Source organism: Grus americana, chromosome 23 (genome assembly GCF_028858705.1).
Source record: "Grus americana isolate bGruAme1 chromosome 23, bGruAme1.mat, whole genome shotgun sequence".
Classification (NCBI taxonomy): domain Eukaryota; kingdom Metazoa; phylum Chordata; class Aves; order Gruiformes; family Gruidae; genus Grus; species Grus americana.
Genome location: NC_072874.1, coordinates 2,667,065 through 2,810,472, shown reverse-complemented (window position 1 = coordinate 2,810,472; position 143,408 = coordinate 2,667,065). Strand labels below are relative to the sequence as shown.

At 49.5% G+C, this 143,408-nt stretch overlaps 1 protein-coding gene across 1 annotated transcript; it reads left to right on the top strand.

Moving 5' to 3' along the window:
* The first annotated feature begins 23,195 nt into the window (after nucleotides 1-23,195).
* On the top strand, nucleotides 23,196-140,408 carry GRIK3 (glutamate ionotropic receptor kainate type subunit 3). Its single transcript, XM_054802275.1, has 16 exons — nucleotides 23,196-23,569; nucleotides 88,337-88,513; nucleotides 89,861-90,118; nucleotides 91,445-91,626; nucleotides 95,735-95,788; nucleotides 100,037-100,210; nucleotides 102,765-102,908; nucleotides 106,242-106,349; nucleotides 109,933-110,046; nucleotides 114,212-114,415; nucleotides 123,332-123,555; nucleotides 128,430-128,548; nucleotides 131,300-131,517; nucleotides 138,435-138,657; nucleotides 138,896-139,146; nucleotides 140,214-140,408. The coding sequence occupies exons 1-16, from the start codon at nucleotides 23,455-23,457 to the stop codon at nucleotides 140,406-140,408; spliced, it is 2,760 nt and encodes a 919-aa protein (XP_054658250.1). The 5' UTR covers nucleotides 23,196-23,454.
* Nucleotides 140,409-143,408: the final 3,000 nt, after the last annotated feature.

Below are 143,408 nucleotides of genomic sequence, written 5' to 3'. Positions count from 1 at the left end.
CCAGACTCCGGCCCTTCCTTGCTATAGTTGCACAGCCTGCAGCTCCCTGCCCTTCTGATGTCGGAAATCACTTCCGCAGGCTCACGCGTGCTATAAGAGACAGGGATGCTTAGGGTACAGAAGCTGGAGACCGTTCCTACGGGGGCTGCAGCCCTACCCCAGCCCAGCCCCCAAACCCCAGCCGTGCCTCATCCAGGGAGAATTTCTGTTGTGCGAACCCGAGAAGCAGAACAGCTCCGTCTCGTTGCAATGGGCATTATTCATTTATTGCTTAGCAGAGGTGCTCAAATTCTTCATCCCTAAAATTAATGCCTGGATCTTTGAATCTTGCTCAAGGTGTCTTACCCTGTCTCCCTTTGCTCCTTGCAGCGTCTCTGCTCCAGAATATACCAGCCGAACATTTTTGCCTTAGGTCTTTAATAAGAGGAGTTTTGCCATAGCTTATTATCGCTGAAATTAAATGTCACCTTGGGTTTTCCTCGCTCACTTTAGCACACTCTGCTGCTGTCTTCTACATCTATAAAAGGAAACTTTATGGCTCTTTGCTCTCCGCTTCTTAAAAATTGCATGCAAAGAGAAAAACATCTCCTTTTTTTTTTTTAAATATGCAGAAATAGTTTGTGCAGTTGCATGTTCATTGCACAGTGACCTTCTGGGAAAACGGCACAACTGTGTATGATTGATGCAAACTAGGTTTTACAGTGGCAAGAAAAATATTGGGGGAAATGAAGATTCTTCATCGACTTCTCAGACCTCTGGGGTTTTGCTCTACTACTTCACAAATTAAGGTATTATTAACCTGTAAAGCACTTCATCCTGACCTGCTTTTACTGCCTTAACCCTAAAGTTAAAGACAAGCTTGTCTGTGGTTGGTGGGGTAGAGGGATCCCAGAGGTTCCTGCTTAGGTCTATAAGGATATGGGGATGTTGCCAGAAAGCATTCAGAACGAGGAAATTTCAGCCCAAATTCCTTAACTGTTCTCCAGTGAGAAGTGCCTTGCCCCACAAGACCGCTGAATTAACCTGACATTCCTCTTCTCTTTTACTAAGGTACTGCTGCGGCAAGAAAAGCCATAAACAGCAGTGCTCTTGCTTAAATCCAAGGGATGCTCCAGGAAGAAAACCAAACAACCCCCCCAAAACATCGAAGGAATACAGAGAATCAAAGTATCAATAACCTAATATAAAAGTTAATTTTTTTTTTTGTTCTACTCGTTCACTGCTCTTTCAAACCCAGAGACACATGGTTTTGAATGATGTAACACAGACTCTCCATAGATACCACCATGATTCCCCTGTTTCTAATCATTAGCGGCATTTCTACAACCTTACTTTAAAAAATAATAATAAAAAATTGAGCTAAATCAGAGCCCTAGCACTGCTATTTGCAATAGTAGCTGAAGTGGACATATAGAGAGACAGTAAAAGGTGTTTCGTACAGAGGGACATTTCCCACCCTCGACCCTTCTAGCTTTGGCAGAGATTCAGGAATTCTCTGGCCCATCGGGTTGTCGATGCTATTCGCCACCCATGGACCTGCCCTCCATTCGGTTCGCCTCTTTCCCTACCCGTTTATACTCCTAGCTCCACAGCATCTGGTAGCAAAAGATCTCCATACTCCAAAGCCAAGTATTTCCCCTCGTTTTTACACCAGGTGCCCAGAGGTGTCACGGGATGCCTCTTCGCAGGAGGATGCCAAACCCAAGCTCTCTGCGCTAGGAAAGCGTTGCGCCGGATGCTGCTGCTCCGCTCGCTCCTGCCGCGAGGCAACGCTCGGGTCTGCGAGTTCGGGGGCTACCCCCAGCAGTTACTGACAGGCTCTCCAAAATCCACAGTCAGATTTTTACCGACTGGTTTCAGGGAGGATCCCTAGGCAGCCTTCCCTTCGCCTGGGACCGATCCTGCCTTTAAACTACTCCCAAATGGATCCTTTCATCCTCAGAGAACACAGCTCCTTTCCCCCAGAATAACTGGGATACTTTTGAAGTTGTTTTGCCAGCATCCAGATCAAGCTGGGTTCATTTTTAATGACATCCTTATGCTCCTGTTACACAGCTACAAAGATTGTTTTGATACTTCAAGAATATTTGACTCGCTAGTCAAAATAAAGTACTGGAAATTGGATAAAAACTACCCTTGAATACAGAAATCACTTATTAACATGAATGCATTCTGTAGGATATGATCTAGACTGATTTCCCAATTAGCTCCGATACCAGAGTCTGCTGTTGGAGCCAACTGCACAAGACACGGGGCTATTAATTAACTGCTGCAGTTTTCTTCAGCTTCTGTCAGCTCCTAAACTGATTTTTCTCTGAGCAACAGGGTGTGTGTCTAACACGGGAGGGCAGCTGGGGAACACGGGTAGCACTTCCTCACCCCAGAGCTGCGAGCATCACCAGGGTCTTGCGCTGATCAGCAAAGAGCACCTGGAGCCACCTGCCCAGGCATCGTCCTTCAGCTCGGGGCTGCTGTGCTGAGCTCCATCCTTATCTCGGCGTTACGGATACGCTCTGAGTTATTTGAACACAAAGCCTAAGGAGCTGGTTTCAGGTTGACGGATTTTCCAGAAGATTTCATAGCAAGTTACTCTGAGAAAGACGCACAGAAGTGCGGCACTCCATTCCTGCAGATTTGGGGCTGTTCCCAGCCTGGTGCATACGGAACAGGCGCCCAAGAGGTGGAGAACACCATTCTTACTGCACCTCTGCACTGCCAAGCCAGCCTGCCTCGTCCTATTTTTTTATTATTATTATTATTGCTGAAATTTATACGAATTAGTTCTCTTGGGGGTTTGCACAATTTTTTTATTTTGCTAAGCTGCATTTTCTTCTCCAGAAACCTTATTTTGATGTAAATCTTGTAAACAGGGGACTAGCTCATTCAAATGCTGAACACAAAAGCTTTTCCAAAGTAGATCAAAAGTCTGCAGTTGGCTTAATGAAAGCTAGACTGGCAATTAGGTTGGGAAAGCCTGCATGGACTGTGGGGGGAAAATAAACCCTTAAATCTGTCTTTAATTGCCTGGGAGCACATTGAAGGAGAGATGTAAAATAGCAAGAAAAGGTATGGGGGATGAACCCCTCTTCGTTTTTATCACTATAAATGCCCTCAACGTAAAGTGTCCATTGTTAAAGCTCATATAAAATGGCTGCACAAATGCTAAGTGCCGAGGCAAATAGAAAATTTAGACCTTTAGAAAAATTGTTCAATATTTAAAGTGTTTTCTTTGCAATCAAGCGTACCCATTTTGATTTCTTTTCAAGTTGTGCACCATTCCTGAAATGACTACTAGGGGATAATTACAGTACTTCTCACAAATGAAGTATAGACAATACAAGAAAAGCAGCCAAGCTGTCAATATCATGGCAATAATGCACAGACATTGTCTTGCCTTGACACCAAAAGCATCGATCCTCCCTCCACTGCCACTAACAACATAAAAGAAAACGAGCGGGGAAGATGCGGCTGCACCGGAGCTCCGGGAGAGGCTGGGTTTCATACACAGCCGAGGCAGCAAGAGCACGCTCTTAGCTAAGGTTTGATCATCCCTGAAAGCTGATTTTGCTTAGTTTTGAATTTTGAAGGGACCGGTCGTTTCTTTTTAGGGAAAACCCAAACTAACAGACACACCTCGTGCTCCTTTGCCGGACGCCAGCAGTGCACTTGCACGTTCGCAAGCGAAACGCGGCTCCTCTTCGTCCAGCCCCGCTGCTGCAGGAGGCTGCTCGCCACGCCGAGCGGTCAGCGCCAACGGTACGGGCTCATTTATACGGACAAGGCTTCTCCCATATGAATGGGATAAAAAAAAAAAATAAAACAACCCATTGCATAACGCTTGAGTGCAAGTAAAGCCCAGCTGATCATCACTCGAGACCATCCTGCAGAAACCTGGCAAGGAGTTATCGCTGCCCCAGACGTTCTGCCAGGAACCGCACAGTTACTGTGGTTTGTGCTACAGCCCGGGGGAGGTTACTGGTGCGGGAACAGACTCACCAGCACCGTCAGCGCTTTCCAGGAGCTCCTGAAGTACGGAAGATTGTCACAATATTAGTAATAAAAAGAAATTATCATAGAATGGTTTGGGTTGGAAGGGACCTTTAAGATCATCTAGTTCCAACGCCCCTGCTGCGGGCAGGGACACCCTCCACCAAATTAAGCATGGGAGTTTAGGAAAAGTGACACCAAGATCATGTCAGTTTTATAGAAGCGGTTACTCCTTTTTGAGCCTGAGTAATAACGGTTTGCAAACAGTCAGAAGCCTGATGAAACAAATGGACTTTTCAAAATGCCTGGCATACTGCAAATAAGCTTTGGTAATGTTTGCGTGGAAGGCTCGTTTACATTAAACGTGAGTAAATAAAACTTTTCAGATAAAAACAAGCAAGAGCTATGAAGCTGGACTGCCCCTGGTCAGCAGCTCTGCTCCTGAGCCTGGGCACGGAACCGCAAACGGACGGCTCAGCTGAGGCACCGGCACCACCGCTCCCTTCCCAGCCCCAGCAGCCAAAGGCCGTACCCCCAGTGCTCCCTCAGATCTAACCACAAACAGCACAATGCAGAAAAAAACCCAACAAACCAAACCCTAAAAAGTCTTATCCGGAGCCAAGAGGAACATTCTGCATGTGAAGCTCTGAGACCTCATCTCTGGGTAAGGAGAAGCAAAACAGTTAATGTCGGAAAGGAAAAATGATCCTGCTTTTGCTTTTATCTAATCTTAGCTGGACACAGCAGATTATGCAGAATACCAAGAAAAGCAGCATAAGCAAGATCCTTTGGTACTTGAAGTTATCCACATTATCTTAAAAATAAATCATGCCTATTGCCCCTTTGAAGTTCTGACACTGTTTTTAATCATGGAGCTGGGGCTTGGCTTTTTAGGTGAATTCATCAGTAATTTATGCTAACAGAGCTCTACACTAATGCTGTATGTGTATCTCCATATCTGTCTAGATGCCAGGGCCACGATAACCACAGGAACATCAATGCATTTACCATAAGCCTCTAAGACAGCGAGTCGAGTGCTGCTGCTCTGCCGTGTCTGAGTGGGGCTGTGACCGTACCCCCAGTCAAAACCATGGCATAAGTGCTTGGAAAACCCAGGGATTTTTCTTTTCTTCCTGACAGGTCTGCAGGACCGTGCCAGTCTGTACGGTGAGCACACGTCAGGGAGCCAGCCCCGCGCCAGCTGAGGGACCTGCCATGCTTCGCCAAGTCCGCTCTGCCTAAACCTCGGCAGCCCTGGAGCAGCCGCTGCCACGCTCTCCGTCACACTGACGGCCTCGTGCAACACCAGCACCGCTTCTTTTTATTGACACATAAAAGAGCTCCCTATAAAGTGTATTAAAATTATGGTGCTGAAAGGAGAACATTTCAGCAAAAATCTGTGTAAAATAAAACAGCAAGAAAGAGCAGACCACCCGCCAGCTGTATTTACACAGCTATCGCACGGGCTGAGCTTTGTGCCCAAGAACTCTCCTGTAACCAGCAGCATCGCTTCCTGCGCTCCCAGGGGGCAAAACACATCCCCCCTCGGAACCAAAAGACCATTTGAGGCCAAGGTCGCCTGTTCCCAGCCTCAGGAGTACTCAGACACCTGCACAGACAGGTAATCCACCGCCCCATCCCATCAAAGGGGTTTCTTCCAATCACCTAGAGACGCAGTGCTGTGAACGATACTTTGGGGGTAAATCCCACCCGCACGCACTTCTCTTCAGAGTGCCACAGGGATCCTGAAGAACAAGCTTTTCTTTTATCAACCCTATCTCCTGTTTCCTAGCAGCCATAAAAGCTGCCAGGAGCTGAGCACAGAGAGCAGTGACCAGCAAAGGCACTTTGCTCCCAGCTTTACTGCAGAATTCAGTCCTCTCCTCCCCTGTTCCACTGGCCGAAGTTTCCCAGTCGCCTCCCTTTACTGGGAGGGGCAATAACTCCACCACCTTTGCTGGTGCTGGGAGGTCTGCATCATCCCTTTATCTGATTCACTCTCTCACCCAAATCAAATCTATCCAAACCCAATAGCTACGTATATAGAGATATTTAACTGCAACATCTGTGACAGGCAATGCCAAGGAAATTGTATTCATGAATAATCAACAAAAACACTATGTGTCTTTTTAATGACAAATGAGCAGGTTTCAGGCCAAAATGAGGTGCATCACCATTTATATTAGTCAAGCGCAGAAGTACATGCTTGACCTTAAAGCCTGTGAGTAGCTCTTTACATTTGGTATAGGGACCAAAAGCGGATTTGGTTTTGTTTTACATAAATCGTGATAGGTGAGCTCAGTCCTGCGACGGCTGATGTACATCCCTCCCTCCGTGCCAGCGGACCCCAGCCACCCGCTGTCACCGAAGGGCACCGGCTGCAAGAGCTGCTCGGTTGTCGTCTCCTGGCTCCTCAGGTCAGGAGATAAATCAAAACCACAAGCACCTTTCTCTGCTTTTCCTTCCTTGGCTCATGGTAAGACTCTAACACCTTAATTTATATATTTTTTTAAAATAACTATAAAAGCAACACCTCCAGGTGTTTTTCTGCTTCATTGTCACTTGAATGTCACTGGCAGCAAACAAGGATTTTCCCCTTCTCATAATGGCCCTGGCACGAGGCTGGGGTATATTCAAGGATCATTTCATCAGGAGCATAACATGTTAATCTGTTTAGCTTGAATTATTCAGCCATATGATATATGTAAATCTGACCAACTTGCAGCAGCTTCAGGTCTTGACGTGTTTGTAACTAATTTTGATCCTGCAATTATTTTGCAGTTTTGAATCTTTACTGTTAACATAACAGGAAGATCTGAATAACAAATCCCTACAAATCAACGCTTTAAGAAAAGCCTGCTCCTCTGGAGGGCTGAGCACATCTGGTATTTTGAGAAAACAGAAACACCTAGAAGTTATTTTAGATTTGCCTTATTACTTGGAATTTGATACCCACAGCTGAACTCCCCAAGGACCAGCCCTGGACTCAGCACCAGGCAACAGCCATCCTGGCCCCAGCGTAAAATCTTTGCTGACCAGCATGGCAGCAGATGCAATTAGCTCCCCTTCATTAGGGCCACATCACCCCGCAGGTGATGCCAGGAAAGGAGAAAAAAAAAAAAAAAGAAAAAACCTGGTTTCACATCATATTTCTTTTGGCAGCAGATAAGGTTTTTTAAGGAAAAATATAAACACTTCCAAAGTTAGTCTCAATAACTGGCACTTGTTTCACGTTTTTGGAGCTGGGGTTTATTTGTTTCAGTTTACCTCAAACGCCGCTGCTGTGCACATCAGCCTTACTGAGCCTTTGCAGGAGGCCAAAAGGGAGAAAACGGGGAAGGGCGCAGGTTGACTCGCGTTCCGTGCCAAGTGAACGCTGCCAAGCCCCAGCCCGGGACCAGCGGCACGTGCCGGCAGAGCGGGAACACGGCCGGCACCTCCGGCTCCCTCCACCGCTGGGCCAGCTCACGCTGCCACCACCCCAGGGGCTCCAGCCCCCGTCGCCCAGATTTAGAGGGATCATCGGCTAAAGGCGACGAGAGGGTGAATCGGCATCACTGCGACAGGCGCGGCCGTGCCCAGACCCCCCCATCGCCGAGCGGGCAGCCAGCCTCACCCCGTCCCACGGCAGCCACTGAAAAGGTAAAGTGAACCATTTTAGCGTAGAATAATGTGAGATGGGTCCCCTCAGGGTACCTCACCTGTGAAGGGTGATTACATCTCATGTGAGAGGACCTTGAATACCATCGGGTGTTACGGGCTTCGCCTGTGGTTTTGAGGGGGGGGAAATAGATGTGTAACCTTCACGGATGAGGGGCTGTGTATTTATTATCTAGCAAGGGAGGGATGGAAGAGCAAATAGATCTGTTTAGAAGAAAGTATGGGAGCTGAATCACACAAGGGGAAGAGGTAACATCGTTCTCTGGCACTGGGGAGGGAAAGCCAAGTGTCCGGGCATGCAGGCTGCTGCTGACTGAGCCAACGCCGTTCTGGTTAAAGTGACATTTTCATGGAAAAGCCTAACGATCATTTGGGAACTATACATCTGAGCTAGGGAGCGCTCTGTTTGCAAATACGGATCTAATAGTGGATGGTGAGAAGTTCCGGTGACAGTATCTTCGCTGCAGAGGAAGGGCAGCGAGCAGGAATTGACAATAATCTAAATATTCGGCAGAGGAGCAGAAATTAATTGGGAAGCTGGCGGTAGCAAACTCTGCATACCTGCCAAAATTCAGTAGTCTCTGGCCTGTAAAAGTCATACTGGACTCCAGATTTATGTATATATTTTTCCCCCTTCTCTAGATAATCTGTGAAATACCCAGTTTCAGTGGAGCTTGTGCCCTTTGGCATAAGCTTTCCCCAAGTTTCAGTTCAGCTCCCAGGCCTCCCAACCTCTCATACGCTAACAGAGAAGAGAAAGAAAAAGCATTAATAAATCCCAAATTAAAATAAAATCTCAAATTCTACTGGAATTTGCTCAAAAGGAAAGAGAATCAATTGCAGCCTGTTCCCAGTTCTTTAAGGCAACCTTATATTGTTTCTAACGAAATAAAAATCAATAAGAAATGCTTCTTATGGTTCATTTTTTAAAGCTCGATACCAGCTATACAATTTGGCTGACAATTATGAATGATCCGTTATGTCATCCAGCCCTTTTTCTGCTCCCCAGCTTGCCAAAGCCTGCAATCATGTATTATTGCTTGCAGGTACATCTTTAAATATTGGTTTGCTTTCCACTTTTCTATAATGATCATTCAAAAATAAACGGAATTTGCTGATCAATTCCATTGACTTGAAAGCAACAGTTATTAATGCCTTCAGTTTGTTGCTGGCTCCTAAACTTTTCTGATCCATTAGTTATGAGCCCCCATTGATTGAAAACACACATCTTCACAGCGTTGTTTTTTTCAAGGAAAAAACAAAGAGCTTTTTACAGTCACTTTTCCCCAGGAGGCACAGCTTGGTTTTTAAAACCAGCACGAGATGATAATGTAATTTCACCACAATAACTTCCTTTGTGGGTAAAAGTGACAAAGCTATTTTTGAAGTGCTTCATTAAAGATGACTTCATTTTAGTTCCAAATCATGCATTCTTCTCTTTCATCTCCTGCTTGCGTCTTCCTGGATCTATTTGCTCCAATCTTTGGATGCTTGGATCCAGAGCTACGCAAACACAGGGCGTTCCTCCGCAGTTTTCCATAAGGCTTACGGAAAGGCGAGAGGTTTGCTTGCCCCGGGTGTCCCAGCAGACACGCCGAGGTCTCCTGGGTGCTGGGCCAGCGCAAGCAGCAGAGCGTGCCGCGGGAAAACAAGCCAGGCTTTCTCAGACCCCGCTTTGGGGGTCCCGGCAGCCCCTGGGCTCTGCACCCAAACTGCCCTCGACACTGCAAATTTGGGGCTCCCGCCGCCAGTGAGACAGCACCCAGGGGTGCTCAGTGCACCCGCCAGCCCCCGGCCGGCAGCGAGCCCACGTCCTCGCCTTGCACAGGGAGCCCAGCAGCTCCGCGGGGCCACCCCCAGCCAGCCCACCCGCAGCAGGAGCCCCTCGGCCCTGGCTGGATGGCCTCTCCCACGCCGGCAGCTCCGTGCTCTGTATTGAGATTTTGTTCTGAAAATGCATCGTGATCATTTTCACTTGCAAATACAGACACAGCTTTGTTTAAAGAAAATAGATTTGTTCCCCCCCCCAATACCAACATCCTCCATCCCCCAATCCATCTCAGACGATCCTTCCAGATCAATAGCAAAGCTAGAATATATTAATTTTGGAGCAACACGTAATCAAATGCTCTGTGTTGCCGCTGAAAGTCCCCAATGAGCACAGTCCTGCTCCTGACCCTGGTCTGTATCAGATGAGGAGGGCGAGAGAAGAAACCTCCTCCTCGTCGTTCAGAGGGGAGCATGATTAGATGCCTGTCACTGTTAAAGATGCATTTCCTGTGAATTTGCCCCAGTTATGCAACACATTTATTTTTAATTTTTTTTTCCTTTACAGGAAAATTACATTCAAGTGGAAGCGTACATATTTAGAAAGACACTGTTAATCAGCACAGAGGCCCTGGATAGACTCACCCAGTCTCTGAAGCAGGTCATAGCAACTGCCACAGTATCGCCTCAAACCTCTTACATAGCCGATAAACCTAAGCAAAAAAAAAAAAAAACCTGCCAGAAATATATCCGATTTGAAAATCACATTGGCTGGGTTCAGTTCTGCAGATCATTTAAACATGTTCTTAACTTGAAGCTAATGAATCAACTTATTGAAGTCAAAAGATACTTGAAGATCAAATCTAAAGTGCTCAGTGTCTTGCAAGATCAAATCCCACAAGAGGCGACGTTACTCACAGCAGCTCCCACAGGCATTAATGGAAGCTCCGCGAGCATGCCGTGCAGGCAGGACGCACACCCCCACGAGCCATTTCAACAAACTATCTCAAAGTTTACTGTGGGCTAATTAAAAAAAAAAACCAAACCACAAAACAATTTTTAAATCTCCAAATTACAAACTTTGCCATTTTCAGCGCAATTTGCAAATACGGAAAGTGATCATTATGTCTCATTTGGTGATGAAGAAGAAAAAAATCACTTTATAATTCTCCAGCAGTTAGATGCCCTAAATATATCTAACCCTGCCAGGGAAAACTATGCTTAAAGCAAGTCCAACATCAGCTGCTCTTCCTTTCAATTGCAGATATTCCCCAAAACGTCCTATTGATCCCGAGAGAAGAGGATCATTCATCCTCCCCCAAAGGCTGCGCTGAAGTGACCTTGCTGATGTAAGTAGAAAGCGAACGGCTTTTCGGGATCAGCACCGAGGGGAAGGTAAACCCGCATCCAGAGGTCAGTGCCCGAGCACCGCGTCCGCGGCACCACGCCGCAAGCCGGGCTGAGGGCTCCGTTCTGTCCCTGCTGCCGTGCGGCACAGCAGGAGGAGGGACGGGCCACCGCAAGGCTGGGTTTCCTCGGGGCGTGCAAAAAGAGACGAGGATTTGGAAAACAGGAGGTGGTGGTAGTTGGGATGTTTGCTGGATAGAGGGGAAACACTGATTAAACTCTGCTGAAGAGTTTTGTAATTTAAAATAATTGCCCAGCAGCTTGTTGACAGTCAGAGATGAACCGTTTAGGAAAGCGAGTCAACCCTTTTGGGGAAAGGGGAAATGAGGGCGTCAGTATTTTTCCTTATTGATGGCTTGTGATCTGGAGCATGTGATGTGCACGTTCGATGGTGGACTGGAGAAGGAGGAATGAGAGAGAAATTCCCTGAAGCCATTTCTGCTTATTCTCCTTGCTTTTGGAGCATCCATGGGGGATTGCCCTTCTCACAGAAGGGTATAGTTCGGAGAAAAAAAAAAAAAAAAAAAAGAGGGTGACATTCTCAAGGAGGTTATTTACAAGTGCTCTTTTCTAGAGATCAATGTGTTGAGCCTGGTGAAGAACGATTTCAATTCTGCCTTTAAAACTTGGATCAAACAATGCTGACAATGCAAACTTCCCCACCATCCAGAGATTAAACTTGTTCTGCTGTTTTTAATAGGGGCCTGAGTGCATTGCTCGCCAGCGGGCTCTCCGCACCGTGCTCTTTGTCTTTTGGCAGGTTCTGAGAGCGCGCTGCAGAAATAACCGATTTGCGTCTGCATATTGCTCAGGATGTTTGATGCATCAGCGCTGTGTCAGACCTGGGAACGCCCCGCAGGACAGAACAGAAAAAGCATTCTGAAAACTGGGTGCAGAGAGAAGACAAAATTATGGGAGTTGAACAAACTGGATTTTATTCTGGATTACTACAGGCTCTTCTTGTGACCTTGAACAATTCAGTGATTAAGGGCATGACGGCAGTGCGAGGACACAAGTGTCTTGTGCGGTGTTTGAGTTTGTAAGAGGTCTATATTCAAACATCCAAAGCAATTTATAGCAAGAGGTACCCTTGGCATACAGCATCTCCTGGGAAATGACTGTCTAGCTGAGGTTGATCACCCTTGACTTCACCTAGAGCTGTTTACTCCCTGAGCCAGCAATTAACCCCACTGTCTCCCCACCCCTAAGACTCAGTCGTTAAAAGCGTACACCCAATAAAAGCAATAGGTTGCTGCTCTTGCTAGTGGTAGTCGCACCAGGTTCTCCACCAGTGCGAGGCAGAGCAATGCAGTGAACCCAGAAAAATCCCAAGGATCTGATGTTTTATTAATCACGGAACCCATTTCTGCTGTGTATTTGCAAGGACTCCCTGACACACATGCACAGTTCACTGCCCAGGAAGGAGCAGACCAAAACCCCAGGCTGTTCTGTTAAGCACCTCCCAGCTGCATCGCCACAGCACACGAACACAAGCCAAGTTTGCCAAAGCCTTTTCTTCCAGAAAAGTAAACGTGCTCCTGCTGTTATCCTGTGCCCGAAGGACAGATCACAAGCCTCTGCTAGGCTCGTGTGAGGGTATTTTTGTTTCACTATGAAAGCAATACAAGCGGTGGGTTATGCTTTGATGCGAGTAAAGGAGGAAGCAGACAGCATCTACAGACGCCTCACTAAATGCAGATGAGACCCTTCAGCCTTAGAAGCTGCTGTGATGCTGTGCTGCTTCCTCTCCGAGGAATACTTCCCAAAGGCTTTCATGGCTTATTAGTTACCTTCAGCTAACTAGTAAATTGCAGTAATTAGGATGAGGTGCATTTTAACTCTTTCCAGAAGAGCACAATTCCTAAAATATTTACTTTACTAGTTGCAGTAAAGGGCAACTCTTTCCCAAGAAACTCTGGGAGCGTTTGCTTCCCAAGCGTGTCCCCATTGCAGACCGCAGCCAGTTTGACATTGCACTGTGATTTCGCCTAGGGAGGAATGTCCCTTCATCCCTGTTTTGAGAGCCCAGCACTAAAAGGCAGTTAATGCCTTTGAAAAGTCTTCATTCTAAGCTAACAAAATAAAATTATAAAGAAAAATTACATAGCCGTTGTCTTACTCCCTCGCACGCAGCTATAAGCTCCTCCGGCAGCGGGCAGGCTGCTCAAGCACTGCTCTGCAACGGTGCCGTAGCATTGCTGCTCATTACCGCAATACAAATAACGAACAACCACAAACAAACGAAGCTCCAAGCTTTTCCCTTCAATCCTGGCTGCCCACAGCATTTGGGTCCTTCACCCAGGAGCTCTCAGCCCAAACTCAGTACCTATTTTATGGGGTGCTCCCCTTCCAGCGGGAAAGGCCAAGGCGGAGCGGAGGTCCCCGGGGGGTCACCTCTCTTGCTGCAGCCAAGGCTTGTGCTCGTTCCCGAGTCTCTCTGCATCGCCTTCACAGAGTTAGTGGGTGTGCTGCTCTCGCTTTACTTGCTCTTCATTTAGCCTCTGAATTGTAAAGCGTTATTAAACTTGTCCTTAGCCCCTTCAGAGCAGCAGACAAGGCTGCCACGCTTCGCCAGCAGTTGATTTATTAGTCAGTTCTGCAAGACTTTAATCTACTTGGAGGGTTTTTTCTTCTTTTTTTTCCCCTAATTCATAAATGGGTATCTTTATATTTAATCTGTAGTCAAACTACTCCTTACTTGATCTTTAAACTGCTAACACGAGGGTACGTAATTGCATCTCTCCGGGGCCACATCCTCCTGCAGCGAGCACCTGAGCCCGGCGGGCGCTGGGCGGGCAGAGCCGGAACACTTCGCTCTTGCCCGCGTCCAGGCTGCACCTCACTGAAATACGTGAAAGTATTATATGAGAATTGTGATTCCTTTCCAGGAAAGATATATATTCACTTCCAATCAAAACATAAAGGCACCTCACTTCCCTGTTGCCTTAGCGCTCGTCTGCACGTCATACCCAAGCGATTGATTTTGTGTGATTTTGGCTTTCATTTGTTAAATTCAGTCACACAGCCCAGCACACAGTCAGCCTCCCCACGCCCCGGGACAACGCAGGCATCACCACAGCCAGTGGGGTCTTATATGCGCTGAAGTGCCTCAGGGATTAAAAAAAAAAGTAGGGTTTCAACAAAATAAGAAATGTGCAGAACACATAATTTTGGCAAGACCTTGCTCTCCCTTCCCCCAGTGAATGCTTATAAAAGTTATGCAAAATTATTCACTTTTTGCTTTCATATTTTAAAAAGCCAACACAAAATACTTTTTTATATACAAACACTTCAAATATTGAAGGTTTACTGGACACAGTTCTGGTTTTTCCTTTACATTTGAAAAAAGCAAGTGTCTCCCATAAAAAGTTACAGAAATAAACTATAAAGAGAGGCTCATTATTTTTCCTAGGGCTTTTTCACGCCAGGTTTCAATATGCAAGTCATGTTCCCACCATGAAGTGGAAGGCCGCGCAAAGCACAGATACAATCTAGAGAAGATTTTGTGTACATTGTTTAAAATAAAGCCACATCAGCTCTGTTTTACTTGTACTAAGACCTGCTTAAAAATATTATTCTTCTGTCTCATCACCAAAACCAGAAACAATAGGTAGAAATAGCAGCAATGAAATTTAAACAAGGCATTTCAGATTCAAATTTAAAGCCACAGGAAGATGATAACCAAGTCCCATAGGAGGCACCTCCTCAGCCGCCGCTGGGCGCCGGAGCGGGGAACCGGGTGCCCCCAGCAAGCGGTCAACAGAAATTCACAGGTGGGTCCAGAACCTCCTTCCCCAGCGGCACTGGGAGCTCTGTTGGCTGAACTGGGGGAAAAACCAAACCAGCAAGCAGTCGCCCTCAAGACGCCGCAGGCTCATCCCTCTCTGCTGCAGCAAACGGGACGCATCCGAGAGTTACCGGTAAATAAAGGAGATTCATTTTATAGTCTTTCCAGGTGCAAGAAAGACTTGGAGATAAAACATTAATGACTTCAGAGAGTCGCAGGCCCTGTGTTTGGTTTGTGCAGAAGGACTAGAAGGAAGAAGAGCCCTCTCCAGCTGGAAGAGCACACGGTTGCGGGTCTCTCACCACTTTTGTTCCCAGCCATTATCTTCCTCATCCCTCCAGCTCTTACAGTACGAACACAACTGAGTTCTCTGGAAACCCGGGGTGATTTTGAGCCCTGCATCTGCTGCGTGGCCAAAGGAGGTCTCTGAAAATGGCTTACACTGAAGGGAAACTCAGCATGGCCTGAGGCACATCAGCTTTCGACTTCTCCTCTACGGCGAGGTCAGCAGTTGCTGAAATTGCTCAGTGGCACCGGCTGCTGCTGGAAGGAAAGGGGGTGTCCCGGCAGCACGAGGGGCAGCACCCCACCAGCTAGGAGGAACTGGGAAAACCAGAGAGCAGCTCACAAGTCACACTTCAAAACCCAATTTGTTTTCTATCTTTTGAAATCCATTTTCTCTGTTTTCTTAACACCTTTAAAATACCACATAAACATCAGATTTAAAAAAAAGATAATAAAAAGCAGCATTTCTCCCTTCCTGTGAATAGGGACGCGACGTACGCGGGAAGCCTCCCACACTCCCCTTTCAATCCACAAATACAGCATGCTGCACAATCCCTTTCCAACAGGATAACACATGAAGCTGTTCATTGCTTGCTAAGCTGAAAAGCGCCAAAATTAACCTTGTGCCCAGGCACCGACAGCCATGAATAACAAGTATTTAACTGGCGCAACGGTCTGGTTTAGCACCGGATTTGAAAGGAGTATCACATCAGCTTAAAACAAGGCCAAAAGCTTTGAAAAACCAGGCAGGAATATTTGTGAGTGGTTTCTCACCGGCTGCTCTGACACCAGCACCGCTGCCCATCCCCAGCCCCGCATCAGGACCACGTGCAGTCTCATGAATCACCAATTCATTATCCAGGCAGGATAGCAGGAAAAGGGTGTTTTGCAAATGTTACAAAGCCTGGCGTTTTAATTTCCTGAAATTGTAGAGAAATGCTTGGGGAGACCCAAATAACGAGGCAGAGTTCAGACGGGCAGGTGCCAGATAAATACAAGGATCACCCCAGCCCCCCAAGTCTCCTCAGAGCACGACGTGGCGGCACCTCCTCCTCCTCGCTCTCGTACAGCCCTTCCCAAAGGCGCCATCCCACAGGAGCCCAGGGCCGGGACATTTCCCACACAGGCACGTACTTTTTGTCCCCCCCCTCCCATTTAACACACCTCAGCCTTCCACAGCATCTTGCCCGTGGCCGATGCCCGCTGCTACGGGAAAGCTGCTTTCTCCTGGACACCCCACGCCTTTCCCGAGGCAGGGACCCCCTTATCCCTGGGATGTCAGGTCTTCTGCTGACAAGCGATGCCTAGTCGCGCCCTATTGCGTTCTGAATAGCAACGGCCACATCCAGCCACAGCTTCCCCACCCAACATTTAAACTTTCTCTGAATGTGCTGGAACAACTGAGAAATTTGCTGTGAATTGGAAACAGTCCTGAGTTTGCAAGGGGATTGGGAAGAAAGGCTTGGCTGCAGCTGGCCAAATTAATTCCCAGCATAATTCCACTGAAGTCCGATTTTAACAGGCATTCAAAATAACGTGCTCTTTTCTTGCCCTTTGCATGTGTAGAGGGAAAAAAAAAAGGTATTAACAAGTCATGCCAAATCTTTGCATGGGTAATTAGACATGTGGGTAGTAAAGTGCCCTGTGCACTCACGGGTTGGCAGGTGACCAACCTTCTGCTCAGCCAGTCGGTATACTTGTACAGGAGACAAAAGGAGATACCTTTCCTGGGTTCCATACAATGGACCACACTTCGAAGCTGACAGGTCAAAAATAAATTCTCATGAGAATTTATCAGAAAGCCAAGGAGCATACCAAATTTTTTTGTAAACTGGTTCCATGTAAAGATAATTGCAAGCAGAGTCTAATTCTGCAGTCTCCAATTTTCCTGTCTGACTAAGCAGGCATAATTTACACCCATCAGTTGCAAATGGCTTCTCCCACCAATCCTAAAGATAGAGGGCTTTTTTTTTTTTTTTTAGGAAAAAAAAGATGATTTCCTACCTCTGCAGAAAGAGGATGAAAAATACATGCAAAGGCTGTCTGACATGAATATGTATTTCCACTCAGCTGAGTTCAAAAGATTATATTGCAGCACAGAAAAGGGAGCACTTGACGGAGCTGACTGGCCAAAACAGCTTCTCCTGTCAGGGGACAAACATGTGGTGTGATAAAGATAATAATTTAAACTGGCCTTACTTATTCATTTGTTCCCTGTTGCCCTTTTCAGCCTATACGACACGCTACAATTGTACAGATTCACCTGCTGCTGCGTAAGGCTGATGAGCAGCCGGGGCACACGCGGCTCCGCTCGCACGCCCAGCGGGACGCCTTCACCCTCGAGGTGCTGAGACGGCACGGTCCCTGCTCACCACCACCGCATCGCAGCCAAAGGGGCCGGGCAGCTCTTCGCGTTCTCCCGCGTTTCTGCTGTCTCAGGTGACCCTGCCGGTGGGGATGCCGGGAAGCGCACAGCCTGGTCTCTCAGAGTAAGTACCAGCCCACCTCCAAGTTCAAAACCAAGCTCAGTTCAAAAGGAGCGGCTGATCAAAGGAGTCCCTGCCAGGGAGGCACCCAGCGAGGGTCCCGCTGCGCGGGGTTTGATGCAAGAGCCAGGCGGACACGGCCACGCCAGAGCTGGGGTGGGTGAACCACCGCCCACCACCCAACGCCACCTGAGGGTCCCGTGTTTCTGCTGTCCCCTCCCGGGCAAAAGCCCCCAGACCCCCAAGGGACAGGTACCCTGTACTACAGCGGTTGGGTGCTGCTGCTGGTGCAAAGACCCAGCCGGGTTCCTGCCAGGTGTGTGACACCGCTGTGAGCCAGGAGGGGACCGTCAGACAAGGCTGACTGTGACATAACTGATTAAAAACAAAAACAAGATTTTCTCATCCAAAGAGGCTCCATCAGCCTTAGTTAAGCCAGCTCCAGGCAGGAGAGTCTGGCAAAACTTCTCACCTCATTGTTGCTCTGTTAAGGGCTGCGCTGGCTCTCCCAGCACCGGCACAGCCCTCGCCTCACCCCCCAGGGCTGCCCCGGCTGGAAAAGGGGCCACGGAAGAAATTGGTGATGCAAATACCACCTGGGTGAAGGAAGAGCTGGTTCCTGTCTCCTGCCAGCCAGGGGACGTTGGGGGACAAAACCTCCTACGCGCTCCCACCAGCTCTGCCGGCAGAGCCCAGCTGACAGCGGGGACCTGCCCGTTCCCAGCCCAGCGCTCGGTTCCTGCGCCCGCCGCGACAAGGGGGTTTGCACCAAGGCAGGGGATGGCAACTGCTCCACGGGCGGGAGTGAAGGAGCCTTTGATCTGTTTAGGCGCTCGGCCCCGCACATGGCTCTGACCAGAGTGTTCCTGTAGCACCGGCCCCTGCAAACACCCTGCGCGAGAACAGGAGGGCAGCAGTTGGTACCAACTCTCTTCTCCCTTTCACAGTTTCTGCAGAGCATTTCTGTGCTCTGGTTTGACAGGAGCTCACATTCTCCCAGTGCGTTTTGCCTGACTTTCACGATAATATATTCAGCAGAACTGGATACATTTCAAACCAGCTATTACACCACAGTATGTTCCAACACAAATATATGCAGTGTAGTGCAGCAACAATTCTTCTAGGAGTATCACTCTGTAGCACAGATTGCAGAAAACACGCGTTTCCCTACCTGCCCCGACGCCCGCCCCACCTGCCTCGCTCTGCGAGGACCCACAGAGCACACTGCACCGCAAAACACGCTTCCCTGGCAAGCTTACACGAAATTAGAGAGAATAAACCTGTTAAAAATTTAAGAAGTGGGAATCTCCAGACATTGAAATCATCTGTCCAGCAACGTGTACAACACACAAGCTGTTTCTGGCCTTTTCCTTGGTCCCTCACCCTGCGGCGGGGATGGCAGAACCGCCCGGTGCCTCCATCGCCGCCCCGAGCGCAGAGCATCGCTGCGGCAAGAGAAAGCCCCGCTCGGGGAAACAACGCTGGTCCCGCTACAGATGAAACGCCGAGTAGGAAGTGGAAATTTTTCCTCTTCCCTCCCCAGCAAGCAAAACATAACACAAAATTACAATAAGTTTGTGGGGGCAAATGTGGTTTCTTGCCTTTTTCTTTTGCAGGAGCTCCTAGAGCACGGGTGGCACCGTCACCTCGCAAGGAGTTAACGCCTTTTACAGTTACAAAACGCTGAGCACACCCAAGGTCTGCGGGGCAAAGCGGGTTTCTCCCTGCGGGTGCTGCCGTGCCCAGCCCTGCACTGTAATCAGTGCAATTACAGCTCCCCAGATGATTATTTCAGAAGGAATCCTTACTGTATCTTAAACTTGCCATTTAAAAGAAGAAAAATCTACTGTGGCATATGCAGAGCTGCAGGAGGAGTCAGAATTAAAACCGGAGCGTTACAAGAAGAGAAGGGAGAAGAAACCAGCGCCTGATCAGACAGGAGAGGAAAGACAGGAGGGATTCTTCATAATGGCTGAACCTGTGAACCGCAGGCTTAAATTTAATTTAGCAACCCATCAATCAAGGTGCTGGGTGTCAAAGTTAAGGGCTAGCCGGGACTGTTTCAGTAGAGGGCACTCAAGTCCCAGAAATCTGCCTTTGCCAGCCCCGGTATATTTACTCTCTGGTATTTTAGGAGACGACTCCAGCCCATGAATCTCAGTAATGTGAGCACTGGGCCTCATAACTCACATTGATTGTGGTTATATTACACCTGATGCATATAAATCTAAACAAAATGCATGTGGATGTAGCTAATTCAAATGAACCAGTTTAGATACCATTAAAAAAAATAGAGAAGCCTCTTTTTCTTCATTAACATGGAAAAATGCCATAGCTGTAGAAATGCTTATGTGTCTTTCTGCAAGGTTCATACTTCTGCTGCTGCTCTAAAGCATTATTCTTATTTGAAAAGGTCCTTTGTCAATCGCATTCTTCCCTAGATATTAATAATTTCAACACTTTTTTTCACTTTTGCAAGCAGTTCCTTTTCATACTCAAAAATAAAGAGCCTTACATCCATAAATATTCAGCTTTATTTGTAGGTAAGAGAACTGAGATTTTTACATCTATAAAAAAAACATAAAACGTATGCAATTATCAGAGTCCTACCTGTGTAATAAATGGAGCTCTAAATACCACATATATTCACTGTAAAAAAGCAGCATAAAAATCTAACACATCCCAATATCTCATAACAAACTAGGAATGACCAAGCGACTTCTTCTAAATGGTACACTGTGTTCATAAGTTATAAATACAGCAGAGAATTTCACTAATTATTGGTACACTATGAAGCAGTGAACTATCGCATTAAAGCTAGTTTCACAGCAGTAGTGAACCAGGCAAACACCTTATATTTTTAGCATCACTGTAACAAACGAGAAGAACGCCAAAGCCCTTCTGCTTCCTCTGTCCTTCAGCAAGGCAACAGCCCCAGATTCCTGAGCAAGGTCCCCAGTTACCCCAACACAAAGTCAGCCCCCAAGGCTAGCTGCCCACGCATCGAGGCCAGGCAGACACCGGCCATGCAGCTCAGCATCCTGCTCAGTCCAGCACCCTGCCCAGCACGGGGCTGGGCAGCACTTACCCCACAGCAGCGCTGGGATGGAGCTCTGGTCCCGTGAGGTGCTCTACCAGCCTTGCAGATACAGCCCTTCTTTTTTCAGCCATTTTGTCTTTGCTGTAATTATATGCTAACAACCTCACTCTGCCACAGCTGATGGAGAGTTTGGCCTAATGGATGAAGGTCATTGCTCGAGGGGTGGACCCTGGTGCAGTGCATCCACAGGTCACACACAAAGTCAAAAAAAAAAAAAAAATCTAAGGCAACTACGGTGCAACATCTAAGATTAGTTCCAAAATTATCCCTCTTTTTGATCATGACATGGAGTAGCCCCGGGATCCCCTTGGAGGGCAGCAGGATGCTGCCGAGAGAGGAGCACCACCAAGCCACACATGGGGCAGGGCTGGGGGACAGCGTGGGAACTCAGGAATACGAAGGAAGGGAAGCACAGCCGTGATCGGCTGCACGCCGCTCAGATTGCTTTGGGAAGGAAAGGCCACGCAAACCCCAAGCAAGGAGACCTGCAGCTACAGAGCGCACCTCTGCCTGGTGCCCAGGCACGCTTGGTTTGGTTTGCTATCCAACTTCCGATAAATGATTGCTCCTGTCCTGCCTTTCTGAGCGGCGCATACTTCCTTCTCTGGCCTACATACATGACGAGGACTGGCCTCCACACACCTATCAGATACTAATCAGATCAGATAATAAGAAATAAACTATTTGTGCTGGTACTGCAGTAGGATCCAGAGGCTGAAGCAAAGGTTAGAGCCTTACTAGTGCCTGGTGCAGCAAAAAGGCAAGAAGCAGCATCTTGACACTAATAAACTAGCAGAATATATCATCCTAGCTACATTTTAATTTAAACAGTCCACAAAATGTGAACCTCTGGTCCCAACTTACTGAAAATCAAACCCTCTTCTCTACATGCTGGAGTCTGCAAAGAGTAAAGAACAGCAACAGATGAACCAGCCCTCTCTACCCTCTCCCTCCCAATAGGTTCATGGGGCTTTTTTATCTCCAGGTGCAATGATTTACCAGGTTGTGACATTTAATTGTATAACAAGTCCACAGAAACAGCTGTCCTTCATTTAAGCAGTAAGTAAAGAAAATTTCTTCCATGCCCTTTTGCTAAATCTTATCTTTTTTGGTGTCATGAGTGATAAAAATATCCTTAACATGAGAGACCCTTTTCTATAACTGTCTTTGACACAGCTAAGATTTCCTGGTGGAAGTCGGGGCCTCAGCTTGCCCACAATAAACAGTAACAACCGATCTCCTCTGAGACCGACCTTCTGCACCGTGCTTTGAAGACACTGAGTAGTGCCTTTGCCTCTCTGGCTTGACTCTTAGGTAGGAGTAAGAGTCTCCTCCACCATGACACAACGCTGAGAACCCAGGTCCTGCTCAGGGGTACCTCCCCATCGCCCCAAATGAAGCACAAGTTAAACCATGGCACCGTGTGCCCGGGGAGGCTTTGGGAAGAGTTACACCAGCAGCTCCAGGAGGGGCTAGTCCTGCCGTGGGCGTGCAGATCCCCCGAGCCTCTTCCAGCTTTTCCTTTCAATTCCGTGATGATGACAGCTATCGGATACCCCAGCCAATCCCCCGCTGCTTCTGCTGTACAGAAACAGCCCGAGACCAGACACCACTGCGATGGGCACGCGGGGTTCCCCCCCTCCACGGGTCTGCCTCACTGCAGCAGTCGGTGTGCTCGCTGCCTGCTGTCAGATGCAACACCCGGGGAACTTTTCTTTGAGTTTTAGACCGATAATAATTTGCATATGTCCCCTCCTCCAGTTCATACATTCAGGCTAAGGGAGGCTGGTCCAGGATGGGTCGCCTGAACGCAGGACAGCGATCAGCTGAGCACGCCGAGCTTGCTGCTGGGGAAAGCGATGGACAAGGAAAATTAAAAGGATAAACAGATACGGAGTAATAGTATGTTTGTAAGAAAATTAAAGATTTGCTCTTCAGACGTTCCAGGCGATGCAGTTAGCAGACAGCTGGCAAATGGGAGCGATTGGAAATGATGGAATAGATCAAATTATTTAAATGAGAAAAAATAAATTCGCCCTAGCCTAGCCCAGCAAGTTGACAAAGCAGCCTACTTATCTGCTGCATGTGCAGCCCTTTGTCTCTGTCACCGAGGTCATTAAACTCCCGGCTGCGGAGCCCGGGTTGGGCGCCCGTTCGCGGGTCCCGCCGCTCCAGCGGCCCCGGCCCCCCGGTACCCGCCCGCCGCCCCCGGAGCGGCCCGAGGGATGCTGCCCCGCCTCGCCCGGCGCCCGGCGGCGGGGCTGTCGGGGACACGGGGGACATAGGGGACTGCGGGGCCCCCGGGGACATTCGGGACAGCGGGAGCTCCGGGGACACCGAGCACCCCGGGATCTGCCAGACAGGGGGCCGTCGGGGGCAGAGGGACGCCGGGACCCTCCGGAGCTGCCGGGACCCTCGGTGCCCCCGGTACCCCCGCTGCCGCCCCCCGCCCCGCGGTCCCCGCCGAGGGTCCCCGGCCGCCTCCTGCCCCGCGCCCACCGAGCCGGCCCTGCCCTCGCCCCGGGGGAGCGGGCGGGTGCCAGCGTGTCGGTGTGTGTCGGGGGGGGGGGGGGGGTGTGAGTGTGCGTGCGTGTGAGTGTGTGCACGCTCCACTCCGGGGCTTTGCGCGAGCCGCGCGCATCAGTGGTAGGAGGGGACAGAGCCGCTCCTCCGGGCGCACCGGCAGCCCCGGCTCCGCAGGTGCCGCCCGACCGGCACCGGCACCGCACGGCACGGCACGGCTGGGCTCGGCGTGGCACGGCTCGGCTCGGTACGGAGCGGAACGGAGCGGAACGGCTCGGCTCGGCACGGAGCGGCTGCCGCGGGACGGGCCGGCGCGGCCGCACTAAGATGTGCCATGAGCGGTCCGGCCTCGGCGCCGACCGGCCGCTCCGCCTGAGCCCCGGGCAGCAGCCGCCCGCTCCCCCGCTGCCCCTGGGGCCGTAGGGCCGCGCCGGCCCGCGCCCTCCCCAACGATGCCCCATCTCTGGCCGGCTCTCCGCGGCGTGCTCTGGGAATACTGGGCAGCGCTCCTGGTCGGCGGCTTCTGGGGCCAGTGCTCGCACGGGATGCCGCATGTCATCCGGATAGGTAAGGCCGCCTCTCCCCGCGGGGACGGGCCGGTAGCGGCGGGGCGAAGTTCGGGGCGCGGTGCCGGGGCGGGGGGATGCGCTGCCCGGTGCCGGGCAGGACGCTGCCGGCGGGCGCGGAGCGGTGCCGGGCGCGGTGCCGGAGGGGCTGTGTCCCGGCACGGAGCGGTGCCGCGCCGCTGCCAAGGGGGGGGGGGAGCGCGCCCGGTGCGAGCAGCCGCCCTGGGCACGGCGCAATCGGGGTGCTGGGCACGGAGCAAAGAGGAGAGCAGCGATGTTCTGCCCCCGGAGAGGAAGGATGCTGAGCCCCCGGAGAGGGGAGATGCTCTGCTCCTGGAGAGGGGGGAGGCTGTGCTGCTACGAGGAGGGCTGCCCGGTGCGAGGAGGGCTGCCACCTCCCTGGAGAAGGGGATGCTCTGCCCCCGGAGAGGGGGGCTGCTGCACCAGTGCGAGGAGCGGTGCTGTGCCTGGTGCGAGGAGCGGTGCTGTGCCCGGTGGTAGGAGGGGGGCTGTGCCAGTGCAAGGAGCGGTGCTGTGCCACTGCGAGGAGGGGTGCTGTGCCCGGTGCTAGGAGGGGTGCTGTGCCACTGCGAGGAGAGGCGTTGAGCCTGCTGCAATGGGGGTGCTGTGCAGAGGTGCTTTGATCTCGGGCCAGAGGTGCCCAGTACAAGGGACAGGCAGTCCGGGGGGGCCTGCAGCACCGAGCCCCGCTGCCTGGAGGATGCCTGTGGGCTGGCTATGCCGCAGCCGCTGCTGAGGGCCAGGCGTGTTTCAGTGAATTGCTGAGGTTCTGGGGAAAATTAATTTTTAATAATGTTACATAAAGTAATTGCACAGATAACAGCTTGGGAAAGAGTCAACGATCTTTCTTTTTCTAATTAAACGAGATACTTGTTTTAAGCATGTCATGTAAAGAACGGTGCTGATTTCCCGTTACATCCCATGTACTTTGCCATCGGTACGCATTCCCAGGGATTTGCTATCTGCCCAGTAAAAATTATAAGGATAGGTTTACCTGTGTTTTCAGGGACCAAATTCTAACCCAGAGAAACTAGCGAAAACTGAGTACATCTGTGAATATTTTAAAGTGGAAAAATGGGTCTTGTTTATCCCAGTGCAACTACACAGCAGCAACGTGAAAGCCAGTAAGAGAAAAATGCTAGTCCTGAGAGACAGCCGCTTTCTGAAGTGAAACACTGTCACCTCCAGCACGGTTTCAAGCGACTGCATGGCCCAGATCGTCTCATGGACAGGGGCTTAATTCCTGCAGGGTGAACAACTGCTCTCCCCTGGACTTCTGTGAACAAGGCGCTCCAGGCAGACATGGTCCTGTGCACGTTGTAGTGCCAGAAATGTTGGTGGAAAAGGTTAACGGACCTGCCTCTGCGGCCTGGGCCCTGGCGGCTGCTGAACTTTTACTTGAGCCAAGCTGCTTGGTATGCTCAGCCACAGCCTGCAACAGCTGGAAATGTTTTGTGCAACAGAAACCCACTCCCAGGAAAGCTCCCGCCGCCGCTGACGGGGCACGCCGGGCTTTGCCAGTCCCACCACGCAAGAAGGGAGGAGGCATCCCGCTGAGCTGTGGCAGAGCCCCCCCCCATCACCAGCCTGTCCCCACCAAGTGCCGCAGCGGCATTTCTCTTCCCACGGGTCCCAGGGCACGGATCCCCGTCGGGATGGTAAGCCGTGTGCCCCGGGGATCCTGCCGCAGCTGGGAGCGCTGGGCTTGGAGCTCATCCTGCTTTTGGCTTGGCAGCAGCGGGCCTGATTCTCGGTGGCCAGACCCGGCGTGCTGCCAGGCTGGTGCTCCGGAGGCAGCGTGCAAGGGGCTGCTGCTGCTGCGCAAGCAGACACTCGCAGGGGAACGGCCTGAAGTCGCTAGGGCGGGGGGTGCCGAGACCTCTGGAATAGCAACGTGGCTCACGGGAGACATTCAGGCCCAGGAGTACCCCTGTGGCTCTGCGGAGATGTTCAGCCGCAAGTCCAGGTGCCTCAGTTGTCCTGAAAATGGATTTTCTAGACAGGGATCAAAGCAAACGCACAAAAGGACAGAGGAGCTTTCACCCTGGAAACTGCTGCCAGCCCTGCACCGACATCGCGCGGCTTTGCTGTAGCTCTGCTCCCCTTCGCCCGGAGCTCCCCGGCTCAGGAGTGGGGGACACTCGTGCTGGGCTGGTGCAAACGCAGCGAGGTGGCGTGCAGGCAGGCAGGCAGCAGGCAGGCAGCAGGCAGGGCTGCCTGCTGCGGGAGCACTGCTGCGCACCGTGCCTTCCGCAGGAACGGCCTTGCTTTAATTGCTGAGAAATACCCTAATGTTCAGCACCTCATTTAGCCTTTTTCTTGATCAGTAAAATAAGAAACTTAAAGATCAGAAAAAGGCTTTAAACGGGGCTACAGGGAGATCTGTGTTTACCTTCGCTCTCAGCTAAAACTGGCATAATTTTGACCTCTTTTTCAGCCCGCTGGAAGATTGCAGCTTTTTCCCCCTGCATTAATTTGTGCAAAGCTGCCCTGGCTTTCAAGTAATTCTTTTAATTATTAGGCTATGCCAAGAAGTGGAGAACACTTAAATAAGTATTGGTTTAGAACTGAAAATCAAACCAGAGAGAAAACAGGTAACTTTTCAAAGCTTTCTTTTCCTATAAAGCTGACTATTAAAACAAATACAGGAAGAGATATCTAAGAAAAGGAAGGAAAAGCCAAAAGTGCTCTTTCTCTCACGAGTAAAATATAAATATTTAATCTACACATCTAAACATATTCTATACATATACGCGTACAAAGACAATCTGTGCCTCGTTGCTGGATTTTTTTTATTAAGTAGGAGTTTGTATCTGAAGCTTATTCAACAGCTGTTCAATTATTATGCAATCTGTTAAATATTTGAAAATGCTGTATCAGAAAACACCATCTAGATGTGCTGCACGCTCAAGGTGCTCAATTCAGCTCCGAGTTATTCTGGTATAAAGACAGATAACCGTAACGGTGTGAGTGGAGTTACTCTGTGTTTACACCACTGTGACTGAGAGTAGTCTGCGATGCTGCCAGCCCTGACTGCGGATGAGATCAGTGAGATTATACCTGTTATTAAGTGCTGCACTGAGCAGCTGAGTATTTGCAATATCATGCCCCTCATATAGTAAAAGCAGTGAGCGCAAGATGATTAAGTTACCGTAGATAGCCTATTTATCTAACCTTTCTCTTAGATTAAAAAGCAGTGGTAGCACCCCTTCAAAGTGACAGACGAGAGCTTGGTGCCATTTTGTAGAGCCTGATGGCACCGGCCCTAACAAAGCAAGGCGGGATGAAGGGAAACGGTGTCACACGTGGAGCCCGAAGGACTGGCATTTCATAGCAGACCGGTTCCAATCGCCGTGCTTTGCTGAAGCATCATCAGAAATTACTCAGAGTTATTATTTTGATGGATGATGTGTTAGCAAGATATACGTGCAGATCAGATGGATGCCAACGGTTTGAGATTAATAAATAATTGCAAAAAATAGACCACAGGAGCCGTCAATCCATTTTTAGCACTTGCATTTGTTGATTAGTGGGTTTGTTTCTTTTCAAGTGCTGCTGAGGAGGTGACACCAAAACCGCGCAGCCCCGCTGCCATCGTTTCCCTCGGCCACCCCTGCTCCCGCAAGGACAGGCAGGGTCCCCCAACCCTCCCGGCTCTGGGGTCCCCCCAAACCCCAGCTGCGTGCTCGCCTTGCCCTTCCTCTGCAGGAGAAGCGCGCTGTGCCTGGGAGGGACTTCATTTTGCTTTCTGCATTTTAAAAGGAATCACCTTCACCTCTGGGTTCTTGCTCTTGTTTTGTTCGGGTTTTTTTTGTACTGAGGTTATATTCCCGCTGATATTTGTGGCAATAATTATACCTCGAGCATGTCTGAAAGTCCCACTCTTGTATCACTGAAGTCACTGTGAACAGGATCAGGCTCCAGCTAAGCTTTTAAACAAACAGTCCTGCATGGAGGAATTTATCGGATTTTATTTCTTGTAGTCTCTTTCTAAGCTGTGTTTGCGTAGAGAAGGGGTCAGGGCATCGATTGTTTGTATGATTTGCAAGTAACACAGAAAAGACAATCAAATTGGATTGGAGTCTGTATGGAAAAAAATCATTGATTATTTTATATAAATACATAGAAAACAAATTCTGTGGATAATTATCCTCCTCTGTGTGACTGGCTTTTCTGAGGCTTATTATGCCTGTCTGGAATTTTATTTTGAAATCACCTTCCCACACTCTGCAAACGAAGTTGTATTTTTAAAAATAAAAGGCAAACCCAGGCTTTTCCAGGCTGCAAAAGGCAGCGCCACAGGGCTGGGAGCTGCATGGCTGGGGTGTACGTGGATGCGGGAGAGGGAATCCTCAGAACGGCGGGTCGAGTGGTGTTCAGTTCAGCTCCCGCTTGATGGCCGGTGTCCTTCGGGGAGGGCTGGCAGGACGGCCCAGCCCCGCTCCCTCGCTGGGGCTCCTGCATCCCACGGCACGGGCTGCGAGAGGGGCTGGAGCCCCACCTGCACACGCTGCCCACGGCTGGGGGGTTCTCACCCAGAAAACGGGGCGCACGCTGGCCAAGACTCGCCGGTTTACCCTTTTCCTCTGACAGGGCTGCAGGGCGTGTTTGCCCGCTGCCCGAGCTCCCAGCTGCCTTGGCTGTGCTCGCCGGGCACGGTGAGGATGCGGCGGCAGAGCCGAGCCGGCCTGAGCCCCCGCCTGCGCTCTGGGGGTCAGCAAAGCAACGAGAAATTTCTCTCCGTGGCTGGTGAGGCGATGAAACGTGGCAGGGTAGGAGCAGAAATTGAACTAAGATCGATACGTTTCCCCCTCCTTGAAGCAAAGAGCTTCAGAGATGCAGCTTCACAGCTCCTGAGACCAGCCCGCAGGCTCAGAAAACGTTAATTGGGGGGAATCTTCCCTGCGGGCAGCCTGACTGCCCCCCCCCCCGCCGTGTGCTCCCCAGTCTGGCGTGGAAGCACGCAGAAAGCAGAGCTGGGTTTCCCCTGGCCGGGAGCGGGCTGGGATGGAGCCCTGTGTGCTGCGGGTGTGAATCCTCGACGGTGTCTCACGCGGGTGCCCCAGCTGAGGATCTGGCCACCGAACCTCCCGGGGCCCAGCACGCTGATGGGCTGCTTCAGGATTCTGCCTTCTGCACGTTCACTGTTGCAAGTAAAGTGCTTTGTTTTGTTTTGTTTTGTTTTTCCTGTTTTTAAATCACTCCATTGCCTTTGTGGCTTCTCCTGCATTTCCATGTGTATTTCTGTGGCCACGCACCCACTGCTCAAGCATTTAATGGTTGATAAAGTTATTTCAGGTCACGAGAGGCTTTGTGTGTCAGATAACGTATTCTAGTAATTTCAGCAGGATATAAGGGTGACAGTGTAAATTGTTTGGTGGTAAATTAATTCTGAATACATTTGAATAACAATGTTACCTCTTTATCACAGAATAGTCTAATTATTTGATCTTGGCATCCTCTTGAGAACTTCATACAGGAAATTAAGATCAAACCACAAACCAGAAAAAAATAGACCCTCATTCATCACAGGGGCAGGAGTACCGCCAAAATAAACAGACCTACTTAGTGCCGGGCTGCTTCCTCAGAGCAGGCACGTTCCCCCGACCGCGTGCACCAGCATGTCAACATCCCTCATGGGCTGAAAGTCAGCAGATCCACGCAGCACTTGGGTGGTGAAGGAGCTTTGCGTGGTCTCTGGCTGCGCGGAGAGAGGTGGTTGCTCTGCCCCGTGCCTGGCACCTGCCTCTGCACGGGGGGGACACGCGCCTGTGCAACGAAAGCTGCTTGCTCCTGCCACGCTGCCTCGTTCGGTTTTATCACCAGCAGGTGCAAATGCATTGCCACCGCTTCAAATTTAATTTCTCCGTCTCTGGATGTTTTTATTGCTGAAACTTAAACGGAGGTTGATATTATGAAAAGATTTCTGTAAAGTCACGTGCAGAACAATACTAAAAGTAATTCAATCTCCAGCAAAGTTGGGTCTCTCTCGTCCTGATAAATGAAGCGCTCCTTTGGTGCAGATCAGCACTTTCACTAAATTAGCGATCCTAACCGAAATGCAGCTTTCCTTCTCTCGCCTGCTGCCAGTGCGGTGCCCGACGTCAGTCCAGGGCTGGCAGCTCAGCAGAGGGCACTGTGCCTCACGCCTCGCACCCTGCCTGGGTGTTCCTGGCCACCTTCAGCTCCTGAACGCTATCAGGAAAGTGTTGCATTAGCTATCAGCCCTGATTTCCAAGCATTTGCATGGAGTAGCTCTGCCAGAATAGCTCCGATGCCGGAGTCTCTCACGGAGACACACTATCAAATAAAACCCGACACTGCACAGTCTGTTTGTAGCAAGCATTAAGCCTCATAATCCAACGTATTGCGTTTCTCCACCAGTTACGCTGTGCAATCTCCTTTCCCTCGTTTTGGCTAGAGGTTTAATGCGATGCCGTCCAGACTGCTTTTTTGCCTTTGCATACGTAGAAGACAGGCTGGTGGAAGTCTCTGGGTAAGGCAGATAACGAGTTGAAAGCACCGGCACTCAACGGGCGAGGGGGGAGAGAGGCAAATGTTGGAGAGGAGCTGAGGGCTGAACGCGAGGATAAAAACTGCGCTATGGCGATGCTGCCACAGGGAATAGATGTGAAATGAGCAGTGCTGATTGTCTTAAAGCCACGAGAATTGAAGTTGCTGTGGCTGCAGACGTTGCTGTTTGCGGTGACTGCACGGGGGATCCCGACGCCCCACTGGTGAACACTGTGGGCTTCTGTGCCCCTTGCAGACTCAAGCTGCGTGTTTCTGGCAGGGATTGTCTCGGTTTGGGCTGACGTAGAGGGGATTCAGATGTGATGGGGCTTCACACGTTACTACTGGTGTTTGTTAACAGTAAAAACAGGGATAATGTGCTGGTATTTATGACTCATAATAAAGCCTAAAACAGATGCAGGTCCTTAGCACAAGCAAGAGCTCTTAAAGCAGGTGGACGGCTCAGTTCACTGCTTTGTCTTTGCTCCAGCACCAGCTTTTCTCGGTGGCTGCCTCTGTTAACCCCTTTAGCTCTCGCCTCCTGCGCCCCCCCTTACTGTGCTGCCCCGCAGGGAACCTTCCTCTGACGTTACAGCTTCGTTTCTCAGGTTTGCACTACGAGACGCTCGCCATGTCGAGCGTTACCTGAGCGTTCGGCAGCATCAGTCCTTGTGCTTTAAATCTGCAGCAAGACATTGTGCATGAATACACAAATATGGACGCGACTGCTCCGTTATCTCTGGGAGGGAAGGTAACCAGGAAAATGCCGTTCGGTTGCAAACAGCGCTGAGGAGAGCCGTGGGGTCCCCGTGTGTCAGAGGTAATCCCCGCTGCTGCTCTGAACTTCCCCCTGCGCACCCCAAATTGTTCAGCCTCTGCAGCAGTGTAAATAAGGAGAGGAAAGCAAACACTGGCCATCGGCGACAAAAGGCCACCTTGCTGCATCTGTATTATTTAATATTTTAACCCAGGGACCTGGTCGGACTTTGGGGTTTATTGCTGTGCCCCAGCCAACAACCAGCACCCCTCCGTGAGGGGTCAAATGCCTAGAGTAAAATCAGAATCGGGAAGTAGTAAGGGAGCAACCGGTGCATTCAGCATTACCTCCTTGGGCTCGGGACACTCAGGAAAGCGTCGTGACCTGGAAAACAGCAGGAAGGACTGGGCTTCAAAGGACTTGGACTGTGCGGGCATGGCCCCGGTGTGATCTTGGCCAGGCTCGCACCTCTCCATCGCCACAGCTGCACCACGTCTGAGGGCAGCGCTGCGGTGTGCAGCATTACTGCAGGTCACCCTTCTCTGGCTGTCACAATACAGATGATTTGTTGCTCACAGTTTGGGGCGATAGCAAACACCTCAGTGCTTTCAGGTTTTAAACAGCAAGCTGGGCTGTGCTAATTCACCTGGGACAGTTTTTCTCCACCGTGTCTAATGCAGAAGACCCACCAGTTATTTCACTTTATGAGGCTGTTTTCAGTCACTATGCACTGCTGGTAAATACTCCGGCAGGGAACCCATCGTGCTGAGGATGCAGGAAAGGAGGAAGGCAGAGGGATCTCGGGAAGCCGGACAGCCCGGCGGGGCAGAGGAGCGCGCTGTGTAGCCTCAGGTAAGGAGGCACCAGCACTGGAAGAGAGGTTTCCGTGGTGATCACAGAGCTTAAAGTAAGGACATGAAGAGGATGCTGTGGGAGTGGTGGAATAAATCTGCCACAATGCTTAATAGTGCAAAAGGAGAAGAGGAGGAAATAGGAAAGACAAGATTTCTGGCTTCTAGATTAGAAGTCCCTAAAGGGGGAGACCGTGCAGTCTGGCATCAGGAGGAGAGAGAATGCACAGTAACTACTTGAAAAGTCATTCTAGTGAGGCACAGGGTGCTGCACGATGGTGATAAACTAAGGATCTGAGCACAGGAGATTTTGGGAATGGGGCTGTGGTTTTCAGCTGTAATTTGTTCCTGCTTGTGCCCTTTGGATTTGCAGGTAAAGGCTCTCCCAGGCAGCTTGAAAGATGCTGTAACACATTTTGTCAGCTGCTTGAGCAAGAGCATGACTTTGGTATGAGATGGCTCACTTGGGTATCGCACAGCAGGAGCAAATGGAGCCCTCTGCCTGCCTCCCTGCCTGCCTCCCTGCCTGCCTCCCTGCCAGTCTCCCTGCCTGCCTCCCTGCCTGCCTCCCTGCCTGCCTCCCTGCCTGCCTCCCTGCCAGCCTCCCTGCCAGCCTCCCTGCCAGCCTCCCTGCCTGCCTCCCTGCCTGCCTCCCCAGGCAAGCCCACAGCCAGGCAGTGGGAAGGTGCTCCCATACCTTGCACCGGAGACCAGCGCTGCTGGTGAAGGTCTGGAGAGGCACCGGTTGGTGCTGGGCTCAGGCCTCAGCCCTGCCAGGAACCGACGCACCAAAGGTTCACCCGCCTGCACAAAAAAACCCCAGTTCATGTTTTTTTTTTTCTTTGAAGTACAGCCTGACCTTCTTACTCAAGTCACGCTAGGTCTAAAGAGTACACCAAAATAAGGAGTACTTGCACCTTGGATTAGGAGTTCAGTCAGTGTAGTTACTGAGTCAGAAAAACATCCCTGTTCAGGAAAGTTTTTAAGCAGGGATATAAACCAGCTAATATCAAGGGAATGAACCAAAAACTTAAAAATTACATAAATGTTCAGATGGCTTCTTGAATTTGGGCCTTGCGCTTTGCTCATCACTCTGGAAACGGGGCACCCAGGGATCCCCACTAAGGGGTATCCAGATTCCCAGGTACTACAGCACTAAGCGCATTACGAGGCTTTTGAGGCTGATTGATTTAAATTAGCCTTCCATCCTTGACATCTGCAAACAGTAGCTTCAGGAGCATTCATTAGTGCCACTGCAGCAGCTCGGGTTGTACCGGTGGTTCGTATGTCCAATAAGGAATGGGAAGAGGCCATTGACTGCTCTTACGTAGGCCACTGGATACTCATTAGCTGGTAATGACATTTGATTGCTACAGCATGTCCTTTGGTCAAATTGGGGACTTAGAGGTGAACAGACCAGCTCTTTCAACTCACCGATACCCAGGTGAATAGGAACATAAGCCGTTCTTAAAATAACAGAGCTGCTACTGCAAAATCCAAATTCGGTATCAGATGTGGAAGTATGGTGAGAGAACCAGCGTTCCCGTGGGCGGCTTTCCCCCACTTCGATGGAGAGATGGCTGTCATCTTTAACTTATCTCCCAGGATGAAACAGTAAATAAAATCTGGTATAACCCACAAATTTAGCTGAGTTATGGCTGTCTATTGGGACTGAAGTGTTAGACTTGTTGGTTAGTTTTGCAGTGAATTCAAAGCACTCAGCAGTAAGTCACAGCAGTAATTTTAAATTCCACCCCCTCGAGACACCGCGCCTGCCTGGGCGCACGGGCGGAGGGGATTTTTCCCTGGCTGCAGCAGAAGTTGCGTGTTAGAAATAGGGCTGGGTTTGTTATGAATGGACCAAATGGCCTCGTGCTTAGCAGAGGATCTGAGAACAGCTTTTCGCAGGAAGGACAGACCCAGGCTTTGCTTTGGGAGCCGCGCGCACCACACCTGCCCCTCCAGCTTTGCTCTGGGTACGGAGCTGCGCCGCTGCGCGGGTGCTCCTCGGGGTTGCGCCGCGAACGTGACACGGCGTCTGCCAGAAGGGAGCTGCTCTGCCGGGAAGTTGGCCTTTAAGTCATCAGCGAAGAATAATGTGTGTGTCTGTACGGCTACGGTGTCTGGGAGTTTGAAAAAAAGATGGCTGTTCTCATTGCCGTATAAATAAAGGTTTTCTTTAAACCGACCAGGTGCTGCTCAGTCTGACTTGCTCTGATTCATGCCTCACTGGAGGGGAATTACTAATCTCCCATATTCTGCACAAGGGTGGCTGGTATATATTTTCTAGTAAAAATTAGAGCAGATCAAGACCGTTGCCTAACGCTTTCTATAACCATTTGCATTTTTATATACACGGAAAGAGTTCTGACAGTGTAACAGGACTGCTGCTGTTCGGGTGACATCGGACCGCAGCACGGGCAACGACAGGGTCTGGATCCTCCGTGTTGGAGAAGGGAAGAGGAACTATCCTTGACGAGCGCAGCATCAGCTCCCCTCTCATTGCCATCTTTGCCTTCGACTTTCCAGCGCAGGCAGCAGAGTTTCTTGGGCAAGAAGGCAGCTCCCAGAGAACTCATGTATTAGCCTTCCGGGCAGCGTCAGACCTGTAGGACACTTGGCAAATGACATCTTGCAGCAGTTTTCAATCACTGCCAACACATGACTTGGAGCAGTTGCTCTGTTTTCTGTGTTGAGAGTCACAGGAACATTATGGCACCAGGATGTGACCAGGAGAATTTTTAGCAATAACTCAGCTCGGCAATATCATAGTCATAACTTGCAGGAATATTTGTATTCTCTCTTCCAGATTCTTGTTACAGGAAGTTTATCACAGACCATTTCAAACGCTTTTCCCCAGAGAAAGCATCCAGCCATTAGGTTTTTCCTTTCTAAAGCATGTCTGTTAGCTTAGCTTTTGCTGTTATTTATTAATACTGCTATAAGGCATTTCAATGACACGCTTTGCCTGCGTTTTTCAAAAAACTACTTCACGTAGTTCCTGCTCCTTTCCTTGGGCAGCAGAAGTGAGCTTGCTATCGAGAAAGAATCGTGAGACAAACCTTCTAACACCAGGCCCAGAAAACCTGCTGGCCAGAGCTCCAGAGGTACCCAGAGGTGGATGGTTTCTCTGAATCCTAGATATTCCATTTTTCATTTAGATTTTCCTTTGTTCTTCCTTTTTTGCTCCGATTCTTGTGACGCTCTTGCTCCCTCTGCTTTGCTCTCGCTCCAGACGCCGTAGCTCGGGTGCCTGCTGAGGCTGGGGGTGCACGGGCACGTTCCTCCTCCGCATGCCGGTGGTGCGGGGCGCTCCCCGTTCCTGAGCTCACGGCGGGCTGCAGTCACACTTCGTTCAGCAGGCTGTGAATCGGAGCCTCCGTGCAGCCTCCCCTCTGCTGCGGCAGTCTGGGGCACTTTCTTTTTCTCCGGTGATCTTCTGCGGCTCCCCCAGCCATGGGCAGCATCGCAGCTGAGGGTGCAAGCACTGGCCCCAGGGCTCTGCCGGTCACCCTGCCCGCTGGCCCCGGGGCTCTGCCGGTCACCCTGCCCGCTGGCAGCACGGGGCTCTGCCGGTCACCCTGCCCGCTGGCAGCCAGGCGAGGAAGGTTCACTCACTTCCTCGAGAGCTTTGGGAGGGAAAAACTGTCACTTGGCACTGCAGAACTCCGAGACGTTGTTCCTTCATTGGATGTGCAGCAAAAGGTACACAGTGATTAACCTTAAAAGTATAAGCTTTCTCTTTGCCTGCGCGAGACAGATTTATAATATTTTCTCTTTCTTTTTTAACACCGGGTTCTTAGTGCAGACAGTGATTTATTGAATAATCAATTTCCTTATCTATGTAATACATTAGAGTGATCCATCAATGCCAGATAATCAATCCAGCTTGTGATTTTAAGTGTATAAGAGTGTATGTATGTGTACTTGTATATATATTTTCCTCCTGTATCGTTGTCAGGCCAAATAACGTCTCCCTTTCCGTGCTCCTTTTTCAGTGACTTTTGTTTATGGTGTGTAAAAGAAAATCACGACATTATATTACACCTTGTAAGTTTTACGGTACTTGAGAGGTTTATGCGGTATGAATGTAAAGGGCAATGCAATAATGCAAAGGGCAGTGAGACATTTTTAAGCACAGAAGGATACACACGGAGCTGCAGAGATAAATCTGGGTGGATAATCATCCCACAGTGTCTCTCCTATTTATGAGAGAAAAAGACATTCACTGCAAATCATGCTTCAGGTCACTTTTGCCCTGGTCTCTGGCTCTGCTTTGCATTACAGGCTGCTTAAATTGTTCTTAATCTAATTTGGGATCTCTGCCCTGGTCCGCTGCCTGTGCTGCTGTGCCCAGCGGAGGTGGGCTCACCCCTGGTGAAGGACGATGAAATTCCCCATCACTTACGTGGTACGTTGGTCTTGTCCAGTTCAAGGACTTGAGTAAACGGAAGATCGTTTGGCTGTCCTCTGTGAGTTAGGAAAGGGTTGATCTAGAGAATTAACCACGGCAGGAAGCAAGAGCAATCGAAATGACGAAGCCTGAAGCTTATGGATAGTTTAGGTGAGGAAGAAGAGCCTGGGTCCAAAGTCTCCCCGCAGTTTGGGTGTTTGCTGCTGGAGCCTGCTCAGGTTGAGCTGGGCAGAAAACTGCCCCTGAGAACGGGTGCTACAGCCGTGCAGCCTTCTCACACGTGAATATTCAGAATTCAGCATTTGTAATTAGCAGTAGAACTGGAGACAAAATGTCATTACTTTTTGAGGTCAAGTTAAGTTTTATGCATAGGTCACTGTTCCATGCGCTTCATTCAAAATCCAATTTGGTTTGTGGGCTTACGATGGCAGAAACACTGATGATTATGCTATCTCCACATGTTCAGTACTTTCTGTTGCAGGGAAAGATTTTGCCTTAATGACTTTCAGTTTTAACTGTCTGGCACTGAGACAGGATTTTCCTGATTTGAACCATCTCATCAGAAGTTGAAAACTTAACTGGAGACTGGAAGTGTCGAGATGTGGCAAAGTGCCGCGGAGTTCCCAAGGTGCCGAAGCAGGCTGATGGCCGGCGTCCTGCTTCCCACCCGCGGCAACGGCAGCTTTCCCACTTTTAAAGCCCGCGCTCGGCAGCTCAAAGCAGAGTTTGCAAACCCAGGGGCAGGCCCCTCTTTTGGCAGAACGTCCCTGGGATGAGAGGAGGGGAGAAGCCGCAGGAAAATCCTCGGAATCCTTGTCCCTCCCCTCCGGAGACCAGTTCTGCAGAACCAGCAACTTCATCGGAGCTCGCTGCAGAGACCTGCACCTCCCACCGCTCCAGATGCCATCACGGCTCAATTTTTTTGCAGTAGTGCTGTAACCATTTTAAGCTGAAACAGGGACCTGTAAAAAGGAGGTTCTGGGTTTAAATTTCTGGTCTATAAAATCTTAAAGATCTGTTTTTCCTTTATAGGGAAAGAAAAACCATTTTCTTCCTCATTTTATGCACTTTTCTTCTTAGGAATTTTTATTTCTGCAAGATGAGTTTTTGTCATCTTTACTTAGAAGAAATTCAAAATGAGTCCTTGGACGTTTAGCTTCAGGCTGATACCTAGGCTTGGCTCATAATATTTGAATGGAAATAAGATCTTTAGTTTCTTTTCCTATTTATCTACATCTTGGGGAAAGGGTTACCCAGAAAGTGTGTTGCAAGATCCTAGATGAAGCCAGTAACATTTTTTTAAAATGTAGAGCTTGTCTTTGCACAGATTATCAACTTCACTTAAGATTAAAGTTATAAATAAGTGTTGAATAGAAACGATCCTCTGCTCTTCTAGCAGCCACTGTCAAGCCCAGTGGTGTGTTTCAGTAGGCAAGACTGACTTTGTATACGTGCCCATCTATTTAGAAACTGATAAGTAAAATGATAGTTATATACATATTTGCTTAATTTGCTTATACATTAATGTGGTGGTGATTATTTGAGGAAAAACATGAAATATTTTCTTGTCTGCAGTGTAACTTTATACGTTAAGTGTGGCAATTTCAGTTGCTGGATCCATTTCTTCCAATTAGAGGCAGAGCAATGGCATACTAAAATCTGAAACCCAGCCTGATTTGCATATCCTTATCTTTACATTATGAATTCACATTTAGGTTTAGTACTTTTTGGAGGCAATTCTAACCTAATTAACTCTCACTCTCTTACTCCAAGAATCCCCCCAGACACTGAGTGAAGCAACAACTCAACCACTCACACGAGCCACATGAAAACCCCACGGTCCTTGTTCGGGGTTTAACCTTGGCAGAGGTGACGTGCCACTTTTAGTCTAGCCTAAATAATCCCCTCGGTCCCCTCGCATTGCAGCTCCCCCCACGCTATCTTCATTTCGGATGCTGAACTCCACTCTTCTCCCTCTGGCCTCAAAAGTGGAGGGAAGAAATTAATAGAGTTTAAATCTTGGACAAGCTGTGCTTTCTCCTATTTTAAGAAAAAAATTGCATTCACAGGCTTCCTCAGCAGCTGGTTGGGATTTTCACTTATTGCCAGTGCTTGGAAACAAAACGCTCAATATGTTCCTTGTTTCCTCAAGATCCTGCGAGGTGCCACCAGCCTGGGTGACAGCCCTGAGCGCGCCGCACGGACTGCACCTGGCCCCACTCAGGTGCCTTTACCTGGGAGTTTTTCCCCAACCTGGTGACCATCTATATTTAGTTCTGGCCCAGGAGCCTGACCTATATTTTTTGACTGCATTATTAAGGTCATTCTATGTGGTTACATGACTCTTTGTGCTTTGTGAGTGTTTGTGGGGAAACCTATTTCCATATGAATTATGAAAGTTTATGCCAACAGGACTGTAATTCGTAAATTGTTATGACAGCAGCATTTTGAAAGAAAACACAGAGAAACCAGGGTAATAAAACTTGCCATTAAGGGAGTGGACTTGTGAGTCCTGGAAAGAATTCTTGTCCAAGGATTATTTATGATCATTACAAACCAAAATGTGTTTTTGCATTTTTATTGCTAGCAAATTACTTGTAAACCCACTAGGGAGCTAATGATTTTTCCTTTGTGGCCATGCTATTTCGTTTTGGTTTTTTATATATACGTTTTTGCAACCAGTTAAGCCATCACTTTTGATTTATAATAACAATAATTATTTCTAAATTGCCTGGACGTTAAAGGGTTAACCATCCTTGGATTTCAGCTGACAAAAACTACATGACAGTGATGGATTTCAAAGGGAGAATGGCTGGCGATGCCTGGGCAGGTTTTCCTCTGGATTGCTTTAATGGTTCTAACTACCTCTAATGGGGAGCACAGATTATTTATGTTCTTCAGTAGCTTCTCATTAATTTTACAGTGCACTTGGTTGAAGATTCCCGATTTCTCGCCTTCTTCATTAGTGTTACCTGTGTAACAGTGCAGAGTAATGGGAGTGACTGACTTCAGACAGGAGCATTCCAATTCAGATTCCTTCACAGGAGGACAAGAGGAGTATGAAGCTCTGGGCAGCTCCAAGGAGAAGGTGGGAGCAGGGGCAAGATTTCAGAGACTTTCCAATCTCCCGACCGGCGCGGCCAGCACAGGTCTGCGGGGACTCGGTGCCCTGAGCAGCCGGCTCTGCGCATCCCGGCACCGCCTGCTCCCTGCTCCGGTCGCCCACAGCCGGTCGCTGGTGCTAAAAAGTGTGCTGGACGCACCCCTGCCCGTACGGCTGCTCCCCTGCCCATCGCGCGCGGTGGCTTTTCCAGCCCAGCACTAGCGAAGGTCTCTGTGCACACAGCCTCTGGTGCAGCCGCCGCTGCTCCCCGCCGCAGGAAGGCTGCGCTCGGAGGTGCCTCCGCTTCACCTCCTCTCCTCCAAACACCCAGGCGCTCGCTCTCTGCCGCGGGTGCAGGTTTACAGAACAGCAGCAGTTTACCCAGTGACTCCTCAGGATACGCTGATCGTTCAATGGGAGAACACCACGGCTGCAGAGAGCAGCAGGAAGCTCAAGATCAACCTTAATATGAAGGCTGAGTCCTAAATTATTCACTGCCATGGTTACCGGGGTGCCTACACCTGATGTTTCTGATGTGCCGTCTTGGAAAGACCCTCGTGGTGCAGCGTAGCGGGAGCTGCCTGCCCGGGATCCAAGCTTGGTGGCAGGGCAGCTACTGGTGTCCCTCCTGGAGCCCTGTACCCCGACCTGGAACTCCCTGGACACGAGTTGCAAACGCATGGAAACGTTCGTTAGATTTTGGGGATCGTGGGACATTTGTATGTTCATTGCCAATGTCAGTGACAAAACCAGCATTGGACTAATTGCATTTTTGATCGCAATATAGCAATTTGTTAGAGCTGCATTTCCTTTACAGATTTTCAAAGCCCTATTTTTAGAAAAGTATTTTTTGATCTTTCGTTAGCTCCTGTTCTGCTCTGTTACAGACTCCCCGCGTGGCTTTGAACAAATGACTTTGCTCTTCTGTGCCTTAATTCTGTACTTGTAAAATAGAGCTAAGCGCACTCCCCGCATCTCTGGGCTATTGTAACGGTGAGGGTTTTAAAGACTGCGACAGGCGGACGCAAATAGCTGAGACTGCCGCACCAAGGCAGGGTCTTTGAGGCAGAGCAAATGGGTAGGAGCAGGCAGAACCCTATTAAACTAGTGAAATACTGAGATTACAACCCGGGACACTCTGACTGGAGTCATTCTGAAAAAAAAAGAGTATCCTAAATATGCTTAACTGCTTATTTAATGTAGATTTAAAAAGTTATTTATTGAAATTTAACAACTGTTTACTCAATATGGGACTGTAAAGCCTTAAAAACATACTCTTAATAATCCCTTGGTATTTAACTAATGTACAATAGTGTGTGCTATTACATCCCAATTAAATCCCTATTTGAGACACTTAATTAAAAAGGAGGCTATAATAAGCTCCCAATCACTCGGCTCCCCAGCCAGATCCATACGACCAAGGATTCTGCGCGTCAGTCGGTGCCAAGCGCGTGCCGGAGCAGAGGCGCCTGTGGCACGGGGCTGTTTCTGCTGGGGGTCCCCTCGGGGCTGGGGGAGGGACGGGGTGCTGCCGCCTGGCAAGTCGGTGGCCCTGCGGTGCGCTCGGGCCTCGGGGTGGCTCCTTCCCCGGACAGGACGGCTTCGATCCTGGGGCACGGCAGAGCCGAGGTGCTGCGGGAGAGAGGTCGGGCCACGGATGCCAGAGCTCTCCAGGCACTGGAACGCTCGCTGGGGTCCACTCAGGTCAAGGATGCTCTTCAGAAGCAGCAGCCCCAACAGCAGCTTTGGCTTTATCGCAGCCACGGGAAACAGCAGGAGACAGCACCCGCTTTGCGGCCCCTTTTGGCCAGAGGTCCTTGTATGAAGGAGCGATCTTGGAAGGTGCACCCAAGGCAAAAATATTGTGTGACGTTTATGGGAACCTCGGAAATCCCGCGCTGCTGCCTCCCTGCTGGGTGTCTGAACAGCGCTCTGCCCCGCTCTCTTCTGCAGTTGGGAATCAGAAAACTGGCACACAGTGCCGTGCCTGTATCGTTCTCCTGCCCTGTGCCAGGCTTTCACGGGCAGGCTGCATCAGAGAGAGCCCTCAGGACATCCGTATGAAGACAGCTGCTTGCCATCCAGCCAAGTGACTTCTCTCTGCCTCTCTTTAAAAGAAAAAATAATCCAAGCCCCCTTTAATTCAAGCATGTTTGAAATAGGAAGTGACAATAGCTTTGTGCTAGCTCCACAGCATGATGTGACGTTAATTTAAGTGATTTTTTTTGGTTTTAATTATCAGCCTGAGATTCAAAACTGAGGAATACGGGGACCCCGTGAGGCATGCTTGACTTTCAAGGATGGAGTTTGTTTATTCAAGTGCTTAAATATAGCTCTTAATTGTGTGGTTGATACTACAGTACAGTGCAAAAAAAAAAAAAAAAAGGCAGGATAAGAGATTGTCATCCAGGAGCCTCAGGTCAGGTCCCAGCTCTGACAGAGACCCTGCGTAGCCCTAGGCAAAATACTTAAGGAAAATACTGTTCCCATTTTGCATAGGGTGGGCAGGATGTGAGCGAGAAAATGATGCTACTGAGCTCCATGGAAAGACTTCAGTGGGCCTTGGGTCACCCGCCGACGGTCCCTGTTTCTTCATACGCCTGTCCTTTCTTTGCAGCCCCCGAGGTAAGGGCTGCCTGCGCCTGCCTGCACCTGCCTGCACCTGCCTGCACCTGCCTGCGCCTGCCTGCGCCCAGCGGAGACCCCTGGGCAGCACTGTGACAGCAACAAATGGCACGGGAGGAAAAAAAGACACTTTCCCCCGTCTTTTTGTGTAAAGAGCTGCCCTTTGGTGTGTAACTACCCTCCGCCCCAAATCCAAATGCTTCCAGGGCCTGGGGGGCTCGCAGGCTCACGTGCGGCATCGCGAGGGTCCTCGCCCCATCCTTCACCTGCTGCGGTGAAGTTGCGCTGGAGTAAGAGAGGAGAGGTGGGGACAAAGGGGTTCCGAAAGCAGCGCCAGGACACCTCCGCTCGCCGGGCCACCGCCCAGGCCCTCGCTGGGTGGCTTGGAGCAGCAGCTCAGGGCCAGTGAACCACAGAGCAAAGCAGGGGATTTACAGCCGCCGTGTCATTTCTCCTAGAGAGAACTGATGCCCTTGTTTCCTTTTGTAGGCAGATAAAATAAGTACAGAGAGATCTGTGATGTGGCACCTCTTTGGATTTTGCAGAGGATTTCGAGGCAAGCCATGGTTTATGAGCAGCCCATTAACACGGTGCATACTGTGTCTCATAAAAAAATCCCATTTTCCCCATTTCAGCTCTACAGTTGTATTTCATTTGCAGCCTAAATCTAATAAGAGGATGAGCGGAGGTTTTGGCAGGGAACCGTCCCTGTGCTGGAATGCTGAGGCAGCCGCATCCCGCGGTGCGGCTGAGCGGACGCAGGAGGGAGATGAGAGCAACCTGCGCTCCCTCCCAGGGCGGCCCCGCTCCGCGGCGATGGAGAAGTCCGTTCTCTGGGTGGGAGAGAAAAGACGCTTCAAAGTGAAAAGGAAACATGAACATCCACTCTTTTTTTTTTTTTTTTCTTTCTTCTGTTGTTCCAGCTCCTTTAAAATAATGTTTAGATTTCATGTACTGCTAATTACATACACTGGTGTTGTGTGGTATGTAATGCCAGGCAGTGATGGATGCTCTATAATCTTATATAAGAGAGAGCACATTTATTTTCTAAGGCTAACTGCACACAATCTGTTATTGTATAATGCTGAATACTTTGAGGGTTGGTGCCTTTCAGTGTTGAGCATAAAAGCCAGGCCTCCCCGACAATAACCTTCATTAATCAGGCTTCCCTAGTCTGCAAGCATCGGAGACCACGATGTCTTCTTTGTACGTCAAAGCTTGCTGGGATTACACTTTGAAAAGCCTCCCACCGATCTTCCATTCTTTCATTTTTCTTTATTTGGTTTAAATGGGAAAATATCCTCCTAGTACAGCTACCACAATTTTAGCTGGGTCTCCGCACTTTTCTTTTAAACTAATAGACAGCTTAAAGGGGGGAGGGAAAAGCAGCTGCAACTTGCTGGGAGAGGAGCGAACTTCACTTAAAGAGGATTCAGCTTCTTTTGTTTTTCACAAGAGCTGTTGAGTGTTCGGAGCTTTAAAAAATACGGCCACTTATTCAGGCTCTGAAACGTAGGTCTAGCGGAGAGGTGTTCGGAAGGCTTTCGAGGGATTCAGAAGCAGGAGTGAAGGTCACCCCGAGCTCTGCTAGCTGGCGTGCCCTGCCACGCTTCACAGCTCCTGCAGGAACCGCAATTTTGGTGCTTCAGCTCAGGTTTTCATAGCTGTCTGGAGTTTCAGATACATCCCAACTCCCTCACTCCTGGGAGCGGGTGAGAACGGTGGGGAAGAGCGAGCGTAACCGAGTGCCCGGAGAACGATGCTTTAGTGGCCAGGCTGAGAAACTGGCTCTGAGGAGACCTGGAGTGTGTCCCCAGGGACGCAGCCTCGGCCAGGGCAGCTCCCCCGTGTTTCCCGGGCAGCTTTGGCGGGGACGTGCGTGCAGCGCGCGGACTCTGCCAACGCAGCACAGCTAAGCCATTGCTGCCAGCAGGTTTCCCAGGTTTCTAGGGGTAGGAGAGGCTAACGTTTCACGGCGTTCCTTGGGGAGAAGGGCTTGCCACAGTAATTTAAAGCACTTTGGAAAAAACCAAGACAAACCAGAAATGCCAACCCGAGTCGGACTGCAGCTGAGCACCTTGGTCTTGAGCAGCGTGTAACCTTGGCCTTGTTCAAGCTGGGTTTTTCTCCTGGAGTCGGTCTCAGAGCTCCCTGCCTGTCCCTGAGGGGCAGTTTCTCAATGGAAAAATGACTCGTCCGAGCTGCCAGCCAAAATAAAACTAATTGTTAGATTGTGTCTGAGCAACTCCAAAAGTTGCTAGTAACAGCTATCTCGGGCCATTACAATCAACATAATTTTAGCTTTAATTGCTGAATACTGCTCTAGAAGGAACAGTTGCCTTCCTGCTCCGAGTCTGCACAGTCGCTCTCCCAGGTTTCCAGATGCAGTGAAAGTTTTTGGGTTGGTTTTTTTTTTTTTTTGCACTGTACGTTTCAAATGCTTCATTGTCAAACTGGTTAAAAGCCCTTATTTATAAAATGTGTGCGTCTCTTTCAGCTTAACTGAAAAGGCATTAAAATAACTGCAGCTGTGGAAAGAATAATTACAGCGAGATTTTGTCAAGGACTCTCTTGTCTGATGTTGCCATCTGTGACATGGTGAATGCAAAGATCATTTTAAACATAGGCAGTTAATGTAGAGAATAATTTGGGAGCTTTAGATATTTATGGTAAATTATTTAACTTTATTGTTTGGTTTTATGGCCTCATTATTCCATGTAGTAAGGATCTCTGCCTTTTGTGGTGTTCTGCACTTTGATTTTCACTTTGTGACAGAAAAGTACACTGCAGTAAAAGTAATACTTCACACGTTTCAGAAATGTTTCAAGGAGACATCATATTAATCAGATTATTTTCATGCTCTTCAATATCATCCTTGATGCCTTTTAAAAAAATCTTTAGAGAAAGATCTTGTTATTGACCAGGTGTTAATAGTCAGTCCTTCAAGCATGGGCAGTGACAGGGGCTTGTAAACACCACATTTTCGCATTAATTTTCTCCTGTCTCTTAGAATATTGTTTTCGAGACTCCCACTAAGAGGACATTGCTGCATTATTTCCTTCAACAACCCCCTAACTGCCAAATTAAGAACAGACTGTCGCGCTGGAAATGAGTAATTGGTTGCCAGAGACACAGAAAAAGGGGACTTGGCTTTGCTGATACTGGCTGCTCTGTAAACGGGGCTTACGCTGGAGCCGACTGTGCTTATTAATCAAACCGGGGCACGAGCAGCCCGTGGGGCCGGCCGGCTGCGGCACGGGGCAGCGGGTGCTGCCGCGCTCCCGGGGCTGCTCCGTCTCCTGCTGCTGCATGCGCCCGTCCTCCCTGGAATCGAGATGGGGCGGCAGCCGCCGTGCGAGCATTTCCCTCCTGACAGGTTGTAATTCCTTCACCTGGCTCTGAATGAGTTGGAGCAACTTTCTCCGAGGCGGTTGTCTCCAGGAGGAGGCTGAGATGGGGGTGAGGGTTACCCCAGGTACGGCGTCTGTTCCTCCCTATAGCTCCTGGCTATAAAACACCCGAACAGCTTGTAACGGGCAGTCTGGGGGATGGTTCTGCTGACAGAGGTTTGCTCCTTCTGGGAAACTTAATGGGGCTCCATCTGAAAAGCGCCTCACAGCACTTCCCTCGCTGGTGCTGCGCCGCACGTCCTTACCCTCACAGTGAAGCACAGCAAGTGCCTCCACCCGTCCTTCCCTGCTCCTGCAGCGCTTCCACAAGCCCAAGGATACCTGAGACAGCCCAGCAGAGGTATTTTGGCGGATGTGAACTTTTCAGAGGAATTGAGATCACCTTCCTGACAGCTGAAGGCCGCAGCTCCGTTGCGTGGCTGCGGTCCCTGGCAGCCACCTTTGCAGTGTGCAAAACGTAACTAGGAGGGGAAGAGAAACTGCCCGTTTGTTCTCGCAGAGGAGCCCTCCTCCCACCCGGCCTGCCCTCTGCGCACTGTGGCTGTGCGTGCCCTCTGCAGCTGCTCAACATCTGGATCTCTTTCTGACCTGCTAACGGGCTCTGTCTGTGCTAACGAGGAGAGCGCACGGCAGCCCGTCCACTCAGAAAGGCATCACCTTCTCCATCGGCCGCCGGCCTCGGCAGAGTGCCGGAGAGGGGGCACAGCCGCCCCAGCTCGGAGCTCTGCCCTGCACATAAACACTCGCCCCCGAGAGACGAGAGGTGCGCGGGTCTGGACACCATCCGAAGCGGTGCTGGGGGCGCAGGGGACGGCCAGGAGCACGCGGTGCTCAGCCGTGTTGCAACGAGAGTGCCAGAAACTCGGGCTTAGTGCAGCTACGGGGGCAGAGGCGGCAAATCCCGTAGCTGCGCGCTTACTACAAGGTGAACTAAATTGGGAACAAACGTGGGCTACGGACTGGTAGGGAAGAGACCAGGTAACATTCATTTCCCCACCTGTAATACAGCCCTGGGGCGATTCCCTGTTTGCCCTCAGCGACACAAGAAACCCTGAGGAGGTTCTGCCTGAGCCTCGCCTTCCGCTCACGCTGTAGAGGAGCCTTTGCCACGTTCGGCTCAGCCTTTGCCACGTTCGGCTCAGCCTTTGCCACATTTGGCTCAGCCTTTGCCACGTTCGGCTCAGCCTTTGCCACATTCAGCTCAGCCTTTCGCGTCCCAGTACCTAAATTAGACAGCGAGCTCCGTCCCTGTATGATTTGAGTACCCAGCTTTAGAGAGGCCAACTTGCAAACGTTTGCGAGCGCCTGAAGAAATATTTAAAGAACAGCATTTGCAAACCCGGGAAGTCAGGCACTGCCAGGTGTTCCTTTGTTTAAAGGAAAAGTGAGTTTGTGTACGCAGGTGTTTTGTGCTGTTTAGTAAATTTTGGTAATTTGTTTGTCGCTGGTAACTTGCATTGCGAAACAAAGCAGGTCTTGGCCAGCCGCTCCTCCCTCTGCGCCAGCGGGTAAATAAGCGTGGCTTTAAACGAGAACTCTCCCAGAGGCAGAGCAGTTACCCGCTCACATCCCGGTATTCTCTGTCTTCCTCAGCCACCTTCACCGCCCGTGCAGGGTGCAGCAGGCAGCCCGCTTTGCGTGTGTCACACACGAGACCGGGGTGGTGCTCCCCGCTCTCGGCTCCCCCTGCCACAGCCGGCCGGGTGCCTTCTCTGCCGGAGACCCCGCAGCCCCCGGGCGGTTCCGACAGCACCCGGAAAGGTGGCGGCACCCAGCTGCTCAGCTCTTTGGGAACAACGGAAGCAAACGGATTCAAGAGAATTGCGTGCAGCTGATAAAATAAGGGCAGTACTTGTGGACAAAGCGGACGTCACCACTAGTAATTTTTACCCTATTTTTTTTCTCCGAGCAGTGATGGTTTCTAAGCAGTAGCATGTAAGAGGGTGAGAATCCCACGTACAGCTCAGCCCCAGATGCAGAAAGAACCTGGTCCTGCAGTGCTCACCAGCCTGCAGCGCTGACTGCGCAGCAGGAGCAGAGAAACACCAGTGGGGATGGCAAACGCCGCAGCCCTGAGAGCCCCAGACGATGAGAGCAGAAGCATCATCTTTAGGATTCCTGGTTTCTGAAAGACTGGTTGGTTTAGTGATGGGAATGTAAAGGCCACAGAAATATCTCTATGCAGTGAAATGTACTCAGCACATAGGTATTTCTCCTGCTTGGCATCTTTCAGTGCAGGCAAGGCCAAAGACTTCACCTTTGTCAGCAGTTATTTTGATAGATGGACATGGAAGCCAGGAGCCAGCAATAACTCCCCAGTTTGAAAGGCTGTTTTCTGCAACCTCATAGTTTGTGTATATAAATGAAAAAAAATCTATGTCGTCTTTGCTTTGCCCACACGGAGGTGGAGCAAGAGCGCCCAGTGATGAACGCAGGCATTGCGTGGTGAAAGGGGCCGAGCCGACTCGCCCGATTCCTGTGTGCACCCAACAAGGGCAGAAATTTCTCCGCTCCCTCGTTTTCGCGTACTGAATTGAGGTTTGTTTACGGCCACTGTCTCAGCCCCTGCAGTGAAGATACCATTGACTTTTTTTGACACGATGCTGTTTAAAGATGTGTCTTATAGGAAAAGCCTTTCTCTGAAGATCCCGCAAGCCTGTCCCCATAGGTCTCTGCCAGCAGCATAGGCTCGCTCTGCCCATACGTTTCTTTCCTCTGTACATAAAGGCACAGATGGCCAATCCCTGGAGGCGGGCATGCGAAGATTGTGAAGGCACGTGTGTGTCTGGGTGTGCATTCAAATGCACACTTGTTTGAGAAAGAGCCCGAGCGTGCGCGTGGCTCTGAGCACTGCCCTCGCTGCTACCTCTGCAGGAAGAAGTAACAGAAATGCCAGACTTAGTGCTGGGGTTGGTGTTGACCCAGACAGCAATTTTCTAGCTCAGTACAACTACAGTGTAAAGGTGTATAAAGAGGTATTTGTGCATATAACAGCCAATACGTATCTGACAGCTGCAAAGCTCATTCACCGAGGTCTTTGGACTTGAAGACCAGATATTACAAAAAAGCTTTTGCTGTTCTATTCACAGCGGTGCACTGTGGCTGCACTGAGTCTGCCAACAAAGACACCGAAGATACTTAAGGATTTAAGATACTTTTACCTTCTTTTAGTATGACTTTGTAGCTGAAAACAACCGGAAATGGGGTAGTACGGTGGGATCAGACAGCTCTCAAATATGCATCAAAATACTGCCTGGCCAAAGCGCAAGCCCTACGCTACATCCATCTAAAACTGGGCTAATGGGAGCAGGGAAACGCAGGAGAACATCAGCTGCACCACCACTGCGCACGCGGTACGCACGCGCACGTTACGCTACGAACGGATGCGATCAGCAGTGCTGTACGGGCTCATACAGCGCTGGGACACAGGCGTGCCCGTAGCCGTGCCAGCTCTCCCCCACCACCTCTGCCTGCTGCACCCCCTCCACACACGGACCCCGGTTTTCCAACGCTACACCAGAGCCACGGAATCCACGCCAGCAGGAACTCGGGCTCGCTGGCCCAGTTACTAGCAAAAACAGGCAGGGAAAGACCCTGCGCTTGCTCAGAAGCTAAAAGTCCTCGTGCTCTTTGGTTTCTTTTCCTCTAGCTATCGTACTTGTTAACTCAAATTAACATTCATAATGCAAAATCTATTGGAACATGCCTTCCAGACTCACAGACATTTCTGTTATGGTCAGGATTAATCACAAGGGATAATTAGAGTATTAAATGAAATAATTATTACATCATGACTCTAATAACCGAATTCATGGATATTAGCTTCTGAGAAAAGACAAATATGGGAACCAGAGAAGTTCTGATGGATGCCTCTAGCTGCATTTGTCTTTCTTTGCATTTTTGATTAAAAATTCCCAAGTATCTGCCACACCGAGACAACTCACCTTAATTTAACAAGACTAGGTAGCTAACAAGCCACGGCGCTGATACTGAAACGGGCTGCTGCAGAAACACTCCACTACCGCTCATTGCTGCAGTAAGCCATGCATCTAGGAATCGGCCAGCGATGGAGACCACGCTACACCGAGACTGCCCCTGGACCAAAAAGCTGGAGGAGAAGGAAGAGGAGGAGGAGGAGGAGATGCTCTGACACCCCCAGGGGAAGGCAGGGCTGGCTGTAATGGTGGAGCTGGTGCATAGGCAGAGGGTTTGCTTGCGTGGCAAACACTGTGCTCCTGCTCTGCTCTCCCGTACACCACCTCCCTGCCAGCTCCGAAACGCTTGGCAGGTCCCACTGGAGGCCAGGTCCAAGCTGAGCCAGCTTGGCTCCACCGGACTCGGGCTCTGGCAGCATCTCGTGGCCCCAGGCGTTCCCTCCTCTGAGAAAGCGGAGATTCCCACCGCCTCCGAGGGGGCCATTATCTTATCTGACAGAGCCCTGTGTGCAGCCAGGCTTGGCCTGTCCTACCCAGCCGGTGCCCTCCAGGGCCGGCAGCGAAGGGCTGGGGCTCCTGTGCCCGACTGTCAGCGGCCTCCTTGGAGCCGAGAAGTTTTTTGCACCGCTAATGTATGCACAGTCTCTCTCCAATATTCTGTGTCGTGCTACGGGGGAATAAATGAATTCATTAAAGTATTATGCAATTGCAAATGTTTAAAAATACCGAGTATGTACATTTATGTAAGCCTACTTAACGGCGTATAGCAAAGTACTGCGAGTTGCCGGTACGTGGATCTGCACATGTTCTCAGGGAAGGGAATGCAACGCGCTGCTGGGAAAGCAAAGTCGGGTGCCAGTCGCTCTTCTGCACACACCTCTCAGCACAGGCAGTGCGTTAAAAATGCAATGGAATTTAACATACACGGACTAAGCAATTTCATCTTTTCAACAAGAGATATAAATTCTAGATAATAAATAAGGATTTTTATCATATCATTCCTCAGTGATTTAGAGTACAGCCAAATTTATATTCATATTGAATATTTCCTCTATCAGGCAACCAAAGAGAGTTCCTTCGATACCTGGAAGCAGTTCCTATGATCTGTGGCAGGAATCATCTCAGTGTGAACTATTAATATGCTATACTCCATATATAACCTAGTATCTCCATTTGTAGTCTACATATGCTAGTCGAAGTTTTAATATCACTCAGCTCCAAAAAAGAGATATAACTTACGGAGAGTTATACATCAGAGCATGCGTATAGCTGTAGTGGCTCCTATGGACATACAGTACTCTTTCCGTGCGCCATGCCGTAACGTTCATGCACGAGTTGGCTCAATGCAACAGCTGTCTATTTTGTATTTATGTGCCGTTCTTGAGTCCACTGCATGGAGAATATAGCACACCACTTTAATTCCTGAATTTCTTCATAATATTAAATAATAAGAATTTTTTCGCATAGTTCTGACAAAGCAGTCAAAATCCAGTTGCAAATGCTATGCTGTTTATTGATAGCGCCATAATACAGGCGAGGTAGGTTGCCAGACAGCTGCATTTCCTGGCATTTAAAAAGAATTCACTGTAATGTATTGTAATACATTAGCATAATAATTGGTAAGCATTCGCAGATGAATAGTTTACTGACTGATAGATTTTGTACAGAAACTGTGAAGGTTACATGGAGGGTGAAAACATTTCACTGTGTCAATGAACATACTTAATTTTTCTGGAAGTGCTATTTAAATTGTGCAGTGCTGGGACATTAGCATAACAAAGACATAATGCATTAGTTTGTGCTGTAATAGGGAACACTGCCCTACGGTTGCTTCAGCAGGTGACCCATAAAAGATGGGGTTCGGAGTCTTCCCATACCTGAATACTGAAACGCGCAGAGACTCATCTCAAGCCGCAGCCGCGGCTCCCTCCCGTCCCCGCACGCTTTCTCCTCCCTCGCCGGCATGGGCCGGTTCGCCTCTCGCCTGCTTTGCTTTACCGGGTAACGGTTTGGATCCTTTTGGCCCGTGCCGGTACGTGGCACCGGGCTGGGCAGAGCTGGGTGCTCAGCCGGCCGCCCGCGGTCCCGGTCCCCGTCCCTGCAGGCTCTCCCGGGGCGAGTGGCCAGAGCTCTCCTCTCCGTCCCTGTCCCTCTCTAGTCGCTGCCATTTCAAATCCTTCAGGTGCAGACACGGTTTCCTACCGTGCATTTTACACAAATGTCCCCATGGGTGCCTGCACCCCCCCGTAATTCCGTGCCAGCCCTGAGCCGCGGTGGAAGTCCCCAGGGTAAGCCAAGCCAGCTCCCTCGGGCTGATGCAGCTTTCCTCCCGCCCCAGCAGCTCCGCGCCGGCCGGTGGCTTTCCCTGGCCCGTGTCCCCGGAGCCACCGACGCTTTGCTCTCCAAACACGAGCCTGGAGCCCTGTGGCCAGGGAAGGTGCCAGGCTGAGCAGAGAGGGCAAGGGTGGACGGCAGCTGAGAGGGTTTGGGCTCGGAGGGAAGATGAGGGATGGAGAGAAGCAGCTTTTAAATGTCCATGAGGGGTCACACGTCTGTGCCGTTTCTGTTAGGGCACAAAGACCTGCTACGGGCAAAGTCAGCTCAGACTGGGCTATCTTGGCAAGGCTTCAATTTACTCCCAAGTTTTCTCTGGGTCTTCTGAGTTCTTGGGCATTAACAGACGTCACCTGGGTCCCCTCAAGAAATGCATGGCATCTCTCCATAATTTCCACCCTTTGGCTTCTGCCTCAGTCTTTTCTTTCCCTTGTTTTACAGCAGACTGTCGGAATGACAACTTTGCGATTAACGTAGAGAAAACCAAAAGCTAATTGAGAGGGACAGAGCTGAATCTTTTGGACAGAAAGTTTTTGGAAAGCACTGTACGTCGGATTTTTGCTTGCCATTATATATGTTAATTCCATTGTCATTTGGAATAAATTGGGGAAAACAGATGTGAGGAGGAATGAAATATTCCAGCAGATGAGAAGACAAAGCTTTCATCTCCACTGTCACCAAACGGAAGGAGATCAGACACACGCACAGACTTTGCCTGCTAAGGGATCCCAAATTGTTTTACCACAGTTACCATTCATCTCCACATCAGGAATATGTTTTTTTATAAAAAATCAAAGGAGCTTTTTGTCCAGGTGACAAACTAAAAATACTTCCTTTCAGCACAACCATTTGACCTGCAGTTTCTACCAAACGTACAGATTTTAAGTGTTTCAAGATTTCATCTGAAAGCCTCGCGAACAGCAAACTCTGGAGTATAGTTCAATGCAATCCTTCCAGGAATGATGGAAGGATGAATCAAACCTCATTTACAGAGATCTTTTAATCTTCCTGACATTTGTGGCTCTCGCTTTTCCTTCTCAGAAAGTTCCTATGGTATAAAGCGGGTAGGTGCAAACAGGATTTGTACTTAACTTCAAAATTTGTCATCAACAAGACGCCTTTCTGTAGATTTGTAAAACCACCCTATAACATGAAACACATAGGGTATAAATTATGGATTAAGAAAATTGTCTTAGAGGTGAGAATATTTAATTGCTGGAAGAGGCTCTCCAATTAAGAACAGGGATATTTAGGACTGTGGGAAAAGAAATCGGCTGATGAGGAGACCACAGACAGACAGATACCCCTGAGCATCCCCATCCCCAACCGGACCTTTCCCACTCGCCGTGCCTGAGCACCGACCCCTTCCCTCGAGAAGGGCAGAGGAAACAATTAAACTGCTCTTGCTCTTGTTATTTTAACTGTGAAAGCTTGTTCCTGATGAGCCGTATACAAATATGACCTGTTTGACTCTCTCAGTCTAATTGGTAATAAGGAAATCGAAACGCAATTTATAGTAACAGATTTCTTCCTACTTTACAGTTGCAACGTGTTTCATTAACACTTCTGCAGCAATTTGCACTATTAGGGACTCATTTGCTTCCAGTAAGCAGAGAGAAAACCTAACAACGTGGAGTATAATGACGGGGTCACCAGGCCGCGGTGCAAAACTCCTGCAACACCCGGGCTTCCAGCAGGGAACTGATTAGCTGCTGTGATGCGAGGCCTCTGGCAAGAAATGTTATTACTGGTACTTTTTATTTGTATTACTGTAGTCTCTGGGAGTCACGGAACAGGGCAAGAACCCTGCTGAACAAGGGAGCGGGCTTGATGCACCCAGAAGTGGGGTGGAATGGGAGAGGTGATGGCGGGTCCCTCAGACAAACCTCTTGGCACAGGTTTATTTTAACACGGGCAACGTTTCTACGAGTGCGTCAATAATTGCACTGAGGAGGAAAGATAATTTTTCTCATTCTTTCTTCCACAAGCCATTTTCTGTATCTGTAGTATAGCACTGTCATTCCTTCCTATTTCTTAGCCATTTCACTACATTTTTCACGAAGGAAGACAAGAGAACGCGTTCCCCAAAACACTCCCTAGAGGAGGATGGTCCCGTGTCCCATCGCTCACCCCACAGCTCACCAGACCCGGCTCCATCGCACCCCACCAAAGCAGCACCAGAGAAACCTCAGCTCCTTGGGCTAACTAAAGATTTCCGCAGAGTTCAGAGCTGTTGAAACAACAGCAACGGGAACCGCACTAGGACCTCCATGGCACTTTTCGGTACTGTCCCGACATGGTGCACGAGGCCACGCAAGATAATTAAGTATACTTAATGCTACACAGGGAATTTTAAGAGCATAGCCCTCACCAAGAAAGGGCATCGTATTGGGAGATGTTTTGTGGACTAAACGCTGCCATTATTGCTGAACGTACCTTCCCGTGAAGGCACGACAGCTCCCGAGGAAGCGAAACGATCAAGGTAACCGGAGCTCTTCCAGTTGGGGTTTGCTGAGGCTTTGGGGGGACCAGGGCTTTCTCAAGGGACAGGCTGTCTCAGCTCTAGGTCTTGCAGTTTGCTTGAGAATAGCTATAAAAAAAGTTGTATTTGTTAGCTGAGGACTGGGTTTGGAGAAGGGACAAAAGCAAATAGCTGCCAAAGCCAAGGCGGAGGCAGACGGCGCTGCGAGGAGCCGGTGTGGGAGCGCGCGGTGCTGCTCATTTCGGAGGTTTGCTGACGGGGAGGGCGATGCCTGTGGCTCAGGATGCACTAAGGCTACTGCAACTTCAAAGGGAAAACCACAGCCAACACCAAACACTCATTAAATTTTACTTCTGCTTCTTTAAAGGAAATCTATTATTTATTTCTGTTCAGATATATTTAATAATTAGCATGAACGAGAAATCTAGCAGCAGATGGGGACATTCCTGGGGAAAATTTCAGTGCTGAATATTTCATTATGTACAAATGTAACTTTCAGCCCTTTGCTTCAGACAGAACGTGGTTTGCAGACAATGTGGGAAGCTGCCTTTTTTTTTTTAAAATATGCTATTTGTTTAATGAATAAATTGTACTTTATTATAAACACAAGTTTTTCAGTAGTCCTGAGGAGTACGTTGAAATTCATGTTAACATCTTAATGTTTTACTCCAGATGAAAACAGATCACTCCTGCAAATGAAAATTATGCTAATCCCTTGAGAACGTAGCCCAAATCCTGAGTGTAGCTGCGAGTGGGTTTGCCCATGACAGCAGTACGTCCTCCTCTCATGAAATCCCAGGGATTTCAGAAGAGTTGGCAATTGTGCTAATTTTAAACACAAAGTTCATGATATTTTGCATTCCGATTAAGGCCCCAGGTAGGGGTGTTCTCTACTCAAGGGCCAGTCTCAGCATTCCTTACCAGCAAATACAATTCTAGTCACTTTTATTAGAGGAAGGGAGACCTTGTACGGTCAAATCTCCGTAAAGATGCAAGAGTGGTCCCCAGCCTTACAGAGTTTAAAATCTCGTGATTTTCAGTCCTTTGCTTCAGAGTTACTCAGGGGTATGAAAAGGCGACTGCTTCCTGCGTGCTCCCTGGGATGGCTTTTTGTGTTAACCGAGTCTGGCGCGATGAGGAAATTCCTAGTGATAATTGTGATTTCACACCAAAAAAAAAGGAGACGTCTGCAGCGATGATGCTCGTCCTGCCGCCTTTTCGAGCTGTGCCTGGCTTCAGACAGGACCACGGATTACTGCACTTGATTGGCTTCTATCCCAAGGGAAGAAAACTGAAAAGTCTCATTCTTGCTTTTGTTGCTTTGGGTGAATCACTGCCTTGCTCAAATTGTCAACTCTCAGACAGCAATTGGAAAATGAGGGTGCGCAGAGCTGTGCACGGGACAGGCGCTGACGACTTCCCGCTCCTCTTGGGACACGGGGTTCCTTTGCCACTGGAGAGCGCGAGCGCACCGGACAGCACGGCCGGGCTGGAAACGTGCCGCAGACTCACCCGCCCCAGCAGCGCCCGCTGATCCGGGGCCTGAAGCACCCCCTGAAAATTGGTCAAAGTTGGATCAGCTCTTTAGCGCGCTTTTTCACGAAAATGCGTGCTTTTGTCCCTCACAACTTAACAGGCTTCTCTCCCTTGGATTATTAAAAATCCCCCCAAATGTGAATGCTTAAAAGTTAAATCCTATCCTAGTGCTGTAAATATACTTTGTCAAACCCACGATGGTCTGTAATCGCCCGGGCGCCCCGAGCCCTGCCGGGAGGGGCTGCGGCTGGCCGAGGAGAACGGGTCCGGGGTATTTCCGGGGCAGCGGCTGGCGTGGGAGCGGCACTAACGCCGTTACCCAGCCCCCGGCTGCAGACAGACTCTCTGGTCGGCACCGTCCCGTTCCCCACCGTGCACCAACGCCGGTGAGCCTGCCCGGTGCACGCCGCCGCCGCGCTCCTGCCAGTGCCGGCTGGGGATGAATTAGTGCCCTCAGCATCGAGAACATCCTAGAAATGAACAGTGGAGCGGTACGCTGTAAAGTTGTATCCTGATATTAGATGCTTTGCGCAACACACTAGGCTGCCCCCATATATATTGGGTAATAAATGCCCCTTTGGTAGGAGGAGACAGTATTTCATTGCAAAAGTAAAAAATAATAACGGGGAAAGTGCTATCTCAGCTTGTTGCATAAACAGCTAAAATAAGCAATATGCAGGCATATCATTTGGAACACAGATTAATAATTTCTGTTCTGAGTAGTGGTAGCTAGCCTGATTTATTGTGGTGATGGTATTATGGTCCCAGACTTTATTGTCCTTTAAATTATACTGCAGTCTATACAGGAGGCAGACAAGGATCTAAATCAAGTATTATTGCCTGTAAATTTGGAAACAAATAGTAGTTTTCCTCCCTTTAAATCACTGAGTTTGTGTGTTTTATAAGGTGAATGTTATGACTTTTTATGTAACCGAAGTTTTTGTTTCCCTGCTTCGCTTCTTCCAGCCCGCGGAGTCCACCTCCGCTCCCTCCCCTGTCCCCGGCAGCTCTGCAACTGCCTCCATCTTCCCGTGCGGTGAGAGGGGCCGAGGAGTTCTGCTCCTTCGGGATTTCTGCGTAAAGGAGATGCTTTCTATCTGACTCAAAGCCACGCAGCCACCTCTGGACAGCCAGAGTCTGATCTTCGCTGCGGCTCCCTTCCCTCACCCAGGCAGCGAGGAAGCAACCTTTGCGCGCGCGTGCATCAATGTTCATTTCGGTGAAGCAGCCACCCTGTGCACCGCCGGGAAAGCCCTTTCCCCGCTGGCAGGATGGGAATCCTGGGCTCCAGGTGCTCGGGCAAGAACACAGCTCCGTGGCCCCGCAGGAGCACCCGCTGGGGCGGGGGGCTGCACGCACCCAGCGAGAGACACGCCATCTCCCTCTCACCCTTGTGCAACAGGAGAGCAATCGATGCCGCCGGGAGGACTGAATGAGGGTTTAGAAATCCTCTAAGCTGGTCTTTATTCCTCACCTCTTCGGAGGGAAGGGTCAGCTGCTGATCCTTCAGCCGCTTTCTATAAGGGGCCGGTGACTTTTCCGCCGTCCGTGAGGTCCAGTGTTCAGCAGGTAATTGAAAAGATGATGAGAGGAGCTGTCATTGCCCGTCAGCTCTGCTCGCCTGGCTGCTGAATTGCAATTCATTTACAGGCACCAGCACGCTGTTTATGTTTTTGTCATCTTATACCTGCATGTCTGGATCAGACTCTTTATTTTTGTCTTGCCCTTTGTACTGCTCGGTGTATTTGCAGTCTCCCTGTCTGTTTGCCGCTTTGATTACAGCGCGCGCAGCTCGCTGCCGCCTGTGCCGGGAGCACGGAGCAGAGGGAGGGATGGCTCCGAGAGCAGCCGAGATGAAAGAGCGGAGACCACCTGTGGCAGAGCCGTGCTCGGCACGTCTCGCTACGACAGAGATGCTCCCAACTCGCGGCACAGCGCTCCTGCCAGCGCGGGCACAGGGACAGCGAGGAGGCTCTAACATCAAAAGGGCCCCATTGCAAGAGGGGCTTTACAAACACACGGCGAAAGGCGGGCTTGGCTCTGAAAAGCTTCTGATGTAAATAGCTGAGAAAGGTAAAGGAAGGGGAAGGAAAGGGAGAGTGGGAGCTTCACGATGCAGCTGGAGCAAAGAGGGGCTGGAGATGGTTACAGGGGAGACGGGGAGACGGCATATGGCACATTGCAAAGTCAGACCTGAAAAACGGGTGCAGGAATCCAGCCCTTAGTTCAGATGTCCCGAAGGGTGGTATTTCAGCTGGCAGCACAGCACAGAGGGCACCGGGCAGACCCTCTCCTTGCCAGCCAGGGACTGGGAAGGTGTCGCGTTGGTCCTCTGCTCCATCCTGCCTGGACAGGGGGTTACCGAGAACAGGCAGGGCAGTGACGACGGGAGTCCCCAGCCTGTGGTGGGAGAGGTGGACAGGAGGATTCATAGCGCTTCCGTACGTTAGTTGATGGTTGCGATGCTGCTTTGCAGACCCTGTGATGTATTAGCCTGGCCTCCTCTCAGACAAAAAGAAAAATGGGGTAGGCAAAATGTTTCTGTATTTGTAGGCTTAGAACAAATCACTTTTATGTTAACAGAGCAGCTGTAACCATTAGGGAATCCTGGTAGCCTTACAGAAGAGCAGCAAAAAAGAAACCTTCCCCTGAGCTCACGTGAAACCTCAGTGGAGATGCTGGGTTTGACCGCAGGCTGTCCGCAGTGGGGATGCTGGTGGGGGGAGCTGCAGACCCCGCGGCCGTTCTGCACACCCATGGGTGCCCGTATCGCCGAAACAACTGCCGGGCACCAGCACTTCTGGTACAGACAAAGGGGAGATTCAACAAGCTGAGCAAGAAATGGGGCAGCACAATAATTTGTTTGCTTACCGTCTGAGCTGGGCCATATTGCGGATCTGATATCTGCTCTCCCAGTCTATCGATACCGCGTTTGCCAAACAGCTCTTGGCAGAGCCGTCAGGCACAGCCCTGCCAAACTCCTCCTTGGCGCGCGGGAGCAATCACGTTGTGGTGGCGAGCAAAGACATCCCTGTGCGGGGAAGGGGAGGGAGGAAGGAGGGACAGGACTCCTGCACCAGGTGCCTTGGCCCGATCCTTTGCTCCCTGCCCCTGGTTGGGGGCTGCAGGAGGGACCACAGAGGGAGGAAAATCAATCTCTGTGCATCAGAGGCTTGCTTTCCTGGTGCACTGGTTTCAGTCTAACAAAAAGCTTTCTAGTAATGCTGTCTCCTATTCAACATAGTATAAACCAAAGGCTTACATGTAAACACACACAAGAAAAGACTCGTGCTATCACATATGCATGTTTTAGTCAAGCAAAAGCCTGAGTTACATGCAGCATGAAATGGCATTGAAGTGCAACAAGCAGGCTAAAATCCCAGTCAGTAACCCTTTCCTGATCTCTTTAGTGCACAGTGCCCTCATCGAAGAGAAACAGCTATGTTACCTTAATACTTAAAGTTCCTGAGACTCCTCCTAGTATTCATTACTGCTCCCATGCTTTCAGGCAATTCAGCTTTCAGCAGCTTTCCAGCTTGTGCCGTGCTTTAGCTGAGCAGCACACAGAGGCAGTACAGGCAGTTGACCTGCTGTTCTGCTCTGTGCTGAAGTAGAGATCTGTACTCGAGAGATGCAAAAAAGGCGTAAGATACTGCCTTTCTGAGGCATAAGTGTCCTACGCTGCCCTTGCGCAGGTAAATATGACGATAAGAGGCCCCGAGCCTTGGACAACTGACTGTGTTTCTTCTACCCTCTTCTGCCTCTTTGTTCAGGCACTCAGAACTACGACACAGACGCTATCAAGGCTGAACTTAAGATGACGGAGCTGAGTTTTGAGCCCCTGCTTTTTGAGTGGGTTCATAAATTAAGCATCACCTGGGTTTGGTTTGTTTTTTTTTTTTTCCTTTTGTGATCTATAAAAAGCAGTGAACAGTGCTCCAGCAGGGCATCAACACCAGAATGTCACCATTGTGAGAGCAATTTCCCTCTGGCTCCTATTTTTAAACAACCTCCTGGAGTCCCTCCTGCCCACGTTCTAGTGAAAGCACTCCAAAGCTTAACAGGTTTGACATTTTCATTTCTGTTTGCCTTGAAATCCCTAACATCATCTGATTGAGCATTACAGCTTGTTTGCGCCCTATTGCCTGCAAATACGTATCACAAGCCCTTACACCAGAAACCCAAGGCAGTGACGCTGTGACAGGGACCTCCTGATTAAGTGAATGATTGCAGATTAGCTGCTGCAGACCCCCCCCCCATCTTTGGGCTGTGCTCTCCTCACGGTCCTTTCTGTGGATGATTCGCTTTCTGGATAATGGCTTCTGGCATGCAGCGCAAGAGGCATGTTTTTATTGCATGAGCACCGCGGAGGCTGCTGCTGCCCAGACTCCTGTGCTCCATTTTGCCAGTAACACAACTTTGCACTCTCCTTCCATCAGCTGCTGCAAGTGCGTTACAGACTCAGCGCTATTTAGCGTTACCCCTCAGCATCCCACTTGCCTGTGCAATCAGTTGGGGAGTGAAAAGCAGCCTCCTTCAAGCCAGCGTTGCCCTTGACTGTATGAGGTGGAGCTCATTCCAACCAGCTTCACTGCCATTGTTGGGAGCATTGTCCTGTTATTAACACCCCATAGATCTACATATTCAGACATTAGTAACACACTCCTCACAGCTCTTCCAGTTCTTGCCCCACAACTCTGAAACATCATCTTCTACGAACCAAGTCTCTTGATGTAACAGACTCTCTCTGTGGGGTATGGGAAAGCGGTGGGGAGGGAGCACGGCTGCTTCGTGCAGCTGCAAGGGGTTCTGCTGAACGCAGCTGGAGACCCACGCTGCAGCCACAGCGCTCCTCCTGTGCCGAGCCAGGGTCAACACCCGCCTTCAAAGGGGCTCCCAGGAGCAGGGGGAAGAAACGGCACCCACGCAGCTTTGCAGCCTTCAGACCTGCACCTCTTACTCCAGCCCTTATCTCCTCCATAAAGCCGGCCCCGCTTCCCCCTCTGCCCTTGCTTTCAACAAATCCATCACGGACAAAGCGAGGGCTACAAAGTCCCTGGCAATCTAGAAGCTCTTCCAAGTCCCATCAGGTTCTCAAAGGCTAACGCACTGGACATCATATGTACCGTCTGTCTCCTCCATTGAGTAGCAACCAATCCTGCCAAAATTATTATGACGATCATCATAATTTCAGGGCTGTGGGTTTCTCCCCTGAAGCAACAGCATGGCAGAAGAGTGACAGACCATAGTATGTCACCAGGGACATGCCAGTGTCCCTTTCACAGGACATATGTTCTGTGTGCTAACACATTCGAGGGATTCATTCACCTTTAATCTCTGGGTTTTTAAGCTTCTCATCTCCTGAGCAGAGATTCAAATCTGGGTATTAGGCCAGCCTTTGCCTAGATGACACGCAGGGGCTTTCTGTGCGAGCAGCTCCAGCGGAGATGGCACCTAGATGGCTGTACTCCCTTTTTCTTTCCTTTACTTGGGGGGCCCAAAGCATTGCAGGGTTCAAAGAACCCCTGGCAATACAGCAGGATGCTATCATCTCTGGGAGCATGATTATAGCTAGTACTGAAAATTGCACAAAATACCTCCCCAATGATGAAGATTGCAGGGAGGCTGGGAAAATTACCTTTTTCATTATGTCTTAAAAATACCGCAATCTCAGCCTGTGGCTGAGATTCTAGGAACTGGTGCGTTATTCAGAATAGCACTGCTGGAGTGGCCTTGCAGAGAGCAAAGAAAATGGAGCCTTCTCTTAGCCAGATACATCAGGACCCCCATGACCGCTGGTTTTAAATCCCAATACTTTGAATTTACCGTGGTTGTTGAAAGGCTTTCTGCAGCTCCCACTAAACAGCAGGAAATGCTGTAGGCATCCTGGAGGAGGTTTAAATGAGCAGAAATTGGACCCCAACAGATGCTTTTGCAGGATCTCAGGAGGTGTATCGCAGCCCTCCACTAGCCCAGCACCAGGTCTGGAGCACCTGGGAACCAGGATCCCACTGGAGCCAGCGCGGGGAAGCGTCTCGCTGCAGGCCGTGCCGGCGGCTCCTCGCCCGGTGTGCGTCCCCTCCCGGGCTGCAGAGCGGTGGGAATCATGCAGCAGTTCAATCGGCAGCGCAGATGAAAGCACCGATAATTCCCATTAGCAAAAACCAGCTTATGCTAAGTGGCAGGAGGACATATGCTGAGGTGGGAGCGCTGCGGTTGCCAGCCAATGCTCCGCGCACCTTGTCACCACCAGTCAGGATGTGACAGCAGCTCTGCCAGCCACCTCCTCCCCATCCGCAGAGCCCGTGCCGCAGGCTGCCTGCTCCGTGGGGACGGGGCAAACGCGCTCGGCAGACTTCAGCCCAGGCACACGCAGAAGTTGGAGCGAGGCTGGTCAGACACCCGTGAGGGTGGGTACGGGCTGGCTTGGCTCGATTCCTATCCGAGTCACGGAAAACTGTTCCCAGGTGTCTGGATAAGGTGCTTCAGAGTCCCAGAAGCAGCCACTTCTTTGTGCCAACCATCCTTCTACCCCCCCTAAGCTGTGTTTGGGCTCTGGAGCGAAGGATGAGCACACCAGGAAAACACCTTGCACAAAAGGAGCTGAACACCACCCCCCCCTCACTGCAGTGCAGATTCGGGATCCTGTCCATTTAAAAGAGAGCTGTGTCACAGCCGATGCTCCGAGGTGTTTGTGCTGCAACACACCGAGTCGTTTAATCTTTCTAAGTAACGTTCTGGTTCTGGGCACCTGCTTACACAGCGCTGGCACGAGAGTCCCAGCCGGCAGCTCCCGGGAAGCCCTCACCGACCCTCGCACCGGGCAGGAGGACGCTGCGGCCAGGCAGCTTCGGAGAATTTACCAGAATATAGAGATACATTTTCTCTGGCAAACCAGAGCAGAAGATAGCTTTGGCTAGGAGCCCATCCCGGTTTATTGCTGAACTGAAGCCAGCAATAAAATTAAAAGCCAGAAACGAAACACAAAAAGCATAAAGGAAAAATATGAAATTGGTAACAATAAAGATAAATTAGAAGTTATGCAAAGAAGTAGAAAGTTTTTAAGAAAATCTAAAAACATCCTGGCAAAATTAGCGAGGTAGACGAGAACAGGTGAAATCGTGCAAAATGCTAATAAATCAATAGGACAGTATTAGACGACTATGATGTAATGGTTGCTAACAGCAAAAAAGTAGTACACAGAAAGGATTAACACGTATTTTCTGATCTTTACAAGAACAGAAAAGCGCTATCTAGCGTCACTGAGGGATGCTGAAGTGTACTTTTGCCCCTTGGAAACCGAGGGGGAGCCCAGACTGCGGTCGTAAGGAGACTAAAAGCCCAGAGAAGCCCCCCCAGGCCCGGGGGTGGCTGAGGGTAACCACGGGCGATTTGAACAAAACGGGTAAGAGCTGGGAAGTTCCAGAAGTCGGGGAGACAGCAGTGTTAAAGAGAGGAAAGAGGATGAACCGGTCAATGTAAGCTTGGCAGAGCTGGCGGGGAAGTCAATTAACGGAGCATTTAGCAGTAGTACTGATGCAATGCCTCTCAACGCATTTTCATGGGAAACAGTCGTCAAATAAATCTGACTTCATTCTTTGATGAGGTTTGGGATTCGGGTGATAGAGCCCTCCCTCTTATTCAGCGTTGGATTTTGGCGTTAGCGTGAATGGAGGCAGAGCTGCGCGGAGCCCGGCAGAGGCAATGGGCATAAATTAACACGAGAAGCCATTTGGTGATGGTGAAAAGGTGCAGAAGCTGGTAAGGGGGCTCCGGAGGGGCCTGCACGGCACAGGTCATGGGCGTTACGGTGGAGTTTGCATTTCTTGCCTTCCTGTAAATTTTTAGTGGAAAAAAATATCACTATAAGACGAACTCTGAAGCCTCCCTAGAAAAGACATCACCTTGGAGGGTTACATGTTACAAGTGGAGAGTATGCAAAATTCTAAGAGCAAGGGATGAAGGTCTCTATTTTTTACAGTGGATATCTGAAAACATCACCACCGCCATGCTTTTGGAGGCCAGAATCAGAAATTTGATTCTGGAAGAAAAGGTACTCAAGGGCTATTTCTTCTTCTTTGCATTATTTGGTTTAATCATTCTCTGCCCCCCACCCCAACCCTTCCCATCACTGGGAAGTAACACATCCTACACGTTCCTGAACCACGAACTCTAAACAACGTGCAATCTTTAGCTAACTGTGAATAAACCAGAAGCCAGCACATTTTTAAAGCAGTTAGCGCTTCTGCTGTAAACAGAAGGTTATATGAAGCGTACGGTGCGGCACAGCTGCTTGGCTTACTACTGTCGCACCATACATATTCCTCTGCCTGGATCAATTCTTTGTATCATTTTATCATCCAGTGCATCTTATTTCTTGAAACAGTGTAATAGTAGGGTGCTAAGTAATTTCATTAGGGGAGGTGAGAACAGATGCATCTTGTTTTTGAGAACATTATTTCCAGTTGAATCAGCCAGGCTGAATTCTCTCTCAGTCTGTGCTATAGGGACACTTAATAAAGGTTCCTCTTCTTTACTTGCTTTTCTAGGGCAGGAATCTAATACAGGACTTCCAAACTCTGGTCCCTATTGAATTTGCACTGACTTTTTTCCTGGCTATCAAAAGCAACAAAAGTGGCCCCAGACTCAGGTGATTTTTGGTGATCTGGAGGAGCCAAAGATTTCCCCCTCTGAGCCAGCTGCTCCCAGCCACTAAGAAACCCCCAGTTGTGCTCAGCGATACCCGCAGGTCTCTGCGGCGTTTAAAGTCCTTCAGTCTGGTTTAGAGAAGTCAAGCTCTTCCAGACCAAGGGCAAGAAACAAGGATACATACAAAAAGTACTTGACTAACAAACCAAGGGGGACGATTGCTACAAGATCTCTCGAGGGATGAGGGTCACGCTCGGATGCAGGGATGATCAGACAGCAACCGGTGGCTCGAAGGGGCTCTGCCAAGAACCCGACAGCACGCCCGCACGGGCAGCACGAGCGCCCTGACTGCGACTGACCGACGCTGGGAGAGCTAATCCCACGCACGGGTAGCGGGAATGCGTGGAGCACATCGAGACACGAGCAAGGTTTCCAAAGCACCTCAGAGTTTTATCCGTGCATCCCTCTGTTCATCCCCACCTGCCCTTCCCTCCCCCCTGCTCGCTGCATCCCACTTGCACGATGGATTCAAAGCATCTCAGGGCATGACCTTGTCTAACAAGGTGCCCTGCTGAGTGTCTGAAGCTCACTTTAAAACCATGAATATAAATGCAATCGTAAAGATGCATTAATGCAGGAAAAAAAAAAAAAAAAGCATTCCTAGTACACACAACCTAGCTGGGAAGTCAGGGCCAGGCTGACCCGAGGGTAAGCGATCCGCTTCCCCGCAGACGCCGGCCTTTCTCTCAGCACCAGCAAAACCAGTCTGTAACACGGACTTAGAGATTCGCAAGATGAAAGACAGGAGGAGGATTGACAGGTTATTGATTGAAGGCTGGATTTGTTCGGGCTGCGCGTATGTGATGCACGAACAAAGCAAGACATTAAAAATTAATAATAATAGCAAAGTCTCAGCTACCAAGGGACATCACCCTCTTTTGCTGTCTGCTGATCAGGTTTCCGATGGCAGAACGGCTTCTGCGCCGGTTCTTTATTCAACTGTGCACTACGCTCACGGCTGGGCAGCGCTGAGCTGCGCCTGCTGCCGCTCACCACGGTCCCCCTTTGACTTTTGCTTGTTGGGACCAATCTTAGTCCTTCCGGGACAAAGTGGTTTCTCCTCCTGTCAGAATTGACTAAATATCATCCCCTTGGCAAAACGCACAAGCGAAAAAAGCACGTATCAGACCAATATGCATAAAAAGCTTTTTTTAGCTGGGTTTCTGAAGACACTGCATTTGAAGTCTGCATCTCCTATCTGTCCCGTGGCAGTCGAATACCTGTGATTACGTACTCTCATTAGACTTTGGTGTTAATTGAAAATGCCGTTGAAAGCCATGTAGCGTTGTTGTGCCGTAGCCTAAGTGACCTCAGTGAGGTCTGAAAAAAGGAGCTTTTTCCTTTGAAGAACTCAAGGAAGAGATGTCTGTCACCAAGATGCTTAGAAAATGTGCTGTATTATTATTTTAGAAGCAGAACAAACCTAGATTTAGCATCAGCAGCAGAGAGCATCTGGCCTAGGTCAGTATTTCTTGCGTGGGCTGATCGGCTCTTCTGCACACGCGTCTCCTGGCACCGTGCACCGCAGCAAAAACATTTGTCATTACCACACAGCATCAAAACTTTCAGGCAGCAATCACTATTGTCTTTCCATTAAAGCCCACTGGAAACGCAGGCGCTCAGAAAGGTCTCGGTTCTTTGCAGCCTCGCCGGCCGCCCGCACCACCCGAGGAAGAGCCAGCACGGGGCGGCACTGCCGTCTGCCCCGACGCTCCAGGTATTTGGGAGAGGCACTGCACAGCCGCCCCGGTTCAGGGTAAGCTCTGACCAGAGTAGGAAGGACTTCAGAGAGGAGATGTCCTCCCGCATCTCCTCTGGCTGGAGAGCTGAAGCAAGCCAATCCCGCTGAGAGTCAGTGATTCAAGGCTGGGTTTTACCCTTTCAAGCACCTGCATTTCCTTCTTATTTAGCAGGGTACATACAAAAAGTACTTGACTAAGAAACAGGGTTTCATGCAGAAATCGAGTAAAAGCTGTCACATCATTTTGCTGTGATGGGAGGCAAATACAGAGTAATCTGGGCTGAGTTTTCCTTTAAGTTTCTTCAGAAATGAAACCCGAAATGAAAAGGAGCACAAGAAAAATTGCTCCTATGTATCCCCAGGAGCTGAAATTGCTGAGTATTGCAGAGCTTCACCAAATCCCCTTATTCAGGACACGTTCTTGCAATATTGGTAGACGGGACAGGGCTGAGATTTTAAAATGTCACAAACAGCACGATGAACAGGCAGGGGTTCTTTTCTATCCAACATATATGTAACTATGGTAGACATACTATTTCAAAATATTCTCTATGGAAAATTGATTTTTTTAACGAATCCACGTGCCACATATACGCAGTGTCTGCCAACAGACAAGGGATAGAACGTTTGACGCAAGCTAATTTCATCACCATGTGAGCTCATACATTCACAGAAGACCTGTATTTGAACAAATTAAGCCTATACAGGCGCCAGAAGTACCTATTTGGTCATCCAATAGACTACGGAATGTGCACTGGGCAACTCTCCAAGACTTCAGCCTTCTATACCTTGTGAGATGGCACGATCAGCAATTAATGACCATTACTTCAGGGTATTTTCATATTGTCTAGAAGAAAATGATCAGACTCTGAGACAAGGGTCAGCTCCAGCACAATAAAGCGTCTCCTTCCTTGAGATGAACCACTGAGCATCAGCGAGGGAAGGATGTGATCTATACACATATGCTTTCTTTAGATCAAGGTTATGGTGGGATCTACTTTTCCGATAGGGTTGGGAAACAAAGCTCTTCTGCCTTGGGTCGCTGCTAAATACTGTCCTGTGGGAGGTCATGATAAGAGACAATGCGCAAAATACATCTGTTGGGCATTTTAAAGGGTGCACTTTAAAAATTAATATACAAGAGTGCCCGCAAATCTAAAATACCATGTACATGTCAGTGGATTTAGAGAACAGGCTCAATAAACAATGGAGCATCTGTTTGCAAAAAGCAGACAAAGACAATAATCAGGCCTATGCTTATTTTTATATCATAATTCACTGCTGGAGTGTGAGTGTCTGTGGTTTGACTCCTGATAAGCAACAGACAGACAGAAACGTGGTCACCAGCTGGTGCTGCTGGCACCGCTGCCAGTGCTGCGGCAGGGCTGGAGCCCAGGCAGGACGGAACAGGACAGGAGGTGGTGAAGAGCACAGAGAAAGAGGACAGCAATTCTGTTGGAGGGGAGCGGAGGGGGCAGGCAGCCGAGTCACATCCCTGGTGCACAAACATACCAGCGATCACCTTATTGCTGGGACAGTCCAAGGGGAGGTGGCGTGCCCTCATGCACAGCGGGGCCGGCTGCACCTTGCTCTGAGCTGCGTGACCTGCGCCGAGGTGCACGGCCCCTCTGCGCCAAGAGCTGGCGCTGGGAAGGACACGAGAGACTCAAGAGCCAGAAGAACAAAGTATTGGCGGAGGGAAGAAAAAACAAATATAAGTGACAAGTGGTGCTCAAATAGAAAACAGTGTCTCGCTGAACTCTGCGCATAAAATGAGTGGAAAGAGTGGGAAACGTCTAAAGCAATTTGAGGAAGTTTATTGAATCCCCACAGGGAGCTCCAGATGGTTTGTGCGGCTAGCACGGCTTTTGTTGCTCATGCAAAAGCTGTGCTGAGTTTTCAGGAGCATTTGTGATAATAATGGTGTTTGCTTTTCTCTCTCCCTCCCTCCGCGGGTGCGTGGATGTTCTTTTTTCCCCCCACTGAAGACCTACCAGGGGCCCCTCTCTCCTCCCCAGTGCCGACACCGGCGTCGGCTGAGAGGGAAGTGTCCTCCCCCTTTTCCATGTTCTTTGGGAGTCAGAGACTCATCCGCAGATCTGCACTTCTGGTTTATATGATGCTGAAAGATGTCTCTGTGGCCTCTATAATTAGACAATCTGTTGTCAGTGAGCTGTGGGCTGTTTCAGTAGGTCTGTAGCCACATTAATGCTATGACACAGCATTTCCTCCGGGGGATGAGAGCCACAGGGCTGCTCCTGACTCCTGTTAGGGCTTCCTCTGCTGCTGCCGCTCCAGGAACAAGCTCCAGGACCACCATCCTGTCCCCAGTCACATCTCCCAACAGTATAAAAATGTCAGGTTTAAATCATGTCTACGAGATTCCCACGTAGTCCTGTCACGTACGGCACGGCTGTCCCCTGTAAGCCCCAAGCAAGGGCACGGTCCAGGTGAGACCCTCTCTTCCCCAGGCTCCACTTTTCATGGTCTCTCAACCTCAGGCTGGAGCACCAGAGTCAGACACGCAACTGGTGCGGAGCAAGCGAGTCAAAGCCCAGGGGAAGCAGCAGCTCTGGAGCAGTTTGTGGCTTCGCAGGGTCTCTCAGGCAGAGAGGTCTTTCATCAACTGCACGTGCAAACTATTGCTTTCTTGCAGTTTCCAATCGGCTTTTTCCCCCAGATATCCTGTGTTCTCACTGTATTCTACCTAAAGAAGAAAAATATTTGAGTTTTTCTTTTTTTAGTCATGCATTTTTAATTGGACTATAAATTCCACTTTGTTGTGTTCTAGAATGTTGTTTTTATTTTCCAATAGAACTGTCTCTTCTTTGAAGAGGGCAGAGATTTATTACCCAATTTCCAGCTTTATGTTTCCCTTCTGGTCTGTTGTTTTAGCTGCTTCCTAGTTATACAGACAACCCCTTTTTGCCATCTTTTTACAGTTGAATTTCCTCAAGTCCTTATTTCTGTGCTACTCATTGATGCCCATTTCTTTTACCTAGTTTCCTCAGGATTCATCTTGGATCCATCCATAGACCTACATTTCCACTTTATATCTTCTTGAGGATGTCTTTGAGCCTTCCATAATTAGACAATATATTGTCATTGAGCTGTGTGATGTTACGATGATTTTATGGCCATGTTTATGCTCCGGGCTCCCCGCACAATGCCTGCACAGAAACACTGAAAGGACATCTTCCGTGTTTATTCTCATACACCCATGGAGAACATAATACTGCGACCTTCACTCCAGCTTGTGGTTATTAATCAGTAGATAAAGCCACAGCCGCTTACTAGAGAACCCGTTAGAAGTCGGCACTATTCAGCGGTGGTTTAACTGAGTTTGTGTAACAGGATGAAAATGGAGCCAAAGTTAATTTAAGCACCAATACTTGGTAACCTGGTAATTAAACGAACTCCCTCGTGCTCTGCCCTAAAATGCCTCCTCATTAATCGGTGCAGGCAGCACACGGGCAGCGGTGGCACAAGTAGGACGAAGCGGTGCTGTGGTAGAGGGCTGTCCTGGCTTGGTCCGTCCCACCCCAGGACGGCAAGGCAGGCACCCAGCAGATGCTCACAGAGACCTCGAGTATTTGCTTCTACACCTGGTGAGCTGAACCACTCGAGTGAGTGCCGGGAGCGGAGCTTTGCCTTGGTCCGACGGCACTGGGGCGAAACACAGCCTCTGGCATCTTCTCCCCAGAGGGCAAAGCCTGGGAGGTGCCCCGTGGTGTCCATAACACGGAGCAGGGCTGGCCCTGTTTGCTGGGCAACTCAAAAGGGAAATTCCAGACCACCGGAGATCCCGACTCTCCTGATGGTAGATAAATACTCGCATCCCTTCTCAGACTGAAGGGGTCCATAGGCACCTCAGAGCAAAGTGCTCGTCCTGCCAGAAGCTGCAGAGCCTGCAGCCGCTGCTGCCGCCCTCCCTGACGCTTGGCTGCCCAGAGACAATTGGGTGCTTTGTGGGCACAGAGACATGGACCAACTCCACATGGATGTGCCTGGGGATGCTGCCAAAGGGATTATACCCATCACAGCGGTGCTCAGCTTTCAAACAGGTCGGGGTTTAAATACCAGCCTCTGCATTAGCTGTGGGACTCTCAGTTTGCTGACCTTTCTGCGCACACTTGCCGTATTTGTTTAAGGAAAGCCTTTTTTGCTTCTAACCTGAAGAAATAACCATTGTCCTTCAATATTATTTCAGTCTATTTATACAGAGTGTATCACAGTACAGACCTCAAAGGTCACAGGAAAACCCTGGGAGTTAATTGGCCCCATTGTTTCTAATACTGCCTTTGACATTGGGAAGATTCCTTGTTATTAAACCAGGAAAAGGCTCCTTATTAGTATCTGATACTACTTTTAAAAAATGAAAATTTGCAGAAGATTCAGCACATGTAGCTCCTCAGCACAGCTAAGATGCCTTTTTCCCCCTCCCCTCCTGCAGGAAAGGCTCCATTATTTCCACTGGCGGTGAGTGAGCATCAAGGAGATGAGAGAAGTTAAGAAAGGCGTTTGTGTTTATCCCTTTAGCTCCATGGGCAACCCTCATATGTTTTCCCTGTGACCTTTAACTTATGGTCCTCCTGCAGAACTAGACCTTTATGTATCTTTGTTTTGGCACTTAACAAGCAAGGATTATTTGAAGAAATCTTACCTCTTTCTTATATTCATGCAATAGACTCTATAAGAATGTTTCAGCTATGCTAGCAAGATATATTTGAGAGTGATCAAAAATACATGCTTGTATGAGTTCTGGAAGGGGAAGCTAAAAATAGCACTATTAACAGAAAAATCTGCATAGAAGGAAAAAGCAACACCTAAGCCCACATAGCTGCACGCATCTCCATCGTGGTTTCTTAGCCTGATGGGACGCATCCTCGCCGTCCCCAGTGGGGCAGCCGCCCAGCAGCGGGAGCTGCTGTGTCCTTGGTGGCCAAAGCCGACTGCCCCAAACCGCTGTGCTCACCGCACGACCACGGTCATCCCCAGAATGAGAGTGTGGGCGAGCCATCCCTTCATTAAGGGATAAAGGAAATAAGGACTCGGTTATGTCTGCCACCCAATCCAATATGTTCACCCTTCCATTGGATTCTACTGACCGCTTCAGTTGCCAAAGAGATTAACCTGGCTGCTCCTCGGATTTGTGTTTGGATTACAGAAGGAAATAAATAGTTGTATGCTTGCTTAGGGGAGGGAAATAGAAAGACCAAACTTACATTTCAAACCCATTCACTTGTTTTAGCAGCACATTAATGAATGAAGTTCAGACAAGCTCTTGTGAGCAAAGAAAGCCCAGCTGGAATAAACAGTTCAGCATGCTAATCCAGTTAGGGTTTCTATATTCATCTCAGAGGGTACCGCAATATCATTACTGCGTTAAGGCTCAGCTACATAAAGCAGAAGGAGCAGAGGTTGAACCAGTGGGATTTTTGGTTTCATCAAGCCTGACATCTCTGAGATAACACATCATTTTCATCTCCATTTGAAAGCATTAATAAAAATTTGTTAGTTCAACATGAATGCTTCAGGAAGAGCCTCCCAAATCCAAAAAAAACCCCTGAATGCAGAGCTTGAATGCACCGAAATTAACTCCTGTTTATTGGGGGAACAAGCACTTTATTACTACAACATGGAAGATGATTATGGCAATTAAAGTCTCTGAGGTGAGCACGGCAGGGTACTGCCAGGGATATGCCACAGGCTTTGCAGAGCAGGATTTGCAAGTCACTTTGTGCTGAAGCCTGGGTGAGGGGCAGCAGCTCTCCTGGAGGCTCCCACCTGCAGACCGGCCAGGGAGAGACGGGCACAGGGAACCCTTCCACCGAGCTCAGGTTGGGCAGGGCTCGCTGGGCAAGCGGAGACGGACATAGACAGCATCAGGCTGCAAACCCTCCTCTGGCTGATTTCTACTACTCTCTGCATTTTCTCCAGATTTCAGCACTACAGTTTGGATTAAGTTCCAGAGGTTCTGATGCATTTCCTAACGCTTTCAGTTCCAAACCCTGTCCCTTTCCAGCTGATCGTGCTGCCGTCCAGTTACCTGTCCATGTGTGCAAAACCTGTCATTACCAGACCCTGTCAGAAAGCACACACATCTGAAAAGATTGTGCAGGCACCAGAAAGCTTTGTCTGAAAGAGAAAAGCTGCAAACCAGCTCAGTATCAAAGCCCTGCAGTACTAAGCAGGAGCACTATTCTGCTAGTTCGGTCGATAGTTTCCCCTTGTATCATTTGCTCAATGCCTTTAGTCATTTTTTCTCGGGAAATACCCCTAAAGGGGGGCATTTCATATCAAACACAGCTTCTCCTTCCACACTTGCCTCTCCTCGAGGATAAGAAACACCCGTAGATCACCAGGCCACTGGCAGAAGCTCTCTTATATCTTGTCTAAAAATAAAAGCGTTTGGAAGCGAGCAGGAGCCAGGCAGAGCCTCCCTGGGCGATCGGTCTCCCTGGGGACACCTCACCTCCGAGCGCTTCTCCCACGCAGCCCGGGGGAAAGCCCCTTGCAGGGTCTCCTGCTGCATTTCACAGGCTCGAAGGGATCCCCCCAGCTGCGAATGTGCTACCATGGCACCAATTCTATTCCCGGTTCCCATTAATGTTTTTTTCTGAGAAAGCAATTATAGCTCAAAATCTCCACGTCACCATTGCGCCTGTCATCCTGGGGACGGTGTTCGCTGCCTCTGGCCCCCAGCTGCGCTGCTGCAGCCTGCTACTGCGGGTCCTTCATCTCCAGCCAAACTAGAGCAAAGCTCCAGAGCGCCCACCTCCAGCACGCAGGACTCTCTCTTGAATTTTTAATCACTGCTGGCAGGTCACAGGGAATGCAAGGAAGGGAGCTATAAATTTACTAATATCAATAAGTGGAGCAGATTTCCACCCTGGGAACATTTGTCCCTTTCTTCAGCCGAGTGGAGCTTTCTGTGTCCTAAAGCTCCTCACGCTAACTCAAAAGCAGCATAAAACTCAGGGTTCCTGCAGAGTAAACTAAGATTTTTTTTCGTCCCGGTGATTTTCCAAGTGCTTTCCTGGGTGGCAAAGCATCACAAGTCATTACAGCACGGCTTCCAGACACCTTCTATTTGCTCTACAACATACCAGGAGAGCATTTAACAGCAGAGTTTCTTTTCCTTTGAAAATGTAAAAGTGGGGGTTTCTTTCACTGAAGTGACAGGTTATTTTTTAAAACAGGTACCCCTCCCCAAAGAGCCCTCTTGGTCCCTGTCCCTCCGCAAAGGGCTGAGAAGCTGCAGGGCCAGGAGCGAGCGTGAGGCGTTGGCAGAGGGGAAGCAGCCGGCCGCCCGGCACCGAAGCAGAGCCGAGGCCAGAGGCCGGCAGGACGAGGTGGTCTGCCTGTGCCGTCCGTCTGGCAGGGTCTGCCCGCAGCCTCCGTCATTACCAGGGAGTTTTCGGCCGGGGGTGAGGGAGGAGATGAAGAGCGAGCGGAGCAGGCTGTGTGTCAGAGCAGGAGTCAGAGCGATGCTGCGAGCCGGCGCTGGCAGGAGCTGCCCCTCCTGCCTGCAAGTGCAGACCATCAAATGGGAAGGTGATGCTTGTCATACGGGGCTCAAAAGCACGGGGGGGAGAAAGAGGAAAGATCTGAGCTGGATCTCTGCAGGAGGACAGGATGCTGAGGAAGAGGGAGCAGTTCTTAGAGCTCACCACCATCCCCCTACTTTGTGACTGAGTTGTCAGCTTGGCTCTTAGGTTAATCCTCTCTCCCAGCCAGTTTAAAGAGAGGCAAACAAGCTTTCCCAGTTATTTAGCAGTTGGGGAGCACCTGGTGCATCTGAAATTATTTCTCCAGAAGCCCAGGACGCTGCCTGGTGTATAGGGAAGAAGCAGAGCTCTGCTGCCCTGCAGGTTTTGTGTTCCATCGCCCTCCCTGTGCAGCTCTGCCCAAGCAAGTGTCTAAATTAAAGCACCGCTCCCGATTGTGTCACAAGTATTGCAGCACACCCACTGCTATTTGGGGCTGTCTGTCAACTGAAAACAGTTTTTCCTGGCTGTAGCAGTTCCCAGGAGCCACCAGGTCTCTGGCAGGACATTCCTGAGGACGCAGGCCAGGAGAAAGCAGAAGTGGGGGACAGCAGGGGACTTTATCTGCGGCATCAGGAAGATCTGCATCCTAAGGGACCGAGCCTTCAGTCTGTTGGCTTTGCAGCAAGGAAGTTCTTTCTGAAGTCCAGCCTAAAATTTCCATCTGATCTTTGCTATCTCCACTCATCCTCCCAGGACCTGTGCAAATAAGAGCTGATGCCTTCTAAACACTTCCGAGACAGTTGTCACATCTCGCCGTAGCCCTCGTCTAGCTGAGCGCGGTCCCGTCCCCCTCGGGCAGCTGGGAGGGTAAAGCTCAAAGCAGCTGCCACACGCTGTTCTGTTGAGCTGGTTCGCTCCCTGTGATTACAGCACGTCTCCCACCACGCTGTGGGCACTGAAACGGCTCCTGTCTAGCAGGAGGAGCGCAGCCCGGAGCTCCGGCCAGCCAGTCACCCACGCCTGCCCGCGAGGCGGGAGGGAGACCGTTCGCACCGCAGGGTGGGTACCCAGGACTCGGTACCAAACGCGCTGCTGATCTTGAGCAAAGAATCATCTTTGTGGGCCTTAACCCCACCATCCGCAAGTTTTAAAAATCACATCTTTTTTCCCCTTACCTTCAACAGGGGTCTGTTTTTTCTCTTTACACTATAAAGCTCTAGCATTCTCTTTAAAGCCGAGTGAAACACTGAGCAGTAGGGTTATTCCAACTCATTGTCTGGCGAGATGTGACTGAGGTCAGGCCTTGAAGGTTTTCCATAAACAGTATTTAAGAATTAAAATAATTCACACTGCATTTCTTGGAAGTAGTTGCCCAAGAGGGACCTGAGCAAAGCCTGGAGATCGACACTACTCCCTGCTTGGGAGAGGGCAAGGTCGTCTGCACGGCTGGGAACAGCCCAGTAGCTGCCCCAAAGATGAAGATGCTCTGCTGGGGCTCCAGCGAGGGGGGCAAGGACTGCACCCACCCCTCCACTTGCACAGGAATGAGGGAAAGAAAGGGAAGAGTACACCAGCACAAAGAAGCCTTATACGTCACTTTATGTTTTAATTTCACATCTTTTCTGCATTTTCTACATTTCAGCAGCACGGTCCACAGCATGACCAGCGTAACGCTATTGATTTCCAATGCTAACTCATGTATTTTGATTATTATAGCCCCAAGATGTTACTAGTTAATTTTAATTAAGGGAATCCCATGAAGCACACAGCCTGTACACGCTCACCCTGGCAGAGCAGCTGAGTTGCGACACCAGCTTTAGAAGAACACACGCCAGAACCCCGCATGCCTCAGCTTGCGGGGCATCGGCTTTGCTCGCGAAACGGCACGAGCGCTCGCACAGCTCTGAGCGACAGCACGCTCGCGACTCACCCCGGCTCCCGCATCACTCACTGCTGTCCCCGTGCTCACCACCACGACCGCGCAGGGCAGAGGCACACACAAAGCCGTACCAGCAGCGCGGGGCGCGTTTGCGAGCGATGTGTAATTTCTAGAGCTGGATCGGCGCCCTGCAGGTTCCCCCCGCCACCCCGGGGACACTACTGGGACCAACACACTTGCAGTAGCTTAATTCAGGATTTTGCACTGGGCGCGTGGCAGGGACCCGACAGACACTTTGGTTTGGCAGATTCACATGCTGCTACCCAGCTAAATGCTAGAAACATCTTTTCCAAATAGCCTTTAAATACATTACACGCATCAAGAAGAAAGCGATGCATAAACTAGATGCTCGGCACTAAAGTATGGATATGTCCGCAGCATCCACTCCAAATTTGCTTTCAGATGGATTGTTCTATTTATTAATCTTGTTTTTTCTCACTTAGCTCTTTGAAACTGAAGCTATTACTCGAGTTCTGCACCAGTCATCTGTAAATTAGAGGATAAGTCAGGGACACTGTCCCCAAGTGGGATCTATGGCCCAGGCATGGCAGCAGTAACCACCACGAGACTGCTCCACGGCTGCTCGTCCCTCGCACAAGAGGAAGAGGGGGAGGATTGTTTTGCCCAACTTCCCGTGGTTTCCCCAGAGACAATCTGCTTGCTGTACACCCACTGCGGGGAGGAGGAACGCCAGCTCATGTTCGCTGGTTTATAAATAGGGTGGGAAATAGGAAGCCTTCACTCCTCAGCTTTCCTGTCAGAAATCTCTTCCTTGAAGAGATTTTTAATTAAAAAGTCAAATTCAGCTCAGCTGCACTTTAAGCTCCTTTTGCATCTCACTCATAAGTATCCCTTCCTCCCAAGCTTCCTTAACTTATATCAAATAATTTTTTCTATTGAATTCATGTTGCTCTCAGTTTATAGCTCCCAGTTTACACCGCACAATCATTACACAGGAGATACCAATTCACCTAAAATGAACAAAACAGCAGAAAAAAGCAATTTCAGAAGAAAACAAGAAAGTAAGGGGTTATTTAACAGCCCATGGGAAGCCAGTTTACCTTTCACAGTCTCATCTGCAACTTCTTACCCTGCGCGCTATCCCAACAGACCTAGAGCCAAGATAGCAACGCAGAGGTAGGACATCTCGGTCCGAGCAGCCCCCCGTGCTCCCACAGCGGAGGGCTCTGCTCCTGGCCATAGAGGAAGCTCCCAGGCTTGAGCCACCCTCCTAGTCTTTACCAAGTGCCTGGCCAAAACTTGATCCTTCAAAGACCTCTAGCTACACCATGCTCCAGAGCTGGAGGAAAGTACTAATTCCTGTATCACCTACAGGAGAAGCACCAGATAACAATTTCTTTAATCTAAATAAAGTTCAACAAACATACCTTAGATCTACAGGTCTGCTTTATGCTCCAATCACTCCTCGAGCTCCTCAGCCTCTCCCACCACTCTGAAAGCAGCCCCAGCTGCCTTGGGAGGCAGAAATACCCACACCAAGACCAGGGCAATTAGAAGGAAACAACAACCCTGCTGCAGTGTGCAGGCAGGTGCTGCTTTTCACTGTCCACTTCAGAGTTCAGAAAAGAAGTTTTATTTCAATCGGTAGATACTACCCCATTAACCCTTCCAGAGACCTGCCCCCACCCTCCAGTGCTCCCTGTAGCAGTTTGCTCGTTTGTGCTAACGAGGCATGTGTTATTGCTCATGTTTATGATTGGGTGAGGTATCTCATTAATTAGCTCTGCATGAATCAATAGGAGCCACTGAACACATAATCCTTGGTAATTCATAATGCTGTAGTTGAGGAAACAGTGTCCTTAGCATTAAATAAACAGTGATCACGATGATAAATCTTGGAATTATCACAAAACATCAAAGCTTTGGGGTTTGGTGTGAACAATTAAGTGGTTAGGTCACAGCTGAGCAGACAAGCGGTATGGTTACATCCATTGTCATTGATGACAAAGGTGTGAAGCACGATACAATGACTAACATGCATTTGTAATTGGATTTGAGTCTATTAATAAAGTTTTCCTATTCCACCTCCTCTATAATTGGAATGGTCTTCAAATTTCCCCTTTTCTGAGCTACCAAACTAATAATTTACCCACTTTAATTTGTGATTCACTTTGTTTAGTCATAATAATGAATATTCAGCTTCATTAGCACATATTTGGTTCAATTCACGCTGAAATGCGTTCAGCTCTGTCGATGTGACAGTTGGATCACTCTGCGGAGCAGCAGCTCCCAGCTCTGTGCAGGGACGTGGTGGACGTGGCACTCGCTGCTTGTCACCTCTCCAGGAGCAGGAGGGAGCTGGCGGGGAGGCGTGAAAGGGGCCCCGCAGGGTGCCCTGCAGCGGGCGCTGCCCTTCCCGGAGCTCGGCACGGGGCCAGAAGCAATGTAAGAACGTCCTGGGCAGCCTGGACGCGTGGCTGGGGCGCAGGCAGGGTGCCCACCACCGTGACGGGGACCCTGCGCTCCAGCCACGCTCACCAAGCCCCGGAGCGAGCGGAGTGTTCAGCCAAAGGATCGCAGCTCCGCGCAAGCTGCTCTTTCATGTGCATCGTTTTATTTTATGAGATGGAAAAGATTTTTAATAGCTGATTTTGATCATTTAGGGGAATTTAACATTCCTTTGCAGTTGTGCTGCTGGGCAGTTCCAGCACATCCCTTAGCATCCCCTGCTCTGTGTGTAGCTGTTTGTACATCGAGAGTACAGATGACAGGAGAATAATGAAAGCATTTTTCACAGCAGACCCTTTTGTCATTCCCTTCTTTTCTTTCATTCCCTGGAATAAAGTGCTGCTTTTAAGTCAGCAAATCTTTCAGCTGTAATTACCCTGGACATTCAGAATTGACAATTAAGAAATGGAAAAAAAAAAAAAAAAAGGAAGGAAAAATAACCATTCATAAAAAATTTTGAACGTCGTGCATTTACAAAATGCCTACCCTAGGCAGATCAAAGAATCACAGACTCATTTAGGTTGGGAAAGCCCTTTAAGATCATCGAGTCCAACCGTTAACCCAGCACTGCCAAGTCACCACTAAACCACGTCCCCAGGTGCCACATCCACACACCTTTTAAATACCCCTGGGGACGGGGACTCCACCGCTGCTCTGGGCAGCCTGTCCCAGCGCCTGACAACCCTTTGGGTGAAGAATTGTTTCCTCATCTCCCATCTAAACCTCCCCTGGCACAACTTGAGGCCGTTTCCCCCTGTCCTGTCGCCTGTTACTTGGGAGAAGAGACCGACCCCACCTGGGTACACCCCCGGGAGGTAGCTGCAGAGACCGACCGGGTCTGCCTGGACCTCCCGAGGCTCCGGAGTTCTGTCCCGAGCGCAGCCCGGAGCAGCACGGGGAGGACAGGTCCCCCCCAAACCCCTGGCAGGGGCAGCCCCCCGCTCCCCACCACCTCCCGCTCCCCGCACGCCTAACGAGCACCGCAGCCTGGCACAGGCTGGTTTTTCTCTCTGTTTAACTGCATTAAAATAGGAAGATAAAAGGGCTAGAATAGGTGTCTGAATCTCCCAATTACATCTTTGGCTGCCCTGAGCCCCAGCACAGGGCAGTTTAATCACTCGGAGCCTTGAGCTCCCTTCTGCACCACGCACCTCTGGGAAACCTGTTGAAATCTATTACAGACCTTTGATCTTTTCCTACATAAAGGTTTTTCTGTAGAGAGTAGATGGGATTAAGCAGAAACAATTTTTCCAGAGAACTCTGGGGGTTGGTTTTTTGTTTGGGGTTTTTTTTTTTTTCCCCTTTCTCTGCTTTCTTTTAAAAAGAGAGGGATAAAAACAGAAGATGCTAAAAGCAAAGACCCCGACAAGGGTTTGGGATTGTCAGCTCCTGAATGGAATCCATTTCGTCAATCAAATTCAGCATCTATCAGGAGCAAATTCTCAGCATGTGGCATAAAAATATTGTAAAAATGAACTGTTAAATATTTAGGGCAGATGACAAACAATATGTCATAATATTTGCAGAACTGCATTTGCTATTCAATGCATCATCTTACTTAAAGTCCTGATTTTTGGAAGCATCAACACAAGAATGAGAAACAATCAGTTGTCTGTCGGTGTTTAGTTACATCGTAAATGAAGTGTAGGATTTAATTTAGATTTCTTAAGTCTAATATGATATGCTACATGCCAGGTGGGTATTAACATTTATTAGCTGGGGCTTAGCAATGAATATTTAAGAAGAATTTAATTAACATGCAATAATTGTAATTTTAATTGGGTTGAATTTTTATGTGCGACTTCATTTCATTGCAGGACACCTTCTAGTTCATATTTATACCAGGTGTATTTCTATTGCCAGGTAGAACAGGAGCTAATAACTGGTAGGGAAGGAAAATGGACAGAGAACATAAAAACCCGCAGCCGGCCAAGCTGTGCTTCACTCGAGGTTGAGCGCGTGTTGGGAAGAGCCCGATCAGCGTTACTGCTCCTGCCCTGCAAGGTTCACCCCTACATACCACGTTCGTTCTTACGAGTGAATTTTATATTCATTCCTATGTAAGAAGTTTCGGATGAGGCACAGTCTGCTGGCTGGTCACCAGTCCGAAGGTGTCCCGACGGCAGCGCCGGCTGCAGACCAGCCCTCGGTTCGGTGATCTCCGCACATCCCACGAACTCCGGAGCCGGGGCTCCCCCAGAGCAGCGCCCAGAGACCCACAAATTCCGGTTTAACTGAGAAGGCAATTTTTTTTTCCCCAAAAAAAAGGTGTTTTCAGTTTTCATTATCCTGTCTTCAGTGTACAGTGAATTTTCACAAATTAAGCAGTCGGACCCAATTTGCAGTGAGATAAGTGAGAAAAGCGTTTGCCCACCCGGGCACCCATAACGAATCGCTGTGAGCGCACAGCGCGCGGTGCCGGGGGGAGTCTGGAACGGGAGAGTGTCTGCAGGGAGACACGGTGCCAGCGCTGAGCTCCGCAGCACGTAATAAAGACAAATCTGAAGTATTTTATCATCCTGCAGGTGTTGTTACAAGCCCAGTCAATCACAGATGTGCGCCTGGATATATTTCAGTTGTGGTCTTGCTTTTCTGCTTCGTATTTCGCTCGAGCTGTGTGCCAGATGGACATCACACCTAACACTAGATTACACCGCAGGCCAATAAAACACAACAGAAAAATACACTTACAGCTGTGTTGCCTAAGCCCTGTGTTACAGATCCTTAATAATTTTAAGCTTTCAAACATTTTTTTTCTCCTATATATTACAGTTTAAAACGTGCTTATAGCCCAAAGCACGACCATAAAAATGACATCTGAGCACGGTGATTTATTCGGCCATCGGTGATTTCCAGGACACGTTTGCTGAGTTTACACAGTCTCAGTAAGTTTTGGGGCGGGAGCTGCTGATGGCTCAGCAGCCTGTCCTGCGGGGCAGCTCTGGGCATCGGACCGCGCTGGCGGCACGCTCCCACCCAGCACCGGGCTGTCATAAAGCGGGGCACGAATAAATACTGCGGTTTAATCCCGTACTTGGAGCAACCCAGGCGCAACAAATCTGAATTGCTAATTAATCAGAGTGAGCCCAAGTATCTGGTGAGGTATCTGATAGTGAGAACGATTCCAGTGTAAGTAGCCCGAAGCTTGCAAGATCTACCTTCTTCAGAGAAATAAGGCTGCTTAGAGTGAAACTGTAGAGCTGGTGGGAGCCCTCCCCAGCCACCGCGGAGGGAACTGGTGGGACGGGTGTCACCGGGCTCCTTGCAGCAGCAACTCACGGGTCACTTGTGGAGACCTGCGTTACGCTGTGAGCCGTGTGTTGGGTACACTGAAAACTTCCTGGCACTTCCATTGTCCTTATCTTGATGGGAATCTGTTCCTAGGAGATTATGATTCCGCTTTTTTCCCTTTCAAATTAATTGAGCCTGCTTAAAAAATAAAAATGCCCATTTCATTTTAGTCATGTATTATGCAAATTAAAACTGTAAATATCATTAAGAAATCTGTTGCTAAGTTAATTTATTTCTGCTGTAGCACTGCTGAAGGCCTTTGATCTCAGATTAGCGCTTTGATCGGCTCCCTTGGTTGGGGTTACGCACCGCTGCTGCAGTAAATGCTCTTTCTCAGATGTAAAACATGCAACACCAGAACAGCTTGTTCAAAGAAATGGCAGAGGAAACATTGCCAATTAGGCCAAGCGAGTAGGAGTTGCAAACGAGGAGAAGTTTGTTTCTAGGGGCTGCAGCCCGTGCAGGCGTGCCCAGCCTGGCCCCAGCCCGCGGGGACGAGCTGCGCCTGCGCCCGGACACACTCACCAGGGTGCAAACGCGTGTGCTGAGCACACCGAATCTGTGTGGCCCCCGGACCAGACGGGTAATTTCTGTTAGAGGTGGCATACCTTTCCAGACCATCCCTATCTACTTTTCATTAGAAAAACAAGCCACCATATTCCATTAATTTCACATTTAGTGCGAGTAAAGTGCTGATACGTACATTTTAGCTACAGCGGGTTTAATCAGTTAATTTAACCAGAAGCATTAATAATGTATTTCTTTGCCACTTGACTGCTCATCTGTTAAACAGCTTATACATAGGAGAAGAATGTCACCCCCTGCGACATGAAGTACCTAATACAGTGCAAATGAAATAGGATTTTGCATATTCAATATCAAACAAGAAAAGAAGGAGATGCCATCTCTAGGGAACGGATCAACCTGCTGTGACGGGCTTTCTGTCCTGGCAGGCGGGAAAATCCCTCCTTATGGGACACACACATTTTGCATATCTGATTTTCTGCTTGAATTCCTTTTCTTGGCATTACTCAGCGAGTACCTGGCCTTTCATTATGCTGCAAAATGTGGTGGAATCGGAGGTGCCAGAGCGTTACTCAGTGTGCCAGCTCCAGCCGTCGGCCGCTGTGGGGTCCCCGGACACCCCAGGTTGGTGAGCGGGACCGTCCCCGCTGATGTTCGGCCCGTGTTCCAGGCTCACCGCAGCGGCCGCGTGGCAGTGCTGGTGGAGGCTGCCGGTGCCGTGGGGCTGTCGTTAGGGTGACAAATCTGAATTTTCACCTTCGCTTTTGACCGCGTTGGGGGGACAGGGAGCTCCCGGCCACCTCGGAGACCGGCGGTTCCCTGTGTCTGTCCCTCCTCTGAGCTCACGGCGGGGTTCAACGCAGAGCGAGAGCCGTCTTCCCTCACCACGTCCTGCCTCGTCTGAAGGCTGTTAGGGAGCAAATCCGGCAACATAAGCCGGGGCATGCCGACCCCCCGGCTGGGCTATTCGAGCGGGCAGACAGAGCGTGGAGGGGCTGCGCTGAGCCCCCCCGCTTGGCGCCATCTCGCTGTAGGGTGCCGTGGCCATGGGGGATGCTGCCAGCTGGGCAGGTACGTGGTGGGCTGCATCAGTCCCTGGGGGCAGAGTGAGCCTGGGACCCCCAGAAAATGGCTGGAAATACCCCGGACCTGAGAGCCAGAGAAACTGCCGGGGGAGTAACATTTGTCTGCTTGGGGACAGGCCCAATTCCTTTTTAGTTCTTATAAAAGAGATGCGTAATGAATACAGGCAGCGTGTGAGTCTAAGCAGTGCAGACACATCGACTCCGAGGTTAATCCTCTTCCTGCATTCGGAGTCAGATCCTCCTCCTGTTTTTAGCAATTAGCATCCAGAGAGGGAGCAACCTCCTTGGGCAGGGGACAGCTTGGGCCTGTGAGCAGCAGCAGCAGCAGCAGATTCCGGCACGGGGTCTCTCTTGCGTGATGCATGTTTATGAAGCCTGAAATTGCTTTGGATACGTGGCTGTGCTGCATCACATTAAGCAGTGACACACTGAAGTGACAGGGCTGATGCATGATCAGCAGCAGTTTAAGGGGACAGGAACTCAGATCCTGCCACTCCGTTGCTCTGTCAAAATCAGAAACCCACTGACGGACCAAAGAAATTATTTTCAGCTCCTTCCCAGAAGGTTTGTTTCAATAAGTTTGCAAGTTCCGTTACTGCCTTTGCATTGAGCCCATCCACGGTCCTGCCGCAGGGAACACGTCCCGGGCTGCTGCAGTCTGACACGTACGGTCCGACGGGAGCCCGTGCAGGATCAGGGCAGAGCGCTCCACTGCACGGGTCCGGGGTGCAAGGACCTCCCAGGCAGTCGAAAGGGCTCTTGATGGAATAGGTGCTGAAGGGTGGGAGCCCCCAGCATTCCCCAGCACTGCCTTCTGCACTCATCAATTCAGAGGATGATTTGGTTTCTGTTCGGAGAACACCAGCTGGCATCGACATCAGATACAGGGGCCCCACTCAACACCTGGCTGAACGAGGGACCAACTCCAGCTGCATTTAGGTTTGGAGCATTTTATAGCAGCAGCTCCTTGGGGGAAAGCGCAAGGCGAGATTTCCTGTGAGCAGATCTGTCATTGCTCTTCCCTTCTTTTAGGGGGTGATATTTCTTGCCTTCTGGATTTTGCTGCTTTCACTGCATTCATATTATTGTATCTGAGACCGCAAGAGTCCCACGCTGACGGGCAGTCCCTGGGAGATTTAGCTCCGTTCCCAGAGCACAACCTCGTGCTCCTGAGAACTTTCTTTCACTTCCCACCAGTGTTATCTCATTTCTCTTTATCGTATAAACACCAGCCCTGGAGGAACCTGGACCATGACAGTGAAATTCTCTCCAGTGGACCGGTCAGATAAGCAGAAGCATCAGTTCTCGAAGCCTTCCCGGGGGAGGCACACCTTGTGAGGAAGGGCTCTCCTCCTGCCTGGGGGACCCGCCAAGCAGCACCCCGGAGGGACGTGGACTCGTCCTGATCGGCCTGTTTGCTAATATTGTCCCCAAAACAGAGCCCATCAGAAAAGGACAAATTGCCGTGCCACAGTCAGCCCTGCTGTTGAATGGGAAAGAGAGTTTGTGACCTCAGAGAAAAAATAGGTGAAATACAGATCGTGGGGCACGAGAGGTCCGTGAGACGGAGGCAGGAGCTCTCGCGTCCCCGGAGGAGCTCAGGCTGGCTCCATCCTCAGTGAGAGCTATTTCAAAACAAGTATTTCTTCCAGGATGTCACATGGAAAGAGACTGTCAGAAAGCTGTCTAAATGTGTTAACAACACTGTCAGCGGGGGAGAGAAAAGTGTTATCAGAAATAGTTGTTCTTCAAAGCTAAGTAACTCAGTGATTTTATAAGGAGTAAAAGATAAGAGATCACACCACACACCGAGGGCTGTTGGAATTTTCTTTCCAAGAATGAAGCTGTTTGTTTTGTTAAAAAGGGGAAGAGGGGAGAAAGTGAAAACCTAAAATACTTTGACTTTCTTGACTTAGCTTTCAACAGAGCTAAAAATAACTCCGATGATTGCATTCAGCCTGCGCAGGCGCAGCTCAGGATAAGCTCGAGCACTGGGGAAGGATCCCCATCCCATTGACCAGGCTTCGTTCTGGCTCCCTCCTGGGGCCATTCCGAAGGTCTTCCAGCGTCATCACCTGCAGATGGGAGGAGTGCAGCGCGTCGTTGCTCCATGCAGACAGACTTGGGCCCGTTCTGATTGGCATCCGTGGGATTTTGGGTGTTTTGTGGGATCCAGATTTTACCCTGAACAGAGAGACTAATTTCCTGCTACTCAGTCAGAGCGAGATCCTCTGTGTTCTGCAGCTGAAGCTCCCTTCTCCTGCAGCACCAGCCTCCTTCCCTGGCCCGGCCCTAAGATTGTTCTTCTGCTCCAGATCTGAAGGAGAGTTTCAGGCGTTTGCTTTGGATTCTCATTTTGAATTTTTAAAACTCCCCACCTCAGCAGCAACATCAGTGGTCATCAAATAAAGTAACATAAAATAATATGTGAAGTTGATTCTAATTAGCATGTTTTCCCATATGCTGATTGACATTCTCTGGAGAGCAATTAGCCTGCTTTAAAGGTAAAAGACAACTGAAAATTATTTGACTTGCCTGGTGATTGATATTTAAAATCCAAGAAGTCACACATGACACCGGTCAAGTGAGCAGCACCCATTAATCTCCAAGACATTTGAAATAACTTCAGAAACAGGGCAGAGGCAGAAATGGTTTTGAGAGAGACAGCAACACTAAAGGTCCGTTAGTTTTACTATCTCAGATGAAACTTGTTTATAGGTAGTATATAAAAGTGGAAACTGTTTTGCTGTTGACTTTTTATAACCTATTGACTTTCTGTGGTTTTGTAAGAGTAAAGTCACAATGAGGTTAGTGTCGCAAGACCCACGCACGATGGCTCTCTGGGGAGCACGGGGAGAGCTGCCCAAGTGTGTTTGAACACTTTGCAGCAGATCACCCAGCTTTGCTTCATCTTTCCCGCTGCGGTTTGTGGGAGACGCATGGGGTCCCCCGGCCCGGCGATCATCCAGCTGATGTCACATCCCTCATTCTCTCAATAGCACAAGCTGATATTCTCCATTTTGCTCAAATGGAAAAGCTGCAACAATTATTTTCATAATTAGCTGGCTTTTCAAATTAATGCCAGTTATGCTATGTAATCATGATGAAGATTATGCATTAATCAGCTGTTTGAAGCCAGTTATTAGGCTCTTTAAGTAATGATCGGAATGAACATCTCTGAAGGAGAGGCGCACGAGCCAAGAGGGACGGCAGCGTGCAATCTCCAGGAGCTGGGAGCCGCCGCCGGAGGGACGGGGCTGTGCTCAGCTCGCCCAGCCGCAGCCGAAATCCGCCGTCAGATGCTCGCCGGCCCTGAGGCTCTGAGGAAAGAGCAGGCTGTGGCATGTGGTGGCTGCCCTTCAACACTTAGCAACTGCAGCAGAGTTCACATTGTCCCAATATATTCAGCACCCAGCACTGTAACCAGAAATACATCACTTCTGCCCGTCTGCTTTCTCATTGCCTGGCACTAAATTCAAGGTATTGGGTGGCTGCACAGAAAATTCTTTTCTGTCAGAAAGCCTATTATATCCAGTTGGATGTCTGGAACATGAATTTATTTGGGATCAAACACCAATAATCCATACACCCAGTCCTTCTATATTGTGTCATAATAAGACATGCTCCAAAGCAACCCTGGAGAAAGCCCAACGTCAGCTAGTTGGTAATCAATGTAAGATGAATCCAGTCATCACTTCAGGATGATGCTAGAAAACAAAAAATCCTTTGCTAAAATGTTCTCGACAGTAAAGCTTTGAACAGAAAGACAGTGCTGAATCTCGCACTCACTTTAGCTTTGTTTCTGCTGTAACATTGTGTATGAACTTTCTCTGCCCTAAGAAGCTTAGATTGAGCTACCAGCACATGCAAACTTTGGTACGGGTGAATAATTTGCCTTACATCAGTCAGTAACCAAATGTTTCGGCATGATCCAGTGAGAATGAGGCACTTGCACAATTTTGCTAGGCTCCTGCCTACACCGCTAGGCATTCTAGACTGAAAATTTGCCAAAGATCGCATGGGACTGAAATGGGTCTCCAGAATGAGCATTCAGCCTCTTCTTCTGTATTCTCCCCTCTATTACCTTCGTTACGACTGAGATCAGTAACATTTTTTTCTACCAGAGACATGCAGTGAACAGCTCAAACAGTTTTGTATGTTTAGGAACGTAAATTAATTACCACCCTCACAACTGGGGACGCAGGTGCACAAAGTCTGCAGGGGAAGAGGAGGGAAGTGATCGGGGGAGCAGAAAAGTCAGAGGCCTCCCTGTGCACCCTTGCTGCGAAAGTCTCCCAGCATCGCTACCGTGGCTCACAGCCCGTGGCTTTGGTCGGGTTCTTGTGAGGAGGTGCAAAGCCTGGCCGCCAGCAGGAATGTCAGCTTGGCTCTTGCCAAACTGGCGCTCTTGGCTAACACCAAATTGCCACAAAAACTATAGACAACATGTTCCGGCTCCTGGAGGAGGATTCATGCAGTTGCTTGAAAACTAGGAGGGCAGAGAAGACATCTGTTGTCTATAACAAAACATTTTAGGTCTACCTTAAATTGAAGAGGAAGATTTTCTTTCTGCTAATGAACTCAGAGACCATCTGTTACCAATTGCACTTGCTTATCCCACTCATCCATTAATTATTTTGGTTTACTTTTTAATAAGATAGAGCAAGGTTTATGTGTCTTTCCGTGGCTCTGTAAGGGGCACAGGACGGTGCCCACATCTCCGAGACAAGGACATGCAATTACATAATTTACGCCTGCACCGAGTCACTTCAAGGAGAGTGGCTGTCAGTGGGGAACTGAGGACAAGACTCACAGACACAGAGCCAAGAAACCCAGCGATACTGTGACATGAGCTTGCTGCCCTTGGGGAGGTGTAATGGCATTAACAACTTTTGAACACGGGAAAGCATGCATTCAAGATGTGCATTATTGAGCAGATAAGCTGTAGGGTAGGCAAATTCAGAAGTCTCTGCTGGTCTGAATTAAGAACTTGGATAACTAAACATGAGGAACAATAAAAGATGAGAAGGGCAGTAAAAATGGCACTAAAAATAGCAAGCATCAGTGCCGCACTGCCTGCCTCCCGAGTGGGGACTTGGAAATGGGTGGACGAGGCGGGAGGAGTCCAGCGAGGAGCGGAGGGAAGGGCAGTACCAGCTCCGCACCGCAGGAACTCCTCAGAGCACAAACCTGGAGCGTCTCTGCAGCTGAGCAATAAGCCCGTCCATACTTCCCGAGGTCTAGTCCTTAAGTTTTATGGGAAGCCACTCATCCGTCTCATAAATGTATTCCAGGACTTTGAATTTGTCCTCTATTGCCCTGCAAAGCTGGCATTCCGAACGCTTCCATGGACCAGCGTATAACAAAACCCCAAATGTTTTCATGTCTTTGTTTCAGTCCAGGAAATGTCCCAGGAGCAAGCCTTGCTCAGCCTGCAAATGTCACGGCTCTGTCCAAGAGTTTTCTCATCCTTGCTACATAAGATTAATAATCAAACTTTATGTGGCTTAATGCTGGTTTTGTCTTGTCTTGCAGGAGGAATCTTTGAGTACGCAGATGGCCCCAATACCCAGGTTATGAGTGCCGAGGAGCAAGCCTTCAGATTTTCTGCCAATATTATTAATAGAAACAGAACTTTGTTGCCTAACACAACACTAACCTATGACATTCAGAGGATACACTTCCACGACAGCTTTGAAGCAACTAAGAAAGGTAAAGGCACAGCACTCTTAGCAGCTTTGTGGCCATTTATTCATTAAAGAAAGGCATGGTTTGGCTTGAGACCCAGCAGCTCATTTTGTCCTGCGCTAGTCAGCGACTGAGATGAGAAGTCCTCCAGGAGCTGACCTTCTGGAGGCATTTTAATGTAAGGGGAACAACTAGTCTTTTTTTTCCTCTGCAAACCTCACAAAACTCCTTGCAGTGTTTGCTTCTAATCCTGAGCGAAGGTCTGTAGGCCATGCCTTTGTTTATCTTACTGTATCCCTGGCAGTTCTAACATCCCTGGCGTAGAAGTTCTGTTCCCTTCCGAACAGTCACTTTTTATTACTGGATAACAGCAGCCCATTTGAATTCCTGAAGGGGAGGGAAGAAATGGGACTACAGAGCTGCGGGGCTGACGACCTGAGGGCTTATTGATTTGGGAGGAACGAAACCTGCTGCCTGAGCTCGCAGTTGTAAGAGGGGCATCACCGGAGAGAGGGGCTATCTGCTCCGCAGCGAGTTCACTGACCCTGGCTGTCCCTTCTTGAGATTGTTTTGTTGGGCAGGTTTCCTCGGACCTCTGCACCCAGCTTGACCGCACCAAGTGCTGGGAGAGGAGCAGAACGCGCAGGACGCGCACGAGGGATGTGTGTGTGTCTGGGGACACCCGTGTGCCTCGGCTGCTCTCTGCATTCGTGCCCCTTTCGGGCTGGGAGCAGTGGCATTCTGAAATCTGTTAATGAAATGTAGCTGTCACAAAGCTCCTGCTGATAGTGGCAAGTGTTTGTGTTCAGTTTGGAAGGACCTGCAGAGGCAGTTGAGAAATAACCTGTTCCTGTTCCTCTGAAAAACTTAGACTTTTCCCCCCCCCAAAAATGCAGCCCCAAACGCAGTTGTTCTGTTTTAATATCTCAGTGAAAGGTTGAACAAAGCTATGAAAAACAGTATTTTGCAGAAAAAAAATTCTATTGAAATTGATGGAAGGACGCTTTTGTCAGGGTGATTCTGATCATCTCTGGGTACTTCTTGCACAACTCTGGAGGCTCAGCCATTTCTAACACGCCGTAGCCAGTATTGCCTCCTCTGGAAACGTCCCTGTGCCTCTATCCACCGGTCCAGACCATCGCCTGCCAGAATTCCTCTCTCTGCCTCTCTTCACTGTTGTAATTACTTAAACTCTATGCTGCTGTTAGTGCCCAGAAGGTTGTCGGTCTGTCCACGGCTCCATGGGTCATGGTCATGGCTCCATGGTCAGGAAGAAGCTGTTTGTGCCCCCACGGCTGCCCTGATGCTCAGCCCTCCCGCAGAGGTGCCCCGTTCTTTACTGACAGCGTCCTTCCCTCCTTCCTTTTCCAGCCTGTGACCAGCTCGCTCTGGGGGTTGTAGCAATATTCGGCCCTTCCCAAGGCTCCTGTACCAACGCCGTCCAGTCTATCTGCAATGCCCTGGAAGTCCCCCACATACAGCTTCGATGGAAGCATCACCCTTTGGATAACAAGGACACTTTCTATGTCAACCTGTATCCCGACTATGCTTCTCTGAGCCACGCCATTCTGGACCTGGTGCAGTATTTGAAATGGAGGTCGGCCACTGTGGTTTACGATGACAGTACAGGTAGGTAAAAGAGATTTTTTTGTTGTGGGTCCCGTTTAGGAACTTTTCTAATGAACCTTTTTAAGAGCAGAATGACACCCCAGGCAGTAATCGGCACACGGGGACACACCGGTTCCCCAGCATTCAGGCGAGTGTTGTGGAGGGCCCTGGGATCCTTTCTGAAGCATTTCATTCACAAAGCGCTCAGAAAGCGGGTAACCCTCAGCACCACCCCAGCTGACAACGGGTCAAGGGGAGGATTAATTGCCCGTGGTGAGATCTGGCTCAGCTCGGCTCTATTTGGCTCCGCGGTGCCCATCCACACAAGCAAAGACCTTGGTCTGCGGCTGCCATTGATGGTGCAGTTTCCCAGCTAAAAGCAAAAGCAGATCTGGAAAGTTTTTTTGTCTTCTGGCTAATTCTATAAAACACAGCTGACAAAGTTTTCCACATAAAGAAAGCTGTTGATGGTTAAACAAAGCAAAGCACTGCACAGCACTATAGATAAAAACCCCCAAAAACAAAAGACACATTGGATAGTCTGTCCAACCTAATTCCACTAAACCAAATGGTTTCTTTAGGGGAGGGCTGATGAGAACACAGTTTGACATTCCTGTTTTGCAAATGTGGGTCACAGTATGTTCCCTTCGTGGCATATTCTAATGTATTTCTTCTACTATGCAGAGGGACATGCTTCTCTTCCTCCTTGCAATAGGCATCTGCTGAATTTCCTCTTGCAACATTAGCTATCAATAATTCCTGCTCAGCTGCATGCAGCATGGCTTTGCACCCTCTGCATAAAAAAGAAATTAATTCTAAGAGTAGTAAGAAAGTTACAAGTTATGATTACGTGACCGTTATGAACTATGCTATTCATAAATCTAAGTGCATCTTTTTTGCTGTTGTGCATGGTAAACACTGCAGATATTAATTTGTTGTATAGCTGATTATCACATTCTGTCCTTTCTCAAGGGCACGTTTGCTTAAGAAAATATGTCATGATCCCAGAGATGTCAAAGGATAGGACCAATCTGCTATTCTCCTCTTCCTGCCTGGTGCAGGGACCTCAGCTCTACCGTAGCTGGATGCAGGGGCAGCAGGGAAACACCAGGAAAAGCTGTTCTGCCTTGGAACAACTGCTCTGGAAATATCAAGGGGTTTAATGATTGACACGACACCTTGGCTTTGATACGCCTTTAGCAATGGCCAGTTGAGGGAGGGAGGAAAGTCTTGATTGCATTCCATAAAATAATACAGGAAGAAATAACCTGCTGTGATACCCAGCCTGCAGGGTAAAGGCAGGCTTTCCTGTAACGCTGTGACTTTGTCTTTGTGCGATCCCTGAAGGCCTCATACGGCTGCAAGAGCTCATCATGGCCCCATCAAGGTACAACATCCGGCTGAAAATCCGCCAGCTCCCGCTGGACACCGACGATGCCAGGCCGCTGCTGAAGGAGATGAAGCGGGGCAGGGAATTCCGCATCATCTTCGACTGCAGCCACCTGATGGCAGCTCAGATCCTCAAGCAGGTGAGCGGGGGGGCGATGGGGGCGAAGCAGGGGTGGCCACCGAGCGACCCATGCGTACGGGGTGGCCGCGCTGCAGGGAGAGCCCCGCAGAGAGCGGCGCAGCCCTGCACCTTCCCGCTGTCCACAGCGCACAGCTACACTAACAGCTACCACACGGACATTCTGCAGGGATGCTACGGGATTTCTACAGAAAACGTAGTTTTCACTGAAAAACTGCAAGTATCAAAAAGCGACTGTCGGTAAGAACGAACAAACGTTACGGGAGGAGGACATGCCGGGCGGTGTGTCGAACGCAGCGCTGGGGCCAGGCTGTGGCTCTGCTGCTGTCTGCGGCTGCGCAGCCCCAGCCCTCTGCCCCCCGCCCGCAGCCGCCTGCAGCACCGTTGGCTTCTCTCATCAGGGCATCAGGCAGGACCGCGCTCTGGGCCACTTCTGTCACTGATCATTTAGCCCTGTACGAGCTTTTCATGCTTGACGATTTTAAATATCTTCTTTCCCTTCTGTGCTTCTTCATGCCCCCAGGTTTGTGAATACATGCCCACGCAGGGCAGGGGATAAACCGCGCTGTTTTGGTGAGCTATTTTCCGAGCTGTGCACACAGTCCTGCGTCTCGCTGCAACCAGCTGGACCGGGCCAGCCGGGGAGGGACGGCATCCTCTGTCCCCTCATGAGCCCCGTGTGCAATTCTTGGACTTTAAGCCAGATGTCAGTGATTTTCCATTCATTTGGTCTCTCTCCTTCTTCCCCGAGTTCCTCCGCTGGCATTTTTCGCAGACCAGAAGGTTTGCTGCTCACCCCAGCTCCTCCTCATTTCCAAGTGCCTTTAGGTTTCAGGGTCAATATAAAGGCAGAGGAAAATGCTCTCACAAAGAATACCAAAAACCAGCCGGTGGAAGCGTTGCTCGTATCAGCCCAGCAAGACACTACCACATAAAATATATCCCCTGAAGGGCTGAGAAAGCAAGCGCATGGAAAGAGACTTCTCTTGCATCCTTCTTGATGCAAAATGAAGGAAAGTGCTCAGAGAAATCAGAAAGCCTGGAAGGGATTATTAAAGAAAGCAATATAAGGGACTCATTGTCTCCTGCCTATTATTTTAACATGCTGGCTGTGTTTGGTGCTGTTCACTTATTATGCAGTTTATTATAGTTTATTGTGCCATCTGCTCTGCTCATCACTGTGAGTGCAGAGTGAGGAAGATGGAGGAGAGGGGGGACTAGGGGGAACAAAGTCTTTCTAAGTCCTTCTGGCTGGTTTTGTGTGTGTGTGGTATTTTTTCAGGACCCAAAGCCATGGATTTCAGCTTAGCACTATTATATAGTGTATTTTTACTCAGGAAAAAATGGTTATTTTCAGAGTTGGGGAAGGTGCAAACCCAAAGCACATCCTGGCTGGGCTCTGCACACTTGCACGCTCCGGTGTGTAACACCAGGGAGGCTCTGAGCGGCACGCACCGTCACCCTCGTGCCTCTCCCACTGTTGGCACTCATGTCTGCTGAAGAATTAGGAAGCTCAGAAACCTCATCTTTCCCCAGTTTTCATTGGAAGAGGGGAGCCTGCTTGTGCTTTGCAGTGTTACAAGACCAACACACCGAAAAAAAACCTGGACTGCAAAAAACTGTCAGGGAAGAATGGCCCAGCCTTCTGGTTGTCCCAAAACCAGTAACGTTCATGTTATTGCTCTTGTCTGCCTTTTGTAACGTTTTGGTAACTACACCAGACACTTGGCCTCTGGTGTTTGCTCTGACCAGGCAAGGTCCATGCAGCCCCTCGGCTGCGCTTGCCCGCCCAGCGCAGCGCCGATGGGTGGCAAAAAGGTGCTCTCAACACTTGTGCTAAAATTTCCACCGCTTGGTACTGATTTTAACTGCGCATCTTTAGGTAAGGTGAAACGGTTTGAGCCACTCCAGGCAATGTTCACGAGGAAGCTCTGAGTAGGCACACAGCACCGAGCCAGCCCAGATCCTGCTCCCAAGTTATTGCAGGTACCACGCTCCCACAGCCCACGAGGAGCAGGGCACTTCACTGGTAATCTGGGCAGCACTTTTAAACTGGATTGGTAAAACCCCCCATGGATTAGTAATCCATGAATAACACTGCAAGAGCTGGCACAAAGACGTACAGATGACATCGCCACATGCTGCTCCAGTCTGGGTTCCTTGGAGCGACTGAGACATCAAACCATTCATTATTTTACCCTCTTGGACAAAGAAATCATTGTAGAAGCCTATCGCAGAGCTAGGCCTGCTCGTGTGGCCTTCCCATCTCACCCCGGCTTCTCTAGCCTTGCTCATTTTCGGTCACTTGTTAATGCTCCACATCTGTTCTCTGGCTTCCCAGCTTCTCCCTTCTCCTTGGCAGCTGTCTCTGAACAGTTGCTGCACTCTGCAACACACAGATGTGCCTGTCTTAACTTTAGTGGAGCTCCCGTTCCCATCCTGGTGATTGCCTGTAGCTTATCCACCAGGTTTATCTTTTATTCATTTCCCCACAAACCCAGATGTAGCTGCACACCGGCTGCCCGTCCTGGGAAGCTGGGGCTTGCTTCTTACAGCAAGGCGGGACTTTTCATCTGCCACTGATCCTGCTGTAGAACTGAACTGGAACCTCATGATTTACTCTCGATCGGTCACATCACATCATCTAAACTGATGCTTCACACACGTGTCGTTCCCTGCTCCACCTCGTTGCACCCGGGTGTGCAGGGCAGGAGAGCGACGCCGCAGCCCCACCGGCCGGGCGGGGAGGAGGGGACGGCACGGTGCAGTGCCGCACAGAGACCGCTGCCAGGCGTTCTCAGAGGTATTTCCAGGCCAGGAAACGTGGGGTAAAGTCGCACTCTAGAGTTACAATATCTGGGCTTGTAATCTAGATCCTTTCCTTTCCCCTTGTTTTTTTGACATCTCACTTCTTTTCAAACTGTCACTTCCTTCCTCGGAGCTAAATTCTGCCCTAGTAATTTTAGCAAAAACCAAGGGAAACAAACATTTCCTGGGGGGACCTGAAGTCGCTTTCCCATCGATGGAGATTTTAAAGTGCTCTCGCATGCGTTTTCTCCAGAAAACATGCTCACAAGACTCAGCATCGCAAAGACATGGGTATCTCTTTCTTTTAGCCAGCCACCAACTTGAAGGTGACCCTTCTCACAGGCAGGAACTCGTTGTGTAGGGCCTGGAGAAGGTCCTCCAGCCGAGGTCCCTTCAGCCCACAGTCATTCTCTGACAAACCTCACAGAACAGCGTGTTCTCTCTGCTGCTCAGTTATGCAAATCCCAGCAATCTGCACGAATCATCCTTCGTGTCGGGGCTGGCACATCTAGAGCCTGGGCTGGCCAAGAGTCCTTGAGTCTGGACCACAATCTCCACGGGCTGAGGGATGGGAGATGTGCCCACTCCCCATCCCTGTGCCTCTGCTTTTACTGACTCGTATCTAAACCAGGCTCTGCGTTAGAATCTGGCTGTTGTACGCAGGAAGGAAGGACACACAGATGAGCTGTATGTACTCATTATATGAACGGACACTGAAGGGGAGGGGATGCAGAGTACCAGAAATACACACGTAAGAAATAAAAAACCTTTTGCTTAGCTTCTTAGCCAGTACAGGGACTTGTAACCATAAGAATAGGCTGATTTATGGTCATTCTGCACAGGTTTATGTAAGATTGCTCATTGTGTGGTATCTGAGAAGGAAAGGCAACCCCCTTTCTCCCAGCCATGCCGACGGAAGCAAGCCTGTGTCCCTGGATGGTTTTGCACCGTGCGTGACCCGTGAGCAGGGCGGTGTGCCGCAGTCGGTGTCCCAGCTTTCTGTGGCACAGCAACACCCAGAAATGCCACCGGCCTCCGCGGGAGCTGGACACTACGGCTTTGCTGCCGTTCCAGAAAGGTTCGAGGACCACAGTTCTTAAGCTCAGCACTTAAGCACGTGCCTCTCCTGGCCAAGCACATGCTGAACTGCTTCACGGGACTGATCCAGAACCCCGCTGCTCTGTTCTGGGTCTGCCTCCTGCCGCGTTTACCAGATCAGCCCAGTAGACATTTATGTTGCATGACTGTTGTTATATTCTTGTGTCCACTCTTACTAACCTCCTTTCCCTACTCTCCTCAAGGCCATGGCAATGGGAATGATGACAGAATACTACCACTTCATCTTCACCACTCTGGTAAAGTATCTAATCTGTGCAAACACCTTTGACACTCACTGCTGAGCTGGAATGGAAAGCGAGGAGGTGGTTTAAGCGGCAGGAGAGCGGGCTGGGTGTCCTGTCCTGGGTGTGCATTGCACAGCTGCAGGACTCAAAAACGGTGGGGTGGGAAAAGCAAGGGAAAGGGAGGTCTGGTGCCCTACCAAGAAGGTGAGAGCAGGGCTACATATAGCCTCAGGTTAGAAGCAGACCACAATGATTTGGTTTTAACATCTCTGCAACTGCAGCATTGCCCGGGCGCTCGTTCTGAGAGACGGTGGTCTTTTCTTTCGCTGCTTTTGGACTGGCTCACTCCTTTGGAGCTGCTCCAGCTTTGCACAGATGTAGGTTCTGGTTTTATTTCCCTTCCCAGTCATTTTGATTTCAGTGCAGCTACCATCCGCTGAAAGATGAGCGTATGTGTGAATTTGGGAGGTTGTAGTCCCACGGACAGGATTTAATGGCACCGAGTTTCAGTCAGAACTGGGTATGTGTTTCTCTGTGTTCATCTAGGTCTCCCTTAAAAGCTGGAGCTGCCCTGCTGTGGTCAATAGTTCAGTACTGCAGGTTTATTTTGCATGAGAAGAACTCAGCTTGAAATGAACTCCACCCTCATTAAACACGGGCCAGTTCTTCTCTGACTCCAGGAAGCATTTTGGTTTGGGTTTTTTGGCATGCCACTTTTGTTTCCATTTAGGATGCTATTGTCTAGTATACTGTTGAATTTTGTGTGATTTTGAAAATCCAATTTATCTTTTTGCCTTTAGGAAAGAAGCAGACTAAACTAACCCTTAAAAACAGCAAAATTTATTTTTCAAATGCAAAAGACATTTTAATTACCCCTGCTGCCATTATCTATTCCAGGCAGCTTTAAGCATTTCCCAGATAACCTCCTATTATTCAGCCCCAGCTGAGCCTAGAGTACATTTCATGTGTAGGTACAGCCTGGAGGTGGGAAAAGAAGAATTATAATAAATTAATAGATAAGCAATCACAATTAATGCCACTTTCCTGAAATAACAGTTATATCATGGGAAAGATATTTTAATCTGTCATTCCTTAAGGCAATGTTTTCCTAGCTTGCAACGCATGTGCTTCAGCTTCTACAGTACTAGACCCATGGGGTGCTAATGAATTAGTCTATTATGTTATACTGAATGTTTCTAAAAGGTCCCTAGTCAATACTGAGTACCGTGTATCAACACTTGGCATGAAATGCTTCAACATTTTGCTAGGCAGCAAGACTACAGTTCACTGGCTTCAGCATGAAGAGCCCCACCAGCCTTCTCCACCAGAGGAGGGGGAACTCTTCGGAGCCTCTAACGCATGGCCAGCTTTTACATCCTGCGAAGTCCCAAGCAGTGACAACCCCCTTCAACTCAACACTTCCAGGAGTTTCTCAGCAGCTTGTAAAAATGAGTCCTTGCAAATACAGAAGTTTCCCCACTGCCTGCTCTCACTTCTGCTGCTTACAGCTGTTGCAGACAGGCAGAAGCAGGAATCTCTTCCCATGCTTTGAGTCAACGTAAACAAAAATTACACACCCAACCTGCCTTCTCCTGATGAGGCACTAAGCCAAACCAGTCTGCTTTTCCACTGGCGCTGATAATCAGGTACCCTCGTTCAACTCTGTACCTGCGTGCGGCTCAGGACATGACACACGCGTACTCGTGAGTGCATACGTCAGAGGTGGTTATCCAAACCGCACTGGACGTGCACGCCTCCCATTACAGCCATGGCCGCTCCTCCCGGTGACAGCTGCCCGAGCAAATCCGTGCCCAGAGAGGGATCCTCGGCAATCTGGGGCAGGCACATGACCCAGGAGTTGTTTTGCACAAGAGCAGGCGGAGGACGCCCTTCCTGGACACCTGCTTTTGCAGGTTCCTGCCGCAGATGCTAGGTCTGGTGAGGATCAGCCCTCAGCATCGCCGCCTGCAGCTGATGAACCAAAGCTGGGGAGCCGGGAGAGCACGTGTAAGAAAGGGGAAGAGCCGCACAGAAACACCGAGAATAAAACTTTCTTAAAGGTAGTAGGATAGAGGGGAGAATTCATCTGCAGTACAGAGAATAATGAGTGAAAGGGAGTGTAGACGAGGTGGAAAATAGAACCAGATGTTTCGATTTGTGGCTGTGCAGGAGCAGAAAATCCAGAAGAAACTGATACGGCAATTCCCCCCCTCACGTCTCTGTGTTCTGACACTCGGCTCGTATTCTTAATTATCCTCTAATTCCAGGAGATGATAAACCAGGTTGCAGCTGAGATTTAAACTGGAACCAAGAAGGGACCTGATGGGAGGTTGGCTTCTGTAGGAACGTGGTGAAGGGTCAGTGGAGAGTGGCAGGACGGGGATGGCACCCAAAATACCCATAGGATCTGAGCGGTGCCAGGGCTGGCAGTCTGAGAGCTGTGCCATGGAGACCATGAGGTCTGGAGCTCGGTGGATCAGATTTGTCACATATGTCACATTCTGAGGGGGAAATGATCTGCTTTTGCAATGAAAAATTATTTTCCCACAACGATTTGCAGAATACAAACTGAAATGTCTGACAAAAAGGTATGAATCCTGAAAAAATAAATCTATTCCAGTGAGTCAGGCACAGGACCGCTGCACACCCTCACATCCAGAAGATAGAAGCATCTGTCAGAGGTTAAGCAACTGCATTTGCCCTTAGTTACCATAAGTCATTTAAAAGTCAACATTATGGCCTGGTTTTCACAATGCCCTTTAACAACATGTGGAGGTTTGTACTTGCAATTTTTCAGGGAAAAAAAACCCAAACAAGAAAGACCCTGAACTCTGTTGTGGGTGTGATTAATGACTCGGTCCCTGGCTGCACCTGCAGATTAAAGCACAGCATCCATCAGCAGTGTGCCTTGGGGGTGCGAAGTCAGAGGCCAGCGCTTAAGGAAATGATCAAACCCCCAAAGCTTATTAAAGCAAAACAGCTGTAAGAATTCCTTGCTCTCCCACCGAGAATGAAGTCTCAGTTGCTGGCAAGTGCTGATTTTGTTACGCTTTGCTTAGGGCAGTGTGTTTTAGGACCAGTGCTTTTCCAGCTCCCCCATGGGCAGAACCCACGGCGTGGCTGCGTCCTACCAGAATAGCCACATCGTACAAAACAGCAACAGCCACGTAATCTCATGCTGTATTTAAACTCTTCTTCTTCATAATCCCTTGTGAAAGCAATGAACATCGTTCCCGTATTCACCCCCCACCCTCTATCACAGAAGACAGTGGTGTTGCCTTTCTGCGTCCCCACATTTTTACTACCATTGAACACTTGCAGAAATTGTTCTGGATGAACTCCGATTAAATATGCCCCATCCAACAAGTGATTCCCGTGAACGAAGCCCCCTCTCAGCTGCCATTCTCCACCACGTTCGTTCACGATCCCCCTTGGCTCAGCTGCCCTGGGTTTTTGCTGAGCAGATCAGCTGCGGTATGTTCTTGCCATGTTGTCTAACCCCAAACTACTCAGACTAGTTACTGAGCACTGAAGTTAATCCCTGAACTGAAGTTAATATTTAGACGTGCAGCGGAGCCAGGAGATGCATTAAAGAAGTGCCCCTCTCGCTGCTTGCCAAGTGATGCTCGTGGGCTGGCTGCCAGCAGAGCCGAGGGCTTGCCTGGCTGTGGGTTTTTTACATCATATAAAGGGCACTCTCATTCATTTGCAGACTGTGTAGGCTGGTCGTAATGTCAAGAAATGCGTCTTAGCTCCTCTTTGATAGCCGTCTGCAAATTGGCATTCTGCATTCAGAGCTGCTCTGTCACCCGCAGCACCCTGTGGGCTTCAGCCCTCACAGCAAATCCTCCGTGGAAAGGCCCCAGGGAGCTTCGGATGCAGGAACTCTGCCTTGTCCCCTCCCCCTCGGTCGCGAGCCTCTTTTTTCACGGTTACAGATAGCGATTCTGGTTTTCTCCCCACAATTCACTTGCCTCTTACATGAAGACAGTGAGCTCTTTGGCAGGAGTTTCCCTCTGCGGTGTGTGGGCGAACCTGCACAAACGACACCCGAATTCCACTAACGCCTACGAGTCTCTGCAAGCGGTGACTGATGGCAACAGACAGTACAATCCGCCAAATTCATGAGGCCATTGTCCTACCTCCCACCTTCTGTGGGCTCTGCCTTCTCACTTCAAACGCAGATACGAACCGATGCAGAAAAGACACAAAAAAACCCAAAGCTAAACAAAATGTTTAAACTGGTTTCTCTCTTTTAAGGATCTTTATGCATTAGACCTAGAACCATATCGCTACTCTGGAGTGAACCTGACCGGCTTCCGGATCCTCAACGTGGAGAACCCGCACGTGTCCTCCATCATCGAGAAGTGGTCCATGGAGCGGCTGCAGTCAGCGCCCAAGGCAGAGCTGGGACTGCTTGACGGCGTCATGATGGTATGAGAAGTTTAAACAAAGCACGGGTCGACTCTGGGAAGCAGACCAGAGTGGTAGGGAAGGCAGGAACATTCGTTAAGGGCCAAATGTTATAGTTATCGGATGTACTAGTAACAGCACATCCCAGGTATCTTTCCCAAGGTAGCTACGTGCTTTCTTTAAGAACCGTCCCTCAAATGCAGTGAGTTCGGCTGGTGAATCCCCTGCAGCCCACTGCTGTGTTAACACTCGCCTTTTGCAGTCCCAGCTGCCAACAGATTTGCCAATTTTGAGATTCTGTGCTTGTTCCCTCCCTCCCCTTCTTGCCAGTAAAAAGCTGCCCCCAGGACCAGGAAAATTCAAAGCTTTCTGTTTCAGAAAGGGCTGAGCACGGCAGGGAAGCGCCCTGGCTATTTCGTGCTGGGAACAAGAGAGGCAGCTGCCATCAGCTGGGTATCGTACCCCGTGTTCAGGCACAGCAGGATTTCTCTGTGCAGCTCCAGCGAGCGCTCACTGACCTGGAAACCAAAAGGCTGAGTGTGCCCCGAACCCCGGAGCACCCAGGAAAGGGCACCCTCTCTCTTCGGTTGCCCTCCACAAGTCCTGTTTCAGCTCAAGGGCAGACCGATCGCCTTGCAAGTCCCTGTGCCCAGCCCTGGAGCCGTGCTGGGGAGCAGAAACGCTCCTGTCCCACCGCCGAGCCGGGTAGCAGGGCCTGCCCCACAGGGGCTTGCGGGGCTCAGCTGCCATCATCGCTCCACGCAGGCCCCAAGAGCGGCCGAACGGCAGCTCCCGGGGGCTGGGAGCACAGCGCACGGCTGGACGGGGCCAGGCAGTTCGCTGAGATTGATGCAGGGAGAAAGAGCCAAAGCTATGCCCAGAGATGGGCTTTGCTGCAGCTTTGATGACTCCTTTTAGGGTCTGATGGCAGCTCTGCTCTGCTGAGTTACTGCTCGGAAGGTACAGCACCTGCTCGCCCATCTGTCTTCCCTGCGAGGCTGTCTCCGACCCCCGTAATTGCTGACTGGCTCCCTCCTTCCCTCTCCCTTTAGATCTGCCAGAACCCCCCCAACAAGTGGCAAAGCATCCCAGACTTTCACCTTGAAATTGCTCCTCATATCCCTCCTGTTCTTTTTTTTTTCCTTCGAGGAGAGCCCCACCATTCTCCTTCAGCATTCCACTTTTCTGCAGCGCTGCCCATAACTGCAGCATCGTATTGTCGGTGCTGGGCTCCCCCCGCCACCGCCGGCTCCTCTCCCACTCCCTGTTTGCTTCTTCAGAGGGGCCCCTGCCCTTTATTTGTGTTTGCCTGGTGGCTGTCCCAGCGGGGCCCTGATCTCAGCTGGGCAGTACAGTATGTAATTCACCATGAAATGGCTTGGATATATTTTTCTACCCCTCTCCCCCGGCCCCAAACGTACAAAACCTGTCCCCGCGGCTGCAAACACAAGTCCACGGGACACAGGTCGGGTACGCTCTTCATGCTCGGGTGCTGAGGGAAGGGAAGGACACGGGGATGGCTGCCAACATTGGAGGATTTTCTCCGTGGCCACATCCCGTTACACATTTGCCCAGTTATTTGCTGTATTATTTTGTTTTATTGTGTTTTATTATACTGCTGCTACACTCACATCTGTTTTGTAGCTTTGTGAAGCCAGCAAATAATGTATTTTCACTAGGAGGGCTTACCATATCGGAGAGAAAAATAAATCCAATTCTCTTGATCAGTGTTTGGAGGTGAGATGGGGCATCTCAAATTGAATCTAAACCCATCACATTATATGGAAGAAAAAAAAAAAAAAGAGTTCTCCTTAGTTCAAATCAGTGAAATACAGGAAGATGTTACAAATCTGTGAGGTCCTGATTTCGGTGACGGTTTGGGTCATTTTGGAAAATTCCATGCCCATGGACAAGCCATTTAACTTCTCTGTTTCTTATTTCCCCATGTATAAGATAGTGTGGATAATATGTTCTAATATAGGGGTTTTTTACACTCAGACAAAACAGACTAAATAAGAAAATTCTGTTACTGTCTTCTACATTTGGAAACAGCTAGCTTCCTTGTTTGACAATACAGTAGTAAATGCGTAGAAATAACCAAAATAGATGCACACAGACAAATGACATTTTCACAATCTCTGATTTTAAGACAGAGCTATGATCTTTTAGTCTAAAGAGCCACGTCACAGAAGAACACGCTCGTGAGGCTTTGTCATGCGCAGTTACGTGTTTTGAGGACGTGTTTTGCATGAGAGGTCAGCCTGGAGGTTTATACAAGTCTTGTGTTAGAGCATACGCATTTACGGCAATCTCGTGAGATCCCAGGGAATCCCTTGAGCCCGGCCCTGCCCTCAGAGAGCTGTTTGTGGGGTTAGACACCCAGGAGGTGGGATGGGCAGCGGTGGACCAGGGCAGAGAAACCCTCAGGTCCGCTGGGAGCTGGGCAGGGGGTAACTCAGAGGGGCTCTTGCAGCTTCTCCCGTGACATGTTACGGATCCCGCGCTGCTTTGCTGCCCGAATGCTTCCTTGCTCTGGAACCACTATCAACACAAATGCTGTTCCCCTTTACTTTAGACAGACGCTGCCCTGTTGTACGACGCGGTGCACGTCGTCTCCGTCTGCTACCAGCGCGCCCCTCAGATGACCGTGAACTCCCTGCAGTGCCATCGGCACAAAGCCTGGAGGTTCGGTGGCCGCTTCATGAATTTTATAAAAGAGGTAAAAGCATGATTTGCAACCACAATTGCTTCCCACTAACACAAAAGGTCCCCAGCAGGAGCAGTGCAGCTGCTCAGCGCGCAGGTACGGAGGCACGTGGCACAGAGGCTTGGCGGGTAGAGGGTTATAAAAATTCCCCCCCGCCTGGGCAGGTACAACTGGAGGGAAACAGAGATATACACCAGGCTGCTAAGTGCACCCGGAAAGGAAAAATCCTGTCTTTGCCTTCAAAATAACATCCATGCAGCCACGCCAAAACATCCAAAACAAGCTGCGGTCTCCCGTGCTGTCACTGAGACTTGCCCTTCCTGCGTCATGAGCAGCTGGACCACTCTCTCTCCGACGCCGTTTCTTAGCGGAGCAACAGCCATTTGCCTTTTACAGGAACATTTGCTTGGGGTCCACAAAGGGCATTCAGTGCCGCTGAATCCCAGTGGCCACGCTGGCAGCGCTGTGCGTCTCTGCTTGCGTGCTGATCAACGGCTTTGGCAGAGCACTGGATTTAGCAAGTAGGGAGCCAGGGGAACGAGGAGGCAGCTTTGTTCCCTCTCTGTTTTCAGTCATTATGATTTCTCTCTTTTCAGCCCACGTAATTGTTTGTTTGCATCTGGCTTACGCACGCAAGCTGACTGAAAGCAGGGGTGTTTATGAGCAGTGAGCTCACCAAGGCAGCGCAGCACAGGAACCTGCAGTGAGCGGTGCCCAGCGCTCCCAAAAGAGCCCCCGAGCACGCACCCCTGCCTCACACCCCGGCTTTGGCTCTGTCTGCAAAAAGGAGCCCTCACATAAGAAAAAAAATGAAGGCAGAGCTGCAGGGAGATACTGCAAACCCTACCAGAGAGGTCTTTGTGATAAAAACCCCTTTATTTACCCTAAGGCCTTTTTAAACTTCGGTGCCTGTGGCTCTTCACGTGGGAAGTTATGAAACCGGCTGTGGTATGGGATACGCGATTGGACCACAGTTAAAAGGCTGGGTATAAAATCCCCTAAAATTTTTAAACAGAAAAGAGTAGAAGTACGTTGTTAATTGTTACTACCACGATTTGTGCTGCAGTATCACCTACAGACCCCTGGAGCAGGCACTAAAAGTGCAGTGAGAGCCCAGCCCGGTGCTGCCCGAGCTGCACGGAGCGCACAGACGTAGGGGAGGGGAAAGGAAGAATGATTCCCATTGCAGAGAGAATGAACTTTTTTCTTAATAGGCACTGAAGACTGTATCTCTCTCTGCCTCTCTCTCCTTTTTCATGTTTTGTTCCCTTCTGCAGAAAGCCACTCCAGCTAGCTGCCAAAAGAGAGTGTAAATAATTTGTTTGGTTGGCTCCTTTTGCAAATTACCCTGAGCCTCACACTCCAGTGCCTGCCTGTTGTTTCCCTTCCTGGCACCGTGTCAGCTCGTTGCAGGGATAAGCTTCCTCCCCAACGCAATCAGAACACACAGAAATTGCTCTCTCTAAACTCCTGTAAAGACAAAGCGGTGCACAGAGGGATGCTGCACCGCAGACACCCATGTCCTGGGCGCTGGGCTCCCCACAGACACCAGCACTGCCCGCTCCTTGCGCGTGCACAGCCCGTGGCACCCACTGCGCAGCATCGCTGCAGAGCTGTCACTCCTGGGGTGAAGCCCCGCTTGTTCCCGCTTGCCGAGGAGCAAAGGGGCTGAGATGGTGGCCCTGCCAGCCCCGGGGAGGCCACCTGCACCCCATGTGCCATCAGGGCTCCCGGGAAGCGGGGGGACAGGGCCAAGCACGGGGCAGGAGGTGAGGGGACACACTCTGCTGCAGCCACTGCCTGCCAGAGGCCAGGGCAGCAGGCGCTTGGAGCTTGCCTGTGGAGACGGGGCTGACGCCAGCGGGATCAGAGCCTGTGGGGGGCTGCGGTGATGCCATGCACCCCCAGTCTGTCCCCAGGAGCCCATCAGTGCTCTCGCCTCTGGCCCCGCAGAGGTGCAGGGCTCAGCACACAGCTGCGTTCGCTCCCTTGGGCACGTTAAACACTCTGTGTTTTCCCTGGCTCCCGGGGGGCTGCACGTCCCACAGGCAAACCACCTGCACGCCAAAGGGAGCAAACGGAGCACAGCCTTCCCCAAAATTCATGGGTGGTGAGGCTGAGAGGAGGCTGTCATTACACCTCAGGAATTAATGAGGAAGAGCCAGAGGAGCGTATTTACTGGGAAACATGCCAGTCGTTCCCCCCCCGAGAATACGTTATACCACCTTCATCACACTGGGATCTCTCAAGCTCCCCCGCTCATCAAGGAAACACATTCATCAGAGAGGAGCGCACGGTCTGAACCGCTCAGGGGAAAGCGCCCGAGTCCCAGTTCTCCACTGCCGAGCTGCGACTGCAAAGCAGTAAACCACGTCAGCAGCCTGACACTCTTACGGGACCATCCTCCTTGGGACAGATGCTTACAGCACGTCCTAGCACTGTCCCCAGGCAGAGCAGGCATCATATACCGTGCTGTCCCTTAGCACCTGCTCTGCTAACACAGCTAGCATCTGATATTTGGGGTGCTCTTACCTCCTAAATCAAGAGAGATTCATTTTGGTGGTGCTGCAAAGTGCACAGTGGAAAAGAAACAGCATCATAGCATAATTTTCGTTGAAATTAATCTGGACACCTTTACCTCAAACTCAGAGCAGGACTAGCTCCCAGGTCAGACCAGGTTGTGCAGGACCTCATCCACTCAAGCGTTGAACATCTCCAGGGATGGGGCTTCCCCGGTCCCTTTGGGCACCTGCCCCGTGCTTATACTGCCAAAACCTGAAGCGGGGTACCGCCACAGCATGCACCCACCAGACTCCCAGGGCTGATTCAAAACAACAGAGCCTGCTAGCATGGACAAGCCCTTAGCCTCTGCTGCTCCACCTTCCGTCTGAAAGGAAGGAGGGCATTGTTCAGGAAATTTTAGCACCCACACACCTTGGAAGCATCGGCAGGTTTGCACAAAAAAAGCATTATTTGTGAGCTTGACTGGAGGTGTCCCAAACCCAGGCTCCCTGCAGCCCGGCATTTATCAGTACTACAAGGATAAATGCGGCACACAAGGATGCCATGATAAATGCAAGCAGTTTTCTACTGAGTCATCACGTCCTGCAACAGCTGGTGAACACAAAAGGCGCGAACAAAAATTGTAGCAAGGACTGCAAGAGAGTTAAGAAAATCTCCAGCTCTGTCTGCAGTCTGAACAGTGACGGAGGCGATTATTAATTAATCATGCTCTTTAGGGAGCAGGAACAAGTATAAGGACTAATTAAAAGAACATACAGCAGAGGGCAAAAGATTGTTTATGATACCAAGTAACAGCCCTGCTACTTTTTCTCCCCTCCACAGGCCCAATGGGAAGGATTAACGGGACGAATTGTCTTCAATAAAACTAGCGGATTACGGACAGATTTTGATTTGGATATCATCAGCCTCAAAGAAGATGGTCTCGAAAAGGTAGGCAGGGTTTGTCTTATCTGCATATGGCTTAGTCTAACTCTGATACTCAGGCAACAGAGAAAATGGCTGGTGGTTGCATTGTTTCCATATTTTCTGGTTTTTATATAAAAGGATATTTACTTTGTGGGATTTCTCAGATCCTTTTCCATGCCTCGACCATGAGTCACTAGCCCCGAAGCGAGGTGCGTGGGTGGGATTACAGTTACTAGCTGCAGAAGTGCTTGTGGCACTTTGCTGAGATAGTGGACACAGAGGAAACTTTCTGAGCAGCCATTAACCTCTCCGTGCTCAGGCCAAAGGTGGAAGGAATAAAGCCTGTCCCACCCCCATCTTGCTGGGCTTGATTTTCCCTGAGGAGGCACCAGCTCTTGAAAGCATCATCTCGGTGTGACTTCCCACAATGAAAATTGCCTGAGACCTGGAAATGGCACCCGCTTATTACAGCCCAGATTTTGCAGGAGGATGCAGTGTGTATTTTTGTTTATTCCTTCTCTGTGTTATCTAAGGGACAATAAGAAAAAAAGCAAAGTGTGGTTTTGCCTGCCTGGCTGGAGGGGTCTGCTTCGGGGCCGTTTGCCCAGCCACCCAGAGGCAACACAGCACAAAGGTGGCAGCCTCAGATCCTCCTAATTAGCGCAGATTTCCTCTGGGCACAGAAATACGATGCTGATGTGCAAATCTGATTCTCAGGTGTTCATGAGGATTTCATTTCCTTTTCTTCAGTTACTTTAAAAAAAAAACAAAGGCAATATGCAAAGCATTAAAGCTCCTAGAACAGGGGTTTCAAGGTGAGATCAGTTCATTTAAGACAAAAAAGAGCAGCGAGCAGCATAGTGAAGAAAGCGCTGCACGGCGGACAGCTGATACCAGCACCGAGCGAGCCCCAGGGCTGTGCTCTAACCGGCTCCCGAGAACGGCGCGCGAGGCCAGGCACGCAAGGCCACCGAGGGCTCCCGGAGCCTGACCCCTTTTGTGAGCAATTCCGAGTCCCCGCTCTGCTAAAAGCATCTTGCAGATTTACAGGAGAAAGTTGGGACCGGGCAGCAAATCCCGCTGCAGAGCAGAGGCTGCTTTCCGACACGCACAAGGTGCCGACGGGCAGCCAGGGATGAGTGCCGAGGGCGTGCAGACGGGTTATGCTACCGCGGGAAATGCCAGCCGGGAGCAGAGGGAGGGAGCTTTCAATTAACCGTGCAGCAAGCGGCCCAACACGCACAGATGACTTTCCCAGGGAATTAATCGAACAGGACAGGTAGGCAGCCCCGGAGGCAGGAGGCAGCAGTTTGATCCACCCTCCCGTTCGGAGGGGACGGATCCTGCGCAGTGAAGCTCCTGGGGACCAAATGGCCTGGCTTCCTCATCCCCCTTTTTCACAGTTCGTTTTTCCTTCGCTTTGAAATAAATTGCTGCCACACTTTCACACCACAGCAGTAGTTCTTTGCTTCACGTAAAAAATCTCAAGGTCACCGCAGCACTCTCCTAGTGGGTATTTTTTGGTGTCAAACACAGAATAAAGAAAACATTTCAATAAACCCGATGACCTTCAGTCTCAGCCGCGATCAGCCGAGCCTGTGCAGGAAGGAGGCAGGAGAGGAGCAGGGGAAGGCACCACCTTCTCACAAGAACTGAGCAGGAGACGATCTTCATAGAGCCTGACTTCTTTTTTTACAAAATATTTATAGAGTCTAAACTAAAAACACCAACCCGTCTTTCTGGAGTATAGTGGCACCGACAGACTGCCGGAGAGCTGTGCTGGTAGAATAACAGAAAAAAGTATGAGTATTTGGATATCATGTGAATCTAAATGTTTAAGTACAACCCCAATATCTGTCAGACCAATACTCCTCAGGTGTAGTGCAGAACAGCTGGCACCAGCTGTATTTATTGCTGTTGGGTGTCACATACAGCCCGCAGGAAGCCAGCAAACCTCGACGCGTGCTCTGCACGGCCGCTCGGCTTTGGTCTCCAACAATTCAGAGATTTCACAGTTCCCACTTTTTTTTTTTTTTTTTGAAAGCCTCTTGTCAACTCTAGAGGGGTTTTAAAGTATCGATGTCAAATCTCTGCTGAAGCTAGGTTTCTGTCAATAGTTAATCTGAAATAACAAAACGCCAAACTACAAACAAATCCCATACGGATTGTGCATTATGTATAATAGCTTATGTTTGTTGAGCTTTAGGATTGAACTCCTGATCCTTATACCTCCTGGATGTTCCAGGGATTACAGGAGTATTAACTAAACCTAATTACATGTAGTTTGACTATCTGACTTGCACAGTTCTCTTAATGCACTTTTTTCCTTTTTCTTCCCTTTTTTAATATTTTAAACTGATTAATTCCATCTTAAGTGCCATGTATTTAATTTTCTTAAAGAAAACGTAGCAAGGCATAGTTATCTGAGTCTGCAGCACTGCTAGCAGCGGCCTCTTCGCTTGCTTCTCTTTTCCCATGCACAACAACAATCTTTTGACATTGCAGCTCTTGTGTGATCGAAGGGAGATATGGGGGATTGCTTAGGTTTTACCTGAAATATTTAGAGCCTTTCACAAAGTTCATGGAAACTCTTCTAGAATTTATGACATTTTTTTGCCAAGCAGCATTGCTCATTACAAAGTCTCTTTTTGGGGCTGCAGTAAAACCAAGTTCTCTCCTTGGACTGCTGAAGAGGTTGAAGAATCTTAAAAATAGCAATAAATAAAATATCGGAAGTTCCTGGCTCCCGAGTGGGTTTGAGCTGCCTGCCTTTGGTTTCTCTCTGAGTCCCGTCTCACAGTTTGACCCTACAGATGAACCGTTCTGCTCCCATTTCCATGTGGGGTTTTGTTTTTCCTCGCTGTCAGGCTGGCTATATGGCCACGCTGCACTGTTTGCTGGCAGCAATCCTGTATTCCTCCAGCGTTCCTGACATTTTATCTCACCGTCACAGTCCTTTAGCCAGTCCTGCCTTCAAAGTTTGTTCTAAAGCCTCCCCTGCACTGCGGAGATCAGGTTAACAGGCTTAGAGTTGCCCAGATGACTTCTCTTAAATAGAGACATGTTTTGCTATTTCTGGATCAATAGACTTCTTCAAAGTCTAATAATTTATTAAAACTGATAGCTTGAGAAAAACAGAGCACCTCAAATTGATGAGGAACATAGCTGCGTGTGGCTGTGCCCATGCCAAAGCAAATCAGTGGGGAAATTAAAAAAAAAAAGAAAAAAAAAGAAAATGGCCTCATATTTGTGGGTTTTTTTCTTTTGTTCTGCTTTATCCTTGCCCAGAGTTGACTCTTCAGCACGGTTTGATTGTTTGCTCTACACAGTACCTTTGCAAATTGTTCACTCAGCCCCTAAATTCCAGTCATCTGCATCAGAGGGCAGCATGGGGGTTGTTGATTATACGTGTGCAGCTGGAGTGACCTGCAGCTGAAGGGTTAATGCAAATCTTCTGTTTAGCTGATATAAGACCCTAATTTCAGGTTTGCTTCCGTTTACTGGAGATGAAAGAAGCAAGCTCCATTTTCCAGGCCAGTAGGATGCTGAGAGCAAGTGAGGGATGTAAGCCGGGTGTTCATGCGTTCGTTTGCTTGCTTCGTTTCAGGTTGGAGCGTGGAGCCCTTCTGAGGGTTTGAACATCACTGAAATTTCCAAAGGACGAGGGCCTAATGTGACGGACTCGCTGAGCAACAGATCTCTAATTGTCACCACTGTCCTGGTAGGAGTTGCAAGCCTGTTGTTTTCCTCCACCCACAAATCTCAGGGCTACCTGCTATTTCTGAAAATTCACAGCATCCCAGTACAGATCTGCTAGTCCCTCCGGAAAGCTGAGCAAGGGCCCAGAGAGCCCCTGCACGCGGGCTGGGCTCGCCAGGGCACCGTGATGCCCGTACACCTGCACCGAGGGGCCCTGCGGCATCCCCCGACGCTACCGCTCCTGAGCGGGCTGCCACGGGCCGGCTGGAACCACACGTGTTCCCCGTGCTCGGGAGGCTGCTGCTCGTCCCGGCCGAGCTCCTCTGCTTCAGCTGCCCAGCCAGGTCCCCTGTCCCCCCTTGCTCCCTTTGCACGCTGGAGGACACGGGAGGTTTGCACCTCCTGAGCTCCAGGAAAGCTCCGAGTCGCCCGTTTACCACCAGCTCCCGGGCACGTCGGATGGCCAGCACTGCCACCTCAGATAGGAGCGTTCTTGGGACAGAAGGCAGCGAATACTAAGAACAACCAGAGATGCAGGCTTAGCTGTGACAATCGTGTTTCTTTCCCCCTCTTAAGTACGTATTTGATAAACTAGCTAAGAGTAATGCCGTTATCCAGCAAAACACGGTTGCTTAACAGGTCTCCTCTGCTTCCAACTGTCACGCTGCATTTTGTTCTCACATTCGCTATTGGATTTGACGGCAGGCATCAGATCAGAATGAATTTTTATTTACTATCTAATGAATTATGACTAGTGGCATTGGTTTCTATATGGCTGTATTACACAGCGCAGGCTCACGGCATGTCACCAGGAAGCAATAAAAAATATCAGCCCTTGGACAGCCTACCCACAATTGGGCCTGAATTATGGTTTTGCTATGGAAACTTTCTGGCCCTTTTGTGCTCCATATTTTCAGAGAGCATAAAGGTACAGATGGTAAAGAGCCAGCTGGGGATGCATTCCCCAGTCCAGAGCAGCGTGATCCCTCGCGATGTCCTTGCCTTCCCAAAAGGACGTGACCTGATAGAGTGGGGGTTTGGATCGTAGAAGGAATGGGACCAAGAAAGTGCCCAGAGGAGACCAGCAAAAGGAAACCCTTGGTCCAGGGCAGAAGGGCAGGAACCAAAGGACTTGTATCACTCAGCAAAGGGTTAGCAGAAGGGAAGCAGGCAGAACATGAGCCCAGTACAGACACTGCTGCAGCTTTCCTTGCAAATTAGCCGCTCCTTCTAACAAACTTCCCATTCACCCCACAATATTTGTTCCAATTAAATATCTTCATTAAAGTCCCTCTCTCCAAGGTTTAGCTCATTGACTACACTCAGTAACACACCACTTTCATGTCTCGACGTGCTGGGGAGACTGGAAAAGTTCCTTCCCTTCCCAGTCCAAAAGTTTTCTACCGTGCCAGTCCCGTGAGACCACGATGGGTCATGCATACGGGGAGTCTGCACGGGGCGACGTTCCTGTGCCATGCGTGTTAGTAGAGTCGGCAGCAGCCATGGTTGCCCACTGGCTACGGTTATTGCAACGAATTCTCACATCGGGAGTTACTGCAGGAGCAGTAGAGAAATGACAGAGCAAAAGGCACTTTAACCACTCAACACACATCAGATTGTTTCTGTTGAGACCCTTGCAGCATTGTGCGTGCACTCGGGCACGATACACACACAGTTTGGTTTTGTGGGGTTTTTTCTGTTGCATTTATGCATTCTTGGTGCGTTCAGAAAGCAGAAATTTAGGCAGGGTTTTTCTAACAGGCCAAATAGACCTGCCATGCCAGGTTTAGTCACTTCTGCAAGGTAACCTAAAGTGCTGCCAGTACCTGAACATGGGAGATGCCAATTTTTAGGGCAACATGGCTGTAACACATCACATCAAGTCACTCCCAGGCGGAGGCTCAGGATCAGCTCTAAGGGAACCATCCAACCCGTACCGCGGCTGGATAAAACTCACCAGCAGTTAGATGCTGACTCCTCTTCCCCCCCCCCTCGTTAATTAGCCCTGTGTGCAGCACATCGGGGAAAACTCCTGGGGTGCAACGGGGGGTAGCACTGGGAGAAGGCTGGAGGGACTGAGAGCTGGAGGGGCACCCGACCGCGGGGTCAAGCCAAGGGACAGCAGATAAGTTCAGGACTGGAATATCAGTGAAAGCTGTTTGGACAGGACTGAGGGAAACCAGAAAAGATGCATTTTGTCAGGGGTAAGATGCATGGCCAGAGTTGTGGAAATGTCTTGGTCTAGGGTGTGATAATCACTGTGCCACAGCATAATGCAAAATGATGGAGCCAGGAGGAGACCTGTCAGCCGTCTGCCTTTGACATGCTTTTCTCAGGCAGCATTCTCATCTCGTAGTCCGTGAGCACGTACAAATTACATAATGTACAAGGGTGATATCAGTTCCTATTAATTGCGCCATTCCTTGGGCCCACACACGTGCCACGGGGTATCTACCTCAAAACCACAGCTGCCCTGCAATTCCCTTGCCTGCAGGAGGAGGAAATGTGCTTAGACCCAAGTTTTGCAATAACTGCATTTTCACATACTGGATTCTAAAAAATAAAATACAACCCTAAATTTTATTTGCATTTGCAACACCCCTTTGTACTTTTGCACTGGTGTAAATGATTGTAGAAAAGCCATAGGAGGAACCTTTAAAAGGAAAAGCATGAAAGGTTATTTTTTTCCCCTTTTGCTCATATTGCAGTGACTTCTTGGAAGAGAAATATTACCCCAGCAGCCAGCGCCACTCTCCCCAAGCAATATGGGAACTGTGAAGTTATGAAATTGAGGGCACCTTCACTGAGAAATCGATTAGCAAACCGAGAGAGCTTGTGAATTGGATGTCTGGCCATTTTCAGTAATAAATTGTGAAATAGTCCGTGAATAAGTGGTTCACAGAGTTCAGAATTACCCCCTAGGAAATGTTTGAGACCTGGAGATACATTACTGAAGCGAGTGGCGTCCTAATGTTCAGTGCTTCGGCTGTTAAATATGTATGTAATCCCTACAGCGCTTCCCAAAATTAATAGTGCTTTATGGCTGCTCTGGAGCCGGTGTATTTATATCAAGATCCATAGATTCAGCTGATTCACAAACAAAGCACTAATTCCAGAGAAGAAAGGAGGAGGCGGCCGTGGAGAGCGGGATTTAACCGAGCTGCGCGTGCCAAGCTAAACGCTATAGGCGTGATGTTATCAGTTTTGCTTTATAATTCTGCAAATTGAGCTTCACGTGCACTCTCATTCCCTCCCCACTTTCAGGCTGAGCAGGCACCTCCTGCCCGCTCCTCCCGGGGTGGCGAGGTCTCCCGTGGCAGAGGCGGGGGGGGATAGGTCGCACTGGGAGACGAGAGCCGCCAGCCTCCAGGCTGGCACAGCCCAGCTCTGGGTCCTGAACCCCCTCGTTGTACCACCCGAGGCAGGGTGCCCGCACTCCACAGAACTGGGCATCTCGGTAACACTCTAACCGGGACTCCAGACCTTCCTGCCCGCGACTTCAGCAAGACGGCTCGCTCACAGCAAAACGTGAGCCCTCCCTGGCCACCCCACGGGCAAGGACGGTAGCCTTGCAGATACCTTCAATTCAAGCCGTGCATTAGCTGCTGTTGATACCCATCCTCCCCGTGCCTTCTAGCTTTTGCCTGCTGCCCACCATCTTTTGCCATTTCCATCTGTCCTCTACACGTTTTCTCCCTCAGGCTCCCCGGCGTCCCTCGTCCTCGGTGACTGCCCAAGCCTGATGTTCACCGACGGGCTGTGCAGTTTGCCCCCTCGCCCTGTATTTAACCCACCAGCCTCTTGCTCGCTGCAGGTACTGCAGTGCAGGTCCGCATTTCTGCTGTGCGGGACTTGGGGGTGAATTTGTCCTCCCCCCTTTTATTGTTTCTCAACACACTTCATTTTCAGAGCATGAAATGCTTCTTTTTCTCCCTGAAATCCTACCAAATGGAAAACAGTTGGCTGCTCAGAAGAGACAAAATTAAATTTTGTGGGGTAAACAAGGTTGCTAATTAGCTGATGTGCTGTGCAAAGTTAATTTATTCCCAACGTGTCACGGTGCCAACCCTGCCTGAAGAGCCTGCGCCTCGTGGCTCAGGTTGACCCGCAGGGGTGGCCCTGCCTCCGGCAGGAGCCGGGACCGCAGCTGACCCTTAACGGGGACTTTTTGCCTTCCCATTGTGCAGGAAGAGCCCTTTGTCATGTTCCGTAAGTCCGACACGGCCCTGTTCGGGAATGACCGCTTTGAGGGTTACTGCATCGATCTCCTGAAGGAGCTGGCCATCATCCTGGGCTTCACCTATGAGATCCGGCTGGTGGAGGATGGGAAATACGGGGCGCAGGATGAGAAGGGGCAGTGGAACGGCATGATCAAGGAGCTCATCGACCACGTGAGTGAGGCCCATCTGGGCACGGGCAGCCGGCGGGTGCCGAGGGGCGGCTGTGCCCGGGCTGTCCCGAGGTGTTCTGCCTGGGGTGGGACGGGTGCCCACTGCTCGCTGGCTCGGGACACCCGCAGCGAGCTCCTAACCCCGCCTGGGCTCTGCCTGCATGCACGGCTTGTCAGAAGAGTCTCTGTCTGTCTGACACGTCCAAAGGTTCCTCTGGAGTTTCTGAGAATGGGCGTTCTCACCGTACAGAAAAGGCTCCGTGGCTTCAGCCGCAGGCTGCTGCCCACAGGGGGATGCCGGCTGGGCAGGCAGAGAGGAGGGAAGAGGCTCCTCCGAGACATGCTCCCCTGCGCCGGGCTGCTGCTGCTCTGCTCCCCACAAAAGCAGGCCAGGGCACCACACCGAGGGGGCTCAGGGACCCCAGACGTGTCCCAGACACAGCTCAGCTGAATCCAGATGACGCATCCAGACTGCAAGAGCAGGTGTGCAGGGGACAGTTTAATATGTTATTTTTTTTATTAACACAGCTTATTTTCTAAAATCCCCTGGGACACGGAGCTCCCCCTGCAGCAGAGCGGCTGTGCTTTTCCTTCCGCAGCCACTTCTAAAAGCCCATTAAACACCAGTGAAACTGTCGTGGCAGCTTCACTCTCGCAGCCACCATAAAGTCACCCCGTCCGAAACCTCGACTCGTGGCCAGAGGTCGCTCAGTTTCCTTATTAGGTGTTTTGCCTCCAGCACATCCTGTGATCCCCAAAGCCCAGTTAGGGAGGTGAGGAAAGCTGGTGGGTTTGTGAATCTCTGATTCCCAGAAAGGTCTCTGGAAGCAGAGCTCAGGACAAAATCAATCCACGATCTCCGCAGCGCAGGCAGCAGTATAAGCAGTCCTAGAGCTGTAACACAGCTCTCTCCTCCTGAGTATCTTGCTCAAGTGGTGCAGCCCTTGGACCACCTCTTAAGTTCCTGGCTACATTTTGCAAACATTGCCTAAGCAGAAAAGAGACAAAAATAACCCCACGTACGTAGCAGCTGTGATGCTTTTACAGTTCATGTGAGAAGAATGTATTTTCTGGGTGAGTCACTTCAGTAAATGAGCTTCGCTGTGAACAGATAACAGAGCATTGTCTGGTGGCGAGACTGCGGAGCTGGGGCTCGGGGATCGAGGTTGTGTTTCCGGATTTGGCTTGTCTGCCCTAGATGACATTGGACAAGTTGCTTCTGTGCAATACTTCCTCCATCTGTAAAATGCAGATGATGATGATTGTGTCCCTTATAGGGACAAAGTGATGCCTAATCAGTTTGCGAAGAGCACTGTAGTCCTTAGACGGCTTACCCTGGGGAAGCGGGAAGTACGGCAAGGGCATGCAAGGACAGCCCTGGGGGAGCAGGACGCTGTGTCTCACAGGGGAATAAGCCACAGGCTGTGCAAACCTGCCTTTGTATTTTTGCTTCCAGAAAACTCCATACAGCTCAAAATACAGATCTCATAGTCTCTTACGCAACAGCCTTGCTAAGTTAGACAAGTGACACTCAGCATCCCAGCAGAAGAGACTGGTGCTCTGAGTGACGCGTGTGACATAGATACGAACAGACTCAGAGCACAGGCTGCCATCCTCAGCAGCGTGCTCCGGGACACGGCTCCTGCGGTCCGCACCCGCTGCTGGGAGCACAGTCTGTGGCTCTCACCACAGAGCATCTGTAGTGCAGGGCTCTGAAGATGTAAATCGCTCCAAAGCAGGGAATAAGATACAGGGAATAGAAGCCTGACCGTCACTTAGCCCAAACCATGGCACTTCCAGTGTCCTGCAAGATGTTACTGGGCTCTCGGGAGAAGGCTTTCAGCCATTCCCAATGCTGTGGTCAGCTAAAAGACACAGACCGAGAAGGTATGGGGAACAATCTCATTAAGTAACAGGAAATTCATGGCTAACCTGCATTAAAGTATTTCTTGACTAACTATTTAAAAGCAAATTAACATACAGCAACAGGAAAGGACCAAATCCTCTCTTCCTTCTAGTTCTACTAGAAAGCTTGTAGCATCAAGTTTAAACTCTGCTTTCTTTTCTTTTTTGTGGTTGGGTGCACGCCTTGGAGTGATTTATAACTATTGCCCAAACCCCATATGAAGCCATTATTTTCTTTATCTGCATGTCATTGCTTTTTATAGCAGTGTTTATGTAAAGCATTAAAAAGTGAAACTGCGACCAGATGGGGCCCTTCCTCAGCAGCAAAGCGTCTTCAAATCCTGTGGGGAAAGGAACAACTGATTGGCACTTTGCAATGGGAAAGTTCAAACTTATTTCACACCTAGTAGGAAAAGTGTTGGAGACAGCATTCAAACAAAGTTGTAGTGATGAAAACAGGGCTGCCCACACTGTGAGTTTGATATCTGGGCTGGCATTCCTCCATATTCAGTGTCTCCTTCTCATAAAAGAATTGGGATCATTCAGGTGGGAGCATAAAGCAGGTAGGATTTTGTGAAGTCCAAACTCCCAGACCAGGATTAACTCTACGCAGAAAGTCCGTGCATTGCCGAAGACCCATTTAACTCCCGTGGATCTGCGACTGAGCCTCCAGGACTGCTGTGATGCACCAGCTCGGTGGGCTGAGCTGAAGTGCAGGCTGGTTGGAATGTCCTGTGCACAGGAGAGGGTGCTCCTGAGGTGAAACAAGAGGCTGAAACGTTGATTGCTATCCCTCGGAAGGGCTGAGCGCTGTGGGAGCAGCAGGTGCTGCGTACCAGGAATAGCCTGATCTGAGGCCGAAATTCGGTGAGAAGGAGATGGGCAGCCCATCACTCCGGATGGGAAATGCAGCCAGAGAGGAGCTGGGCGGAGGTGCCAGGCAGGGCAGCCCAGGTAGGTATGGAATTACCGTGTTTCAGGGACGACGGTGCCAACCACGCAAAGGTGTAAATCACAGCGCACGTGACAGGACGGGCTGTTTACGCAGTGAGCTCTCAGGGCTTGTTTTGGAGTCGGACATCATCCTCCTTCCCCTGTCCTCTCTGATCCAGACATGCCTGGCCGTGGGCAGTAACGCCTTAGGCTACGATCCTTTGTAAAATTGCTTTGTCTCTAGTTTGGCCTTAAGCATAAACAGGAAAAGCAACAGCAGTCAGAGCAGCTCACAGCATGACCCTGGCTTCCAGTAGCAGGTCTGGAGAAGACAGCCTCGTGCGGTTAGATGCAAAAAGCCCTGCCCCGGTGCCTTTCATCTGCTGCTCCTCCTTCACCACAAAAAATCTCTGCTTGGGGGAGTTCAGCCCATTCCCTGGAGAACTAGACTCCTCACCGCAGCTCGTTGCGTGTTGTCCCTCTCCCTGGCCACTCCGCAGAGGAGGCTCAATCAGACAGGCCGTGGATGCTGAACTCCCCACACTGGCATCTGGGGAGGTTTGGGGCACCCAGGTGACGCCGAGCAGCTCCTGCGCCCTGCATCCGTAACAAATAGGGAACCAGCAACTGTCGAATCTCCTCCTTTCATCAGTAGTGAACTGTTATTGATATTTATTCACAGAAATGATTATTGATACAAGCCAAACTACACTGTGCATTGTGGCCCATCCATTCTGGTTTATAAATTCTAGTTGTCTGGCAAAATAATGCTTGCAAATCTTCCCTATTGTTTGTGGGCCGAATCACATAAAACCAGCAGAATGAGTTGTTCTGGACATTTTGCACAAACCTGTTCACAAATAAACCTTGTCTTCTGCTGAGACAGCGCATATCAAATTCCCATTCAATCTGAAACTTCATGTGGGAATAAAAAAGGTACGAAAAATAATAGGGTTTCTAATGGAAATCCCTGCCAATGGTAACTATAGAGAAGATGTAATATCTATCCTTTGGGACGATTTATGACAGTTGATTTAACACTTCCACAATAAATGGGCATTTATTGTCAGTAAATTCTGGCAGAAATACATATTGCACCACATTGCCACATTGCCATTAATGTTCCTGCACTGGTGGATGTTTATTTCAAGTGCCATGAGCTGGGGATCCATTTGGAAGCCATGGGGCCAGGAATAGGAAAAAACCAATTTCGTTGGATGGAGTGTCCTCCATCTCTTGTTTACACGCTGCAGAACTCAGCGTTAGGAGGAAGATGGAAACAAGCCAAAACAGCTGGCTGCACTTTCTCCTTTTCTGCTCAGCATCATTAGTTGGGTGGATTCATATTTATCCTGTTGCGATCCAGGTGATGGAAGCACACTGAAGTGTACGTTGGGAGCCACGAGATCTCTGCTTGCTTTTGCAGGTCTCTCTGGACCTGCCTGTCCCTCCCCGGGCTTGGTCACCTAGGTGACCTATTCCTAGGCTAGGGCTTGTCTGTAAAAATACGGCTGTTCTCGTTGGGATCCTACAGCCTTTGACATCTCTTGGTACAATTAATGGTAGTTCTGTCTCTGACGAGCTTCCCTAAAGAAAAGATTACAAGAGGCCCACCAGGGCTTCATGGTCCTCATTTCTCCTCTTCAGCTTGCAGCTAGGTTTTCCCTGCCAACATCTGTTCTTAATTCACCACTGATATTAAATAAATTCATTGACAAAAATTATGTCTAAATTAGGACTGAAATTGTAAGAGCCGCCATTAGGAGCTGGAGTCAGACAATTAACGCTGACCTCCTGCGCGTGGTGCACGCGGTGGCAGGCTGAGGCACGGCTGGGATGCTGCCGGGCACGACCTCGCTCTCCTCGAGCATCACTTCTCATGCTGAGCGTTTTCTTACCCCCGGCCAGCAAGAGGGGAGGGCTGTGGGCACAGGGCAGAGCGCTCCGACGCCTGCTACAGCAGCAGCCCCTCCGTCTCCAAGCCACGGGCTACAGACAGACGGGCTGCCTGGGCTGTGCCTGGCCCTGGCCCCCAGTGCTCGGGGATGCCTGTGCCCACGGATGCCTGGGGGCTGGCTCTGCTGCAGGGAAAGAAGCAGAAAGATGCAGGAGTGAGGGCAGCGGGCAGCAGGCCTGGGGACACACAGGGTGCTGGAGCACGGCACGGGGTGCTGGAGCACGGCACAGCACCCAAGCAAGCAGAGCAGGGAGGGGAGCAGAGATAGGACCCGAAGCAGAGCGGAAGAGCAGAACAGCGCTGCAGCCCAGTGCTGGCAGTGGTGGTGGCAAAAGAGACGGAGGGATGAAAGTGTCGACGCTGCCAGACAGACACCTGAATAACAATTAAATAAGTAAAATATGCACTATTTACCTGTCTCTCAGGCAACACACACATAATTAGTTTATGTAAATACCTAACTCAGATTGGCAAAATAAGCACAGAGGCAGCTTATTTTCTTGAATAAATATTTATCTTGGTGCTTATGGTGTTTGTGGGCTCTGCTGTGACCAGCCGTCACACGCGGCTTTCCCCCGGCAGAGGTTGGGTGCTGCAGGATTTCCACAGTGACCGTGGCTGTGCAAGAGCTGTTCTGACCCACAGGCCACATTCCCATCATAACCGAGAACTCGAAGATAAGGCTTAGCATTTTCTGATAAAAGCCAAATATCTCTGCAGAGAATACAATCCTCCATCCACTGAACGCCTGCTGAACTCACATCAGTTCCACCCAAGTGAAAATGCTGTAACACTGGGTGAATAAGGAGATCCAAACCCTTCAAGGTGTGTTAGTGAAGTGTCTGCGTTTGGTGTGTAGCTGCCTTGGCAAAATTCATCTTTCTGGCCTCAATTCAGCAGAACACTTAAGAACATACATAAGACTTGGAAGGTGTGCAAGCTCCAGTAAAACAGAAGCGTGTGCTTAAGTGGTTTTGCTGGATAAGGGCCTTTAAGCCACTGGCACTTGTTATAATTCCTCATTTTCAATAAAATCCATCTTACTGTGCGACAGCAAAAAAGTTGGGGCTGAGGGGAGGAAGCAGTCAGGGCCTGCTAATTGACTTCATGGTTTGTAATGTCAGAGCACGACAAATGAAAGCTTCACCCTTGGTGGGTTTTGATTTAGATCCTCTCAGTCAGCAAACCCTTAATTAGAGGCCACCTTCAGAAAAATCTGCATTGATAAAAAGGATATCGAAGTGCAGCCCCGTACTGCCTTTAACAGCTCAGGACACCACACCAGCCTGGGCTCCATCCTGCCTGTGCGGGACATTTACTGCCAAGGACACGGGGCTGTGATCAAATCACAGGAGCTGCTGAAATGACACAGTAAAATTTTATTTCTGCACTAAAAACGTTTTGATCCTTGGGCATCCATGCAGATTCCTCTCTCTTCATTTTCTGCGGTAAAGCATAAACTCCTAGCTGTTATTTAGCTTCCTCTATCATTTTGACAAATTTGGCTTAGGATCTTTCAGACAGGCGGTTCCTAGCGAGCACTGACCACAGAACTGCTCATTTGTTCCCTCCTTCAGAAAAATCCATAGCCAAATCCTTCAGTATCTCCCTCGGTTTTCCCTGTTGAGTCAGGACACCCACACAGAAGTGATGGAGGAGCTAAAATGCTGCATTTCTTTTGACATTTCTGCCTTGTGACTTCAGAGACCGATAAGCCAAAATTCTCAAGCGCGCTGTAATGTGGGGAGAGCGGCCGAGCTACGAACCTGCCGGGCATCCTCTGCCACGACGGGACCAGGGATGCAGACTCTGCTCCTCAGGTGCAGAACTTCACCGTCTGACGCACCGCCAGCATCGCCTGTCCACTTCTAAAACCCACCGTCCTTCAGATTTCATCAGTGTCACCACAGCCACAGCTGGCACAAAAGGGCTCACTGGGAAAATACTGTTTCCATTTTCTCTAAGTTGTGACAAATGCCAGCGATTGAAAAGGACGCTTTCTGTACCAAAATGATTTTAAAATATATTTCTATTCGGAAAGTGAGAAGGAAAGGGAACCAACCAGGGCTCAGCTGAAGAACCATGTTAGAAAAAAAATACATTATTTTTACCCTTGTTAGAGAGTTCCTGAAACTCTTCTGTTCAGGACCTCTAAAGCTACGTCCTTTGGAGAGGAGACCCTTTCATACACACATGGATACGTATGTAATGGATAAAAGCTCATGTAGAAACTCTTCCTATAGAAAAAGGCCTAGATTCTGCTTTTAAAAATATTCTACTGACTTTTGTCACAGATTTGCAAGGTCAAACAAGATCATTAGTCCGACCTTCCTCCACAGCACAGACCAGAGATCTTCACCAATTTCTACAGTGAACCCGTAGTTTCTGCTGGAATAAAGCATGTTCTAGCAGGACAGCTAATATTGATTTAAAGTTTGCAAGTAATGACAAATCCACTATATCTCTAGGTAATTATCACTCATGGTTAATTTAGAATTTTAATTTTCAGAACCAGATGTGAAATAAATCTTGCACGGGTGTGCTAGGCACCTGGCATGGAGGGAGGTACTGCTCGGCTCCAGACACGTAATTTATGTGCCTGCATTTCCCCTGAAGTCAGTGACACCAAAAGTGTGATTCGCAAACGCCAAGCCAGGCAGCTGACATTGAGGCAGCCTTGGATGTACGTACTGAAGGGTTTTTTAGAACCTGAATGAATGTTTAGTGAGAGGAACAAATGCAGCTCTTAAGCAACAGAAAGAGGTTGTATATGGTCGCGCACTGGATCTAGCGCAGAAATTATTAAATAACAGAAATAATAAGAAACACAATTCATCCAAGAAGCCAGGATGAAGAATATGCTCAGCTGAAACTCCTTGCACAGCTCAGGCAGTACCAGCGTGATGAGCTGTGAAGTCCACCGTTAATTCACAGAACCATCTCCTCGGTGGGGCTCGCAGCCGTACGCCTGGAAGACGACGAGAGGAAGACGACCCGTGTGGGGTTCTGCTCGGTCCCACCAGCCCGGCAGGCAGCGAGCGCTCCCCAACAGCAGCGCTCCTGCCCTGCGCCACGGCTCCCTCAGAACCAGCCATTCAAGTTGTATCATGAAGTCAACAGAGGGGAAAGAAATTGAACCTTTTACCTCATGCTGCTGCAGTGTTACTTCCTGCAACTTCATTCTGGAGTGGCCTCCCTCTGTGACTTTCTCCTCTCGCAGCAACATTGAAAGGAAGGCCAACAAAAACAAATCATCTGCACACAGTGGGATCTGTACACAGCAAACTCTCTGTTGTAAAGAGTTCTGCGGCAAGAAGCAAGCACGGCGAGGATCGCAGATGTTTTATACCATGTTAAGATATAATTGTTCTGACCATCTTAAAGAGCCTGTCGAAAGGAGCTCATTGCACCTGGGCAAAAGCTGCGGGGACTGGAACATCTCTGTGGTCTGCGCTGTATTTCACAAGCTAACACCAACTGAGAATCTATACAATGAAAGTCCTAGAGTATAATTAGCAAACAGCAGTTTTGCTCTCCAGCTCACTTGATTTAAATCTGGGACAACTCTCTCAGAGATGGTAAACACATCCACACCACCACCTCCAGAATCTCACCCAGCGCGTTCTGGAGACCCTGCATCTGTGTTGGGGTTTTGTTTAGGTGATGAAAAGTATTTGTAATAACGAGATCATATTATATCGGGTGTTCTTGTGCCTAGGGCACACAGATCAGTCCCTGGTCCCTTTACCTGGAGGACTTTGGAGAAGAGCTAGTGAGCTGAGCTGCCCAAACACCGTTCGTGTGCCACGAGCGCAGCTCTGACGACAGCTCCGCGTTTGCCAGCCCGTACAGCAGGACTCCTGCTCTGAGGGAAGTCCAGCCCGTGCCAGGCGCAGAGGGCCCTGCCTGCCCCGGGAGGGGGGCTGGAGGTCCAGTCGGGCTCTGGCGGAGCACAGGGCAGACGCACCCCGTGCACAAGGGGAGGGGGAACCCCAGGGCTGCGTTTTGGGGAGGTTTTGCCGCAATACTGCAGTGTGACTGCTGTGGGTGGGTGTTTGTAAGGGGATGGATGGAAACACCTCAGTTTCCAATGCCTTCTTTCTCTCTCTGTGTTGCGCACAGAAAGCTGATCTGGCCGTTGCTCCTCTCACCATCACCCACGTTCGGGAGAAAGCGATAGACTTCTCCAAGCCCTTTATGACCCTGGGGGTCAGCATCCTGTACCGGAAGCCCAACGGGACCAACCCCAGCGTCTTCTCCTTCCTCAACCCCCTGTCTCCTGACATTTGGATGTACATCCTCCTGGCCTACCTGGGGGTCAGCTGCGTGCTGTTCGTCATAGCCAGGTAAGGGGACGCCGGTGCCACCCCACCTGACTGCCATCACGCCACATCTGCTGCCATGCGACGATGTCCTCCCCGTGCTCGGACCTGTTGTGCTGCCTGGTGTGTCGCGGGGATCCAACCACCCAGTGGGAGCTGCAGCATTAAACCCGGGTCATTAATGAAATTACGTTTGGTCCATTACCCAAAGGCAGGCGGGTCTCTTGGCGGGGGGTTGCTCACGACTGCCACACTCCCGTGGTCTGTGTTCCCTTTCGGACCTGTATCTCAGCATGGCTGTAGAGGTGATACAAACCCCGTGGTGAAAATTAAAGATGAGCTATCCACAGGGGAAATTTGTTTCCTCCTTTGCCAGCTCCAGCCTGGGTTATATCCTTTGTACTGCTTTACCATACTAAATGTGCTTGTGTTTGTTTGCTTTATTAACATAAACCTCTAAGGCTCTTTTGCCATACCAGGGCAGGCAGTTCCACAGATTTAATAGACTTCCAGTACAAAAGAATTTTAAAATGCGTTTTCTTTTATGATTTTAGAAATTCTGTTGCCTTTCCATTTCATTAGCACCTCCCTGGTATAATGAAGGGTAATTTCCCCGCTCTGTATTGTTCACCATTCACGCTCCTGTTAGGTCGCTTCTCACCCACCTTCTCCAGGGAGAAGCCCAGCCTCTCTGCTGTGTCCTGGACACAAAGCTCGTGTCCTGCACCACTTTCAGCTCCTGTCCCTGAACCCTCCACCAGCAAAGCTCCCACAAAACCTTCCCTATATCAAAAGAATGGAAAACTCGTTGCTACGGATCAGACAATGTGCCTGTTTACAAAATTAATATGCATCTGATTAGCATATTTAAAACCTCTATATTTAAAAGCGGCAGAATTTGCATGTATTTGCATGTGTTATTAATTTCACAGAGTCTTTGATGAGACACACAGTCCATGGCCACTCTCAATGTGTGATTCCACCTTTTCAAACCAAAACGAAGCACTTGCCTCCCTCCTGCGAGGCAGCTGCCCTCCCCGGCCATGTGCAGCCCTTGCTGGATGCTTAAATATTTTGTGTAAACACCATGCCCAGGGAAGTTTCCTAAGCACAATCTGCAGTTAGACACTCATTTCTCATTTTTCCCTGTTCAAGTTATGCCAGTGGTGCCTTCAGAAACCTCCACACCTTGGACCAGGGCTCTGTGCAGACCCTGTCCTCCAAGGGCTGCTGTGCTCTGTTTTCCTCCGAGCATCCTTCAGCAACCAGTTTCTATCCAATCCACTGACATCAATCAGATAGTCAAAGTAAAGATTAAATACGAAACTGCAGCACCAGAATCCATTAACCCTCATGTTACAACAAATCTGCAATTTTCAACATCCCTCAGGTCCACAGAGGCATTTAGAGATGATTTCCTGAGTTTACTATGCAATATCCTAATTACACGTAACAGCAGTTGTCAAAGCAAACTCGGCTTAGCAGACAGTATTAGTGCTCCAAACCATCTGGGATGGCAAAGCAGCTACATCACCTGAACCTTCCTCTGCAGAGGTGCAGAGCTGGAGAGGTTCCACTTCACCCTTAGAGGACACAGGCAGCCTTCCACGTTCAAGATTTTAATTGCAGTCGTTCTCCTCCCTAGCCTTTGCAACGCAGCTCCATCAAATGGAGATACACCTGGTCTCCAGGCACTTCCCGAGGTCCCACAGAAGCTGTCCGAGCACGGACGGCTTTGCAGGCTGTTTGCACAGTGCTCCCTGGGAGCAGAGCCCTGGGCTCTGCCAGCATTGCAGTACAAACAGCAACTCATGAAAACAACCTCAGAGATCGTGTCAGAACGCACAGAACTGGCAGCAGGTATTACCATGGTACGAAGCCGAGAGCGCCGTTGCCATTAACGCATCTCCCCACCTTCCCGTCAGCTCTGTCCCGCAGACCCCCCTGGCCACAGGCAACTGCTGGGCAAGTGGCCAGGGACCACACAAGATGCAGGACAGTTGGGCAAAAGGCTGCTGCCCCCTTTGTCCTGCCCCAAGCGAAGCCCCTGGGAAGAGTCGGGGACTCCAGCGGGGCAGGATGAGGTGCTCAGCGGTTTTGCTTTGTGTCAGAGAGGAACCAGACGCTCTCAGCAGGAAAAGACACTCGCCTGGGAAAATGAACCCGAGGTAATTATGAAAAGGAGAAATATTGCGATGACTGATAGAACTCCTGCACTTTATGTCTCTGCTAGCCATGCAGAACATAGCTAGATGGGCTCTGCTGCCATAAAGTATTAGACGGCTTGTGCAGCTTGGAATGACAATTCAAATACAATTTTACATTTATGAGTTTATTTTTCCCAACTCATATAATAGCCAAATCCAGCCCAAATTGTCCAGATCCTACTTTCTTCTGTCTTCCTATTCTTTCAAAGAACACCAAGTATTTGGTCTAATTAAGGTTCTGCAGGAAGGATCTTTTAACACAGAGAGATGAAGAGCAAGAGATTTCATGTGGAAAATATTTACCACTTTCAGAAGTAATGGAAACAATATTTGCTTTTAACACCAGCAAGGCCTCTAAAATTCAGTTCTCAGGAGAAAACCATGGTCAAAATAGCAAAGCCTTAATTCAGAGACATGAGTCTCCTGAACTAGGCACCAGAGTCCTCTGCTGACGCTATCATCATAGGTCAATGCCACTTAAAAGCAACTTAGGGACTATTTAGAGGCAGGCAAAGGATGTATTTGATCCATCTCCCCTTTTAATCAGTCTTTCTTAGTTATTGATGGAGCCTCTGCTCCTAACCACCCCAGCCCCCAAAGAGCAATAAACACCAGCAATTTATAAGGCTTCGTGGGGGGTAATTTGTCTGGTAACTCCGGCGTGAGGTTGCGAGTGGGCTGTGCAGCTGGCTGATTTGAATTGTCACCTGTCCTCAGACTCACAAGGCCTTCAAATTACAGCTAATCACCTTTGGGTGCACAACGGGGCGGGTGGGTTTAACATTCATCTTAATTGGAACGAGGACTGGGTCATCCATAAGAAATTTCTCTGGAGATGCAATTTAGACTCAAAAGTATTTTGCGTTAGATCTTTAAACCTACTTTGAAATGCTCCCGTTTCCCTGCCAAAAAGGCCAAGAAGAGACAAGAAAATAATCACAGGTTTTGATGAAATATTTCTCAGATCCCGTTCTGCACCTGAGGAGGGGGGAGCCAGCCCACGGTGCATCCTGAGCAGCCCCCATTTATTATGGCTCCAGCTGTATGGGGTCAACGAGCTTTGCTCGCTTCTTCCTTCATTACCCCTCTGTTACCGCTAATGGTCCCACTCGCTTTTCAAGCACCGAAGACTCTGTCGCTGCTTTGCAGTTTTCTGAATATTTCTCTGTAATTTGAGCAGCACCAGTAGGTTTTCACTCAGAGACCTTGAAGTTCTTCAATGTGTCATCTTGTCAGGCTCATTTGATCTTACCAATTCCTTTTCCATTTTATATTCTTTCATTGGCAGCCCAAGAAAGTTTTCATCTAATTCTTGAACTCTGCCTTTATTCGACAGAAAGGGCTCAGGCGCCATCCTTTATACACCTCTGGCACAAATTTACAGCAAGTTTAAAGGAGGAGGCAGCATGTAAAGCCAGGTCTGAATTCAGCCTGATTCTCGTTTTCCTTTCTGATTTACTCTTATTTAAAAAAGCAGAGGGAGGTGGGCAGTAAGAACAGCTCAGCCATTACCTGGACAAACAAGCGGGATCATGGAAAATAGAAGCAAAAAGAGGGACAGATGTACCCAGGATGAACTTTTCTAAAACTGCAAGCCCTGTGCACTGCACCTGGTCCACGCCCCACGATGGGGTCTTCCCCACCGGCACCCTCCTGGGCTCTGCCCCGCTCGGTTCACGTGCCCGGGAACCGTGGCTCCGTGTCTGCGGAACGTCCCCGCGTGTCGGGCTCCAAGGGGAGCCTCACGGCGCGGCTGTGCAGAGCAGAGGCCGGGGCTGGTGTTTGCCAGGGGAGTGTTTTGTGCTGAGAGGCACCTGGGAGAGAGCTGCGGCTCTTTTCTCCAAACACATCCAACTGTCTGATTGAGGGCGCCCGGAAATTAAGCAACAAGACATCTCCTTGGGTAGCAGCATGGCTGGCAGAGAATTGCAGAGAGGAATATCTTCTAATACAAACTGGGGGCTGGGCTTTGAGAAAGGGCTGCTGTGAAGCTACAGGGATTTCAGAAGGAAGCGGAGATGATAATTAATGCCTGGTTCAAAAGCAATTATACCAATTATGTTTTTAATTTAATCTCTGCAAAATTTGGGACTCTTAGAAAATGTAAATAAACAGCTCTAAAAATATTAGCGTCTCTCCTGTTGAGGATCCTCCCCAGATCCTGGCTAAAAGAGCTACATTCACAGCGGTGCTTGCAGGAGAGTCCCCTGCAATACTGCGGTTTGTCCCAGCAACTGCTACAGAACCACTGCAGCATCTCTCCTCAATTGATCTAGAAACGCCATTTTTTCCCACATTTTGGAACTGTTGCATACTAGAGGTTGTGCGTCTCCACCGCATCCCATCCCATAGTCGTGTGCTCCAGCTGCTGTCGTGTGACTTAGTGTTGCAGAGATGATCCGAAGTGACCGAAGGCTTTGGGGAAGCAACCTGAGATACCTCAGAAGGACCTGGCTGCTCAGGTTTCCTTGCTGTCAGCAATGCAGGACATGGGGCTTAGAGCCACGCTGGTCACTTCTGAAAATCTTGGCTGAATTTGTCTTTTTCTTTAACAAGCTGCACAACCGAAGGGGTCAGCAGGCCCTGCACAGCAGCACCAGATGTATTAAGGCTCTTTTTTTCCTGTTCCTTTAGGGTCTTGTCATGCCACATCCCGACTAATGAGCTCTCGCTTTCCATGTGCCGCCGTAGGTTCAGCCCATACGAGTGGTACGATGCTCATCCCTGTAACCCAGGATCAGACATCGTGGAGAATAACTTCACCCTATTGAACAGCTTCTGGTTTGGGATGGGAGCGCTGATGCAGCAAGGTACGGCGGTGCCTCCCCGCCCACACACCCTCCTGCCGGTTCTCCAGCACAGGCCTTTTGTCGTGGCTTTTTAAATTTAAAATTTATTTTGTTTGTGACTTTGTTTGTAACAGGAACGAGATAAAACATCTGAACAGGCACAGAAGCGCTCGTCAGCACGGCTCCCCGCTGAAAGGCGGTGAGGTGTGGGAGAGGGGAGGCAGCTCTCCTCCGGCACCTCCTGGGACCCGCCGTGCTGGGAAGCGCTCGGCGCCCACTGCTCCCAATGGAGACGTGCCCACGGCAGCGCAGCGCCCACGGGAGCCGCTCCCCAGGGAGCCGCGTGCTCGGCAGGCAGCCTCTGGCTGGGGCCAAGGCCAGCAAAGGGCTAACGAGACAATAATCTCACCAGGGGAACTGGCTGCCATCTGCAGCTCAGGAGCTCTTGGCGACCGTGTCTGTTGTTATGCGCTCACTTTGAACTTCATCTCCACCCAGACACCCACTGAGCCGTGTCGGTTCGCCTGCACTGCAGGGATGGAGAAACGGAGGGGGCCGTGTGCCAGGGCCGAGCCCTGTCTGGGGCAGCAGGAAAAGGTCCAAGGCTTTTATGCCAAGAAAGCCATCCGATTTCTTCTGTGTCAGAGCAGGCCAGAGCTTCTCACTCTTTTTTTTTTTTTTTTTTGACACCTGCTTCTATTTGTACTTTCTGCCTTCTGCGGGTCAAAGCCCCCATCCCAGGAGCTCACCCCGCAGCTCCCGGGACAGACCCACCGCTGGCCCAGCGAGGCAGAGCCCCAGGAGCTGCAGCTGGCTGCTGGCACACACGTGCCACTGCATAACAATAATTACTATTAATGAAGCGTGCACGCTCTGGCAGGTGTCAGAAGGAGCAGCTCCCGAGCCTGCCGTCTGGAAGCACACAGCTACATGATGGAGCAGTGGTGTGTTTGCACGTGTGCTGCTGCTGGTGTGCAGAGGAGCACCCACCCCCGTGCCCGAGGAGGAACACTGCCTTGGTCTCCCTCAGCTGTTTAATTCACCAAACTCAGCAGCATCCCACAGATTCTGCAAATTCCTACTTCTGTTAATTCAAGCCATTTGTTTAATTTCAGGATCTCTGTCCTGGCTCCCTCTGTTTTAAATCAACTTTTACAGAAGTCAGGGCATCTTGCCCGCTGGTCCGTCTCCATTTTCATCCTCATCTGGTCCTTCTGCACATTGTGAAATGGCCTGAAACTCCCTCTGGCGCAGGGTGAAGGCTGCTGGGGCAGAGAGGATGGCGAGGGCTCCTCCAGCAGCTCTCCCTGGCAGCCGCTGCGTGCGAGACTGAGCTTTTTCAGTGTTACTGGTGCGACAGGGACCTTAGAAGTGGGATATGGATGGGATTACATTCATATAAGTGGATGGAAGAGAGCAAATAGAATATGTATAGATGGAATGAATAGAGTAAATCTGTTAGGATGACAGCAGAGGGGGAGCTTGTGAGCAGCTCTGAACAAGGAACAAAATTCAGCTGTGATCTAATTGCAGAAAGTCCAGGAATAGAAATAAGCGGAAAATGTCAAACATTTGTCACACTTCAATTTACTGTGTATCAGTCATTATACCCAGAGAGCAAAAGAACCACAGCATTGGCTTGGTGGCATGCACAGTGCTACTGCTCCGCGCTCCTCCTACGCCACCGCTGCAGCGTGTAACAGAGATTCTTCCCAGATCTTGGCTGCCCTGATGGACAGTGACAGTTCCCAGCAAGACGGTTTAGCAGGATGAATCATCCTCTTATCAGATGCTGATAAATGAAAAGAGCTGTATTCTTTTTAACTCTATTCTGCATCTAAGAAGAAAAAAATATCAAAGCTAGACTGATGCCACACCATCCAATGCATCAAAGGGTGAAGATGGAATGGGAAAGAAGTGGGATCTTGAGAAGAACTGAAGCAGCCCTCGATATCCAAAGCTCCTCTGCTTCCTGGTGCCTCCGTGCCGCACTCAGATAGGAGAAAAGCTACACTCCATGCTATGCTTTGATGCCACAGTGCTTAAAATTGCTTTGCAAGCCCAATCTTTGTTCCAAATTCCAGGTTGGAGATATCCTCTGAACACAGCTGTTTCAAACCCAAAGCTCCTTCCTGGCTTTAAAAGATGTCTTGGGCAATTACAAAAATAGCACAACCCATTTAGTCCTTCATGTCTGCTCAATAAAAGTCATTCCAGACCTGTTACACCTTTTATGCTGTAACATCTCCTGCTTCCCTACTTCTAACCAGTATTCAAAGTACTGGACCCTGATAGTTCCTTTCTCTCACTGTCTGATTTTTTTTTAAACCTTGTGTATTTGAACACACTCCCTAGAGTGAGTCCTTTGAAAAGTAATCCATATAAAAGCAAAGCACTTTTTAAATGGCAGAACAAAACACTCATAAAAGTTCATAAATGGCTTGCTATTTAAATCTCATAAAAGCAGCCTAGTTAATTACTTCAGTTTGAATGTTTCCTGTAAATTGTGCACTGTACCCAAGGTCAGCAATAACGGGAGAGGGTTTCTCTACAAATGCTACAAAAAACCCACTGACTTCCTTGCATGCAAGATGTCTGGATGATTTGCCTCAAAAACAGTTGGCTTTAATTGCATAGCTCGTACAGTTTTGACAGTGAAACCTAATCCTTTATATCTATATGTATGTGTGTAATGTACGTACGTATATATAAACCGAGTCCTTTCTCTCTGTTTCCTCTTCCCTCCTCCTCCTCCCCCCTCTCCCACCCCAGGCTCTGAGCTGATGCCCAAAGCACTGTCTACACGGATCATCGGTGGCATATGGTGGTTCTTCACCCTAATTATCATCTCGTCCTACACGGCCAACCTTGCCGCCTTCCTGACGGTGGAGAGGATGGAATCCCCCATCGACTCGGCAGATGACTTGGCAAAGCAGACAAAAATAGAGTACGGAGCAGTGAAGGATGGAGCTACTATGACCTTCTTCAAGGTGAGCCCAGGCAAAAGCTTTCTACCATCCAGGCAGCTGCAACGCTCTCAGGCCAACGGGAGCGAGAACAAAGAACCAAAGGCAAAAAGCCTCCTGCGCCACCACTGCTTCTCCTTACAAGCAGGTTGTTTCACAGTCTCGCGTCCTTGTCCAGACCTTGACCCCTGTCGGTTTAGCTTACCTAGACTCACATCATGGCTAATTTCCCCTCTCCCTGCTGCTAACTGAAGTCACAATTACAACCTTTTATTGATTTTACAGCTTCAGAGACTGTACCCGATATTGGCTCAGACACCCTAAAATGAAGCACATATTAGGCACAACAGGACAGGCATATCTTACATCAAAGTCCTACAGAAAAATCCTACATTCCCCAAAGTATCTTCCCTACTTCACACCCCAACCATGGCAGCTCCGGTCTCTGCAGTAACAGTTCCACAGAGGCTGACCTGGCCTTCAGGGGCAGAGAAGAGAACAAATGCAACCGAAACCTGGCCAGATGTTGCAAAAGGCTCTCCCTGACCAGTATTTTTTACAGCTGAAATATCTTTCTTGTCCTTCAGGTACTCACATTAATGTAGACAAGTTTTATTAACCTCTGGAACCCTGTGCAAGATAACACCACTGATGCATCAGAATCAAATTACATTACTTTCTTCTTTTTAAAGTATAATTAATTTCAGAAGTTAGCACTGCAGAGGAGGGTGCTAAGAGCATTCCTATTTCACTATTGCCTCAAAAATGGGAAGAAACGGAGAGACTTAAAAAGACCTTTAAAGCCACAGCTGGCCCGTAAAAACACACTTTAAAAAAAAAAAGAGTGAGAGAATACAGGAATAGAAATGAAGGGTGATTAATCTAAGGAATGATCACCCTGGCTTAGAGAGGAATTTAAATTCAACGATGAACTCAGAAGCCGCCTTCCAAGGGAGGGTTGGGAGATCCCTACGCAGGCGATGCAGGGTCCCAGCCACGCTCCCGGGAGCTCCGGCCCCTGCGGCGGGCTCAGGGCTGCAGCACTCCGGCGGTGCGACGCTTTGGTTCTCCCATCAGCAGGGCGACGGGAGCACTGGCAGATCAGAGCCTCTGGCTGCGGGAACAGGGCTGCCTCCCCCCGCGCCTCTTAATCCTTCTCCCTCCGGTCACCCTAATTCAGAAGGAAATGCGTGGGCCGGAGAGTGACAAACATACTTCATGCTTTAAAAAGCAGGTTGTGTCTGGAATACCGCAACAATTTGAATAGGCACAGTGTAAAGGCAGCTAGACTAGGCTGTCAGCAGTTTAATTGCCAAGACTCATTAGAGGAAGCGAATGTGCTGAATTTTAATAACAAGAAACAGCAGCATTCTTCTGCAACTTTTCTTGGCTATGGCTTGGTTAAGGAGCCACTACACTTTCCGAATCTCCATGCTTACTTTGACAGGCAGCAACACGGGTTGGTAAAGAAACATGGAGGATTTCATTTGGTTTTATCTTTAATTATTCTGGGAAATTAAAATGTTGCACAGAATAGCAGGTTGCTGCTGGTTAGTTTGCTTTCTGCAGTGGAGCTGGTGCCTGCAGTTTTGTCTTTGGCGTGGTCAGATGCATTGCGTCACCTTCCAAAAGCAATATAAACCTAGAACAGCTATCAGGAAAAGACAGACTTCTGGTGTGTTTTAACTACTCTTTCCAATAAGAGTTTTATATAGGAATAAAAGGAAATTGTCTTTTTAAAAAATCATCAAGGACACAGTATATTTATTGTTTTGTATCATTATCCATCAGAATAATTCTTCAGGCTTCTAACAGGCATTTGGCAGGGTTTATCGATGTGGTGTATTTTCCTTTTTCTTTTTTATTATTATCGTTGTTTGGAGATGAATTCTCAGGGATGTCCCTTCTGACAAGCATTTCGATTACTGGAGCAGCGGGAGCGCTCGCGTGGGATGCCATGTTCACTTTTCCGTCGTGTACAGAGAAGTACGGGGGAGCCAGAACTTCTCCCACCGCTCGGCGAGGTCTTTGTCGAATGACTGGGCAAACCCGCGGTGGTTTCAGTGCAGCGGCTCTGCACGGGGACATCTGTCAAACAGCAGAAGGTCGGGGGGACAGAGCAACGGGCCCCTCCGGTGTCTGCTGAGGTCTGCGCTCCCTCCGGATGGGTGGGACTGAAGGCACGGCCAAGCGCACGAGGCTTCACGTCACCGTCCCCCACTCTGCTAAAAGGGGGTTACGCAGGCTGCTGGGTGACTGCTGCCCTTGACAAGCTCCTGCTGGGCCAGCACTCCTGCAGTCTGCGGAACGGGCTGTCGTTGCTGGGACAAAAGGTGGATGGCGGCATCCTGGCTGGAATCCCCCCGTACCCACTTTGTCGATTATCCGCTAGGACTCAGCCGACATTGCTACGTTGCTCCTTGTATGACTGTTCCCCAAAGTTGTTCCCTCACATTAGGAACTCACTCCCCCGCATCTCCATGTCAAAGAAGCTGCAAACCACCTACACTGACCCCCCCATTGCAGCCTGGGCCCTGCGGCTCCTTCGTCTATGCTCCGATCCCAGAGCTGGGCTTAGGGAGCAATGGGAAACGGAAGAGGAAGGCAAATGCCTTGCACGCTGCTCCCCGAGACGGTTCCCAACGCGCCAACCCGTTTTCTGCCTGTGGTCAGGCTGAGCGAGGGTTCCTGCAGAGCTCACTGAAGTCACCGCAGAAGACCCCTGCTGAACCAAGCCAAAACACGTCTCTGGGGCAGACCCACGGCCAGCGATCCTGCTCGCACAAAGGTTTTGCCGGTGCAGCTGAGCCAACCAGCCACGGCGAGTGGGAAGCAGAAGAGACGGTTTTATCAGCCACACTGGCAGATTTCAACTTAATGAAAAGAACTTTGGAGAGGCTATTTATTCGCTGGCAATGCAGATCAAGTTACAGGAATAAACACAGATCAATTAATTTAGGAACAGCATCTAGCATTCATTATAAATCATGCCAGAAATCCTTCATATCTTGCAAAGGATGCTGTCTCTCCCTGAACAAATGCCAGGTTTAATGTGCAGTTTGGAGTACGAGTGTGAGTGTGTGTGTATGTGTGTACATATATATTCACTTGTACAGAAATGTTAAATCCTCAAGAGTAAGTATCTTCAGTTGGTGAAAATCAATTTATTTTTTCATACAAGCTGGAATTGAAAATCTTAAGCCTGAAAGTTACTTTCTTGCCAATTCCACTGATAAAAAAGCATATATGTCTTGGCAAGATGCCTTGTAGTGGCTCCTCTAAACTATTCCATTAATTTATTTGGGTGACTGGTCTTGAAGCATTGGTTATTAAAGGTAGCTTCTGAGCTGTGACTCTGAAGAATGAATTTAGAGGCGTTCCTAGTGTCGTTGGCAATTGCTGCATTCAGAGGGGCTGGTACTCAGCTCTCCATGCATGCATCTCATTTAGTAATAACGCAGGGTTTTATTAAGATGCAGAGAACAGCAGACCAGATTCTGATCTTATTTATCCCGATCGAAAGGAGGAGAAGCTCCCCTCACCTGAATCGGTGGGAGAGCTGTAAGCAGAAGGGAGACACGATCACCCTGGTGTGAACCCTGGCTGCAGGGATCAGCAGCGTTAAACTACCGCCTTTGTTTATTAGCAATAATCTCCATCATTTCAAATGTTCAGGAGTTCATACCTCTGGAATTTCTCTGCCAGGAAGAAGTCAGTGTCAAGCCATTTATCTTAATGCTTCAGAGCAACCAAGCAGTTCCTCCTCTTCTGCCTTTGGCAGCGAAGTTGTCCCTGCGGGGACCTGGGGACCCTCCAGAGGACACGGGGGCACAGGAGGGTCTCTCTGCCTGCCACCAACTCACATTTCTTTTATGCAGCCCATAAAAATAAATCATGATTCCATAGAGAAGAAATTTGCACCTAGCCACAGCGCAGCAAATGTTCTCAGGTAACGTCCTCCAAATTCCCATAAATAAGTGACCACCGTTGCAGCATGGCTGAAGTATTCTGAGAGGAGGAGAGGGAAGGACAACTTTTCCCCTAATAGGAAAAAACATCCAGTGGTTGAATTAGGTGTGAGCTGGAGCACTGTACACTCCTCACCACAGTTGCTCCTGCAATTTTTGATTGATGACTGCTCTCACAATGACTGACAATTGCTTCTAAATTGGACTTTTAACAAATAGCCAGGTCTATCAAACTGCTGGTGCTGTGCTGAGAATTACGGCTGGTGAATTTTCACTTGGAACAGGAGTGTTCTTATCTCATGTTAGCTAAGTTAAAGAAACTAATAGGAAATAAATTCCCAGTTAGGAGGTGGCAGGTTTTAGACTACGGGGAGAGCCTGAGATTGCCTTGAGCAGAGACGTGTGCGGGGCCGCGCTGCCTGCACCGAGGGCTCGACCTGCCCTCCCCGAAGGAGCTAGCCTGCCTTATCTTTGGGGGAGATGAGGCCACCGCAGCCAGCAGCACTTTGCTGCGGGGGGACAGCCCTTCCTCGCCAAGGGGCTCGCCCCCGTGTTGCCGGGTCTTTCTTTCGGCCGTTTCACTAGGCTTGGGAAGCAGCGACAGGTAACTCCGGCCTGTGCCGAGCCCTCGCCCCGGTGTGCTCCAGCACAGAGGGTGCCCACCCTGCCACGGGTGCCCCCCACCCAGGATGCCCGGAGGGGGCTCGAAGCAGCGCAGCTGGGGCAGGGAAAGCTGGGCTCCTCCTGGCATTTCAAAACGCAATTAAGTCCTTTCAGCTGGTCAGAAGCAGTGATTTAGGAAGAGAAGAGAAAAGTGTTTTTTTCTCTTCCAGGGAACCCTGTCTCATGTAATTTAAGTTGCCTGAAGAGCTACAATGCCTCATGCAAGTCCTATTAGCTTCACTAAATGCAGCCTATTGATTTTTTGCCAGTTTATTTTGCTCTATGCTTTAAACTGGGAGAACACTGATGTTGTTTAAGAGCTCTGTGTCAACACCCAAGGAGCGTTAAATGCAGGAAGAGAAGGAGAGAAAAGGAGAGGCAGTGAACCCAGAGGCCTCTGATGTGAACTATATAAATGTTAAACAAGTCGTTATCAGCAAGCGGAGTATGCTATTCATTTCAATTACCCATTGTAATGCACAGATATTTAATAATCCTTTTGGAGGCTACATTTCTTGCTGCTCTTTGAGGTTTGATAGATACCACAAATCTACCTTACAGGCACTGGCCCAGATTTTCAAGTGAGGGAGATTATCCTGCCTCTTGAATGAAGTTTGCTCCGGCACATCCACTACTGCATGTTCATCAAGTGGATTATAACAAGCAAGAGCTTTAACTGAGAAGAAATGAGTCCGTGGGTATTTCAGTCGGGAGAATGAGCGCACCAGGTTAAAGACAGAGGAACAGCCTTTGTCACTGCGCTACGCTAACCAACTTTGGGGCGTTAAGCTTTTGTTTAACTTTTGTTAAACATGCTGAAAAAAAGGAGGTGGACAGGTAAAGCATTTGAAATATAAAACCTTACGAGGGACTTGTTTTCCTAGCTAATTTACCGTTATCATAGCATTGTTATCAGAAGAACCTATGCTGGCACATTTTGGGTGATACTGAAAGGGTGAGGGGGAGATGCGATAGCAGCAGTTGGGATGGGCTGGGGCTCCATCTCCTGCTTTCTTACGGAAGGACAGAGCCTGAAACGGAGATAAACGACAGCTAAACCCGACAGCACAGCTTCTGTCCCAGCGACTCCTCGTGCAGCTGCAGGTGGGCAGTTACCCGTATTCAAGGCAAAGCACAAAGACTTACCAGCCCCTCCAACTTACCAGCCAGCTTCAGGCTCTTGCTAAGCAGTGGCAGGGAAGAGGAGTTTTTGGCTGACTAAGCTGTCTCTTATAAAATAAGAAGGCAAAAAGAGCCCTAGGAAAAACAAGAAATTAGGCAGAAAAGAATGGCACATAAGGAGCTGGCAGGAGCACGAACACAAGCCTCAGTATCCGAGTGCTTTCCCAGAGCTCAGATGGATGTATAGAGCTGGGTTGATGACAGCCACCTTCACCCAAGTGCAGTGACCAACCAAGGAGGTACCTCAAGAGAAAGCTGATGGGCCTTTCCTGGGAAGTCTTTCTAAACTGAAGATGGTTATGTCTTTTGTGACAACCTCCATAGAGACAATTTGGAAGGTGGTCATAGATAAATGGTATATTTCAAATGTTATGGAAAGACATAAAATAACCATTTCTTCTCACCCAACGCATTTTCTAGAAGAAGAAGAAAACATTCACATGAATAGTAAGCCAGAAAACATATTCCTCCTTTTTTAACAGAATGCCTGCTGATAGTGAAAGAATATCTATGTTTATTTTTAGCCGTAAGACAATCTTCTTGAATATTTTCTATGCCTCTGTTTATGTGGATATGTTAAATTTGTTTGGCAGTTGCACATATCTCAGAGGAGACATGTTTCCTTGCGATGCTTGAGGAAAGACAAAAATATAATAGTGCATGCAAAAGAGAAAAACATGCCCTCTGAAATGTTCTCTGTCTTCTCTCATTGTGCAGAAATATTACAGGATAAACAAAATTCTGGTTAGGAAACTAATACATTTAAACAGATATAGTGATAGCCTGTCACACTAGCAAGTGCTGCAGGGCATCAAGGCAGGGTCTTGCTGTTCCTCACTGCAGGGAGCGCACGGCTCGGTCCCACCTCCAGGATAAGGTCTCTGGAGCTGTGAGTGCCGAGCGTCTGCGCAACGGGGAGTGTGCTGAACTGGTCCCTTGTTATGGCAACGCAAAGCCAAACAATGCTGGGCAGTGAAAGTGGAGAGATTTAAGACAAGGTCACATTGGTAATAGTTCCGTTACGTGATCTGTTCTCAAGCTGGTATTATCATTTACTGCAAAGACATGAGGTTTCAGCAAATAGAGGACTAATTTTTACTTTGGGGGTGGGGTGTGTCGTTTTTCCAGAAATCCAAAATTTCCACCTTTGAAAAAATGTGGGCTTTCATGAGCAGCAAGCCCACAGCACTTGTTAAAAACAATGAGGAAGGAATCCAGCGAACCCTGACAGCCGATTACGCCCTGCTGATGGAGTCAACCACCATCGAATACATCACCCAGAGGAACTGCAACCTGACTCAGATCGGGGGGCTCATCGATTCCAAAGGCTACGGGATTGGGACTCCCATGGGTAAGTCACAGCAGTGGGGTTTCTGTAGGTAGCCTGGGAGAGGGGCTAGTTACTGCAAATACAACAGATGGGATTAAGACAGTCCATTCCCAACAGCAAATTTCCAAATACCAAAGCTTATGCTGCCTGCCTGTTGAACAGAGGTCTGAACAGCCCTGCTTAGCGCAGACACATTCCTTGCTTTGCATGATTTTTTTGTCCCACTTTCCCTCTGTGTAATGGTGTTCCCCCTCCCCAGGGTCACCGTACAGGGACAAGATCACCATTGCCATCCTCCAGCTCCAGGAGGAGGACAAGCTCCACGTAATGAAGGAGAAGTGGTGGCGAGGGAATGGCTGCCCTGAAGATGAGAATAAGGAGGCCAGCGCTCTGGGCATCCAAAACATCGGTGGGATTTTCATCGTTTTGGCAGCAGGCTTGGTGCTGTCTGTCTTCGTGGCCATGGTGGAGTTCATCTACAAGCTGCGCAAAACAGCGGAGCGTGAGCAGGTACTGATTTCCTCCGTCTCCCTGCACCGCCACTAGCCCAGCCGTTGAGGATTTTGCACGCTGACCCCAGAGACAGGCAGGGAGACGGGCAGCGGGACTCAGCCCTACCCCTGCTGCCTGGACGTCCAAGCGCCTGCAGCTCGAGGGCTGAAATGCAGCATCCCCGAAATGCCATCCCCTAAGGCTCATTGCTCTGTCCCGCTCCGACAGCCTCAGGTCAGGGGGAAAATCACATCTACTCCGATCAGGGTCATCCGCTGCTGCAGTAACTAGACTAGTAAACAGTTGTAGGGTAATTTTGAGCAAGGCGACACATAAGTCATGAAAATACGGACAGAGGTCCCTGGGAGGGACCTTTCTGAGCTGTTACATCCACTCGCCACTATCACATGCAATCGTGTAGCATATTCCAGGTGTAATGTGTACACACGTGACGTCTCCATCTCTTCTCCCCACTCCTGTTCAAAGAGCCTCAAGGAACTGGGCAGGGTCCACCAGGAAGCCTCATGCCATTTTATCAACTTCTCACAACACCTATACAAACGGCCCATCCCACCCGCAGTGGCTGATTAGTGCTCATGAAACAAGAGGACTGCTTTTATGTTTTACCCTCTTCCTTACATGTCATGGTACAATAAGTGGAAAGTGCATTTGTGTGCATGACCAGAAATCAAAGCAAGCTGCCCGTGTGATGGACTAGATAGATGGAGGAAAACTGCCCACTAGCAAGCCCAGCAGGCTTCGATAGCCCTCTGATTCCCAGCAGATAAATCTACCAGACCCCCAGCAGGGATCACACAAAGCACCGGCACTCCAACGGCCGCCTACAGCTCTGCCTTTTGCAGGGTTTATTTTGTCAAAGGTACAATTCTTGCCAAAGGAGAGAGGGGTCAACCAGACGCCCGTGCATCACTGAAGTCCCACTAAGCACAGCTGATACCTTAAATGCAGCCTAAACCTCATGCTCACCCTCCGCAGAGCCTAGTTTCAGCATCCTCCAGCTCACTGAGAGGTTAGCAGAACATTTTGCCAGGAGTAACGGTGCTTTTTGTCCCTGCTCTCCCCAGCGCTCCTTCTGCAGCGCCGTGGCCGATGAGATCCGGCTGTCGCTCACCTGCCAGCGACGGGTCAAACACAAGCCCCAGCCACCCGTCATGGTGAAGACAGACGCCGTGATCAACATGCACACGTTCAATGACCGACGGCTGCCAGGGAAGGACAACATGACCTGCAACACTGGATTGACACCTGTGTTTCCCTAGGGAATGGGAACGGGGGGGGCGGGAGGGAAGGAACTGCAGCAGACAAGGCTGGATGCACTCTTAAGTAGGGAAGAAAGGATTAAAAAAACAAGAAAAAAACAGAAAAAAAAAGCCTGGTTTGGTTCATTTCAAGAACAAGGCCTTTACAACACAGCTGCATCGATCACCGGCACAGAAGCAAAAACTTCAAAGCACGGACTGTAACACGGGTCTTGGGGCTTTTCTGTTTTGTTTTTGTTATTTTTCATTCCTTTTTTTTTTTTTTAACGCTTAGATTCTACAGGCCTCATGGAGTCCAAACACACTACCATCCAGGAGTCTGATGTTTACATACTGAAAACACACGGAGGCGAAACAGAGTTGAGCCAAACTGACCCTCAGCGGGTAAGGAGGAGCCCCTGAGCAAGGCTTCTTTAGCATGGCAATAAAAGAAACACATTGTCAGGTGCAGCTGAGCAGCCACCTGTGCGACCATCTATTCCACACTGACATACACAGCACGTTTAGGATACGTCGTCCAGGAAGGGGAAAAGTACCTGTGAAGCACGGTGATGGTCAAGGCTGTGCTGGTTCTCAAAGTAGAGAACCTCACGGCTGTGCTGGCCACGGCCACCCGTGGCTGGAAGTCCAGTGGGGCTGTGGTGGGAGAAGGCAACACACGTTCATCAGCAGATCCAAGACATCTGACTACAGAGGGGCGAGTAAGCCTGAACGGAGCAGAACTCCTGGCCAGGGGTGGGATGGCATGGTGTGCACGGAGCTACTGCCATCCCCGAGTGACACCACCCTCACGCCCGGTGCCGAACTCCAGCCCGTGCCCAGGGTGACACCATGATCTCCAGGTACTCAGCTCCTTTACTCTTTCCACAAAGCTCAGTCTCTCCTGCAAAGAAGCACGGAAAGCGGCCGAGTCCACAGGCTTCAGCAGCGGCAGGAGCAGAGCTGTTCCCAAGAGCCGAATGGTACCGATTTCCATGAAATTCAGCAGCGCTGAATGCAGCTCTGCTGTGTTCGCACTCAGACCAGGCTGTACGGCTGGTTTAGGACTAAACGCTCTCCATGGCATCAGAGACCCAAAAGAGCAAGTCTCAGCCTGCAGGGCCAGGGCTGGCCTAGGACAAGCAGCACTGTGCGAGCCAAACCTGACACCCCTCTTGCTCTGCCCTGTGAACCACAGCCCCTCAGGCAGCATCTCCACGTGATTTAAGCAAACACACGCTAAAACGTTTTTAAGAAATCTTCCATGAACCATGTTATTTTCAGGTTGCTTAACCCAGAAGGCTGGTCCTGCAGATGAATTTAGTCAGAATTACCAAAGACCCCTCTGCTGACCTAAAGTAACGCTCGAGAAACATCACTCAGCTCCATCTCCCCATGGGGAACCGCACGAGTGGCCAGCGGGACACTCTGCGGATTAATTTACGAAATGAAACAACCAGAAATAGCCCTGCCCATTGCAACCCAGAACGTCACATGGAGAGTACGCAAAGGTGCTTAAAAGCTCCGATTTAAACACTGGTGTTGAAGAAAAGAGCAGCCTCCTGCCTTGCACACCTAAGGGTGACAGTGACAGCGAGGTGCCACGGCCGCCGCAGGAACCAGCAGCTGAACTGACCCAGTTTGCCCTCCCCTCGCTGCAAGGCCCTTCTGGAAACTTTATCCTCGCCCAAAGGAACAAACCTGTTTGTAGCTGATTTCAGATCTTTTTCCCCACCTGTTTCTTTCCAAGGCGCAGTTAGGAAGGTTATCTTTGGAGCTGATCAGAATTAGCAAATTAGCTCCAGGGGAGATAGCTGCTCCCCGCCCCCAATCACAGAATTTGTCCTTATTTTGTTTTTTCCCTGATGTAAAAAAGCAACCCAAAACAAAGTAATTTGTCATATTTTGACTCAAGTAAACATATGCAAAGAATTTATGTGAAATTTTCACCTTTTCATAGAAATCATGAAAAATTAGGGGTGAAAGCTGCCAACGGGCATCATCTTCTTACTTGTTTGCTGAACAAATACCTACAGCAGAGGACAGATTGGAAGTATGGGTCTGTTTCCCAAAGCTAACCACATTCTTTCTGTATGTTTGCAAATCCTTAGGATTGCCAGAGTAGTAGATTTTATGTTTCTTTTGCAGATTTCTAAACTCTTAGAAAGAGATTTTTACAATGAAGGCAGAAATAAAAACAAAAGCTGAAACTGGCTTTAAATGTCCAGAGAGAGTAAAATATCACAGTAAATAGCATTCATTTTGCTTCTTGGCAAATTTTTTTTCCATAACTAAATATCACTAATACCATAAACCCCATTTATTCATCTTTGACACCAGTTTGATTTGATTTTACTCACAAACATCCCTGAGTGACAGGTGAGAATCCGGAATTACTGGTGCTATCTGCCAGCAAGACCAAACCCTGCAGATTACCCTGTTCCCTTCCCTCTCCGCACTGACCATAAATCAGCCATGAAATAGCAGCTAACGTCATGCATCTACATATGGCTTTATGATTAAATCTTGATCATTCAAACATCTGATATTTAACAAGAAGGAAATGTTCTGCACTGCTGAAAACCATACAGGAGCCGGGGGAGCTGCCCGGCCCCCAGCCTGGCCGGGACCGCTGCCCCCCTTCCCTCTGAGAGCCGAGGGAGCTGAGCTGGTTTCAGCCCTCAGCCTTCCTCCTCTAACCCAGGGGCAGCTCCCCCCAGAACGAAGGGTAATCCAGGCTATCGCCACACTGCTGAGCAGAGACTGGAGTCTCTCCCGTATTCTCGTTTCCCCTGTGCACTCCTTGCCTTCATCCTGGGGAGCGCGGGAGCCCACAAGCCATGCGGTGCTTGACTGTAGAGGAGCAGCAACGAGCCTGACACTTTGCGGTGATGTGTTGGGTGACTTCAGAAGGGACACACCTGATGACAAAGCCTCAAAGCCTTCTGCGAGCTATCTTGGGACCTGTTTGTGACTATCGGCAACTCGTGTCTTAGAAATCATCTGACTTCCAACTTTGTT

Bases quoted from the DNA above. Each gene is read 5' to 3' on its own strand.
- GRIK3 (XM_054802275.1), top strand. From the start codon at position 23,455: ATGCCCCATCTCTGGCCGGCTCTCCGCGGCGTGCTCTGGGAATACTGG. The intron at 100,211-102,764 runs GTATGAGAAGTT...CCTTTACTTTAG, and splicing joins TGCTTGACGGCGTCATGATG to ACAGACGCTGCCCTGTTGTA. The intron at 139,147-140,213 runs GTACTGATTTCC...TGCTCTCCCCAG, and splicing joins AAACAGCGGAGCGTGAGCAG to CGCTCCTTCTGCAGCGCCGT.